The sequence below is a fragment of the Corvus moneduloides genome, chromosome 1, assembly GCF_009650955.1.
Source record: "Corvus moneduloides isolate bCorMon1 chromosome 1, bCorMon1.pri, whole genome shotgun sequence".
NCBI lineage: Eukaryota > Metazoa > Chordata > Aves > Passeriformes > Corvidae > Corvus > Corvus moneduloides.
Window position 1 is genome coordinate 116,504,063 of NC_045476.1, and position 144,179 is coordinate 116,648,241.

Consider the following 144,179-nt stretch of genomic DNA (forward strand, 5'->3'; position numbering starts at 1 on the left):
TCCTGCATGCACCCACTTGGACACATTTCAGAAGGAAAAGCAGTCCCAGGTATCTGGGGATATAAACAGATGTCCTTTGCTAAATCAGATAGTTCCACCTCCCAGTAGCGTGTGTGCCTGCCCTGCCCTCGGAACTGTGCATTAATTGGTTGATACAGGACAGGTGCATCCACATTTTTAATGAAGTATAATGATTTACATTCAGATTTCAGACTTTATGCTCCAAGACCAAATTAATTTAGTTTTGAAGGCATCACAGGAGTTATAAAGTTGATAAACTGGTATTAGCATTACAGTTAAAAAGAGTTTTCTGATGTATTGTTAGCCTGAAGGCACATACAACAAAGATGTTTATACATAACCTACATATATAATACAAAGCTCTAGAAAAATATTTTCCTCTCAGACTCACCCAAAGTGTCATATTGCAATTTTCAGTTAAGTTTAAACTACTTTTAAAATTAAAGTGGTGATCTCCAATGACATATCACCAAGTTAGCACAGCCTGAGGCATGAGTAGCTCCAATAAATTTGGCCTTTTGGGGGAGTTCCACAAGAGGAAATTTCAGGAGTATGTGCTGTGTTTGATTGCACTGGGGCTGCACACCTCTGACTTTCAGCAAGCAACAGTTTAGCAGCAGTTTTAGAAGAGATGGGCACAATGGCTATGTCTGAGCTTTGCAAGCCAAATACTACCTGGAAAAAAGAAGCTGCCTTTTGTTGATGTATATATCAGAATTTAAAAATGCACAACTATGCAGTTTAACTTACTTAGATTTTAATTATTTGTTTATTATTTTAAAAAAAATGTTATGACATAATTTTGTTTTATTGATACTGATTCATTTTAGAAGAAAGGCAGAACAGTAGGTTCCAAAAATCAAGTTTTAATTTCAGGAGGGAAGCATGGCTGTCTGCTGTTTGGAAGAGACACGAGCCAAGGGAGCACTCTCCAGCCTTCCCAAAGACTCCCTGTATTGCCTTTACAGCACATTTGACTTGCTCTGACAACTGAGCTGCATTAGAGAAGTGCTTAGAGATCTTAAAATGAAGAAATGTTCATAACTAAAAAGCATTTACTGTAATGAAGCCCCTTAAAAGAGGCTCTGCGTGTCACAGCTGATCTCTAGTGTAGATGTAATTGTACTGAATGCTGTGGAGTGTATTTTCATTCCTCTTCTGCATAGGTTCAATATAATTTTCTGAGTAAAGCAAACATCTGTGCACAATTGTGGAGATGAGATTCTATGCTAGTTATAGTGGATGACCTTCAGTTTTTGTTTGCGCCCAGGATTCTTACAAAATATAAACGAAGTGACAATGCAGCCTCACACTTTGACCTTTTAAAATTTACTTTTAAAAATAGAGGTTATCTTTTATGCTGAAAATTATGCCTTTATCTCTTATAATCCCATAAGTCAGATATCACAGTCCCACTTCAATTATGCTAAACTCTTATGTTAATTTTAAATCATGTAACTTAATTCCTGGCAAAGCAGGCTGGTGATTTTCAAAATGTGGTTAATGAGGCAAAGTACAATCTAGATTCTGCTACTGAGATCATTTGAATCCCTTAGGTTGCTGAAGATGACTATGGAGAGGCTCTTCTTTACAAAAGTCTGGGTTAGATTCTCAAAAAATGAATTTTTAAGTGCAGTTTGGGGCTATGAAATTTGAAGTTGAGCATACAAAGAAGTTAAATTACTTTCACTAGAGCCATAGAACAACAGTGCAGCTAAAACAATTACACCTCTGTGCACATACATGCTTTTAAGACCTTAACTAGTGTCCTCCCTCCCCTGTTAAATCACAAATGCAAACCATACCAGATTTTTAGAATGACTGTCTAGGGACCTGATATCCATGTCCATGGATGTATCCAAATCAATGTCATTTTCCCTATCATTTGCAGAAACCAAATATTTGCTAATAATTTCTTGCAAGCCCCTCTTGACTCAAACAATAGCTTTATCTAAGACCAGCTAGTAGATGAAATCTTATGAGACTGTGCAGCTTTTTCAATTATAGCTGCCCCCCCAATCTGTCATTCTCTGATCAGAAAGGCAGAAAGTTTGCCACTAAAATGAGCTCAGTGTGAAGCTTAAGTTCTTCAGAGACTTTGTCATTTACTAATATTAATTTATTTTTCTGAATAAAAGTATTCATACCAAACTCATATATAAATTGGCCTCTATTCTTTATTAGCAAGTTGCACTTCTTTCCTCATGTGCTTTTTTGAAAATGCTAGTACCACTAGTGTGCTATTTTTTTGTCTCTAAATTAGCAATTAATTAACACGCATCCACAACAGACAAGACAAAGCAAATATATAGACACCCGAAGGTTGGTGGACATTTTTTAAAATTTAAATATATTACATTCAATGGTCTTCCTATAAGGCAAGAGAGATTCACTCAGGATTTGAGGTTGAATTCAATACTTAAAAGAGCAGAGAATCTAGGGGTCAAACCAAGGTTAAATCCGAGGAAGTTTTCACATGAGTTAGAAGGTTGCATGGTACAAAATCAAAACTTTCAGGAGCTGTTCTTTGATGTCCTGATGCATAGTCACACTTGAGAGCAACAGCCATGGAAGTGCATGGTCAAGTTAAATAAAAAAAAAAAATCCTGAGGGGTAAAGACAAATGGGAACTCAGTAACACCATCCTGTATTAAAAGTGGGAGATTTTTGTTCACCTGAGGAGAAGCATGCATGGGGGCAGTTAAAGTGTCAGCTATCCCCTCCCTAACACGGCTGCTGTTAACACCTGTAGGTCCATCCAGGCACAGCAACAGCTCACACAAACAACTGTGTGCAGGTTTACCTGCCCAAGGCATCCTTGCAACTTCTCACTGGTGCTGAGCACATGCATCTCCCCACACCTCATGCTGATGGATGGCTTTTTCCTTCTCCTCTTTGCTCCATGGCCCCAGGGAACAGGATGGTTTAAGCTATGGGTGCTGCTAGCCACAGACAGCACAACCTCTGACTTGGGCTGCCCAGTGTGCTGTTACCTTTTCCCCTTGGAGTGGCTTGTCCTGCCACAAGGAGAGATGTGCAGAGCCTGTTTGTTTACACTCTGGCACCATAGAGACTGGAGGTGGCTTTTTTCCCCTCTTCTGAGGAGAAAAATGAAGGAGAATCAAGCAGAGAGGATACCTAGGAAATGATCTGGCCTTTCAGTTGGGACCCACAATGACTCCTGGGGAAGGACTGAATCTGTACATTTGCCTGAGATGAAGGAAAAGAAAACAATAATAGCACGAGTTGTGACCAGTGGTTGGGAACAGAGGAAAAGGGCATTTTACTTGCATCACTATCCCATCAGGATGTTTCCTCACTCTACAACTTGCTATATCAAGACACTGGAGCAAGATGCTCCAAACCATTCCAGAAAGCAAGGCATAGGTGACATCTTTATTGTGGAAGGGCACAGAGATTTTTCCCGGTCCATTTTAGGGATTTAATCTAGTAATGGACTTGGTAATGTTAGGTGAATGGTTGGACTCGGTGATCTAAGAGGTCTTTTTCCATGATCCTATGATTTTGCAGAGATTTCTCCCCTTCCTGGGACACCCTGGCCACCCATTGGGCAAGACAGGTTGCAGGAACAACTGCATGTGTTGGTCAGGCAGCACTTGTGGGAGGAGAGGAAAGGGAAGGGTAGAAGGCACCTTTTCCTTTTATAACCAGGACTGTGGGATTCTGGACACATCTTCCTCTAGGACAAATCACCAATACACATTACAGCACATAAAACTGCAGCACCCACCTCACTCCTGGGGCTTGGTGACTGCTGGCAAGGCAGGCAGGACAGCAAAACACAGGTGACTTCAGGAAGTTCTGGGGGCAGAACCAGTTTATAGCTTTGGGAGGCAATGGGCACACACGCCTTTTCTGTAGCAGATTGCTGGGAGCTGGGCTGGTAATTGGATCCCAGCAGACTGAGAATGATCACAGCAGTTTCATTGCAGTTGCTTCTCAGTACAGACCTTAGAATATCCCAGACCTACCACGCTGAAACTTCGTCCATTTCACCAAAAATGAAGACTACCACGAATATTGGGACCACAGGATGCATGTATCACATGTAATGATGCATCCACTGTACATTAAAATCTTAATTTTGTTGAATGCAGCAGCTCTCTGAAAGGAAGGTCATACTTGTCAACTCCAGTGCATCAATCAAAATGAGATAGTGGACTGGTCCTTCACAGGTTTACCCAAATTTACTCATCAATGGAGCTGCTGCGTTATTTTTAGTTTGATGCATTTGTATTCAAGAGCATCCTTCAATAAAAAAATCAGGTCTAAAGTTGGCTTCAGTCTAATAGTAATCAAAAAGCCAAACCTTGCAACTGAGAACACCACAAACATTTTAGAAAATTAGCCCATGATTCTTTATTAATAAGTGACAGAAAGTAAAAATACATTCAAAAGTTTTTTCAAAACCAATTTCTAAAGCAAAGACACCAAAAAAAGAATCATGCCACTCTGAATGATTTTTCTTAAACCATTAAAAGAACATTAGGTAAGCTAATGCAACAGCTAGCTGAGCTACTGCTTCCATGGTATAATCCATAATGGTAAAAGCCACTTTTCCAGGCATTTTAGTACAATTTATGCTGTTTACAGGACTTTTTTCTTTGCATTCTCCATAATTTAGTATCAATTGATATCACTGTAGCTTATAAAATCCCCACTAAGTCAAGACAACTCTACTTAGCAGTAACTTCGTTTCCTTTCAGGGCTAATATCAAGGTAGTTGTTTTGAATCCCAGAATGATAAATATCTAATAGAAGCCTGAAGCTATTCTGGTGCTATACAAGTGGTGATGTATAATTGAACATTAAGTAATCCAAGTGATAGAAGTCATAGGTCAGCTGTCTCTCCTCCTTAGACAATTCCTTTAAATATTGCCTCACTACTTCTGCACTTGTTCTCTCATCAGAGGAATGTCTGTCTTTGAATTTAGGAAACTTCAGATGGGCTGGAGCACCTACCAGCTGCAAAAAGTAATTGGCATCTTCTTCCAGGGTTTCAAACCTTCCTATAAAATCGTAGTTGATAAGGCAGGGATAGCAGAGCTTACTGACTTGCTCCCAGTGAATGTCCATTCCTACTGGTCGATGGGAATCTAACAAATATTGGATAAACTCCTTGAACTTAACTCCCGATCCTGTTTTCAATGCTTCTTCATCTGCATTATGTCTATACTTCTTAATTATTGCCTTCCCAAATACTGGATGGTAATAGCTGTTTGGATGTTCAAACTTATCCCTGAAGGCAGATACCAGTCTTTCCATAGGATCCCGTACAAATATAAACTTGGTGTACGTGTTCAAGCGTGTATATATCCCTTTTAGGTCATAACTGTCCAGTTTTCTTAGATGCTTTCCATAGTGCACATCATCATGGGAGATGTTGTTTGCTGAAGCAGCGAGTCCACTGAGCACCATGAGGACCCTTTTCCAGTTGGAGCAGCCCGCTTTTGGCACTTCGCAGTACAGGACCTTGTGCCTGTCCTCCACATAAATTCTTGACACCAGGTGCACCAGGTGGGTTTGCAGCTTCTTTCTGCTGTTGTATGTCTTGCAGAAGTCCTGCAGGAAGGCCCTGCGCTTTTCCTGGATGCTGTCTATGTCCTGCCACTCGTCACCCTTGATGAATGTCTTGTTTAATGGGTGGAGAGCAGGAGGTAGATACACCCCTCTGAACCAGCTGAGAGGGGACTCGCTCGTCTTCTGCTGCTCAGGCAGTCGGCTCCCTGAGGAGGCAGCCACCACACTGAAAGGGTCAGCCCTGCCCTGCCAGTGCCTGCTGCTCGAGACAGCCATCTCACGGCTACTGAAGCCCACAGGAGCGCTTCTCCTCCACGCTGCTTTCCTTGGCATCCCCCGAGGCTCGAGTGAGAAATCCTGCAAACATGGAAAGGTTCAGAACTTAGAGTGCAGTGACAGTCCAGTCCAGCCCAGCCCAGTCATGCTGCAGCAGCAGCAAGGATGGTGGGGTGTGCTCATAACCAAGCCACATCTGGTTCTACAAAGTCCCTTTTGAACCACTCGATCAATACACCTAATTTAGGAACAAGCTGGGCTAATTACTGAAATACGTGTTTCTGAAGATTACCTGTTAGCACACAGCAGGTCTTCCTACAAAAATAAATAGCTCAAGTCACACCTCTTAGGAAATAAAAAATGGTTCATGCAGGGGGGCTGATAGTCCTGGTAGGGGTGGCCAGGTGCTTTTCTCTACTGAAGACATTTCCCCCTGTGACAGCACTGGCACTGGTGGAGTTGCATGCTCATTCTCTGGAGTGCACTGGCACAATCACAGTAACAGGTGTTGGATCTACTCCCACCACTGTGACTTGGAGCAGCCCTTGTCCCCCAGTGGTGGTAGGGGACAAACAAAGGGCTTCTAAACAGTTGAGCAGGGTAGTTGGTAGTTGGTTTGAGCAGGGTATAATGACAGACAAAATTGTTTCTCCAAAAAGGTCCTACTCATGTCCACCTACAGAGAGATGATGGATGTGGATGCAATGGACTGAATGCACATACAGGTGTCTGTGACACACATTCCTGCACCTGAGCTGCTTTCACAGCTGATAAGGAAAATTAGATGCCTTTGGAGCCTATTCCATCTGACTTACTTAAACATCAACATTAATGACACCAACTAACTAAACATCAACTAGTGACCCTGCAAAGAATGTGAAAAGATGAGACTTTCCTCCCAAACATCTCTTTGTAAGTCCCCAGCCACTGTGCAATCCATGAACTGCAGGAACAGCAAAGCTTGCATCTGTGTTTTGACATCAAATTATTCAGGGTCTTGTATCACGTAAGCTGACTGAAGAGTTTCTTGCAGTTTGGGTATTTCTGCTCGCTCATTCCTGAGTGGGTTCTCATGTGTCTGCTAAGGCTTGTAGTTTTTTTCTCCTGTTAGTAGGCAAACCTGCTGCATTGGGACACCTCCACAGCTGCTTATTTTCATTATATGTCTGGAGAGGGAAGATGCTGATTGACACATTTTTAAACATCTTCTTACAAGTAACAGACAGACAAATGGTTAGATGGGCAGACAAGCGCAGACTGCCTGACTGCTTCTATAAGTCTAACTTTTTTGGAAATCTACATAAAAAGGCTTTTCTGCCATAAAATGATTAAACATTTACTGGAAAGTTGATTTGTGGACTGGCAGATCATAAGTGTGGATTTGGGGGGATGGGAAAGTTCATAGGCTGAATCAAATAAAGCTGTTAAAAATTCAGAGGAGTAATGTAAGAAATGGTAATGAATGGAACACATTGGTAATGAATTCCAGTTTGAAATAAAGCCTATGAAAAAACAAGCAGTTCCAAGAAAAGTTAGCATATGCTGCAGTGTAATAATTTCCCATAACAAAAACAAACCCAGGGGATCAGGCTTTTCTGTACTGCTGCAAGCCACTGACAAGCAGGTTTTTATTCACCACACTGATTTTTGTATTGGTGAAAACAAATAAAAGAAGAGAGTCGCGCAGGACTTGTGTGTCTGTGAGAGAGAAGGCATGTTGGTGTTTTTAGAGATGCAAAAGGATACTTGAATTCATTTGATTTGATGTGGTCAAACTATATTTCTAATATAATTTAAAAAAAAATATTTCTGTCAAATATTTTATTCTTTAAAACAAATGAAATACACGTCTAGAGATTTGTCCCTTCTGCCCCAGGGTGGAAATAATTCAGGAGCTAAGTCAGTGTGCAACAACAGAAAGCAGTGCTAGTACTAAACCAGGGTATGACTATGAGCCTAATGGGAGATTCAGCATCACAGTGAATGGCAAAGAGCCATTCTTACAACTGCTCCTGCAGAACCACAGACTTACAAATAATTTAAACGTTTTTACCTTAAAAGGGAAACCAGGAACTTAAAAAGGTGAAATGAAAAATATGGGATACTCAGAAACCAACCACACAATGCAAGGCTCAACAGAAGCAGGAATAAAATTATAACAATGCTAAAGTTAACTAAAGATTGTAATTTTGTCAGTGAGGCTCTGGGGAATTTGAAAATTTAGAAGACAGCCTCCAGTGATACATGACTGTACTGGTGTTCCCCAATGCAGAGAAAACTCAGGAGAAGGCAGTACCTCATGACTTCCTAAGGTATGTCAGCTGAATTTAGCAGTTTATTTCTGTGCAAAGAAGCTTAAACCATCTGAATTTCAAACTAAAGCCACTAAAATGAACCCTACACTTCAGAGGAAAGTTCAGCCTTCTCAAGCTGTCCTGAACTAGTGGAAGATGCCCTTGTTCCACTAGAACAGGAGGGAAAAGGACAGACTGAAAGGTGTGCGTGGTCTTGATTTTGTTCCATTTCAAAGAGTCTGCCTGGGATCTAGGACCAGCCTGAGGGGGTAACCCAAGATGCTACCAGAGGAAGATTGTATTTTAGTTGCAGAAACTGTGAATGCAACTGTAGGAATCCCTACTGAAATATTTTTCGTGGAATTAAAATCTTCAGAGAAGGATGGACAGAACTATTCAGAGAAATCTCAGTAACACCATAAAGGAACAACATATGCATAGTTGGAGTCAACTGAAAGGGGCTCTTTCCTAGTGAGATGAGGCAAAAGATGTAAGAATCTATTAGGAAAAAAGGCCCAAACAGAAAGCAAAAGGAAAAAAAGTCCCCAAACCAAAACCAAACCAAAAATCCTACAAGCCCACCCCTCCCTCCATAAACCAAACAAAACCCCCTAAACAAAACCCCAAAAACTAGGGGAAAAGCAATGATACAGGAAGATCTGAGGACCAAGAAATTATCTAAATATGTAAAAGATTATAAGTTGCTTCTCTTTTCCATTTCTCCTTCTCTTTGAGACACTTATCCCACTATTGGCTAATATAAGTTTTTATGGTCTGCATGGGGGATAGTGTCCTTGCAGTGAATGCTAGCTGTAACTTGTTCTGGCTAAGAATGGGAGTGGATAGTGATATTTTCCAAAGGCATAAACGGCTGGTGCATTGCCATGGAAGTTTTCTAACTTAAAAAAATTGAATGAATTAATGAATGAATGAATGAGAAAGAGGGAAAGAAAGAGACAGAAAGAGGGGAGGAAGAGAGAAAAAGAGAGAGAAAAGAAAGAAAGAAAGAAAGAAAGAAAAAGAAAGAAAGAAAGAAAGAAAGAAAGAAAGAAAGAAAGAAAGAAAGAAAGAAAGAGAAAAAGAAAGAGAAAAAGAAAGAAAGAAAGAGGAAAAGAAAGAAAGAAAGAGCAAGAAAGAGAAAGAAAGAGAGAGATCAAACCTTTCTATACACTTGCCTGAGTAACTAGGTTAGTATCTAATACAGGTGAGATGAATGAAAAGATGAATCAAGCTTTATTTTTGGTGAGAAATGTTTAACTAGAGAGTTTTCTTAGGAAACTAAGAGAAATTGTTTAATAGATAGCGCCCTGTTCCTTAAGCAAAGTGGACTGCTATTCTGACATCTATCTGCATGAGAGAGCTGAAAGCCACACATTCTGAAAGGATTTAAATATTTTATGACACCAGTCTTACATAAAGTGAGGCACCTTCTTTGGGTTCCTCTTGGTGCCAGTGATTTTTCAATGTTCCTTTTATGACATTTTAAAGATCTGAATACCTCTATATATTTTTTTTCTCTTTTTTCACAGTGGGAACCAGTAAATAAAAAACTTGCAAAAGCAATAAACACTTTTTAAAAAAACCCATGTCCATCATATCTACATTCCTAACATTCCTAAGATTTCCATCCCACATGCTGCTGAGCATTGTTGTTTTGGAAAACACCTGAACATCCACCAACAGCAGGCAGCATGCAGGTAATATCAGACACTAACTCTGGATCCAGATCTTCCCACACAAACAGCCCTTACCAAAGTCTTTGAGCCAAGTGTCCAAGGACAGGAATGTCCATTTATGGCTTTCCAAAGAGCTGCTAAGTTTGGGAACCAGCTGCCTGACATGGGAGATGAACTCCATGGTTACCTTGGAAAGATGCAAGGCTGTCCTTGAGACATGCTGACAACCTGTGCAGCAGGTGTGTACATTTTATCTGAGAATTAAAACCCAGTGAAGTGTTGCACCTTTGCCAATAATTGTGCAGAGATCCCTGTCCTCTGTTTGCATGAACACATTTGAGAGGAAGCTAAGAATTGGCCATGAGCACAATTCAGAAGAGTATGCACATTGCCTCTGCTTCAGTTTAGATAGGCTGGAACTGAAGACAGATATGAAAATTAGTTTAAATTCGAGGAATAAATGGAATTTAATAGAATAGTTGTGTGGTGTTTGGCTACTCTGAAGCTGTTGAAACAAAAGACATTTTAGAGTCATTAATGAGTCCATGGATTTTTTTTTTATTTTTTTTTTTTTTGGCATTTTTATTGCTGGAGATGCCCTGCTTCTCCCCATCCACAACAGGATTTTTCCTCACTGTAAAAATAAGTAACCAATACCTTCTTTTATACACATTGAAGCTGTCTTTTCCTTTAATACCTCCACAAGCCACTGGGGTAGAAGAGATTGACTACTGCCAAGAATGGCTAAGACTCATCCAATTATGCTTTGTGGTGATTTTACAATGCATGGGTGGGATCTCATCTAGGCAGTTTGCAATTAGAGCAACTCACCATACAAAAAGATAATGATGTATTGGAAAGGCTGATATTCCCGGGCTGATTTACAAAGATTTAATGGCCTGCAGTGCAGACAGTGCTGTGTTTCCTAAATGCCTTAGTGCTGGATATCCAATTTTACTAACAAGAATAATAAAATTACATAAGCCCAACAGAAAACGTAGCACAAAGAACAGTAAAGAAATATTCTGTTTTCTTGTGCTTTTCTCTGCTGCCAACTTACCTGTTTACCTAGGATGTCTCTGTAGAAAACTGACAAAGAATCATTAGAGACAAGGTTCATTTTCCAGTTCACACTCTGACTCTGTAATGATCAGGCAGCACATGGAGATGAGTCTCTTAACTTAGGTTTTTAGTTAAAGGCAGCCTGAATACTGGAGGACCATAAAACAAATATCCTCTTACTCCGATGGTAGGTATCTGTGAGCCTTCTAAAACTTTTTCACATAATGGCTGGATGGGGCTCTGAGCAACCTGATCGGGTTCAAGATGTCCCTGCCCATTGCAGGGGGATTGAAGTAAGTAACCTTTGAAAGGTCCCTTCCAACTCAAACTGTTCAATGATTCTGTGGTAATTGGTCACACTTAGAAGAATCTCTTAATCAGAGGACCATGATTGTGGCAGATAGCTCAGACTTGGTATGCAGTTTAAATATGAAGAAAAGTTTGTGTGATTCCTGTTTTCAGCAAGCTAGTGAAGCCTGCATCTGTTACTACCTCACTTTAGCTGTACAAACACGTGGAGCTGTACTTGTATGTGCAAGTTTTCTTAAGCCTGCCAAAAGGACAGATTATCCTAACTTCTTTTGTGCTAGAAGACTATTTGGGAAACATAATTCAGAATGGCCAGACTCCTCTACTACTGAGCTAACATGTAAATATGCTAAGAACTCTCTCATATCATAGCAGCTGTTTAGTGTAATGTTAGTGAGCTAAACAAACTCCCACAGGATCTCCCAGTTGAGAGACTATCCAGGCTGGCCACAAGTGACAGAAAATATTTGCTGATGAGGTGCTTCACCTTCCATGCAGAGGAGATAAACCTCTTGATTCATCACATGTGCTTGAAACAGCTACTCCAAAGATAACAGGCACCACTAACCCCTCACCTCCCAGTGGAGTCATGAATTTTTGGCTTATCTAATTTATTCAGGGCATATCACTGATGCTACATTCCTCAAAAGCCAGAGGCAAGACCTTACTGTCACAGAAACCACATTTTCCTATAAGATATGTATCCCTAAACCACATGTACTTGAACCAAGCATCTCAAAGATTACTAAACAAGTTGAGGGAAAAAAAAAGAAGAAAGAAAAAAAAGAGTGTACAAGATACTCAGAACTTCCAGCAGAGACTAAGAGGGAGACTTCATAGTTTGTAGATGAATTACAATTAGGTTCAAAGGAGATCCTTGTGAACTCTGAGCCAGACACAATATAGAATAACTGATCATAGTAAGAAAAAAAAATACTGCAGGTAAATTTTAATTAACAGATACCAGTAATTTTAAATACTGCTTTTCAAAACACAGCTTTGTGAATCAGTGACTATTGCCCCTAGAATCTGTTAGCAGAAAGTCCAGCATCTCATTGCATGGTGACTTGGAGCTATGGCAAGAATACAGACCAAGAGAGTGAAGAAGGAACGGGCAGAGGGAAAGAGAGTTGTTTTTTTCTTCTTCTATGGTGTGACCAAGTGTCAGTGATTGGTGTGGAAAAATTCGAATGGAGAGTACCAATCCAGACATGGTTTTGGAGAACAACCCAGGCCCACAAGCAGTGGAGAAAGTGGAGAGGCCCAGTGGGGTAAGACAAACAGTAAAATGATCAGGAGTACAGAATAGTACCATCCCCACTTCATAAGGGGACAGGAGAAATCCATTTCAGTCTTTGGCTGAGACCTCATAGATACCTGACTCCTGGCTTTGCACCAGGCTCCCCTCTTCTCCCTGCCCTGTTTTCATCTGCAGAAAGCACAAAGCCACGCTAATGAGGCAAGACAGTCTGCACGAGCCACTTCCAGGAGCTGATTCACATGGTCAGTGACTTGGATGAAGGAAATTAAGCTCTAATTTACTTGCCAATTCCTGTTGAAATCTGGAACTCTCTCCTGTTTCCACCTTCACAGTCAAAGCATTTGGTTTCTCCAAAGCATGCTTTGAATGGGAGGGATAAAAAAGATCAAGGCATAATTAATAGAAAAAGTACCAATAAAGATGCTGTTATTATCAGAAACTAAGTAACTAGGTTTGCATGACAGATTGAAGATTCACCAATACAACTGCAACCAAGTATAGCAAATATAAAAAGCACTCCACTCCCTTATTACAAATAAATAAGTAATAGTGAAGGTCAATTGATAGCAATAATAAATTGGCTTCAGGATAGTGCAATGCTGCTTGTCTTGCTTTCTGGTAACAGTTTTATGGTGCTGGTTCTTTGCACTATAATTTACAGACTTGAAAATAAGCACAGGGCCGCTGCAGCCCAGACAGCTTGTGTTTGGGCAGAGTCTGCAGCCAGTTTGCATGGAGTGCATGTCTCTAGATGTGCAGCTAAGATGCACTGTTAATTAAAGGCAATTTTCAGGTCATGGACCTCTTAACACTTGGCCATATTTAGCCCAACCTCCTTCCTATGCAGCAACACTTGTTTTGGGTACAGGTAAACCAGTATGTTCAAACTGTTTAATTCTGAGCTCAGTCCTCTGTATTAGTAAAACCCAAGTTAGCTGACAGTGGCCAGAAATCTTCACTGACACTCACTCACGTTTCTACACAGAACAATCTCACAGCAAAGCAACTTAACCAACCTGAAATTCAAAATGGACTCAAACTAAACATGGAATACTCATTTTATGAAGCATAGGACTAGTAGGTTTACCTTGTGTATACAGGGAGCTTAAATCTGAAGGTGAGAGTTTCGGGTAATCTCTGTATATTACATATTGATCTCTTATTTTAATTCTTTAAGTAATGCTAATGTGCCTACTTTTTAATAACTTAAAGCACAGAAGCAAATCCAATGACCTAAACAGTTCCTGCTGTTGAAAAATGCAATTCCCAAAATTGCGATTTTCAAGTGCATTTCAAATACGTATTTGAAAACAAATAATGCCTCTTGCGTGTTCATAATTCAAACCAGGAATTTTTGAGCACATTTCATATTTCAGACAACATCTATTTTCCTCTCTAAAGAAAAAGGACACCAGTATTTTTTATCCAAAGGCATTAGGGGCCATGTCTCAGCCCTCACTGATCAACATGAGCCTGTGCAGGAGAGACCCTGTCCCCATTTCCCTGTCTGCATGAGTGGACATGTTTTTCAGGAAGGGGACCAAACTGCTGGGCATTAATCCTGAAGGTTAACCCTGCATGCTTGGACTGAAACCCTGGCTCCCCTTTTCCAGCAAGTGCTTTGAGAATAGAGGCCTGAAATCTAACCGTGTGCAGAATTAGAAAGCAGAATTCCTCACATTAGTGGCCATGGTGAGATTCACAGGGGTTTTTTTTCTGGTAAACAGAATCCATCTCTATCTTGTCTGCAGGTAAACACACTTATCTTCCAGCATAAACAAGACATTTTGCTCTTTTAGAAATAATAAGAAAACTTTCAAACGAAAGTAAGTTCAGATGAAGAATATTAATGTATATTCAGGCATGAAGAATTCAATTTCTCCCAAATTGCTTTGGAAGAGATACTAAGATCTCTAGAGGTCTCAAAGCATTTTCTCTTCAATCACGATTAGCATTTAATTCAAATTAGATGACTTCATTGGTAAATAAAAAAGAAATAGAATATAAATGCACTGTAGGTTGGCAAATACGTCAAATATGTTTGCCTACATTTGTACACTTTTAAACAAATTCACGTGGTTTTTTCTAGACAGAAATATTAATACTTGAGAATTGGTTGCATTCATAAATTACTGTGGAAAAAAAAAAATGGCTGTGAATTGACAAAGGGCATGATCCACTGTACACTCCATCCTCGCACTGACCAACCCTATTTCACTGAAGGGGGCTAAGTCATGTCTTTCACAGGTAAAAGAAAATACACTAGTTTATTCTGTAGCAGGTTTCTGTGTGGCTATCCCCCCAGTATGCATTAATCTGCAAGCAGTGCCACAGCTGATCAGTGTGCCACCCAAACTCTAACTACTTCAAGCACCATCCCTCTTTGAAGCACAGGGATAAGAGCAGCGCTGTGTTTAAGGGTAGGTGCACCTGCCAGAGCCACAGTGTTTGGTTTCATGCAAGTACCTTGACCTTCACACTTCATTTTTCCATGTCTGTGAACCAAGGAAAGATAATAATTGCCTAGCCCATGTGAATATTGTGATTCCTATTTTCTGATTAACAGTGGTAGAAAAACCTTGCCATTTTACAGAGCAAGAAAGGACACAGAAATCAGATAAGCAGGACTGCAGTCCAACTTCCCAGTCCTTGCTGCCCTTCATTGCTCAAACCTCACACCATTTCTTTCAATACTTCTGTTGAGCATTCAATGTGTTGCTTATTCTAATGCTTGCGGGTTTTTGCACAAAAAGAATAATTCTTCATAAAATTTAAGATATTTTTGTCTTCAGACACTGCACTTATGTTCCTGTCTATACAGCCTGAGAAATGGTTTCCTCCAGAAGGGACTGAAAAGGTTCTCATATAAAAGTGTCTGCTGTACTTATTTGAATAATATTTCCTCCTGCATTTTTTTCTGAGACTCACCATCTTGGTATTATATATTATTCACCAATCATTGAAGGACTGTTACCTTATCTGAACTTGAAGGGGGCAGAGAATGTTATCAGAAGCAGCCCTTATCAGCTTGGAAGAAAGAAAATGTTGCGTGTAGGGAGAAACTGAGCATTTTTTCCCGACTGATTTTTGTCTGATAATATATCAGATAAAAAATTAAAAACTGATTTTAAAAAAGGCAGCTTCTGCTTACTGATAAACAAAATGTGCAGGGGGAGCAGGAAGGATCTTATATTTGACCAGACAGGGCTCAGAGCTGTCTACCTCAAACAAGCGAACAAGTGAGAACCTGCAGGACACGACCAGGTGACCCACCTAGTGGGTCAGGGAAAAGAGGAGTGGCTGGAAAGCTGTCCAGTGAAAAAGGACTGGAGGGTGCTGGTAAACAGCAGCTGGATTTGAGCCAGTGTGTGCCCAGGTGGCCAAGAAGGTCAATGAAATCGTGGTTTGTACCAAAAATCAAAGAACAGCCCAGTTTTACATCCTGTGACAGCTTCCTGAGGGTACACTCCATCCCATCATCCTGGTATGTAATGAAGAAGTTAAACAGTATTTTATTCAGCTGTAACCCCTGGGGTACTCCACTGGTGACTGTCCTCCAGCTAGATCTCATGCTTCATGGATTTGTGAAGGGGAAATTGTGCCTGACCAGTCTGATAGCCCTGTACAAGGAGATGACTGGATCAGTGGTAAGGGGAGAGTACTGGATCTTGTTTATCTCAAATTTCCTAAGGCTTTTGACACTGTCTCCCATAACACCCTCATGAAGTACAGGTTAGGTAAGTGCTCAGTGAGTTGGATTGAAAACTGGATGAACTGCTTAGGCTCAAACCATTGTGCACAAAATGTAGCTGGAGGCCAACCACTACCGCCCCAAGGTCGATGGTGAGTTCATAAGTGTCCCACATCTTTATTACTGACCTGGATGATGAGACAGAACATCCCCTCACCAAGTCTGCAGGCAATACAAAACTGGGAGGAGCGGCTGATACACCAAAGGGTTGTGCTGCTATTCACAAGGACCTCACCAGACTTGAGAAATGGCTAAACAGGAACTTTGTGAGATCTGACAAAATGGAATGCGAAGTCCTGCAGCTGGGGAAGAACAACTCCAGGAACCTGTACATGCTGGGGGCTGGACAGTGGGAAAGCAGCTTTGTAGGAATGGACCTGAGGGTGCTGGAGAAGAAGCTGACTGTGAGCCAGCAATGTGCTCTCGTGGCAAAAAAGGCCAACAGTCTCCTGGGCTGCATTAGGCAGAGCAATTCCAGCAGATCAGGAGAGGTGATTCTTCACATTTGCTCAGCCCTGGTGAGATACAGACACACTGGGAGTGCTGTGTCCAGTTCTGGACTTCCCAGTGCAGGAGACATGGACATACTGGGATGTGCCCAGTGTCTAAATGGACGTGGAGGTAGACACTCTGGAGTGAGTTCAGTGACGGGGCAGCAAGGTGTTTAAAGATTAGGAGCATGTGACATACAAGCAATGGGCAAGAGCTGGTGCTGTTTAGCTTGGAGGAGAGAAGGCTTGGAAAGATCTTATCAATGTATATAACCTGGGAGGGAGGAGGTGGGGGGAGCAAAAAAAGATGGTGCCAGACTCCCCTCAGAGGTTTCCAGTGACAGGACAAGAGGCAGTGGGCACTAAGTGAAACACAAGGAATTCCATATAAATATAGCAAAATACATTTCTACTGTGTGAATATCAAGTGCAGGAATCCAGGAATATCCAGGAATATCCAGGAATAGAGGAATCACTATTCTTGGAGGTACTTGAAATCCAGCCAGATGTGATCCTGGGCAACCTGCTCTGTGAATAAGAGGGTTAGACAAGATGATCTCCAGAGATGCCTTCCAACCTCAACCATTATGTGATTCCATAGAACACATGAGGGTGAAACAATAGTTCAGTTTGTTTAGTGGGCTAAATGCATTAGCTCTCTCATAGATTTTCAAACTCTTAATTTTGGGGGAATAAAATATATAACACCAAGGAATATGACCCCAAACTAGGAAAACAGAAGCAAGGGACATACCTATCAGATAACCTCAAAGTGGCAGGACTTGGAAGCTGGCATAAACGGACTGAAGTTTTTTTAGCTAGGTCATTTGAGACGGTGAAGGGGGTAGAGGAGAGAACTGGAGTAAACTACAGCAGTGCACAAGGGCAACCAAGGAGTTTGGTCTGAACTGTGAAGTTTTCACTCATATTAATATAGATTTATTACACCATGTGCCTGAAGCGACCTTCAGGTCATAAGCTATTCCTCATCGTGGTCTGAACAACAAACTTATATTGCCATTTAACAGAGGTTTGAGTTGTCTTTGACTTCTTTTCTTTGGCACAAGGCGTACACGTACTGACAGTATGTCAGAGCTGCAGTTATCCATGGTCCAAGCCCAGCTCTAGCAAGTACATTGCCTCATCACTATCCTTTCTGTGTTCCTGCTTCCCCAACCCCATGTGCAGGAAGGGAAATGCTCCCTGACAGAGATCTTAAAAGACTGAGGGATGGATGTGCCACTTCACGAGAGCCTGCCTTGACAAAAACCTCCTCAGTGACAGAACAGGGGGAGAGATATTGTGGAGCACTCTTACCAGTCTCCCAACCTGACCTGCAGCTTCACTACAGAAGGGACAGGCTCAAGTCTGAGCTCAAACACAGCTGGGTTTTTAACCCAAAAGTCTGACTGTGCGAGCAACTTCAACTTCCAAATGCAATTACACCTATTCTTGTCAGTCCTTCAGAGATTCAGAGGCACTGGACAAAACTATATGTAGGAGTATACATTAAGACCACAACACAGACAAATTTGAGTGCTAAGGATGAAACACAAAGGATTTCCCCAGACACATTTTGATTGGTGGTCTGTAATGTGTTGTTTTGCCAGGACTGTTACACAGAAACACAATGTTTCCTTGCATTTTCCTCAGCAGTGGTCAACATGCTCAGTAAACAGGCTGTACATTGGTGCCAGGATTTACCCTTGAGGTGGCAAATGTTGTTAAAAACAGGTATTGAAAAGCAGAGTGTGTGCTGTTTCTGATTGACTGGTGGTGGTAGATGACCACTGCTGTTAAATGAACATACATATTTATATACATAAATGACAAAAAAGGTGTTTGAGGAAAACCAGCAAATGTCTTATGATCAAATGTAGCAAAAGCTAGTGAAGACGGTAACTGTAGTGAAGGTTTCTGGAAGCGGATACTACCTTAGTGTTCTATCTATGGCATGTTTCACTAATCTTTGCTTAGGCTTTAGAAGAGCTAAGAACCACACAGAAGCCACAGTGGTCTTCAAGATTAGAGAGGTCCCAGATGCACACAGACAGTCAGGGGTTTATCCAGCAGGAGATCACTGGGACAGCAGCTTTATAATTTCTCCATCCCCTCTCTGTTTCACTCACCTGTCAACAAGATATTTCCTGCTATTTGCCCCTTTGCACTCCTGCTCCTGTCAAGTGGTAACATCATCCATCTTCTGCAGAGAACTTCTCCCTCACTTAAATTTCTGGCAGCCAGTTTAACTCCCCATTGCTGAACTGACTTAAAGGGAACTAAAGGATCTTACCCTGCCTCTAAAATTTTAAGTTCAGTATTGAAAACAAAAAGAATCCTTCCATGACAGATATTCCATCAGGATCAACCCCAGTACAAATTTTTTTGTTGAAGCAATAAAAGTACAATTCAAATATGAAGTGCCTCTGTAATCATTCCCTAAATGACAGTCTTGGAAATGAAATTGATTTCTGTTGCGAAACACTCTTTCAGTTCTTGGAAGTCCAAAGGAAATCTATATGAAAGGGAACATCACCAGCTTAAGTAGTATGCATTTAAATGGGAATGTGTACTATTTGTCTCCAAATCAACTTTTTACAGCTTTATTTATATATACCCCCAGCATATCAAGACAGGGCAATATTCCTTCAAAATTAGATGTTCTTAAGTTAACTGCAGAGAGACAGAGCAGGTGAGCTATTCAGTGAAGGCAAGACAGTGGCATGCAGGAAAAGACTAAGACTGCACACACAAAATACAGTACATGATCCACCTTTTGAAAATGAGGCAAATACAGTCTTCCTCAGAAAAGGGTAATGGCATCCACAGAGCTGATTTTGTCACACAGAAAATGTGCAGAATTAGGTCTCCAATCAACCATTCACACGCTGCCAGCGTTGCCTCAAGTTGTGGTTTAAAAATACAAGTGCCCCCCCTTCTGGCCAACAAGAGCTCCCAAAAGTGAATTTGCAAGACATTTCTGGCTAAATTTAAAAGGCAGTTTTGGTTATAAAAGTTAATTAGACTTGTTCTAGGATATAAATTCTCAGTCAAAGCACAAAACTTCCATTAAATTCCAAAATATTTCTATAGTTATTTAAAAAAGTGAAAGATTTCCTTTGGTTATGCAGTGCCATATTCTGGAGAATGATAAATATCTATCCATCAGTTTCTCAACATAATGAGAATGTTGTAACAACTCTGAATATCACATTGTGTCACAGGACCAGGCTTCCCGTAAGTGTCCAGACATGCAAGGGTTTACTTGGTGAAGAGCGGTGCCAGCTCAGGCTACCGAAAATGACCCACTGACATCTTTGCCATGCTCAGCCATGGCAGGGGAATTGCTGTTAGATCCAAACCAGGCTGCTTTAGGTGCTCAGTCCCTGTCAGGTTAGTCCTTCACCTTGGTGATTAGTTCGCAGGTAACAGTGATGTAATTACGCCAATGCCTTGATATATAGCTTAGAAGGAAGATGGCTTAAGGGAGGGTAATTGCTGGACTACAAATATTTTAATGACTGCTTTTTAAGCAGCATTTCAAAATAAATCTCACGAACAATCCAGATGCCCATTTCTATGGCATCTGGATAACAGTATTCCACAAGAGGACAAGAAGCCAAAGATTGACAAGCAAGCACACTGCTTCTGTGGAGTTGGACCTTTTCAATCCACAAGAGCATGCAATTGAGGAAAGCAAACTCTGGGTTTCCACCTCTCTTTCTGGTTAGAAATTTTTTCAGTTTCATTTCTGTATGCTTTTTCTGATGCGGAAATGACAAATTACAATATATAAAGGTTTTTTCCTAAGTAATTACTCTTGATACAGTAATAAAGACAAGGCAGAAAATGCCTCTGCAAGCAATGTCACAGTTTAGTGCAGCCTCAATGAAAATTCATGGCAGAAATAACCTAAGAAATACTGAAATACACTGCTTACATGTGCTCTTCAGGTATTTGTATCACTAGCTTTCTGCCTTTTAAAATGAATGCTAGCAAACAGAAGAAAAAAAAATATAATGTGCCACAAAATTTGATACCAATGAACAAATTACCTCTGGGCTTTGTCCTCAGCACCAACACGTTGGGAAGTAGATGAACTGAATTGCTTAAATGGCAGATCTTAGTGTTAAGTCAAAATGATGGCTACTTTTGTGAATTCAACACATCTGCAGAGTGAGCCAGTTGTCTGACACGTGCTCCTAAGCACACCTGTTCATTAGTATTAGCGTGTCCCATGAAGTTCTCCCTTTTACTTGCCACAACTCTTCTGCATGAAAAATTAAGTTAACAAAAAGTATGAAAGTTTCTAAATACCTGATTAATTGTCTCTTGTTGCAGCTTTTTTCCAGACTCTGAAAGGGAAAGAAAATAATTGGTTTGTACATATTTTAATGAACATGACGGGACACGTAGAGCAGCAAACAGCGAATTAGTAAAAAAATAATCAAAACCTATAATTAAGAAACAGAATTTAACATTTAAAAATTACTCGATAGTTTGAAATGGAAATACACCTAAAATAAAAGCAACAGAAGCCTCTCTTATAAAAAAAGATGTGATAGAAAGAAGATTGAGATAGGCAGCCAATCTTGCTATATAGCCAATCTAACCTGGAACCCCACAAGAAATTACAACCTCCAAAGGGGAGAAAACAAATTTCTAATATGTAGTATGAAGCCCTTAATGTTGCAAGATGTACTACGTGACCAAGAGACTGGTAGCATCCAGCTCAGGATTTGACCACTGGAGGAGAAAAGCAACTTCTGCCACTACCTTAAAATAAAATTACATGCCTGTGTCAAAACTGAGGCTTGGCACCAGCTGGCCCAAGGGAGAAATTCTATCCTGATAGTATCCACAAAGTGGCAAGTTGAATTATGGTCTTGTTTCCTTATTCTGGCCTTCTTCTGCAGCGTCCTTCAGTGTGCACCTGGAGATAAAATCAAAACCTAGACCAAACACTGCTTTTCTACACTGTCTGGGACTCTAACAGCAAGGACACCTCACACCTGTTTTTCCCTTTTCGACCAAAAGGGACAGTAATTTGCCTCATTTACTGCTCCCATGCACTAGGTGCCAAAAGGGCAGCTGGTATCAGTTTGCTACTGGAGACCGTCCACACATATTGGGGAAAGTCAGGAATTTCACACTTGCCTATCCAGCTAGGCTACGTGCACCCCGAAGGTTTTTAAAAATAATAATGATGGGACAGGACTTACAACCTGTCAGTATCACTATTAACTGTCAGGGGAGCCTGCCTAGCTCAGGTGGCTGCCACCTCCAGCCCTGGAAATGATACTCCATTTCAACAAAACTTTTCCATATTGATATGTGTGGCACAAACAGAATTTTTAGAACGAGGTGAAAATATTTAAAGTGTTAAAATACAGTATAAAGACTCTACTCAAAGGAAAATGATCCTCCCTACCCATCCCTGAGACTACTCCTCTTTACAAAGAAAGCATTATAGATTATTCAGATGAAGATAATTACTTTAGGCTATATTATAAGATTGTCTCTTATGGTAATTACTTCCTGCATGCTTGTGTTGTGTTTTTATTTGCTAAATATAAAAATTATGCTTTTAAAAAACTCCACAGAGTTATCATTTAGGGGGGACTTAAAATGTATTCCCTTGCTCACCGAGTTCATCTTTAGGAGAAATAAGATTTATTCGTGTAACAAATATTTTAGCCAAATAGATTGTTGGTAATGGAAGATTAAAGGTGTATGTGTTTTTAGCATTCTCTAATGATATACAAGATGCTAGGAAAGCAGAGTGTTTGAAATCTCTGGTTAGATCAACACTATTTTGCTCAAAGGTTTGTGGACTTTGAATACTGATGCTTTCCTGTTTCCCAGTACATTTGTTTTTAGGCTATTTTGATTCACTTTAAAGGAATTTTAATAACTTTCTGTTGACAGCACGGACAGCTGGTCTTGAGAATTAGTGAAAATTCACTTGCTGACTGAGGAAGGAAGTGACATCAATGAGTTTCTAAAGTCAGCCCTGAGGGAAAAGTGTGCTCTGCCAGAGTAGCCTTTCATGCCATTGTATTTCCAGTGATGCCTCAAGATGCAAATTGCCTTATCAATCAGACTTGTGGTTTCTACCTTAGACAAATATAAAAAAAAAAGAACAGAAAGACTGGGAAAGACCTGTGCAGCCATTCCTGACACTGCTAAGAAAAAGGTGAAGAAGAATTTATGGTAGTTCTCTCCTTGTTCTCTCTTCTTTCTTTTGGTGATTTAAATGGACAGTATCAAGGAGAAGGCAGCTGCAGAAGGGGCTGTATGATACGACAGCAATGATGACATGGGTTAAACAGGGCAGAGATTGACTAGGCTGTTAGGGATAGAAGAGAGATCAAATTCAAGGTCACCACTAAATTGAATACTGAGTTCTCCATTTATTCGCTAGATGATCCTTGTCCTCATCACAGAACAACTATGTGCATTTGGCATAGGCAGCACTTGTGCTCAGGAGGGACCAAGGTCTGTAATAACAGACACATTGCAAATTAGGGTGGAATATATTGGCACCATTGCATGGGGAAGCCTGCAAAGTCCTAGTGTGTACTGTACTATTGTTTAAAAGAAACATCACAAAAAGCAGTGAAAAAACATGAACAAACATGACCTGCAACACTGAGAGGGGGTTCATTTTCCAGCCACCAATAGTTAACAGTAGGGCAGGACAAGGACATTGAAAGTGGGCAGATTTTTTTTTTGTCCCACTTCGGGGTTTTTTTTTTTTTGTTTTAAATCCCCAGTTTCTCTTATAATGACTAGTCTCTAATCTGTTACTTTTGGCACTCTCAATTTCGAGGAGGAGGTTTCTGTGTCAGTGCCTTGTCATCATTTGTGGTGACCATCAATATTCACCAGCTGGATTCAAGAAATGCCACTGGAGAGAGTGCTCCTAATTCAAAGGACATGAGGCAATGGGACACTGACAAAACCAGAACTGTCAGAACATGTCAGGCAGTCTTACGGGCAACACCTGTGTCAGTCTCATGGAATGCAGGTAATACTTGACACTTGCAAGAAGTTTCATTTCTGGTAAACCTACACATGTTAAATTTAAAATTTTTGACAGTTTTTCCTGAGCCACTGCAATGAGGTAGCAGCTTGTGCAATAACATCAAACTAACTGGGAAATTTACTACCATCTGCAAACTTACATGGAAGCTGCCCAGTAGGCAGCCAGTGCAGTCCCAGAGCATACTTTCTGCAAATCAGACTGCTTGTGTGTGGCTTGCTCTTCTCCTATATTTCTTCTGAAACTTCATTTTTCTACCTGTCATCTTGCAAACTGTTCCTAAATGGGCTCAATAGTGACACCTGAGCAGCCTTAAAATCACAAGCAAATCCAAAGGCCTTAATCATAGACAATTAACTGATACTTTGTGATTCAAAAGTTGTATTTACCAGTACAAACTATGGTTCTTGTTTGCTGACACTGTGCTTTCCCAACATGCTAACTGAGGCTAAACTGCTGCAACTGGATTCCAGCGATGTTTTTACATCAGGACTGGAGACACATACCTCTCCCATTTAATTTTTAGTGATTTTCTTTTGTCTCTCTAGTTGCAAAAAGTGTAATGGGTAGTTGACTGGTTGGGATAAATGGCCTTCTTGGGTTGACCGCAAGCTATATCACTTTAGAAAAAAATAATTACAACAAACGTAGTTTAAAAGATTTCTCTGTATTTTCATGCACTAATTAGTACACTAATTCCTGTTTCCAGGGCAAGCTGGTTTTTTCAATTTTTTTTTTTTTTTTTTTTTGGTTGCTTGTCCGTGATTAAAAGATTACCTTAGTGAGAGGAATAATGTGTGTTTTCTAATGTAACTGACAGCTGCAAGACATGAGAACGTGCCATAATTGCTGCTGTCATGAGGAATGGCAACACTGACTCCTCAGCCTTGTGCACACAGCCTACACAGAGAACAACACGTAATTATGCACTCTATCCTGTGCTTACCTCCATACAAAGGAATGTGATATTTGTGCAGGTTTACAGATTAATCTGCTGTAATTCCCTTTAATATTAAACTACTTCCAGCTCAACTATAATTAAGATCACCAGGTACAAAAGATTCAGATTGGAAATATGAGTACAGTCCAACAAAACAAATAACAGCTTGATGCTGTTTTTTATGTTCAAATAGTTAGATACATTAAGGATTTTGACAGCATGTTTGTTTCCTAAGTATGTAGATGAAAAAACAAAGGTTTCATTTCAAAAGGCAAGACATTACTATTGTGTTTAATCAGAGAGAAAAAATCCCTTAAATATACAGACTGCCAGTTTATGTGACGTGACTGCTATAAGACCTAGCAACAAAGGATTTTTTTTCCTTCCAAAAATCAAATCCAAATTTATATATACTTCAAGCAACCATCATCAGTGTCAAAATAAAAGCTTTGGAATAAAAAGTTTGCTTCCTTAAGTCTTCAGATAATTCTACTAATATTTGTGACATAGCAGCTAGGCAGGCTATGAACAGAAATTCTGGGTCTGTCTTTCTGTTCCCAGGTATCTGAGGGTTTCCAAACAGACTGAGAATAGTGTGGAGATCTCAGGGGGCAAAGGGGGCCCTCAGCCTTGCTCTGAAACAGCCATGTTCACTTAACTTCAAGTGGGAATGCTACTTCTAAGAAATCAATTGTGACGAGGGAATTTGATGCTCTAATACCAATTTAGTTTTGTTTTTCCAGTTTGTGACAGAAATATTAACAGCTTCATCTTTTGCTTTATGTTTCTAGACTTAAACACATATGCAACCTATTCAGTTGTGATCCACCCCACTTTGATTACTGATGTCCTGATCTACCAGCACAGATTCTCAGAAATATGAGTAAATCAAAGCACTCATTTTTGATGAACTTCTGCAGCAATTTCCCATGGCACCAGAGCCTGGGGAAGAAACACTCAGATTTGTTTTTCAGGCTTATAACAGACAAGGTGTGACACTAACAGATTATCTTCTGTGAAAGCCTGTAACTTGGCACACAAAGATTAAAATATTTAGGGCAGAACCATACATTTTTTCCTATAAATTATCATCAGAATTTCTGAAGTCTGTAAGCAACACAGCTCTTGCAGATCTGCACAGCATTTCCTCCTCCTTCTAACAAGGAATTCAATAAACCAAAAGTGCTCATTTTTATAGCATTGCCTTCAAAATCCAGTTTAGCTTATTGTTGCACCTCTGTGATAATTATGCAACTGAATATGATTACAGTGGCCTAAAATATATTAATCACATCTTCATGGTATTGCATAATCCTTCTCAGTTGTCACAATGCCAACTCATAAGTTGCCCTGGCAGAAGGAAACATAAAAAGGAACCCAAGTTGATACTGATTGAAGCAAATGAAGGAAAGTTGGCCATCTCAAAACACTGAAACTCTCACAGCATTTCAAGGTCTCCCTAGCTAATTTTTTGTGATTACTTTTGATATGAAAACAGACCTTTAATTGTCAGTCTCTAATAAGGATGCAGAACTGTTCCCGGGAGGTTCAAAGGACCCTGGGAAACGAAACATTTACGAAAGCTTGAGTAGCCAAATGTCTTGTGCTGATTAACATAGACCATTCAGTTTCCACCTAACAAAGTCATAACAAGAAGGAACCCCAAAGGAAAAAAAAGAAAATTGGACTGACAAAGGAACATTAGTCTTAATAAGACTGAGGGCTCTCATTCATTAATTCTGATGAGCGTAAAAAGGAGGTATAACTCAAATCCATTCCTGGACCAAATCCTGCATTGACTAACATTGTGTAACTGTACTTAGGGCAATGAAATGTTACAATATAAGTTAATTAAAAATTCGAAATTTTACCTGCTCTCTGCCTCATCAGCAGTGATAAATATTTTCAAATGAGACCAAATTGCCAGGATCCTCACTAATGGAATTAGTAAGCAGCCTTGTTTGCTGGTTTTCTTCTACAAGGCTGTGCTTTCTATAACTGGGAAAAGGGAAAGCAACAATTTGTCATATTTTTCCTTTAATGATGGAAGATTTGAGATAATGGAAACATGCCAGACAGTGTATTTGGTTGTAACGTCAACACAATATTGATATCATGGTTTGGATGGTTTCCAGCAGAACATGGTGCATATTTTCAATGCCTATTTGGCATTCATCCTGTATCTAACAAGAGTAGTTTGTTTCAATTTTGTTTTACAGCTCACTATGCAACTGCTTTGAAAAGTTTTTTTTCCTTTTATCCAACTGCTTCACTACTTTTTTCAGATTCCTGCACTCTTAAGGAACTGAATGGAGCAAATCACACAGTCCTATTCATCTGCAATAGGCAAGCAAAGATCAGTTAATTATGTCTTAGTAGGTGCATTTTCTCAAATCCTAGCACAATGTGATCCAAATCTGGTGGTAAAAACTCTCAGTTCCCACACTATAAGGGCCATTGGTTTTTCATCTGAACTCATACAAATCACCAGCCTTCTCTTTCATGTTGCTAGTTATGTATGGTGCTTTACGGTGCTTTATATTATGATCATCTGGAGGATAGGCTACATAATCTGTTAAAATACCTTTTTGACTGTGCTCCAGTGTCAAACTCATTTTCTTATGCAGTTGTATTCCAAAAAATAGGTTTCCAGGCTTTGCCACAAAGGAAGTTGTTTCCACCCATCCACTGCAGTTTCCTATATCAGGGTTCTTAGTATGTCATTCTGTGAGGGATCATAAAATGGATCATAGAATGGCTTGGGTTGGAAGTGACCTTAAATATCTTCCAGTTCCAACCCTGCTGCCATGGGCAGGGACACCTTTCACTTGAACAGGTTGCTCAGAGCTCCAACCAGCCTGGCCTTGGATGGTTGACTGATTTTTTTCCAATGAAGGAACACTGTCTGGTTTTTCTACTCTAAGAACCTCACAGTAAGAGCTGTCATGATAGAAAAGACCATGGAGAGCAACTAGAGCTTGAATCCACATGCTCAGACCCCACACAGAAATACAGCTTGCTATGGTCTTAGGCAGCTGAACCTTTGCATTGGGCTCACAGTGGACTGAAGCACTGCAGTAGTCTGGCTTTGGTTTTGGTTCCTGCCTGGGTTCTGTCCATATTAAGAACATACTGTTGCCCCTGTCCAGATGAGGAATATGAGTGCAGCTGAAATTTGCAGTCCAATTAACCACCTCAAGGCTCCACATGGAGTCATGATCATCCTGGTCATCATCATATGGTCAGCTGTTGGTTTTTCACTGGTAGCAAAGATAAGTTGATATCCATCCCTGGAGCACACTATTCTGATATAATCTTAATTAGAACACCCTGGAAAAGGCATATGAAGGTGCCAGTACTGATGGGAAGCAGCACACAAGCCCAGAGAAGCTTATTTTTACTCACCTGCTAGGACAACTGCACCACAAACAGCTGAGCTGCAAAGCTTCTCTAGTGTGAATCAGAAGTAGTAGAGTGAGCAAGTTAAGCACACAGCAAGCCCAAACAGGGATGGAAAAATCCAGCTTCTTGGCACTAATTACAAAGTAGAGTCCCACAGCAAAGTCACCATGGGAAGCCTTAGTCTACAGTTTCTGTATTTCAGAAATAAAAAGAAGATTAATTGTCTGTACAACATAAGGCCAGGAAGTGACCAGTGGTGATGAGAGCAAATATTCTTTTAATTTACTATTCATTCTGAGTTATGCCTACAAAAACAAACTGTACTTGTTTAAATCTGCCCTGTTTCTTTGTTTGAGGTCTAAATGTGACACTCTAAGGCATGCTCTTAGCAGAGTGGCCTCAAACAACTTCTCTGAAATCATTCCAGTTAGAAGTAGAATATTTCCCAGTGAGAACCTGACAGTAAGAGAAAGACACTATTCACATTTACAAGGAGTAATCTGTAATTAATCCACTAGTAAAGAAGAAAAGGGGGAAAAGGAAAAGGTGAAATAGGAGCCCTATGAAATAGAACTTTAAGAACTGGAAAAGTAAAAAAAAAATCTGTAAACTAAATGATTTTATAGCGAAAGAAAATTAGGAGAAGAAAAGAAAAGAGAAACAAAGCTAGAACATAACATTTTCTAATGTATGGCTTTGAATTTAAAATTGGTCAGATACAAACCAAAAACCTACAGCAATCAGTTGCTGCAGGGATTTCAAATTTATCTACATTTTGTATAACTAGAATATGACCTTTTACGACCAAATCTTGTGGTTGACTTCAGCTCTAGCTATTGGAAGTCATTTGTAAAAGGTCATCCATGACTGAGAACATAATAGGAATCCAAGATGCGTAAGCATTCAGGTTTGTGCTACTCAAAAGAAGTTGGCAAAAGACAAAGAGGATAGGAAGCTCATCCACTGCCACAGATTCAATTCTCAAATGGGTTCATAGTTTGGCAAGAGCATGAAATCTAAGGAATCAATTTCCGAAATGTGAATGCGAATTATGAGAGGATACAGTTTTTATGCTTGTCATTCATAACTATGTTACTTAAATGTTACCAAAGCGGTTTATATTATCAAACAAAGCTACTTATTTAATTAATGTAACTTGAGTCAATTTTTTGTTGTCTAGAGCATGGTGGAATATCTTCTTCCCACAGATTCTCCACTACAAGAAAAGATTATGGACCCTCAGTTTTTATTGTTATAAAGAAATAAGGTTCTTAGGCAAAGATAATTTATAGCCTTAATTAACATATTTATCTGACTTTCTGCATACACAACCTTAGCACTGTTTGGGTTTTTTTTTTTTTTTACTTTCTACTTGTTTTTTTATCACTAAAAGTATGATATTTTAAGGAGCTCCTTACAAGAAAGCTGATAATGATGCACCAGCTAACCTCAGCAGGAAATGTGCAATGACATATAAAAATATGTCACGTCTTTAGTCATGTTCTCTGAACATTGGAAAACTCAAACTGTATCATCCGAGGCAGTCGATTAGGGAAAAGGGGAAAAGGAAAAGTATACAACAATTTATGTATAGAAGTAAATGAAAATTAATGTTAGAGAGAACTGTCAGCAGTTATTTAACCAAGATCTCATGATAACACTTTCCCAGAAAACTAAAATCACCTCTGAAGGCCAGTCTGTAAAGGATTCACCTCCACTATATGAGAGTACATTTAAAATTACGCAAAAAAAAATTTCTTTTATGCTTGATGTCTTTAAAGCCAAACCTGTACTTCAGGCTTGCAATCTGCCCTACCACTAGATTTGGTCAGCTGTGTAGCAACTGGGTATATATTGCACCTACTACGGATAATTGCAGCTGCCTCCTTGCCTGCAGGTGAAACACCCTGATGCTCCAAGCCTCACAAGCAGCACCATACTGTGCTTGGGAGGAGCCTTTTGCTCACTTTAGGAATGCCCATTGTGCCTCCCTCTGTGCGCCATCCTTGCTACACCAACGAGGATATTGGCAGCTCTCAGAAGCAGAAAGTGGTGCGGGTGATGAAGAAAGTTCAGCTGGAGAAATCTTTATGAGAACTGAACTCAACATATGTCACTGAAAACATAGTTAAATTATTCTTTTTAATTAAACAGAGACTCAAAGAACAGCAGTAAGGTGGTATCCAGTACCCAGAAAATGCAAAGTACCTCAACATCAAACGCATAAATGCTGCACTGGATCATTTTGATCACTTGAGCAGAGTCTAAGTAGATGCTCTCAGTTACAGCACATCCTTTTCATGCACAGAGGGTAAAATAGGCTTTAAAACCACACCTGCAGGTTTTGTACACGCCAGCAATTTCTGCCCACAAAATATATTGCTGCTGCTTGTAAAGGACCATATGTACATACCAAAAGCTGGTACTGAGATACAATTTGCATCCATAAATGTGCAGGTGCAGTTCAGTGGAGACCTACGAGAAGAATGTGACCATATAGCACACAACTACTACGTACACAGCAGCCTTCAGACAACAATCTTCCCATAGGATGTGCCATGCCAGGCACAGCAAGGAGAGGCAGAATTTACAGCTGAAATTGCAGTCATGTTCATGACTGGCAGACTGATTTAAGAAACAAGCCTACCTGGTCCTGGTTTGCAGACCATGGGTGTGTACTAGTACTGGTAGTGCTGATGATACCCCAAACTGAGGGCAGGATTAATGTGTCATCTACAAAGGTGAAAAAAGAATTCTGAGGGAGTCCTTTGCATTTAACATAGTTTTTTATGACTGAAAAACCCACCTTGTTTGTTCTTCCCTAGTGAACTGCATTCTTTTTCAGGCATTAAAAATAATTCTGCAAGTCTGACATGAATCAGCATGAGAATTACTGACCAAGTCAGCTTCAGCAAATACTAAGCAACACAGTCACATGATGTGGTGGCTTTATTCACATGTAAATTACTGATTTCTAATGAAGTGAGCACTCGGGATGAGACATTTTTCTTCTGACAGGAGAACACAGTCAATATTGTATGTGATTACCAACAAAACTTGGCATTGACTTCTTGCTAACTGCAGGGACAAGGTCTTCACATATTTCCACAGACTAAGGGAAAAAGGCATAGTTCTGTTTAGCTTGTTATTAGTATTTAGTTCTAATGAACATAATTCTTTACATGAAATCTGATTAAAGAATGTGAAAATAAACATAAATGAAATGTGGAAAAATTCTTCTCAGATTAGGAATTATTTTGGACTAAAGCCACACCAATTGCTATTGCTTAAATATTTAGTGAAGGGTAAAAAACCAGTTTGAGAGGACTGAATTTCCTGCCTTCCTAGGGATCTAGAAAAGAAAATGTGATAATTGAGCATCCACCCCCGACATAACTTTTGGGCATCAGCACTATTGGCCTACTGCTATAATTAAAGTAATTTGTATACTGTGGATTGTTGACAATTTAAAGGCTAGGTCCAAATGTTGCAAGCATGTGAGATAGAAATCTTCAGAGAAATTAATTTTACATCTTGATATTGCTGGCAGGGGGCAAAAGAAGTGCTCAGTATTTTTAAATGGATGGTTAATTAGATGTACAGTCAGAGACTCTGGAAGAGCAGAGATGCAAACAGCTCAGAGCTTCATATTTCTTCTCTTCATACAAGCATACCAATAATGTTCCCACTTTCAATACTTTTTGTCCCTTGGATTACAGATAACTAGCTCCCAGAATCACATTAAAAACCAGAAACATCTCTGGTTGCAACTGTATAGAACCAAGCTTAGGTTAACCACAGTAACAAACTTAGTATAGTAATGGAAACTAGGCTCATCGATCACAAGAGAAAGAAAGACGCAAAGAAAACAAGTTATAAAGAAATCCCTTCATTTTTAATTCTCGCTTCTGAGAAGAGACTAGACCAACTCTACAAATCCAGTGTGGACTACTACTTCTTTGCTGGAAAACTTACGTCATCATGCAACCTCCTACACACACCCAAGACCCAAATAATCTTAGTTAAAAGTACCCCTTCATACAAGCTACAGACAAACAACTTTTCTCAGGGTTTGCTTTTATGATTGGTTTAAGCTTCCCAATGCCCAGCACTTGCTGCAGATGCACAGATGTGCTGGCCACTAGTGCAGCTGCAGTGCAGGATCAAAACACATCACAGTCCTGACTCAGCTAAAAATTCTCATCTTGCCTGATAGGCTGACTTTCAACCATATGAGCTCAGAGCAGCCACATCAGCTGTGCAGATGAAGACACCTAGCTGGAAACAACAGCGGGGGCAATGACAAGTCCCCGTCTAGGGAAGCTCACACGTAGGTCAGCATAACCTCCTATAATTCCATATCCTCAGAGCCCTCATCTGCCCAGCTGCTACAGACCCCTCAGCATTAGAATACTCAGGTTTGTCACAAACCTTTCAGATGAGCAGTAATAACAACTCTATTGACAGCCAGCTATTTTCTTTTAGGGCTTGCATTGTATGGGACTCCATTTTTTCCCCTTTTTTTATACTCAGATGCATCATCTATTTGGCTTTCCAAAATGTATTTGATAACATCTCTCTCACAAGATCTCTTAAGGAAACCTAACAGGCAAAGAATTAGAGTGAACACCTTTGCACAGATTTAGGAAAGCAACTGTTGAAAAGATAGGAGACAGGGCATAGGAATATGAAAGCCAACAGTCAGTTTCACTGTGGAAGCAAGACACCAGTGGAGTCCTGCTGCCTCATGTCGAGGATACACATGCTCTTCAGCCTGTTCTTGAAATCACTTGAAAAAGGGAGCAGAGTAGAGACAATGTTTGCTGATGATATTAAGCTATTTGGGGTAGAAATGATGGAGGCTAAAGAACTTTCTATGAGGGTAAGTTTGTAATAAAATGACATATGAAGTGCAATTTATAGAAATTGATGCTAGAAATCTTTTAGGGGAAAACTTTTAGTTTAGACTCAAAAGTAGTGGATTCTGAACTGAGTTACAAGCACACTGCTGCCCAGGAATGAGATCTTGAGGTGGTACATCTACTGTGTGAACATCATCTCCCAGCTCACAAGTTAGAGAAAGCAAATTGAAGACCAGAGAAAAACCAAAAGGCAACTATTTTGTTTCTGCATATTCACATACTTGCATCTTAAATGTTATCTGCAATTCTGATCCTCCCACTCACGTACAGAGATGAAGAAGAAGTAAAGAGGGTGGACTGAAAGTACAGACTGGCTTCAAGAAGAAACAGCTACAAAACCTGGCAAAGCAATGATCCAGAGGAGATATGATAGCGATCTGTAAAATAATGAGTGACATGGAAGGGATGAATCAGAACTGACTGTTTGCTGCCCATTGTAACACAAGGCTGGGGGCATCAGATGAAGCAGGCAGATGGCAGGTGGAAAACAAACATGAGGAAGCAGATCTCCATGCAACTGAGAAAGGAAACTCAGGAACTCTTTGCCAGGGGATGTTACAGCTGCTAAAACTTTACATGGATTCAGGGAACAACTGAACAAGCTGAGAGACGGGAAATCCTTTTGGGGTTGATAAGCAAACAAAAACCACCTCTGGCACAGGAAGTTTCTGAAACACAAACTGCTGGAGTTTGAGAAAGTAACGTGAGAAGGTTTCACTTTACTGCTAGGATATTGAGCAAGACAGAGGTCTGGTCTCAGGCATTATTGCTGCTGTGTGCATGTGCAACAACACAAGACAGCTAAAAAAGAAAGGCACTGGTTTAAAATACTTCAGAGTCTGGACAACCTCAACAACAACATGCACCACCTGCACATGCTGTTGGCCATCCCTGTTGAACCTCCAACCACAGGAGACTGACCAGTACTTAGATAAATTTCCAAGCAATAGGAAGAACAGACTTATAAAGTATTAAAAGTACGAGACTGTGTGCAATGAAAAATAAACAAAATGATCTCAGTGACTTCCAAAGTTACTGTGTACTGTGGAAAGGTAAGTGTACTGTGAGCAAGAGATTGACCTGCAGCATCCTAAGGTAGATGCTAACACCACACCATTCTTTTATGCCACAGGCTGGAAACACAAAGGGTTTAGAAGGCATTATAGGAATTTTTTACCACCTATCTATTTTCTGGTTTACTGGTTCTGCTTCCTTGGAACTACACAAAAATCACTAGAGAAAAACAAATGAGCCTTTTTGAGAAGTGAGCTGTATTGGATCTTTGTTCATAAGGCAGATATTAATTTAAAGAATACAAATAGCCCAACAGCCATTAAAATGAACTCTTAAGCACTATTTCTAATTATACTGCATTGATTAAACACAATTATATTTTAACTAAGCTTTGTTCATACCATCATCCTCCTATGTTTTTTCTCCTTCTAGAGGAGGAAATTAATCTCTTTTTCTAGAGATGCGTTTTCATGGCAAACAATGCTTATCACTTCATTTATCTTAAAAGCAAAAGACAAAATCTGCACAAGACATGAATTGCCTCACTTGTGTTGGAAAAAATTAGCTGTCTGCTTCAGAGTCCACCTGCATGGAGAACCCCAGTCAATGCCTGCACTCTTTTCATTGTTGATTTTTAAGTCCTACCAAAAGTCTCACTTTCAGCAGACTAAGCTGTTACAGCTCCAGCTGCTGAGTCATGTTAACAGACTGTGTGAGTGCTCCAAGTCTATTTCCATGTAAAATCAGGTTACCTACAATCCGGGCTGAAGAGCAGCCTCGCAGTTTGCCCAGCACCAGTACGGTGGAGAAGAGATCCTGAACGTTAGCACCTACTGCCCTCTACCTGCTCCACTTAAAAAACCTAGTCAGCAAAACTAGAGAAAACTTCTCTTTCAAATTTTGTAAATACTTGGTCTTACCACTTTGATGAGAACTGATTTCTAATCTATTTCTTTTGATTACAAGAGTAGGAGCTGTTACTCTTCTCTACATTCCAATCTATGTAGGGATTGCCATTACAAAATGTGCAGATATATATTGCCTGTGTAATTTTATCCCGTTTCCATAAAGCATCATTTAAAATTTATCTTAGCATTCAGTGGGATTATGCATTCAGAGGTTCACCATATCTTTCCAGGAAATGTGGTGGGAGGTGTACTCCATTGGAGTTCATCATGACGGGCAGTGAAGAAAGAATTCCAGCTTGTAAATCCTTGCCCTGCAATATGATCCATGTAGCGAAACTCTTATACAGGCCATCTGAGTACCTGGCACATGCTACAGAGGGACAGACCTTGATGCCTACACAGATAAGACTGCACCATCAAGGACAAAGCTCCGATAAGCCATAGCAGACAGCCAGCACTATGAATGGGGACCCAGAAAAAGTCTGTCTCAGTAGTCTTGACCTTGTATTCAGCTTAAGCAATAATCCACAGTTATCGACTCTGACTTGCACTTTAAACTCTCAGTTCTGACCAAGAGGATTGCTTGAAATTTCTTAGCTATAGAGAATCAACAGGAAATCTATTCTCTTGAGTTTTGTTAGAGGGTATGCTAACCTCTGGACTTTTAAGACCTTTTTCTCTGACCTATAGAATAGAAAATATTTCCATGTCCATTTGTGGAGAGACAGAAGCCATGCAAATGGCAGACAGAGAGCCAGACGTGGCCTCGAGTGCAAAGGCAGTGCTGGAGCCCTGATTAATGTCCATTAATCATGAGCAACATTTCTGAACAGAAAAGACCCAGGAAATCCTTGCAAGCTGTTACAATTCTATTATCCCACTGCATGTCTTCCAAAGTGCACCACAGTAACATTCCCCCCATGTGAGGCAGGAGATACAGGAAAATATAAAAGCCCACTTAGAGATGTAGCTACTTGAACATGTGTTTTCAAAACTGCTTAAACTTCCAAGCTTAAATTTCCAAGAAAGGCTTAACCTGATGCAATTCAGTTTAGAAATAAACAAACCATGTGCTTCCAGTATATTTGGTCCTTGTCACTACTTCTGCTTCTTCACGAGCTCTATCACCAGTGGTCTGGCAGTTACCATCCCTTCCCATTCCCAGACTCATTCAGGTTCACACCTGGAATATTTACCCCTGGTTCCACCCACTCACAACAGCTGATTATTTTGATAATTAACCTGTCAGACTGCTCAGACAGCTAAAAAAACCCGCAGGTAGCACTGGACCAAGGCCTTCTATGGGAGGCTTTGGTCAGAAGCTGAGGACAGAGCTGACAGAAATACCAGGACTGCATGCCATGCTTGCTGAAAGCATGTGTAAACTAATACTGCATACCTCAGCATTAAGCTGGCCTGGCAGATGTGGTCCTGGAGTACCTTCTTTCTCTCTGTGATTGGCAGTGACAGCCAGGAAAAAAATACAGCAAACCCCACCCTCTTGGTTCACCCCTTGGGTCATCAGCTCTCCACCCCACTAGAATTGCTCATCCATCAGAGAAAAGATGCAAATTATCAGAGCCATGAAGCCAGGAGGTAAAGTGCACAATTTCCCAGCACAAAGACAGCTTTACAGGTGTGCCAGGTGCTACCAATATGCCCATGAGTGGCAGGGCTGCCAGTGAACCTTAAGCACCCCATCAGAAATCACTGGGATTCAGTGTCCAGCAAAGCAAACCACTGGAGCACAATGAAGCTAGATGGTCTACAGTGAAGCATCAAGTATGTTAAACTCACCTGTTAAAGTGAATTCCAGTCGGTATCTTAGGTACTTCATGAGTGGTCTGTGTAAATGAGGGCTCTGGCTTTGTTTGTTTTCAAAAACAGGAGTTTTTACATTTGTCAGTTTACAGCAGAGATATTGATACTCGAGAACTCTGTGTTTGTGAGAACTCTGTGTTTGTGATTATACACCCCTGCTGCTAAATATGGTAATTTGTTCCACTTCAGGTTTTATTAATTAAATTAATACTAATTGAGCAGCCTTTTGGCATAATTTTAGCCTGAGTGATTTTTGAACTAAGTCCTGTACACTATAGCCTCTCCTTAGCTTCCCCCTTTATCCTCTGTCCCAGAGGAAATGTTTCATTGCAGATCACTGCCCTGACACTCTTATGTTTACAGATAATTATGGCTATACTTGCATACTCTTAAATCAATAATAAAATCCAGTAAAATCAACAAATATTTTAGAAGATATTTTAAAGAAAGAAGCTATTACAAAAGAAAAAAAACTAAAACAAACCCAAAAACAACCCAACCCAACCCAAAGATGGCTAATTTTATGTGACTAAGTGCCCTCTAGTGACAAAGTCCTACTCAAAATAACTTTCACAGCCACTTCCAAGTGTTACACAGTTTTAGTTCTCAGTATCTCAAATGTTGTGGGGTTTATTTGTTTGGTTTGGGTTTTCGTTTTGTTTTGTTTTGTTTTATTTAAATAAAATAAAGCAAAGCAGCCAAGCAAAATCTATCAATAATAATAAGAAGAATAACAACAAACAACATCAATCACTGTGTTAGTCTAAAATAGACCTTATTTACTGAAACATAACAAGTATTTTTCTACATCAATGTTAATATTCCTATAACTCAAGGGGGACACATAGCTTTGTGGTGCGTTGTTTAAATTACACAACATCCCTTGAGCTGCTGTTGCTTCTAAGAACTGTCTGACACTGAGTGGTGATGCTGCAAAGTAGAAGAGAGAATTAACTCTGGGCCAGCCCAGCAACCCTTGCCTCTTGTTACAAATCCCTCACTTCACACTGAAATCCACCTCAAATCTGTCATTCCTTCCCCAGAACAGCCCACCCACATGCTGGAGCAAAAGGCGTGGAGCTTCACTTGCTCCATTCTCTTCTCCAAAAACCTAAGTGGAAAACATGTACGTAGGGAAGCTTGGCTTATAAATGAGCTCTTAGAAAACAAGAAAACCCTCCAAAAGAAAAAATCCTATTTTTTTTGTCCCTCAATAATTTTAAATTTGTGAAATTGGAGAAATCATAGAAAAGATACCGATATCTTTACTTTGTACTGCTACTCCTTTAGCTGAAAGAAAGCTGAAAATTTACAAACTATTCTAAGCAGAGAAAAGAATGTATTATTATTATAATATGTATAATACACAATATATATTTTCTATACTATGTTATAATATATAAATGAATACATTACATGTTATAAATAATGTAGCATATATATATATATATATACATATACACAACCACAGCATTTCCATGATCAGATTTTTGGTTGCCACTTAAAAATTATTCATTGCTCTTCTGTAAATAACAGTCTTCCTATTTTTTCAAATGTTGTCTTTGGCTTTCTAATGTGGAGAATCTCACATTGACAATTACACTTCAGTATGTAAAACAGCTCTTGGTCATTTCTTAAAAGACCAAAACTGAATAATTTAAGTAATACTGTTCTCTGCTATGCTTTTTTTTTCAAATGAAAACACTTCAATGAAAACATGCTTTTTTTTGTCTTCACACGTAATGAGCATGAATTATTATTTTCCAGGTTTTTTAATGAAGTAATAACCTTACCACATTAATTTTCTTTGCTGTACTCACTGTCTTTGCACTAAGATAATCAATGATGTTAACCAGAAAAGCAGTTTGCCAGGGTGCTCTCAAGTTACTGTAAAACTGGGGATTTAGTCAGAAGAACTCCTATATTCCTCTGGAACATTAAATTGAAGGCTTAAAATACAGCCTTTCAGTAAGCAGTTTCTTAGAGAAGATAAAACCAGCTCATAAACGAAAAAAGGATGTTGCAAAAGAGACAAATTGTTCTCATGCACATAGCATAAAATGAACTGAAGTAAATTCAAATCTCCTAAGGAAATTTTGCTTCCTTAAAAACAACAAACACCAATACTAAGATGCTCTGAATTGCAATGTAACCTTTCAAATTACTGTCAAAAAAAGGGTACAGTTTTATTGTTAGTACCTGTTCTCAGGTTTTATCACAGTAGTTACATTTCTACCTCTTTGTCCTTACTCAACACTGCCTAACATTGGTTGGAATGGACATAAAATATCAAGGATTGTAAATGCAAATTAACTATCTACCCAGTGGAAGGAATAAACTACCCTTAAGTATTTTCTCAGTCATGACAGAAACATCCAGTGCCTTCTTAAGGCTAATAAAGGTAGACAAGAAACATGTTACTCTTACACTTTCATGAGACATAAAGCTCTGCAGTTCAGTGTCTGTGGAAATTTCTTCTGAACATATTAAAATGATCTGAGGGCTCTGCAGAAACCCTGATCATAAAACAAAAAATCTAGGATAGTTAAAATTAATACATCATAAATAAAACATGCATTTCTGTATATATTAAGTGACAGGTCTCAGAAACTCCACCAACACACACACGTTCACAAAGCAGCAAGAACACATGCAATTCATTAAACCCACTCAAGTGTGCTGGTTCTTCCTGGCATTATTCATAACTGAAACATTTCAATTCTAGTTAACAAAAAAAAAAAATCCTCTAATTTAAAAGTAAAACAAGAAAATTAGTTCTGTGTTTCTGGATGACAATCCCACAGTGCCTTCAACTAACCACATTAAGCCTTAGGGGAGCTACTTTTAAAATGTTTGGGGGGGTTGTGTGGCTGCTTTTTTTTTTTTTAATAAAGAAGTAATGCAGCCCACTCAAACAGAAATCTTTGAAACACAGATCTCTTAAATATTTTTTTCCAGTATGCTATACAAAGCCAGACAGGAAAACAATGAAAAGTGCCAACCTATATTTTAATTATATACCCTGAAAATGTCATTCCTTAAATACGAGTGCTCTTAAATAAGCATAAGGAACAGATGGGCTGCAAAAAGCAGAGTAAGAGCAGCGTATCCTGCAGGATATAGTACTGAGGTGACAGATGACAGGATGGGGGTGACAGTCCCCCCTACTTTTCACCTGTTTTAACCATAAAAGCTCCCTGCCGAGCACCTACATGGTTAGGACACCTCACCTGGACTGCCTATACAAAAGGAGGCAAAGCACCCTGAATGAAATGGACTGGTTTGCTACAATGAAAATAAATGGCTAAGAATTAGATTCTGCATCTCAGACTCAATATCCATAAGCCAGAGGTGTGCATGTCACCCCAATCCACCGTTACTCAGCATTTGGCTTGATCTTGCTCACAGAGATGAGCACGGACAAAGTGTATTTTCCTATTCTTGTACTGTTTTAGCGGCTTACTGGGGCTCCATGCTGCTGTCCTCAGACCACGACCCACCATCTCAATGAAAAAATACAAGAAAAACAGCTGCTTGCACCTTTCCTTAAAGCCTTGTTACATTTTAGGGCCATTCCAACAAACACCACCAACTTTTCTCTACTCTGGGCCCTCCAAAGAAAAAGGGTAAGTTTTTTCCCCCAAAGTTATTCTGTAACATCTTTAGAGCATTACCTAAGTGGAACTGGAAGAATCTTGGGGGAAGGGACCATGACTTACTGCTTTCTTCTTGCATTCTTCACTCACAATCTGCTTTTCGTTACCTGCTGGAGACCAGATAACCGTACTCAGCAGAACTTCAGTCTGGCTCCACATGCCCCATTAGAATTGGGCAGACAAGAAACCTGCTTACATAAAACCATATGAAAGCTGTTTCAGTGCAACACCAGATGCAGGAGGAGATCATTATTCTGGGTTGCAGCTGGTGAATTCCTGAAATATAGATGTGTGTTGCTTCTGTTACTTTTTATCAAGGTGAAAAAAAAAGGACGTAAAACATCAGCAAGTTCCTTCTGAAGACCCTTAAAAACCTGGCTTATCTTGTTTATAATCTCTTCTCTACAAATTAATATTTTAATGATTTGTACAGTGGGACAAAAGAGCCATGCAGCCTTTTCTATTTGCATGATGAAGGACTGATTTTACCTGGAAGTGGGGTTGCAGTAACACTTGACCTCATCAGTTACATGGGGCCAGAAGAAAACACACTTTTACCATGCTAAACAGTTCCAGCTTTTAAGTTTTGGAAAATTAATTATTATTATTATTATTATCATTATCCCATAATACAGAAATATCAGAAAATCTTTACCCAGATATCTACAAGCCTTTTTAAATTTTTCATTCAAGAGAATAAATTGTTCAGAAAAACAAACCAGCTAAAATAGTTATCATGCCATTGTTTAAATAGCTCCCACCACAAATAAAACTATGCTGATGAGTCTACACGCGTCCAAGGTCCACGTCTGCGTAAATCCAAGAGACAGGTGAAAGTCATTCTCTTCTTTTAATAGTCACACCGTATAAGAAAGGAGAAAAAAGCCTATACTCTTAAATTTGTCTCTGTCTCTTCATAAAATCATCCTCATGAATTCAAATAGGAAGAAGCAGCTTGCCACTGGAAAGCCAAGTGTCTGAGTGCCATGGCTGCAACGCACCAGCAAGGGGAGTAGTAACACTTTGAGAACTTCTGTCTTCAGTGACACTCAACTATACATAAATGCGGCAAGGTATAGAATGTGGATTCCAGGCTGTATAGACAGTGCAAGGGATATAAATTCTACTGAAAGACTGAGAAATTAAAAAAAAAACCAACCCAAATCCCACACAGACTCTTGAAATGCTATTTGGTTTTGAAAAGAAGGTGGAAGCACACATAAAGGGTCTCAGACCAGCCCAGTATGCCACTCACCAAACAACCCAGGGCAGCAAGCTAAAATAAAGCCCTCTCAAATCTGAGACTGCTATTTCCATTTAATGTGTATATATATATATATATATACACACATGCACATATATAATTTGGTTTTTGTATTTTCTCCTATTAAACAGTAATTACTACATATTTCTATGGGAAGAAGAGACACTTTCTAGCTTCCTAAGAAAATAAACACATGGCACCACTGGGGTGGTAGGCAGGAGGGCTGAAGCATTCTCAAGCCTGAATTGCAGCCCTTGATAAGGAAAGTAGAAGGTGCAATTCCTTAAAGCAGGATTTCTTAGGGACAGATAACTGAGCTGGCACTTTCATAGAGGAGTACATTTTATAACTGCTGGCAGACTGACCTTTTAAATGCTTGTGCCTGCAGCACTGACACAGACTTGCCCCTGGTGGCACTAAAGACAGGGCTGGACATCGCTGAGCTCCCACCACAGCAGGAAAAAAGAGGGAGCACTGACAGTGCCTCTTTGCTGCCTCATTCCCACTCTTCCTTTCCAGTCCTGTCCTACCACAGGTACCTCTGAACAGTGGCACTGCCCAGCCACCACGGAGCAGAGGACCACAGGTCCCTACCAGAGAAATGCTGTAAAAAGAAGCAAAGATGAGAAGGAAAACTGCTGCCTGCACCAAGTTCTTCACTACAGCCGAGGTTCCCACATTCATACCTTTTGTGCAGCAGTGTGAACTTTTTAGAAACAAATAAGGATCCCTCTCCCTTCAAAACACTGTAAATTTTTAACAACTGCTATCCAAGTAGGTAACCAAGGCATTTAATCAACTTGTAAATGCCCAAGTGTGAAGGCAACCTAAGTACTAATCATGAAATTACTATGCATGACAAAATTCAGAATAGTGTTTTGCTGTAATTGTGCATAATTTAACTCAAAAAAGCAAGAGGAGTTATATTTGGATATAGAAGAAAGAGGTCAATTTGATGAGGGGGAAAAAAATGTTGTCATTTTTACTAGTCTGAGAGAGAAATCCTTCATCCAGAGTAAGAATTTTGGGATGTTGATTCTCCATTGTGATGCCAGGGGGATAAGTCATAATCAAAGGAGCATGCAATAGAAAAAATGGTGTTCCAGAGCCACATTTTCAACAAAAGAAATCCGCCTCTGTTACCTTAAAGCGCATCTATAAACTGCAGCTTCAGCCATTGGAGGCAGACAGAGACCTGCATGTTGCAATCCCAAAGCACAGCTGTTTCAATAAAAGCAATACAAATGTTTTCCTCCTTCTGATAAGAAGAAATGGAAATATTAAATAAAAAACCCGGGATGGTTTCAACAATTTCCTAATGATTTCATAACGCTTCTGGACAATGGGCTCAGCAGATTTCCTAATTTTGAGTTTGTAAGTGGATGTGCATAGGGTCAAATCTAGACCTGTTTTAGACAGTTTCTTCTTTTCTTCTAAAGGGAATGACATCCCATGCAGGGTGACATCTGTCCTGGATGCACTGCTACTGACATGGGCAAGGCTACGTGACCTACACAGAGCCTTTCAAACCCAGATACAGATGAAGGAATGTGTGGATAGTGGATTTGGAAGGTCTGCCCACCCCGTCAGGTCAGCCTGTGTTCCCCTGAACTCTGTTAACAGGGCACCAGCCATGAAGAAGAGCCATGGGCCTCCTACTACAGCACTCAAATGCAGACTTTGCCCTCCTTTTGTACCCTTCCCTTCATCAGCACCAACCCAAAACAATTACATCTAATCCCTTTACCTGGCAGAAAACCAGCAGAGAAACACGAGCTGGAGTCGAGCCTCAGGACTTGTGTGACAGAGAGGAGAAGGCAACCAGAGCATGAAGTGCCCTTCACCATGCATGGCCCACTGCATCAGTCTGAGCAGCCTAACCCATGTTCTCTGAGACTATCCTGAGGATATCTCTCCTTGGGACCAAATTTTTTGGACCAGAAGTAGAAAGAATGTGAGAAAAGTGATATTCTAATATCAGGAATAAGTCTGCTTTTCTGGTAACCAAGTTCAAAAAGGGTGCAGAGGGCACAGAGGCTATGGTAAGAAACTATCATAATGTCAATGCCAATGGTCCGGGTTTCTTCCAACACAGACTCTTGCACTTGACCTTTAAGATATACCTTTCCAAGAAAATACTCTTATCAAATCACAGTAAAAATTCCTTTGGGCTTATTTTAAATACAACAAGTAAATTGCATTAGCATAAACACATCTCCATCTTAAGAGGCAGATTCTTTGATAGGTAGCTTTTGATGAACACAGATTGCAAAAATAGGAGGATGGCTTTAACAAGCCTCTAAACCTCTGTAGGATGTAACTGGGTTGGTAACTCTCCTTAAAGTAATAAAATTGATGTATTTTTCCACTGAAGGTGTACATCTTCGCAGCTTTTGGTGACTAAAAATATACTTTATTGATTTTGAAGACATCTGGAAAAATAAGCCATTTTTGTTTATTTGGACAAGGTAGTAGTAACAGGATATATTTCCAAGAGAGAAGTATGTGTAAACACAAAGTTCTCCAGGCAGGCAGGATATACAGCACAGCCCTGTCTCAGATCCCATATGCATTCTATAAAGACTTCGTTCATAATCTAAAATAGATCACATAATGTTCATGTGACCACAAAAGATTTGCTTTTTCCCTGAAAGGATGGCAGCTTTAGATGTTGTGCTAGGTTATTCTATCTGCATATCAACAGCCCCATCACAGAAAATCCACTTTGTTTTGCAAATATTAATTGGGACGCCTCTGGCCATGGGCCTTGCTGGGTCTGCCCAGCACAGACAAGACCCTACTACCCTTGGGTGGGAAACACCAGGCATGACTAGATAAAAATCTGCTAATCTTTCTTTTGCCCATTTCGATCTTCCCAGTTTTCAGTCTCTGTATCTCAAACAGGCTCAGGGTAACCCAGATTTCCCTGTGTTAGTTGTCTTCTTCCTTATGTTATTAAGCCCGAAAGGATAATTTAATTGCAAAAAGAGAACAAATACTCAAGACCATAAAGAAAAACAGGGTGCTGGACAGAAATGCTCTGGGATGAAGCTATAATATGAAAATGAACACAGCCATGGCTGGCCTTTTGTCTTTCCATCATCATCCTAAGAAAGATCCCTCTTTTTCTGAGCCTCCTGGTTTGCATATGTGTGCCTTATCCTCCTCCTTTCTCTTTAAAGTAGCAGAAATTTTTATCTCTAATCCCTGTGTCATATGCTAGACAAAAATACAAATTTGATGTCCTCATTTATTTAAAAAAAAATGCATTATCTGAAATGTTGCTAATTATAAGTTACTTTGAGAGCTATGAAACACTTCTCCTACCTTGGGAAAATATTTGGGGTTTTTCAAAAACTTTTCTGCTCAAAATCAGGAAGAAGAGTATAAGATTAGAATGATTTTATAACCAAAACAAGAGTACTTTTGACTCTTTTGACTAGCTGAATCTTCCAAATAATTTCAAAACATGTTGTCCTGTTACTTAGGATGCAGACTCTGACAAATTCAGAATAACTGAGAAAGGATTCTTTTATTCAGAAGATGTCAAAACAATAATGTCAACAGAGTTCTCCAAAGAAATAAATTTAAATAGAAAATTTATTTGCAATTCTCTTTCGCACACACTGTTCTGCAGTTGCACTGGATCAGCACTTCCTTCTGAAGAAGAATGTTCTGTCACAAAGATCCCTGACTTGCTCTAGGGCTCTGTGCTTGTATTTTAGCACAAGGACAATCAAGGCCTGAAAAGATGTTTTTTTGCAGTAAGTACTGTACCCTTCCTCCTTGGGGTCCAGCTGCCTGTGATCCCAAGCCAAGGGTAGGTATAGCACAGCTGTACTACCTTGGCTCAGATTTCTGAGAAAACTGGTAATTTGTGAGGCAGAGGTGTGGGAAAGTGGGGTAGAGCCACACAAGGGAAGAATGGGAGAACTGCAGGCCGAGGTGTGGTTATTCAGCTGAGGATGGATGCTGCTACAGGATTCACGAGAAAAAACACCAACATGAGAAAGTATAACTTAAGGGACTGGAAGAAAAATACAGCATCTTACCTGTTTCTTTCTGGCACTAATGAGTATTCAAAAAGAAAAAAGCACAAAACAGACAACTAAACTGAGTGCAGTGAAAGTTCAACTATAATCTCAAGTATTAATCTGTGTAATTTTAACTCAGTTCCCATTGCTAAAGTAGGTATTCACGATATAGGAATGAATAAAACAGTGTTTAGTATTATCCTCAAATAATCTTTCTGTAGAATAAATTTTTGAGCTTCATGCTTCTATGTGTCAATGGTCTAATCTTACCTGATTATTCCCATTTTACTGCTTTGTTTATCCTATAGCCTCATTTCATAGCTTGGAATGAATAATGGTAAATCTGTACATCTAGTGGCTTCCTGGTAAAACACATTTTCCAATACTATTTTTAAGCACTTACCATGCAGTGTGGCTAGGGGCACTGCGTGACAGATGCTGTGGAATCACTGAACATTTGAATATTACTATATTAATTTTATAAGAAGTGTTATGCATATCCACATGGGCTTGTTAGTGATTGTATTACAGCCTAAGTGATCAGGAGATGAGTTACCACAGGAACAAGTGATCAGGGCGGGTTGGGGATACTGATACCTGGAAAGGCAGGTTCTATATCATACCCACAGTAGTCTACAACAAGGACATGCATTATTAAACATGCATTTATTAATTCTCCTGCTGCAGGTGACCTACTCTTAACTAAGCATACACACAGCTTGCTTATAGATAACATGTTTCCTTTTTCGTTTTAGGAAAGCTTACTTCTCATGTCATAAACTTGTCACTTCCAAACCTGGTTGAATGTAAGTGAAGATGGTGTAGTACAGGCAAATGGGTTGATGACCACCACATGGTCCAGGTCATGAGTCATTCAGATTTAGCTGCGAAAGCGCAGCTTGTGGTGCTGAATGATACATGCTGCTTCTGGCCAGGGCTCTGCAGCATGTTCTGCAAAGGAGGATACTTCAAAGATTTCCAGGAAATAAGGCACCTTCCTGATCAGGGGAAAGGTGCATACTGGAACTGTGACACTCGTTAGGGCTGTGGCCCAAAGCTACACTTGGCTGTGCACTAACATAAAAAAATTACTACATTTGCTCTCACAGATACAGTTCAAGAAATAGGATTTTCATGCTGTTGGAGCCAAGACCAAAATGAACACAGCCAGTTCCTTTTACTTATTACCAAACTGGAAGACTTTTTCCAAAGCTTGCTCAAGCAAACAGGCACACTGAGCACTAGCCATTGTGCATCTCCACAACTCCAGCTGATCTCAAATGGCATCTCATCCACAAGCCTCTCTAGCCTAAAAGAGATAAAGAACTAGTCTGTGCATTATTGTATGCTTCAGATTCTTCAGAAACTATGAATACAGGACTGAGCAGCATCATCAGAACCAAATTTGTAGAAATGGTAGTAATTTTCTCCTTAATTCCAAGGGATGCAAGGGCAAGGTGTACAACAGGACCACATCAGTTACTGTCTGCCATTGGTATGACAGTGGATGATAATTGGTTTAGTTTCCATGAAAAAGAAAGCAAAATGTTCATGCTAATTTATTGGATTAGACATCAAGTTGTTTGCATTACAAAGTCAAGGAACTTCTTCTGATGATGCCAATGTAAATTATCACAAAACAAAACATTTGTTTCACAAATGAAATTGTAGAAGTGTATGGTACTAACAAATACACTTCGAACACAACCCAGTTGCCACTGTCTGCCAGTCTTTCAAACTAATAATTTAGTTTCCTTGTGGCATTAGAGTGATGCACAACCTGTATGCAATTCACATATTTTACTAATTGTATTTTTTCCTTTTCCTAAATTCAAGCTACACACAAGACTAAAGATATATTTTCACATCTGATTAATTTCATTATCATTTATGTTAAGTCTGCTCCAACTGAACCTGAAAAATGTGGAGGAAAACAGTTTTGTTTTTCTTTTAGCTTAGATTTAGATTTAAGAAGACAAGTAGCAGCAGCAGCATGAGACACATATAATAGCGCTTAATTACATCTCATACAGGCTTAATTACAAGAAGTGGCAGAAAGAACCTGCAACATTTCATCATTAGAGAAAAGTTATCAACCATGTTTCCCAAACTTTTAGTACAGAAGTGCTATTAATTGCTTACTGCCTGCATACAGAATTCGCATTTGTTATTCAGGCTGATATACATATCACAACTGCCACAAGAAATGGATAACTGAATTAGTTTGATGAATTTCTTAATAATAAACATAGCATTTCCACAAGAAGCTTAGGGAATTGGAAGCCTGCATTTATGAGTTCTGATTTCTGCAGCAACTGGTTTGCCTTTTCTTCTTCTTATAAATTCAGGATAAAATATTGCTATTGTTATATACTTTGATATCCTTATTTAATTCCCAATGCATAGAGAGGATAGACTATATGCCCACATAAGTAAAACAGTCATTTCAGAACTAGTTGAAATACACAATTTCATCCACAGAGGAAACTTTAAACAAGTTGGTTTCTGGGCACAGAAACTGAGAAGAAATTTAAAAAGGTATATTTCCACAATATCCCATAAAACAATGTTATGAAATTTTTTATTGTCAATTTCAATTTTCATTATTTCATGAAACATCAGTTGCATTTTTACACAGTTATTTAGATGCAAGTGATGGCTTTTCATTGCAACCTGAGAGGGATAGATTTAGGTGAAAAATGCCAATACTGTATTGATTATTTTACCATTGACAGATTCACACAGACTTTTATCTAGACCACTTGTAACACACCATTATGTGTTCATCTTATGTTATGTATTACAATATTTTGGAGATACAAACAAGTTCCAGAAAAGCTGAAATCATTATTCCAATAATGATTGGTGGTGAGCTGTCAAAAAAACCCCAAAAGGTTTTCCGGTGATGCTGACTTTTACAAGAAATGAGCATTTCACTGAAAATAACCTGACAAAGCAATTTGGAGCGGGCCTAATCCATTCCTGGCTGCTTTTATGGTATTTAGTACAGGCTCACTTTCTAGACATTCTGCTATATTACTGTTGTCAACATCTCTGAGCAACAACACTCCAAAACTGGTTACTCAGCCTACACTACTTCCTGGCCATTCTTCGTAACACAGCTGAGCACTTCTGCTGTGCTGCACAGAGCATGTATGACATCCTAACTACATGCTGCCATTTTCTGTTTCTTTCCATGTCTTCAAGAAAGAAGGTGTAAACACCAGGGAACAACCACCAAATACCTGGCTCTGCTATAGGGCATCACACCCAGTGGCCTCAGAGTCCACAGGAACGACAGGACCATTTGGGGGTGGGAGCTGGTGTGGGGGTAGCATTTGCTACATGTAGGACACTCTTGGCCAGCTATCTGGGGTTTAGACCTGTAGAAAAAGACTACAGAGACAGAAGTTATTCACACAATCTTTCTTCAGAAGGTACATTTTGTTGCCTTTTTTCCCCAGTACAGAATGTGACATCTCAAGCAGCAGAGCTTTAAGGAGCTTTCTTTAGCAGACTTTCCATAGCTTGCAACACATCTTTGACAGAAGACTAAACTCTTTTTAATTTAAGGATTCTTGGAATCCAGCTGAACTTTGATGCTACTCCTCAGTCACCCAGCTTCACTTTGCCTCCAGTACTAGTGCAAATTAAGTCTTTTCTCTTGCAATAATAATAATTTTGGAAAAAATTATTTCTAAGGTCTAAGCACGTCTAATAAATACTCATTTTTTGTACTCTGTCTGAGGCTAATCCTAGCAGGTGTCAATATTTTACTTATCTCACTGTCATTTTTGGCAAGAGGGGAAATCAACAGCAGGCTGAAAAGATGCTGTAATAAAGATGTTAAAGAATAAAAACTTGAGCTTAAATCCTGACTCCTGCAGAGCCTCATTAGTACAATTCACTCTGACTCAATTCATCACCATTCATCACAGCTCATTATTTATAGTCCTTCAACTCATCTACAGGCTGTATGATCATGTTTCTATCCAAGCCAACATGTATTAGTCATTTGTGTATGCTTTGGCAAGACGCTATCAAAAGGTTTACTAAAATGCATGTGTTATACCACTTGCCTTTCATCTGCTTATTTTGTAATCTTACCAGAAAGGTAAAAAAAGCAATCTGTCTAGATTTATCCTTTCTAAGCCTATTTGTCTTATTGCTTATGGTTCCATTATTAAAGCTGATGAAAATGATCTTCTTTACTCAACCTCGCAATGCATTTATCATTTGCTTGCTTTTTATAGTTATAATTTCACTGGCTCTTCCAGTTACAGTCACAAAACACTCCCAAAAATGGACCCTGGCATGGTAAAAGAAACATGTGCACAGTGGGGATAAGGTTTGTGGAAAGAAGTAGAAACACAGATTAATTAGAAACAGAAATAGAGCACAAGGTATAGCAAATTTTGTTCCTAAATCTGCCTCTTCTGACCACAATAAACTGCGTGTGCTAAAATTCAGTTCTGCAGCAAGCACTACAAATCAGCCAGCCAGAGCGCTTCAGCACTCCCTTGGCTTTAACCACATGAAAAGCCCCTCTTGACTTCAGGGTCTGCTCAAGTGTCACAAGCTAAGCATATGCTTCACAGAAGGAAAAAAAACAACCACAGTAAATCACAAGCCTCATTTATTAGCTCTGAAGGCCTACATCCTGGAGATGGAGGAAGCAAGAATACAAGGCATGGATATTGGTGCCACTGAGGGGCTCTGAGTTCCAAACATGGCTTTGCACAAGCCAGTGCTTGTGCTTTTTTTTCTGCTATGCTTCTTGATCAGCATTCATTCATATTCCTCACTCTCTTTATTATTTGCTGTTTGGTACCTGAGCTTTGTTTTTGACATTTCATGGGAAGACCTTTTATATGAGGTTATAAAAGCTCTTCCCTTGCTACTAAGCTGACATGCACAGAATTGCCCTCTGCACCAGCAAGTTGCAAAAATGATTTGAGACGTTACTCAGTACACTGCAGATCAAGTAGAGGTTCTTTAGTCACCAAAGAATCAAAAGTAAAGGAACTGGCGGCCTCTGTTTTAAACAGGCATGACAGCTTTGTCCCCAGAATCTTTGGGTATGATAGTTAAGAACTGCATTTTTAATATGTTATTTTTCAAGTCCCATTACACACTGAGACTTACTGAGCGCCTCTATAATATTTTCCTTAAGTATATTTTCCTCAAGCCAGCAAAACCCAACCCACCTCAGAAAAAACAACCACAAAACCGACCTTGCTAAAACTCCCAAACCCACTCCAACAGTCCAAGACAAAGCCAATACACCATTACTGCACTGTAATGTTATGATGCTGCTTCACAAGAGGTCAAGTAAAAATAAATAAAATAAATAAATTGTTAGCAGCTGAAAGGGTAACAACATTTGCCAGTTCATTTTCTCATGAAAAAATAGCTTCTCCTCTCAGTAGTGGAAGGATGATACTGTCATAGGCCAGTTAGAGAATCCCTGATCAAAAGCTGGATTTTCAGCAACAACAGCAAATACCTGAAAGTGTTCAGCAAAAGAAAAGTGTGAACACAGTAGGGGAGGTAAAAGGAGAAAGAAGAGTGAAGAGGAGAAACCAAAAGAGATGTGATTCTTAATAATAAGACATTAAAAAAATCACGGTGTTAAAAATAGTCATGATAGAGACTACTCCAGAAGAAAATGCACCCAAATAAAAGGGAATACAGTGCAGGAACAGTTGAAATTGGGGAATATTAAAGCAAATGCTGATGAACAAGCAGTGACAAAAGAGGAACAGCAGTGTTCAGCCTGAATTGGATGCAGAAGCAATTTGAATCACTGTGTTTACTCTCTCTTTTTTTTTCCTCCCCTTTTGTTTTATTAAATAAGCCACTTTGCTTATTCCAAGGGAAAAGAAAAAAAGCATTCAACATTTCAGACATCTGTGAAGCTGAAAACTCTGTGAGGCCATCCAGGAACACTGTGGATATGTGGAACAGGGTTCAGTGAACAAAATGGATTTGCTCAGACTTCTGTGAATGTCATTGACCTCCACAAGAATGAAAATATTAAGATTAATGATTGCATCAGGAGTGCTACACCACCAAATAGATCAGGAGACCCTTGAACAGATTTTAAAGAGAGGAGCAGCTCCAATTCTGTTTCCTGCTATTTAAGACACATGGGGTGTGGGGTCATGCTAACAGGTAACAAGCAATTTAGGAAGTGGATCACCTGGCTGGTGCAATTCCTTTAACTGCATAGGGATCTTGAGGGCATTTTGCAAGACAGCAGTTGCTGATTGAAACACAGGGATACCTTTTTCTCTCATAGAAGTACAGAGCACTTCAGTGCTAGTCAGAGATGCGTGCTGTAATGTGTTTTGGCAGCTGAAGTAGAGGGCAGAGAGGGCCTAACACACATGCACGCACTGATAATGCAAGAAATCCCACTCATAATTCCCTCTACACTTCTCAGCCAAACAATTCTCCTTACTCCTTTCAGTTCTGTAAGAGAAAAAGACTCAGAACTATGATTCATACAAAAAGGTGAAAAGAATTCAGCTTCACACACACCACTTTGCCTCAAAATTCAAGTAAGATTTACAGCATTTTCTCAATTGAATTACAAAAGAGACAGAGACATTCCAGGTCACACACGACTTCTGAAAATCTAGACTAGGTAATGCGCAATTAACATGTAAGCACTATTTCATTACTAATTATTCGGAGGGCATAGAATTTAATTACACTTTCATTGATGATTATTGCATCCACCTTCTCAAATACAATGGCTTGTGGAAAAGATCCACACATAAAAATTTTCAAATCTGACTTTAGTCAATGTGCAGTTATATATATATTTTTTAAACAACAGTAATTTTTAATTGCAGAACTGTTTTGCTTGTTTAGACATACTATGTTTCAGAGCTGCGTTATGCAATAAAATGTTATGCATTTGCAAAACTGCAGTGCACAGCTGTTTTGTTACTTATACTCCATCTTAAAATTGACTGGTTGGAAAATGAAGTTTGTCTGAAAACAATCACTTCCGAACTCATTTAAGCTTACAGAATTTGCTATGAAAGTCTCTCTTATTTGAGCTGAAAATGTGATTCACTGAATAAATAAATGCTACACTAAAACTGTAGACCAGGAAAAAGGGGTATTTTATTTTCATTCTTTTCTTGCCTGGTGGTTTTCAACCAAACCCTAAAAAATGTATTTAAGGGGAAAGACCCAAGCAGACATAGCTGAGTCAAGCTAGAAGGTCAGGAAAGCTGGGAAACAGCTGCATGAATATCTTATACTGATTAGAAGCTGTAATTCTCAGAAAATAAATAATTACCCGAGATGCAAGTCAAACTAGTCCTGTGAACCGTCTTTGCTGAATGTGCTTTTAAAGAAGTAAAAGCACCAAAAGCTGTTTGCATAACCAGTTAGTTAGAGTAGGCTGCAAGCAGAGAGCTAAAGAGACTGCATTCAACAAAACTAGAGGTATAAGGGCACCATCATGTAAATCTCAGGTAAATCAGTGGCACCACTTATAGTGATTTCAAAAAGAGGAGACTTGAACCTCAAGAGTAAGGATGGAATATGTTTCCGAACCAGCAAGTCTTTCTACTAATACTAGAGAGACATTGTTGGGGTTTTAGGAGTTCTCGTAGTTTTTTTCTGTTAAAGGAATTTTCCCCCCATACTGTCGCTAGGAGGACAAATTGTTGGGTAGTTACGGAAAACAAAGAGCTACCCACTGTGGGTGGGGTGCACCTGGCTACTCTTTTGTTTCACCTGGGTGTGTGGGCAGTTCAGTCCCGGAACGCCAGAGAGGGAAGCTGTTTTTTCGTCGGCTGTTTTTTTGCTTCTGCGGAGAAAGACCCCAGGATCCCCGGCCCACCTTCCCTGCCCCTCTGGAGGCCGGGCTGTGGCCGCCCTGCCCCACCGCTGCTTCCAGCCTTCACTACATTGTAGCCCTGCTTGCCCTGCCTGCCCAGACCTCTGGGGGGTTCCCCGTTTGGATACATCTCGTCTGTCACCCGGGATTTGTGCTCGTCCCTGCCATTCCAGCCTGCTGTTCCTGAGGGTCCAGCTGGACACCGGGATCGGCTGCCCAGGGGTTTGTGAAGCCTTTGTTCCATCCCTTCCCGGGATCCCGGGGCACCGGTGCCGCGTGCTCCCCGAGCTCGCTCCGGAGCGCCCCCTGCAGCCACAGGGGAACCATCGCACCTGCCCTGCTCACCGGGAGCCGCCAGCGCCCCTGCCGGCTGCGAGCGGAACTGCACCCGAGGGGAAAGGGCCCGACAGCCGAGAAGGCTGGCACTGGGTTTGTGATTGTTCGCTATTACTGCCAGAGTTATTGCTGTTTGTTTGGCTGGTTATACACATACAGATATATAATAGTAAAGAACTGTTATTCCTATTTCCCACATCTTTGCCTAAAAGCCCCTTGATTTAAAAATTATAATAACTCGGAGGGAAGGGGGTTGCATTTTCCATTCCAAGGGAGGATTCTGCCTTCCTTAGCAGACACCTGTCTTTCAAACCAAGACAGATATATTAGAGAAATCTCTCAAAAATGATGGCTTTGGTGTTTATTTAAACGAAGAAAAAAACCTAAAGATGTGCCTTTAAGCCTGTGTCATCACAATAAGTGATATATTCACAAGGGGTTAAGAAGAGATGTAGCAGGTGGTACTGATTCAGGTGATGACTCAGAGGTGAAAGGAGGCAGGGGAATCTTACAGAAGAAGTTTTCCAGCAGAGAAAACTATCAGCCATAGCCAAAGTCAAATACTGAGGCCTGATATGTTGCAGGAGGGAATTTTAGCTAATGAGGGACGAGCCTCAGAAGCATGAGTCAGAGATCTTTGTGTGGTAAGTTCAGGTGGCAGTGGTTAGAGAAAAAAGCAGCAATTTTCTTTTGAAAAGAGTCTGGACTTAAATAGACATGCTTGCTAAATCAGAACACCCACCGCACTTTAACAGTAGGTTACCAACTGTGAGCGAACCAGGGAATTGCCTATTAAATGCAAAAATCTGCCCTCTCTGTTTTGGCAACAAAACCTGGAATACTACCAGGCACTAAAGAATTAGACTGTCTAAAGGAAAAATAAGTAAAAACCAAAATGATTGCTGATGGATGTTAGCCCATGAAAATGCATCAGGACAGCTACAAGGGGCACAATCAGCCGCTAACCTTTCACAACCTCTCCCCCTACAGCTACTGCAACACACTGAAAGGTTCACGTTGTCACTGAGCAGCAGATATAAATACACACCTCCTGATGAACTGGAATAAACATCTCTATGGGTTTCACACAGAGGACAGGGCATGACCAGTATAATTAAGTAATTTGAAAATAGAAAAAAAGCAGGTTTGGCAGGTTTTAAAGCACAGGACAGAAATATGTGCTTCTGCATTGTAATAGGCTATTTCTTCTCTCTAGGCAAATGTTTATGCTATTGTGCCAGTCCATGGGATTGTCTCAAGATAACTAGTTCTTCTACATTCAGCACACAAATATATTACTCCATTTTATTCCTATACAAACAGCAATTTCTCACTATTACAAAATGAGCATACAATGAATCTCATATTCACCCTACTCCCATAGTGTCTCTTCTTTATACAGAATGAATACAAAATGTGAAAGAATTAAGCTTGTGTGGTCAACTCATGTTCTAACACCTTTTGAGTGCTTGAAAAGTAAATGTCTCCAACATTTTATAAATAGATAATATTAAAATATGTATAAATAAAATTCAGAGTCCTTTTATTTTCATACATATACACACATGAAGTTTTAAGGAAAAGCTAAAAAATGCAGTGCCATTTAAGACAAAATGTCCATAGCGGCTCCCCCTTCTTTTCTCTGCTAGAAAACTGTAATTATAAGCTTAACACCATATCCAATGTTTTGTATATTTTTTAAGTACAGCACTCAATACAAAAGTCCATTTCAGGCCTAAAAATCTTGGTACGGTACTATTAAGCCATTAACTCTATATTAAATTATACTACATTTCATTTATACTACATTTCATTTTAGCTGTGATGGCCCAGTAATTACTACTGATTGTTTCTGATCTCTCACATATGAAAAAGCATGGCTGGTGAATTAGTGATGATAACCAAAAATGAGAAGCAAGGGCATTTATACTTTTTCTTTGTACACCCTTCAATTGTTATTAAAAAAATCCATTATGCTCTGTATTTTACTACATAAGGTAGATACAACCCATTAAATATATCTTTTACTTTCTCTCCTTTTTTCAACAAAGATCACAAGATATTATCATATTACCTTTTCTCTCTCACTGCTCTGCCAGGCTCTGGCCAGCCAATTCTGAATTTGCTTTCACTTTCAGACATTTATCTGCATACAGTTAGGTGAAAGGTATTATTAATCATATCCTGTTGCTAGGCTACTTGGAGATGTTCATTTAAGCTTAATGTTTCTCTTTGTTATAAAGTGCCATGAGGAACACACAGACATGAGACAAGAAAACTACCTTGCCAAAGCTGCTTAAAAAAGAAAATAAAATCAAGACTCTCATAACAGAATACACATTAACAAGAAAAATAATTAAAAAAACCCAAGTATAGTCTACAGTTTGCATAGTGGAGCTTCATTTTAACATGAATCTTTTAGCTAACTGATGCACAATAAGAATTAAAACATAGATTTAGTGTTCAGCCTCAGCTGTTGGAAGAGTTTTAAAGACACTACAATGTCTTTATTAGAAATAATTCTGCAATGAGAGCATTATCCAATATTCAGTGAAATGAACAGAAATGTATGAATTACACACAATTTAAAGAAAAATACCATATATACCCATGTAAATGAACATATTATTTAAAAGGTTTTTGGCTCAAGCTTATGTGAAGATTCAACACCTCTGCATAAAGATTCATATCCATATCTAGGAAGAGTTACCAAGGACTCGACGGGTAAGCCAACAGGCTTAAGTTACATGTTACAAAGTTCTGTGTAACAAAAGAGATGAAGCAGCACAAGAGTAGGATGTGACTTAAATGGATCTTTTAAGCTAGTGAATAGCAGTCGTTCAGTGGAATTGGAAAACATGAAGCAAAATCCTAGCAAAGACAAGGCCATGTATAATTTTACTCCAAGATAGCAGGATGAAGTTCTCTGACTCTCTCAAGGTCTCTATACAACCAGCTACCTCATTTGAAAATCTGCAAAAAGCCTTGTCTATGTTACAGCTTCAATCACATTAGTGAACTGAAGCAAGACAATCCAAATTGTTTCCTTTCCACTCTGCTCCAGCTTGTCTAAAAAAAAGGGATGTGCTTGAACGACTTTCCAAATATTTTGGCATACTGATACTCATTTTAATTCTCTGTAGGATCCTTTTCCATTACTGAAGACAGAAAGCATCCACTTTGAGAGTATCAATATCTGGTGAACACACTTGTTTGGAAATTTCGTTGTAGCCTTTAAAAACATATAAAGCAGAAGCACCCACTCAGCACAGTGGTCCCTCATAACTTCCTAATCCATCCATTCTGTTGAAATGCAAACATTCTGAATACCAGCATAGACTGGCAAATCTTCTCTATTTCTGGGGAAAAGTAAGCCTTTTTCTGAAGTTCTGAGCTGCAAGCTAACACAGCACTTTGACAAAATGATAGTAAGCAGTGTTACAGAGTTTTCAATACAGATTCCTGGCTTGGATACTCGTTATCACCAGAAACACACATGGGTTCAATAACGAAAGTAGTCTTCACCATTTACAGAGTTAAGAGAACAAAAAATTTTTTTTCAGAGACCAGCAGTGACACTGGACTCCTTTTTTAAGTCCTGCTACCTTGGTTCTTTCCAAGTAATGACTGCAAACAATTTTCCTGATTCTTCATGTGAAAAATAGATGCAAAATACTTCTGGAAGGCATTACTGCAGTGCATTGATATGTCAGCAAAAAAAGAGTACAAAAATGGCTGTAGTATAGAAGAGTAAGTAATTTTCCAGAGTTTCCTTTATTAGAGACATTATTTCCAATTAACTTTCACTTCTGCACTAATATTATAGGCATAGAAAGTTTTGCATTCAACATATTCAGAAGTACTAAACATTGGATTTTTAAGTCCATAAGTAGAGATTTTTTTAGAAGTTGGATCTATGGCACTGGGGTTTGAAGTATGTACTGGTTAGCTTAAGAAGATTTTGTTTCAATCAGTATTCAATTCTATCTGTTCTTTGTGGAAAAAGACAATAAAATGTTGTCCAAAACAAACCTAAAAGCCAGCACGTAGGTTTCCAGCACCAATTCTGGTCTAAGATTCCTAACTGCAGTCATGTTTTCCTATGAGAAAGCTGAGATGAAGCCAAACAGGCAATGCTGCTGACAAAGCTAGTGCTGCTGATATCATCATAAGATGCAGGAAAAATTGCATCATAACTTTAAAAGCAGAAAACATGAGGATAAGAGTTAACTGAGAAATTTTTCTTAATAGAAGCTTTTTTCCACTCATGTTTGGAGAGGCCCAAAATATGACTGCATCTGCTCTCAAGAGTAAGCAGAACCACAGTGAACAAAGCCAGGCAATGTCCTGGACATGACTAAAAGATTAAACTGAAGTTGAACCATGACTACCACATAGTTAGGGAAATAGAGAAAGTCATGAGCCTCAAATGATTTCATGCTGCAGCAAGGCTGCTACTTACACACAAATTATCTGGTTTGAAGCTAGCCCAAGGCATCTCCAACACAGGAAAGTCACTATTTGTGAATGTAATTTAGAGCACAGGGTAGTTGCCAAATATCCAGCTCCAAGCAACCTGGTGCCTTGCATCCTTCATATACAATTAAATAAGTTTTGCAGCCCAAAGTAACACAAATATAAACAAACCATGTAACTGAAATTCCCCATATAAAAACTATTTTGCATGCAATTCTATAGAGGTATCACTAGTTAGATTTAAAAAAGTAAGTTGGATTTGGTTTTAAAAGTGGATCTTGCCAACCTCAGAATGCTTTGTGGATCAAGCACTTCTGTATAAATATCATTGCTGACATTGTACTAAAAGTTATACTGACGAAGACCTGTACCTCTGTCACTATTTCCTATGGTGCTGTGTTAGACCAGATAGTTGTTTCTTCAATGAGGATCTATTTTGCTTAAAACCTTACAAATAAATTGTTCTGACACTCCAGCATTTAAAAAAATTTATTTAAGAAAGACAAGGTTCAGCTTCATTTAGAAGACCAAGCACTTTTTCAGAGAGAGAAAAACACCTAGGACAAGCGTGGTACTGCTTTAAGTTTACAAGAGTATGTGTTCTGGTTGGGTAGTTCTGCTTTAATAATGCTTTGTAGCAGTACCTACTCTACATGGTTACCCATGTGGAGTTACTTTTCCCTTTTACTTCAGATTTGAGCTGGGTAGGGGAGTTAAAAAAAAAAACCAAAACAAAACATTCCTTCTTGAAATGAGGTACAATTATAAAAAAGCCTCTGGTTTTAGTTTATCACAGTTTTTTAAGAAAAATGTAACTTAATATCCCACTTGTAAGAGTTAAAAAGGATAGCTGTGAATATATAACCCAGTCTTAGTTTTGAAGTTGGCAACAAATGCATTATGGCAATTACATCTCACCAGAAGGAAAAAAAAAATCAAAATAAATGAATAATTTTAAAATTGTGCTCAGCCTAGTGAGCACAGCTGCCACACTCATGATGTGAAACATACCTGTCCACATGTCCTGATCCCTCAACTCTTGTAATAGGAAGAAATTCCATGCTTCTGTACAGCAGAGGGAAATCCTTACTGCATAGATGTAGGGTATGCCCAGCCACTGCCCTGGAGGGATGTCTGCTGAGAAAAGGAGATTGAGCAATCTCCCAGCAGGACTCTCCCTGGGAAGGCAGCTACTCTTCAGTTATGGTGAGAAAGAAGACAGAGCCAGAATCCTCTGGGAGACCCTATGCAGATCCTTTGTAACCCATTGGCCTTTACCCTCTGACACCCATCCCCTGTATCCCTATACGAGCTAGCCCTCTGCCCCTGCGAGGGAGAGCCGCTCGTCCCTGGCCTTCCCCTTCGCCGGAGTACGGACCAACAATAAAGCTACTTCGTGTGGAACCAGCTAAACGAGCCTCTCGTCTCTCCCTGGTCTGGCCTGGAGGCTGCCCTGCAGAGCTGAAATCATGAGCTGATAATCACTAAAGAGCTGACAGCTTCTGCACGGGCCCTCCTAGCCGGCACCTGAGGGAGGACACCTCCGGGCCTCAGGAAGGCAATTCCTTATGGGACCATCTCTCCGGACTGGTCACCTCTTCCTGGGCCAGAGCTACTTACCCCTCACCAGCTGTAACACATAGATAACAGTCCTACCATTTAATTTCATACTCTTTTCCTGAGTTTCCACTCCCACTTTGAGAAAACTACTTGATATCCCTGTTTTTTGGCATGGCCTTCCTTTTCTGAATTGTTGCCTCTGTTTTTCCCAGCAGATGTTCTGGACAGGTCAGCTGATCTTTAAAAAGCCAAAGAAAAATTCTTGCTGGTATAGTGGGCAACCAGCCTGGATCCAGGGTAAAACTTCAGAGTTTTACAATGTTAAGTTAAGAGGCTGCTCCCCCCCACTTCAGTAGCACCCTGCTTCCTGTGCAGGAAAAGCTAAACAGCTTTTATTGGAAAGGATTTACTAATTTGGAGAATGGAACCCTAAGATTCTGTATGCAGATTTTTTACCTTGTTCCCTAAATTTAGGGGGTTTTGCTACCACACCATCTTACAATTGTGGCAGCTGTTTCATTGATGAGCCACTAGGGTGGCAGAGACTGAGATGACAAGAGCAAGACTGAGATGACCTTCAAAGAGCAGGTGCTGTGAAACCAAGAAACATCAGTTTGTCAAGAAGCAGCAATGTCAACGAAGTAGCATCTGGTGTAAGGCACCCCAACTAAAGCATGCAGGGCGGATTCAGTGAAGGATACATTTGCTGTAGCCTCAGCATCCTCAAATATAATAGAAAGCAGTGGCTAGTTTCCTCCCCAGCCAGAAGGTAACTTCTTCTCATCTTTCAGTGCCCTACATGGGGACCACCCAGTGAAGCACTGCTATAGGCAGTGTCACATGGAGTCTTCTGTAGCCCATGAACATTGTGGTAACTTCTATACCCCTCCAGAACTACCCAACTTATGGCCAGGGGTTTCTCAAAAAAGCATCCCTCAATCAAGTGTATGTGAGGGTGACTTAAAGCTAACTGAAATTCATTTCCTAATGAGCATGTAGTTCTTTAAGAAACCAAACATACAGCATCTACTATTTCCTCTAATGAGATGAATTATTAATGGAATTAATGAGTAATCTCCCTACTGCTCATATTTTTAACGACCAGACCTTTTTACTCCCACACTCAGCTGCTTACAACACTATGCTGAGCATGCAGTTTTAGTGATCACTTCTGCAGTTTAATGTCCTACCTGAAAGGACTCAATTTTGTGCTAACACAAACTGCATTGAAGTTCTCCACACAAGTAATGATGCCTTATTTTCATGACACATGTCTCTTCTTACAACTGACATTCAACTTTTTGCTGTTCAGCTAAAAATGACTACTTGCTCTTTCCTAAGGGCTAAGAACAGCTTTTGTTTCACAGGCATCATGGAGACACCTTTCCACCTTTGTTGCTCTTTATACTCCTCATTTAACCAGTCAAACATAATTCTGCTTCCTGTAACAATGCATTCAGTCTTCACATACAAGCCCTTTCCTTGTGGGTAGACTTTGTCTAACATATCCTCATTTCTCCTATAGTACCCTTCGCTCTTTCTTGGATATACAGGAGCCTCAACACCTCCTGTCTTGCTAGCTCAGTGCATGAAGTCCCAGTTTCCTGTAACAGAAGTAAGATTTTAGCTAATACCACCAGTGGATTTTCCAGAGCTATGGTCCATGCCCATCTTACAGCAACACCCAGATATCCTGGCACGCTCCAAGTTTGAGAAGTGTTTCTTTTCTTCTGCCCTTAATTGAAAATGAGTTATCTAAAATAAAATTTGTCCTTCTTAACCTTTGTTATCTTCATCCCTCATGAAATATGTCTCCTCATCTGGAAAACTCCTTCCGCTTGAATTCCACTCTGGTTCCACCTGACAGCATCCCTTTGTATTTTCCATCCAAACAACCTCTGGCTCAAGAGATCTGGCCTTGAGATATGGCATTTGAGCTCTGATGGCCATGTACAACTGTTCATACCAGAATAATTGCAGTCTGAGCTGATGATTGTACTCCAACCTATAAATATTTGTTATTAACTGGCAGAGGACTGTAACAGAACCCTTCCACATAGTAAAATAAATGAAAAAAAGATTTTTATCTCTGCAGTACTCTGTAAGTTTTAGGACATGCTTTGAAACACACTTTAGTTTCAATTATTGCTAACTGCAAAACATGGAGGTCATAGCATGGGCTATATATCTTATCTTCAAAATGTTTATTGAAGTAGCATTGATGACTAACTTAATTAGTCATAGCTGCAGTGCTATTTTTCTTCTGATTACTTCCTTCTTTCCATACATTTTCAGATTCACAGCAATTTTTTTCAGTATTCCTCTGCAGAAATCCTACAATTCATTAATAGTAACGAAAATGCCTAAAGAGCAAAGATTTTCAACTTTTCTGGAATTTTTTCCATAATAGCATCCACCAATCTGTGCACCAAATAAGTGGGGGGAAAAAAAATAGGAGTGAGTCTGATTAAAGTACTTTTTAAAGCAAATTTCAAGAATGAACATCTATGTTGCTGATACCTGCCTTCAGGTAATGTTTGAAACTCTGCTGAAAACCAAGTATGCCAGTTGTAAATAGGTATTAATAACAAACTTCTATAGTGTTCTGCAGAATTTTCCAAGCTGAGAGTTTCCACTGCTGCGATAGCAAAAACCACAGAGATTTAGAAAAAAACGACTCTGAAAAATAAAGTACTGCAAAAATACAACTCTAAAAAATTATATATGTAAATTAGAAGAAAATTCTCCAACACAGCTTGTCCCTTATAGTCTGTTGATGACATTCTAACAGGTATGGAGGGGAAGAACAACAAAACAAGAAAAACAACTAAGAGAATACTAAGAAATCCACTTTTTATACTATGGCTTAGCTGTTCCCCAAAGAGCGAAAGGGCTGTGCCACCATCTTCTGAAGGAAAGAAAGGGGGAGACTTGTATTCTGGGGTTTCAACATCCAGTTAGGAATTTAGCAACCTAAAACCTTCATGTCCATGTATCGTAAACATGAACTTTGTTGTCTTATGCTTTTCAGGTTTCTTTTAAACATGACTTTTGAGGTGATTTAGATCTCAAGTGTCTTGGAAAGCCTGACTCACTACTAAGAAGTTTTACCCAAATTACATAATTTTAAGATGCCAGAGTATTGAATGCAGAAATTATTTATATTTGGAGACACAAAAAAAGTAAGAATAACGAGTAATTGCTTTGTTTCTATATAACCTCACATTTATGCTCCAGTGAAGTTGCAGAAAAGCTTGGTAACACTCGGAGAATGCAGTACAATATAACAAAGCATCTGCAGAGAACTCCATCCCCATTTTCTGCTCTTTGGTTTTATAAGGAGTCACAAAAATACTTTACACTTCATTATTTCTATAGCACCTACAAGCAAAGTGTACTCTGTTTTTTCATGTCAGCCAACCAGCCATTAAACTACCAGAAGTTAAATCTTTTAATATCTTACATTCAGTTCTGGAGGCTCCATACATAAAGCAAGGGTGTGGGAGAACAAACCCTGCAATTACTAGCCAAAAGAAACAAAGCATACTTCTGTCTGCCAGCCTCCAACTCTTACATCACTTGCAATACTTCACTTACTCTATTTTTTTTTTTATAAAGAGTTAGAAACATAGCTGAAGCTATCTAATGCTTGATAAGGAATAAACACTTTCCTTCAGTAGGCATGACAAGATAATGAACTATACCCACTTGTACACAAAAATAAAAAATAAAACAAATCACTGAGGAGTTTAAGTCATAGATGCACCAGAGCAGAGAAAATAAACCATGAACATTTTGTGCTAAACCCAAGCTGACCTGGATAGAAAAGTCAAAAAGTTGGAAAAAAGTTTTCCATCTCTCACCTGCTGCCAAAAAGATCTTCTCTTCACAGTACCCCAAGACCCTATTGCATATCCAGGTCAAAGGAACAAGAAAGATTGTAAAAACCAACAGTGTTCATATATATGTATTTTTTTAAAAAAAAAAAAACCACTATGAAAAGTAAGAGGAAAAAATCCCCAATGGCCCAGCTATTTTTGCTTTCTCATGTTTGAAACAGTTAATGGAATTTTCCTCCTACTCAAAATTAAATCTTCTTCTTGTTTGCCCATTTTCTGAATTAGGACAACTATTTCTACTTCCTGCTTGTAGACCCAACACATCCAATATCTTTGATGCATTGTTTCATTTAGTGACACTGTCCATCTCTCACCACCTTTTTTTCCAAAATGAGAAGTGTGGGGATTACCTGCAGAAAATGCCAAACTACTGAGGTTTCCACAAACAAGCAAAACAGACGTGTTTGTAGGAATAATATCTGCATTTTGTCCCCATGAGATGGAGTGCCCTACTGTACTGTTGCTCATTTCTGAGGACATTGGAGACTTTCAAAACTATAAGAAATCTCTCAGCTACCTCAAGCTGACACCAAATGGCTGGTATTAGAAAAAGGTTGAAAATACTCAAAGCAAAACCCCATTCTAGTTCTAATTAAGGTCTGTGTGTGTGTAAATCCTCAGTATCATTTCATGCTCTGTAACTTAACAAGTTAATTTATTCTGGCAATGGTTCCTAGGCACAGATTTTTCTGAACTTCAGTACCAATGACAGTGGGCATTAAAATCCGTATTTTCAGCTAGCAAGAAACCAGAAGCTCTGAAGACTTTCCACCTTACATCACCAAGCTGATGATACAGAACTGGCAATAGCAAATCAGATTCAGAGGTCAAATATTATCTTTAATTTAATGACAGAATTAGTTGTCCTGTGCAACAAACCAGGGCTTTATGATGACATTACTTCCGACAGCACAAAAGGATACATACAGACAGCAATGCTTTGTATCTTTGACCACTAATAAGAATATAATTCTTTTCCCCTACTCTGGACTCCTTTTTTTACTTTAGCTTATATTGTAAACATTCACTTTTTAAGTCTTTTCGGTACAAAAGAACGTCCTGGCAATAAATCATTACAACATTACCTCCAAAAAGGAGGTAGTTTGAGTCTCTGGAGTGCAGGTAAGAAAAGCGAAGGAAGTTAATGCGTTTAAGCTAACTTGCTCTCCCTTATTTATTTGTGCCTATTGGTTCTCAATATTTTTCTTCTCCTGCTTTAATATACCTTATTATATATAGCTTTTGGAATTAAAATTGTAAGAAAAGAACATTCTGCCTGAGGGATTGCAAGAGAAATGTGAGAACAAAAAGAAACAGTGAATCTGTCAAGCTCAGATAAAAAGAATACTCAAAAAATAATGGGTGGTAGTTTGGATATTGCACAGAAAATTTAACAATTTTGTCTTGGGATGGTATTTCCTTGATAATAAGTATCTGTAGTCATGTCAAATTGATGTGTTAAGACAAATTACCGTCTCTCACACTGCATTTTCCACTGTCTTTACTCCACTCTTTAGAACAGTCTTTCATACAATTGAGCAGTTTATAGCTCAAGTATGTAGAACACATGAACAAATCCATAACTCTTTGTATGAGGCTCAATAAACTCCCATCAAAAATACATCTACTTTGCTTTAGATAATGAGAGGCAACAAAAAGGGAAATAGAATATAGCAAAAACTTACATGCAGAAAGATTCACACTCTATGAGGACTCTTAATATACCAGATGCAAAACACTTAAATATTAACATTAACCCTGAGAGGTAAACATACAATACAGATCTGTGATATGTAAAGAAGAATATATCAGGGTTATAAAACAATTCTTGGTTAGACCACTGTGATCAGCATTAATACCCTTAATATAAACAGCACTGGAACATCTCCCACCACATCTTTGGAGGGAATGGATGCTGAAATACAAAACTGTAACCTTTGTACACATTTCTAGCTTAAATCGTTAGCGAACTGTAAATTGTATTTTTCCACTTCTTTTGGCTCTTATATATGTGAATACTCAAGTTATATACAACTGCCTTACAGATATTGACATAATATTTATTGAAAGCCTATAAATTGTGAATTTATTAGATGTTTTTTAGTTCGCTGTTTAATTTATTATTTTAATTAAATATTCAATATTACTTAATATTTTAAATCAATATTTGTTGAGGGTGTTTTTTATTTTTAAATTTTGCTTTATTAAGCCAAATGTAAAAGAACACACAGACCCAGAAAATCGGAGATGGTGAAGAGACTCGGCTTCCAAATGCAGTAAACTAAATACTCATACTGACAGACTGGTTAGTGATGGATCTTAAACTAGGATAAATTGGGAAGTATCCTTATAGTTTAGATTTTATACACCACCTGTCTGCTTTGCAACCAGGACTTCTGAGCCTGAATGCAGTGACCACTGTCATTTACAAGAAACCATTTTATCTGACTGAACAATACATTTTGATAATATAAATGAATTGGTTAAAGGAATTTTGTAAGTAATGAAAGAAGAGCACAAATCTTGAGGAGTGGCAAAATTCTATCTCAGGATTAAATTCATAATGACACAGGTTTTCAGAGTTATTAAGAAGAAATGGAATAAAGAGAACATAATCTTTCTGTGAGGAATGTTCTCTTGCCTTTATCAGAAGGGTCTCAAAGTACACCAAACATGATACAAGCTTCCATTGAACCTGAAATGCTATGTCTCTGTTAGCACACGCTTCTAATACCAGAAGAAGCCTCAAAGTAAAACATAGCATCACCTCTGCTTTATAGACAGAGAGTTAGGGTATAAGTTTCTGTATTATTGAAGATTTCTTCAGAAATCATTGGCAAACTCAGACAGAACATGTTATCTTCCACCATATCTAGGACCTTGAATAAGAGATCACCCCTCGTCCCACAGGAAAGGGAGGCAAAAGAGTTCGATGCCATAAATCCCTGAATTTCCTTTTTACCAGGTAAGCGCATCACATGTAAAGTAAAAGCCATCCACCTTAATGAAACAGAAAGAAACTTCCTCAATGTATAATGGCTGAAAGAGGTAAAACACACCATATAACTCTTCTCCTTGAAGCATTTTATGTGGCAGGTAATTTTTCCATTATTTTTCTCCTATATTCACAGAGAAGTATCTGCACTTTGTTGATCAGCACCTGAACTGGTCTTTCAAAAGGATCTTAAAATGTTAACTAGAACTTGCCTCGGTTTCTGCTGGGATTGCATTAACTTTTTTCCTAGAGACTGGTACAGTGCTGTGTTTTGGATTTAGTATGAGAATGATGTTGTAAAAACACTGGTGTTTTCAGTTGTTGCTAAGCAGTGTTTATACTAAGGCAAGGACTTTTCAGCTTCTCGTGCTCTGACAGCAAGAAGGCTGAAGGGGCAAAAGGTGGTAGAGGACACAGCCAGGACACTGAGCCAAAGGGATATTCCAAACCATGGGGTGTCATGCTCATTACATAAACCGAGGGGAAAGCTGGCTGGGGGCCACTGCATGGGAACTATCTGGGCATCAGTCAGCAGGGGGGTGAGAAATTGCATTGTGCATCACTTGTTCTGCATATTTTATTTCTTTTGTCAATATTATTATTATTTACCTCTTTTTCTGTCCCATTAAACTGTTTTTATCTCAACCCTCTCGAGTTCTCTCCCTTCTGCTCTTCTGATTCTCTCCCCCATCCTGCTGTGGGGTGGAGTGAGCTGCGTGGTGTTTGGTGTCTGTCTGGGGTTACACCAGGACAGAAGTACACAACATGCAGAGGGTTAACTAAGCTCAAGAACCACGGAAGAACCTGGCAAACCTTTGCAGTTTTATATAGCCTAGCAATATGAAACCCCTTTCTATTCTTGGCTAGATTTCCTTCACACATGCTCTTTAAAAAGTTTGTAGAGAGAGAACACAAACTGTAGTACCTCTAAGGGGTATTCTCAACACTAATTTTAGGCAGCGGAAACCAGCCTCTTTCTAGATTTTCTCTTGAGCCCACGGAAAGACTGTGACTCCATAGAAGATGGTCACAAAAGGATATTTAAACCGGATTTGTAATTGAAACCATCCAAAAAAAAAAAAAAAAAAGAATAAGAAAAATAGCCCTGTTGAAACCAGTCACACACCTGCACCTGTACCCACCTGCTCACCACTCGTTTTTAGCTTCATCCAGACAAATGTTCCTGTTCCTCCCAGTCTGCCCATGCTCCAAACAACAAGCATTATGAACTCTCTGTTCCAACCTAAATCCAAACCAATATGTGAGGCCAACCCCTCTGACACTACACCACAGTAAAGACTGAGAACTGAAGTTACCTTGAAGGGCAAAAAGGAAGTGTCCCCCTCTCCCTGGCATTGATCAGGAAGATCAGCCTACCAACCTCAACATTTCTCTTTCAATTCCCTCCTACAAGACTTGTCTTCTTTTTTCTCCTATATTTCATGGTTCACATCCCTAGGCTTAAGATGCAAATTCTGAATTGAAATATTTTTACATCTTCTTTGATGAATCTCCACACATAATTTACAAAGCCTTATATAAATTCCCTTAGACCAACACAAATCTTCTTCCTTATTCATGTATCACCACCATGGTTTAACAGGACACGAAAGATCTTGATCTTCTGCAATTAAACTCAGGGTCAAATGACTCCGCAACCATAATCGACTGATGTTTGAGGTGAAAATAATACAGTAAAGGTCCATTTAAAAAAAAAATCTGTACAACCTGTAGGAGTAACAGCACGTACTTGAGCAGGAAGAGGAGCACTACCCACTACAGAACTATTTATCTGACCATTCAAAGTCACTCACTTTGGAATTCTATAATCCAGGGCTAAAGGCATTCATCAAAAGTATTTTGGTAGCAACTGCCACGTCATGTCCAGTATCATGTGGGAAACATGTTACAACGAGTTATTGCTCAAATCCAAAATACCTCAAACTTTTCAGACTAAAAGTGAGCTATGGAAGTGGTCTTATTTGCTTAAAGCATAAAAAGCATTACACTGAAGTAAGTTGACATTACCCTCATTTCCATAAACCACTACAGCTACTGACTGACATTTTGCAAATTAAGCAAGAGAGGAGTCAAATTCATGCTGGCATTTCTACTGTCAGGCAAAAAAGTATGAGGAGTGCATAAACCTGCAGTCCCATCTATTTCTTGTCATCGTATCCCTGAGAAGCAAGTGCAGATGTCGCTTTCTCCTCCTATCTGTCTGCATTGCAAATAGGGAAGGCATGATGATCTGTACCTTCTCCAATGGTGTTTTATATTCAACAGCGAGCCTTTGCCGTTTCAGAATAGTGCCCACTAGGACACGCTGTTTGATGGAAACCATCAGGCTAGAACTCATCCTCAAAGCGGTTACCATGTGTTTAGGCAGCAGCTACACGTGTGTTTTTAAATGTACAAAATATATGAACTTCTTTTTCAGAGATTCAGCAGCCTGAAATTATTGCACCTCCTAACTGGATGGCAACCAAAAATAGACCTCTTGATGGGTTCTTCCTCCTAGAAAGTTTACTCTTGAAGAAGTATGTATTTATTTACAAACATGAGGTTCCTCCAAACAACAAATGCATAAAAGAAAGGAATAACAGAGTGAGATGTCTTATACTGCTTTTGGAAAGCTTTAAAATGTTTGATTAGATCTGCTTTGGAGATTACATAATCTGTAACAGAATGCTGTCTTTTTCTAACTTTCAGGAATTGAATTAAAATGGAATGTGACCTCTATCTAACAGTTCCAACAAAAGACATTACAGTTTCTATCAGAAAATATTACTTAGTAGAATTAAAATAAACCCCTCACAGGCTTAATAAATGATGGAAAAAATGATTTCATTATCAAACTCTCCAACTCATGCTTCAAGAAACTGCACAGGCAGACTTTGCTCACAAAATTCTGAGGACATTTCTTCTCAAGTCAAGGCTTAATCGATTGACATTGCAAGGTCTCTTTATGGGAAATCATTCTTTAAAGGACAGACTGCAAAATATTTGCTAATAGTCTATGAAGTACTGTAGCTAATTAAAGAAAGTACATTTGTCAAATAAATTAAGTGATACATTACCATTTGCCTTCTCAGTAATCTATAATGCATCTCCAATATATCAGCATGGCTTTAAGGAGCCTTTGTTACAGCTAGTAAAAACCTCAATTACTCTTCTGAAGAAAAGTCTGACATTCTATTTTTTTTCTGTTCTTAATGGGACACTGTACTTAATCTATATATCATAAACATCTTTGAATCAAAAAGTTCCTTAAAAAGCAAATTTAGATATTAAATAAAGTAATTTATCTTTTTATTAATTTTTGCTTTGAAATAAACAAGAAAGAGTCTTATTTTTTATTTGTATTTAGTTTCTACTTTAATAAAATTTATACTTTCCACTAAAAAACTTCCTGAAGTTTTTCAAATTAACTCAACTTTAATCTATTTAATCATTATTCTCCTGGGATGTAAAAAACCCCCATATCCTTACAAAATGATTTAAAACATCTTTACTATTTAATTTTTCATTTTTTTTTTCAACAGTAAACTCTTGCCAGGAAAATAAATGATTTTTTTTTTATGAAAGCAAATATAGGCAATTGCGTCTATTTAGTGTTTACATAACTTCTCCTAGAGCCTTTCTTTGGCTGGGCATAGAGCAGGCGATAGGGGATACACATCATATAGTCACACCCAGACATCCATCTAGCTTGTGGGGCTTTTAAAAAGTCGTTAGAGCTAAATTGCTTAAGATTAGTAAAGTTATTTTTCCATTCGTGCATCCGTCTCAGCTGAGAAAAATCATTCAACAGCGAGCACTTGACAGCGCAGCCACTTTCCCCATTAATTGTTGACTAAGACAAGAAAATTGAATTTTTGTCTGCTAAAGTTTAGGCAGCAGTTTCACGGGTAGAACACCCTCAGCTGCTGTCAGATGCTCAGTTTCTCGAAGCTGCAGAAGTGAACTGGCATACCTATACCCGCTAATGACAGACAGCTCTTCTGAGACAGAATGGCAGCAGGTTAGTTCCTCTAAGCAGTCCACAGGGCGATGGCAATAGCTTCACAAACACTGCTTAATCGTTATTCTGCTCCCAAAGGTGTTGCAGCTGATTGATACGCTAAAATTTCATTCTAGATGGTGAGAAAACCCTAAGCTATCACACAATTCTATTTGCTATCCTTACCCAGAAAACGTTTTGCCCAACTCAGACTGTCAGCTCCATTTCTAATCACTGTACAAGTAATATTAAACAAATGTGGCATTTGGAACACTCGATGCTTTATACAAAAAACGCAGAAATCCTCACTTATTTCTCTTCCTTTCAATCTTATACACTAAGAGATGCATGTTTTGCCAAATGCATGGAGAAAATATACATCTAATAAAAATCTAATCATTTCAGTCATGTTACTGACCTGACTGGCAGAGAAGTGAGTTCTGCTTTTTACTCATTTAACAAAGATGCTAAACTTTGTCTTATGGGGAAAGTCCTTTATATCTAAATCCCTCTCCCCTCAAACATCTATCAGATCTCTGATCTGCTCTTATGAAAATTTCTCTTCTTGAAAGACAGTTTATTTACACATGTGGGAAGTCAATTCCAGAACAGTCATGACTACAGTTAAATAGATGTCTCCTTCCCTCTTACAAAAAAAAATTATTGAAAACCAACATTCTGCAATTTACTATCAACATTTTGATAGGTACAAAGTTGAAGTGATACAGACAATCATTTCTGACTAGTTTTAGTTAAAGAAAAGAACAGAAAAGTACCAAAAATATAAAAAAGTAGCCAGGATGTTCTGCTGAGCCATTCATCCATTAGTCACTTTTTAATTTTATGATTAGTAAATGACATTCCACAGAAAGTGGAAATGTTTTTTAGTGATCCAATGATAACACATTCTGGAGAATATTTCCATCAAATTAAAGAGCATCATGGGAAAAACGCTACCAGTAGTATCCAGTATTCAATCTGGACTTCTCATCAGAGGAATCTCAGAGGAAAGGCATCAGTTAAGACAGCGCCATACAAACTGACAGAAGAAGGAATAATTCAGGACTACTGAACACACCTCCAATCTAGAAGGCCTCTAAATTATATAACACAAAGGACAAAGAAAATTCTCTGAATTACTGTTATAAACTTCTCTTGTTTATAGTCTAAGCACTGTTTGCAGAGACAATATATGAAGCTTGAGAGACCTTTGGACCTGACCTGATTTGTTGCTTCTTCTTCTTCTCTGCCACAGAAAATTGGCTTCATAAGCCTCTGCTTGAGCTACCTGAAGGTAAAAGTGACCTGATATGTCCCACGTGACAGAGGGTGATCACCTCGCTACCACGCTTGCTTGGCTGAAGGAGCATTTCTCTTGGAAACTTACAACTTTCAGGTCTCTACCAGTCTGAACGTCTCCCCTCACTGGTATTCATGGCAGTCTAAGACTAAGTCATTAGATCCTATAAATATCCCTCATCCAAAAAAGTATTTATGATTCACTTGATTACACTGTTCTCCTATTCAGAAAAGAAAACTCATAGCAGTGTGATTTGGGCTTTTTTCTTGGACTCGTTGAATGTCACACCACCAAAATTTTAGTTCCTTTTCAGGCTCTGACTTCCCTTCTTTCCGGCATTCCTCTTTCCCCAGCTCACAGCATTACACCATTACGAGGCTTCCACATACAAATGTTTACTGTTAGTTTACATTAGATATTTAGACATAAGATTAGGCCTTGCTCCCTCACAACAAATATTTTGTTTTATTAGTAACTGGAAAAGACTCCTAGATAGGAGTTTCAAGTGAACATTTTTGATAATACAGTATTTGGCATTGCATGAAATGCAAACATATTTATTTGCTCGGTTTTATGGCTATTTATTGAAAAACAAAATGTGACTGTCTGTAGCAATATAACTACCTGAAACATTACCTCTATGCCACAAACACTTGTTGTGCAAGTGCACTACCACATCAGAGGAAAACAACAAATGTCAAAGAAAAAGAATATCTAGGAAAAAAAGCAGGAACGGACACTTAGGTACTTTCACCTGGTCAAACTTCAGTGTTCCACACACAAAAAATAACTTTGTTAATTCTACTGATCAGATGTAGGATCAGTAAAAGCATCCTCATTCTCTGAAGCACAGATCTTTTTGGCAAAGGGTGATCTTAACATGAGGAAGATATTATTAAATTGCATCATGGAAGGAGACGCTATCCTACAAATCCACCCATTCAAAACCACTACAAACTGCAGTCGCATTAGCTGCTTCCAGATATTTGGAGGGCAAGAAAAGAAATATCAGTGGGAACTAGAGCTCTGGAAAAACCTGAAATGTCAGAATTAGGCAAAACCACGGTTTTGGCCAGGATACTCACAATGAAAGGCTTACTGTGTAATGACAGACTTCCTTAGATGGTGTCTCCAGAATATGATCTTATCATAGAGAATTTTTTAACTGATGATTGATGTGTGACAAACAACATAGTTAAAGGACAAAAATATTTTAGTGATAGGAACTGCCAAGCAATAATCTGACAAAAGTATAATATAATAATGAAAAATATTAACATGTACAAAAAGTATGTAATAATATAAAATAAGTTTAGTGCATTTCTTGTAACAGAAGTCATAACAGAAGGTAGAATTAAACATCTATAGCCTACACTCCTTTCCTATCATCAAGGACCCAGAAACCATTTGCTTTTCTCTGCCTTTTTGTTTCCATTGCTCTTGTTTTTCTATGGCTTACCTCAGGGGATAAACAGTTACAAAGCACATTTTTTAGTGAATGCGTCAGCTTCAAGAAACACATTATTGAACAGAATGAACAAACGGTTTTGGTCCTTTCTTTGGTCTTTGGCCCTTACGGAGAGATGAAACTAAAAAGGTGCTGTGCTACCAGCTCTAGAGTTAGACATTCTGGCAGCCCTCTGACCCAGGTGAAATATGTGGTCCTCAGCCCCAAATGAAAGCTGAAAGGATAGCAAAATTTTGCAAATAAACATCTGACTTCCCCCAAGTAATTAATATGAATGCCTTAAGTGGATATTAGTCCACATGGATTAGCTCATTTAAAATACCAAGATCAACCTCTAACTTTCCAGAAAGGCAGTTATTAATTTGTGTGTGCATTGGTCATCACAGACTAGACTTTGCTTAAACTGCTTCCCAGCTGTCATTAAACTGCATTTTATTTACAGAATATTAATATCAGCTGTCCAATATGCACATTTTAGTGGCTGGAGAGTCAAGGCTGAGTCTTCTTGCCAAGAATACCTTGAACCCACCTGTCAGTCACAGCATCTGGCAGCTTTATCTGCATTATATTTATATGTACATCAGTCCTAAACCTGATGCCAATAGAGTTTTGTTATATTGCATGATCAATCATAACTTAAGTGGTAGCACACCTCAGCTATTTGCAGATTAATTCTACCAGAAAGGAATTTCTGCTCAAAGGTTAAATAAATCATGAAGTATTTATACCTCACTGCAACTACCTCAGCCTACATAAGCCCAGTCTCATCCTCCTGTTCGTCTTCAAAATAGGCACACAGAACCAGAAAAATTATAACAGAAAAGAAGTAGGGTGAAATTAATTTTGCCATCTGTAAGAGGATAAAGCAAATTAAAAAAAAAAATCCCCAAAGTCCATATTATTTGTTATATTTCACATATACTTTGTGCTGGCCCCCATCCCATGAAACTAATTTGAAGTCCAGAAGCAAAGCCAGGGGGGTTTTGAGATGTTTTTCATTGCCTTCTACCTGCGATCAGACTGCAAGAGCAAATCTTTTACATAAAATTGCACAGAGGAAGAAGAAAACTCATCAAATAATTATTGGAAAAAAAATTAGTGTATTTCTTTTACAGTTTGTTTCTTCATTGGATATAATTTATTCGGCGAGCAGTCAGCCAACTCTCACTCTAATGATTTTGATCCTACAAGTAATTTCTTTAGTGATTAGGAGTCTATTCACAACAAATGGACTTTATTATTGCATTAATAATTCAGCAGCTCCCACAGCAAAAGAGTAAAAAAGATGAAAACACATCCAAGTAAATTTCCATCCTTCTACTAGGCTGCCTGACCTGCCTCTTTCCCTCCCATCACACAACATGACAGATTTGGTTCTTCCCCAGTGTCAGAATTTTACATATTTGATGACCTCTTTGAGGACTGCTGGTAGGCAGAAAAGGTTAGACAACTTGAGAATCTTAATTCCCATGGAAATTTCAGTTTCTAAGCAAAACAAATATCTGTCACCTTTATTAACAACTGTTCTGTAGAGCTACTTAGCATGAGTGTTTCCAAATAGTTTATAAATCAAGCTGAAGTTCATGAAAAGTCTTGATTCTTTGGCCCAGCATCAAGAACAGAACTGCTTTCTGGAAAGTGCTCCATAATTCTTGACTGCAAGTACAGAATCATTTTAAAGCAATGACATTTAATGAATTATATGCATAATTTTTAAAGTAACAGGCTGCATTTTACACACAATTCAATGTGTGCCATGACCTGTGTCAACAGATTGTGGCCCATTAGTTCTCAGCAGTGGACAAGGCATACTGTGCATTAATGACTCTTTAATGAGAGCAAGAAAGAGCCAGAAACAAAGAAAAACAAAAATAAAATTAATGCATCTATGTATTTTCCTGATTTGTATTGCCAGAATTCACTCGAAAAGTGTAGTGTAACATTTCAATATATTGTAGTATGGTTTTTTTAATGCAATAACATTATTGCAACAGATTCCACTGCATTATTTGTCCACTAAGTGTTCTTCCAGGAATAAAAAAATTATTTTGCACAGATGAGTGGAGCAGAAAGTGAAATTCTATTCACCCAGTTCTATTAAGATTTTGCTAACTTAAGCTTCTTCTTCTCTGCCATTGTTGCAGAAGTCAAGAAGATGCCAAAGTCAAGAAGAACACATTTGAAAAGTAACAGGGCTCAAGGACACTTGGTGGAAGAAACCAAAATCTTCGATGGCTAGCAGCCATCGAGTAACTAAAGAGCTGCAGTTTTTCATAATCCACTGCTGTCTCCAAAGCCCTCTGCAAAGGACAAAGCTGGTGGTCCTTCCCCTGCCAATGCCCATCAGTAGCAGCTTTTTGGCACTCTACTGTTTGTGTCCATCATGAGCACAGACGTGACGTTGTGTCCCCTCCAGGTGAGTAGCTGATCCTCCTGTGAGGGCACAGCACACACCCTGCTGTATGTTCATTCCCTCTGAGATGCTGACAGGAGCAGCCACAGCAGACAGCTTCTCCAGCAAACAGGAACAGTGGGAACCACACTGTGACTCCCAGCCAGGCAGAGAAAACACTGCACTTCCCAGCAAATGGGTGTCTTCACTGGAGATCCACTGGCCCCCATCCTAACCCGAGAAAGCAAGACCCTTGTTCACACTAAGGCTTGCACTGTCTGGGGACCATCAACTGCTGCATGGGAGCAGAAATGTACTTCTTAAACAAAACATTATCTCCCACCTTTACCAACTGAAAACATGGTATGGTTATGCAAAGTCAAAGTAACCTCTCATGACATACACCTCTGAACAAGAGAAACATTATGGGGGTATGGCAACAATTCAGGAACAGCTGCTTCCCTTTCTTCCCAGAAGAAGCTCTTTTAAAAAATTAAAGCAAGAATATAAAGTATAATAAAAACTGTCTTTGCAAACAATGTTTACCATACTTATTATTTCCTGTTAGACATATTTTCTTTCCTTAACAGAGCTATTTTGTGGATGAATGGCAAAGCATGAGGCACTGATATTTTCCTCTTTAACGCAACTGAATGTTTCCAGCTGCAACTAACAGAACTCATGCACCACATCTCCCTAGCTGACCATAATCAAAACCAAACACCTCCAAACCCTCATTTCTTTTGCATATAATTTACTGAGAGGCAATATGCCCATACCCAGGGCCCAGCTACACAACTCTAAACAACCCCAAGTCCACTCGAGCTGATCCTAAGTGCAGGCTTGTATTAGGCCTAGATCATAATATATCTGTCACAGAAAGTATTACAAACCTTTAACAGATTCTTCCTCCATCTATGCCCTTACACATGTCCATACAGCTGGGCAAGTTCTTCTGTTGTTGGACTATAATTTGTACTGAAATGACCTGCTCCATTCCAATCACATTAAATATAAAATCAGTTAACACCTCGTCCTTCACCTGGCACTTACCCACAGTGAAATTTAATATTGGTTCTGATTATTCCTAACCTTAGGCTGCTGATCTTCAGTTACGTTCCTGGATGTTACCCAGTGTCTATGACATGCAGAAGACATCCCCTGAGGTGCATGTCGAAATCTGTGGCTAGTAGGCCATCACCTGTTATGTTCTAGGGCAATGAAATTCTTTGCTAGGAGACAAATTTTGCCTCGCTATCTTTGTTACTTAAGAAAGTCAATTTTCCAAAGCCAAGGACTTTCTTAAGAGCTCCTCCCCTTCTTCCCTCTTTGTTGTCTGCTTGAATCATAGGCGTTTTTGTCCATGGGAACTGAAATCCTTGCAACCATTGACTCAACACTGTATCCCACCCCTGCCATTCCAGAAGCTTCTGTGCTGCAACATCCCTGAAAAACAAAAAAAAATCCCAGCCAACCAACCAACCAACCCAACCAAACAAAAAAGAGTCATTGTTCATTTGGAAAAGTCTAACAGTGACCACGTCTTGGGTTTTTTTTAATCAGCATACTATGGAACTGTAAACAGGAAAATTATTATCATTCTCCAGAAAAAAAAAAAGAAGAAGAAAGATGTCTATCATTCCTCAAATATTTTGATAACTCATGTCATTGTCCCTTGTAGATGGTGCCAAGAGACAAAAACTGTGCCCACTCAGCCTGATCTTGCTAGAGGTATGTGCTGTGAATTCCTGGCAGGATTGTGTGATAGAAAGCTGAGAGGTCAACATAAACAAAATCATTTGAAACAACAAAGCTGAGAGGGAAAAACTGTACTTCTATCACACAGCTTTCACACAGGTTTAATAGAGGTCAATGACTGTCTTGGATGTTGTTACCATGGGGAGGCTCTCAAGTGATAAGGAAACAATCATTTTTGGTGGATATGAGTGGGACTGGAAGGAGTGAGAGTTCCGAAAGAATCACTCTAGGCAATAATATTTTCTAGGTTGTACTCGCTGCCAAATATGGCTTTCCAGGCAGTACAGGATGCTGCTGCATATCTTCACTAAATCAAGATCAAACCAATCAAAATCCAAAGCAATGGATTTGTGTGGTATTCTATTCCCCATCACTTTACATCAAGGGAGGCTCATACATGCCTGAGAACGGTTTCATCTATATACAGGGAAATGCTTAAAATACAGCATATTTTTCAGTTTTCTTGAGTAATGAATATTTACTGGTTTACAAAAAGCAGAATCTTTAAGCTGATTTGATTATTGACGCTGACCTTTGATAAAAATGAGTCAATTTGGAAGGTTTGGAAGGGGCTTGCTTGTTTGTTTATTTTAGATTTTGTTGTTGTTTAAACGTAGCATTTGAGAAAACTCAGCTAGCGCTCTCTTCTTTGTGGCTGAACACAGTAACATTCACTCCCACACATATAGCCACAAGGCTCAAGGTTGGAGGAGCTGTGAGGAAAAACACTATGTGCTGATGTGTCATGAATCTTCCCAGTTTCAAACTGACAGATAGGAAATGTCTTGCACAGGAATATGGTAGAATGTAGAAACATTCTTTTTCTTTGAATATGCTATTAACATAAATTAAAAAAAATACAAAAAGTGAGACACTCCTCTGAGGAAGTAGGGACCCAAATTTGAAAGCCCAGCCAATATTTATGCTGCTGTGAAATAATGATTACCGTTAAAAATAAGAAAGAACCAAAAATAAAACCAGGTTTTTTCACATTAAAAAAAAACCAAAGGCACTTCTCTTCTTCCTTGAATCTTTTGCTCCTTGACACAAATCATGTTTTTTTTCTAGCTAAATCATACACATCATCTGTCAGACATTAACTCCTTGTACACTGAAATGGCTCCCATTACTTGAAACCTGTCAGCCTCCTGATCTCTAAATGCTTGTTTCACACACATTGCAATATGCTCCAGAAATATCCCAAATTAACACCAATAACCTGTTTACAGTAAGACAAAATGAGTAAAATGGAAGAAAAAGACAGAAATGAAGGCTCTAGAATGTGAATACCAAAAAAATGGTTCCATATAAATTCATTCCCATGTATCCCAATAGCTGACTGTGGTAAGAAGATAGGTTTCCATCTAAAATATTTCTCCTACCAGCAGTCTCTACTCCCATAAAAAGAAGGAAAATAAAGGGGATACTTTAAACAAATATATATGCATACCTGTATGTATATACACACACTTAAAGAACAGAATTTTCAATTTAATTCCAGTAAGAAACCAAAGGTTTCCCTTTGAATTTTGCAGAGACCACACCACGTTTTAACAGGACTGTTTGTAATCAAGCAACATATCAAAGCAGTTCAACATCAGACACAGAGGTAAGCAGCCTTAAATATACTGCAGCAGTCACCACTTGCTCTTCTGAAAATGTGCAGTGCACGTAAGGAAAATGGAACAAGCCATGAAAAGGAAAACACATTCATCTTTTCATCATCGTTTCTAGAGAGTAAATTGTATGAGGAGCAGCTGAGGGAGCTGGGGATATTTAATCTGGAGAAAAGGAGGCTCAGGAGAGACCTTATCACCCTCTACAACTGCCTGAAAGGAGGGTGTAGCCAGCTGGGGATCAATCTCTTCTCCCAGGAAACCAGCAACAGAAAGAGAAGACATAGCCTCAGGCTGTACCAGGAGAGGTTCAGGTTGGACATCAGGAAGAATTTCTTCATGGAAAGCATATTTTAGAATTGGAACTGGCTGCCCAGGGAGGTGGTGAAGTCATCATCTTGGAGGTGTTCAAGAAAGACTGGACATGGCACTTAATGCTATGGTTTAGTTGACAAGGTGGTTATTAGTCAAAGGCTGAACTTGGTGTTTTGTACCACCAGAATGTGGAAGTTGGAATTTCTTCGAAACCAGAAAGATTTCTAAAATTAAATGTGATTTAGCGATAGGACTGATAAAAATAAAATGAATGAAATGCAAGATGAAAATGAACGAACAAAAAATGAATGAAATGGCTGCTAAACAGCCAGACCTGGGAAGAATATCCTCAGAAACAGATAAATACAGCCTTGAGTGTTATAAAATATGAAATTTTAACATTTTATTCTTAAAGCTTCTGGGGTTTGCAACTGCTGAAGACAAGGTGATACTCTACAATCAGTAGCTCAGAAAACCATCTTCTCTTATATTTAACTTTTACTTGTGTTTTTAGACCATTGTGGTTTGAGAAAATATCAATTTCACCTATTTCTTAATAGCTTTTTTTCCTGCAAAGGCAATTGTTCTCTCCCTACAGCTTCCATCTACTGAAAACTGGGGCCGGGGGGAAGAAGGAAACCCATTCTGTGTTATATGGAGAAATTAACCGAATAAAATTTTGTAGCATTTCTGGGATTTCAGTACCTCTGCAGTCGTTAACCAATCAGCATTTACTGATCCTATTGAACCCTCTTTCTTTTGTGCTTCAATCCAATAATGGGGTAGATTTTTAAAAAAGCAAAGAAAGAGAAACAATTTACACAAAACCCACAGCATATTCCAACCAGAAAGGTAAAACCTAAGTACCCTCAGGCTCATTAGAACAGCCTCATTAGTAGCTGGGCATTGTAAACCAGCAAGAATTGTTTGCCATACCAGTGATGTTCTCCAGAAGACTTAAAAGACTCCCATAAACCACCCAGGACTTTGACAGCAGAAATATTTCAATGTTACTAGAAGAATTAAATTATTCATAATTAATAACCATTATTGAGCAGTGTTTTTTTCTTTATTTACAAACCTGTTTTCTACAAATATATTACTTTGAGGTATTTTCTGAAGATTAATTAATAAAAATTATGACTTCTATGAAACAGTTGCCTTTGCAATTCATTACTTATGAACTATTCTTTAAGACATATCAGTGTTTCTTCACTTTAGACAAAGTTTAAATAAAAATCAAGCCAAAAAACCAAAAAAGAGTAAATATTATTGTGTGTACATACACATTCAATTGCTAGTTAGAGTGTCAAGGTAAGGAAGAAAGTCACTCCATGGACTCAAAAAAATTCACCAGATTACTAAAGGACCCAAAAGACCCCCTTGGATTACCAAATCTGGCAAGGTGGGGAAAAAAGCCCACCTGTTTATGCCAAGGAATATGTAGTATGGATACAGCCTAGGTGGTTACAACAATAGCAGACTAAATTGTGAAAGCTTGTGCTAAGAATTGCATGAAAGCTCATGCAATTTAAAACTTTTTTTAAAATGTGATTTTTATCTGAATTTTTATTTTGTTTCTTTACAAAAGAAGACCCGTGGCCTGAGAAATGAGTGTAAGATCTGGGTCATGAACGTCCTCAGGAGGTGGATGCACAAATTGCTGGAAAGCACATGGACTGCGGAAGGATGCCTGGGCAACCAGTGATGCTACAAAATTGACACCCTGCAAAGTGAGGAGATAGCATGCAGAAAGATCTCAGTACCCTTAAGGTGAGATACAAAACTGCTGGGAAAGAGAAGATGCAGACTTTTTCACCCTTGAGAACCAGAAATCTATGGCAGGGCAGTGCAGACCTTAATTAGTGGAAATACTACACTGTTCTTAAGTAGTCCTTCATAATCATGGGCTTACTAGGCACACTTCACAACAGAAGAAATACACAAATTTTGAGGGAAGGGAAAAACCAATACATGGCAAAAACTCAAACAACAAACCCAGCACACAGTTCTAATCTCAAAGATATTCTCAGATTATTTTGTACTCATCAGTCACACTAAATCACAACAGTCCCCCTAAAAACAAGGTGTTTCAAAGTACAAGATTAGAATAACTATCTTAAAACTCCAATTCAAATCTCTAATACTGCAGGATTAAATCACAAGTGTCCTTTGTACCCCACAACCACTTAATTCAGGTGATTCATGGTACAGAACTCAACATCAGCCCTGGAAGGCCCAGCAGTTTGCTTCCCCTGAATAAGATTAACAGTGCTGGAAATTTCTAAGCATGTCATAAATAGTAATTGCTCCTTAATCAGTGCCACAATATTTGATGCTTGCACTGCATAATTCAAGATGGTATGGAGAACTGTCAAGTAAAGCTGTAGGATCCAGCTGAATTCACGTCAAGCTTCATTCATGTATGTGAATTTATATACAAGTGGATATATTTATATATGGAGAACATGAAGGGCTCCATACATATTGCATCATGTTGTCAACTAAATTTTCATCCAGAAGAAGTCTGTATGTATTGATGCTCACACCAGTCTATTGACAAGTTTGTTCCCAATTACTCCACCGAGGTGAACTGAAGATACCCAACAGAAGTAAAGATCTATCATCCTGTCTTTATACACTCCATGCCCAGAGCCAAACCAAGAAGCTCCCCTGTTCTCTCAGTCTGCTAATGTCTCTGAAAAGCCATCAGAGAGGACCACCACGTAGCTAGCAGCTGTTTCTTAGACATCTCTAAATGAAAGATTTTCCATTTTTTAAGGTATAGGGATGATAAATATGACTAGAAATAATCTGAAGAGTCCAAGCACAGTGGGAGGGAGCAGAAGACATGGCTGTGCTGAGAGGTACATCCAGCTGCTGAGCCTGCAGGTGCATCTGCAGTAGATGGACAGAATGAAAAATTAGAGGTGTTCCTGGGCTGGATACATTTGAGTAATGAGGGAAGTTTGTAAAAGTAAATCAGAGAAAAACATGCTTAGATAAGATCAGTCTAGAGCAAAATAAGACAAATGGGACTCAAATCACAGTTGAGATCTCAGAGATGTGAAAAGCAAGTAGAAATAAGAGATCCAAAAAGAGAGAAAGCAAACTATGAATAAAAACTCGCATTGGATATAGTGTGAAAAATTATGAGTAGCTAGAAAAAGTAGCAATAAGAATGGTGAGTGTGAAAGAAAATAGCCCAACTTTAATACAGTAGGACAAACATTAAAAAGGAAATTGAAAACTACCGTATAATTTTCCAGTTCCCCCCAAAAATCTACATCTGATTGGGAATAATTCACACCACAGTTAGGAGAGCCTGAGAAATAAGCATGAACATTACAAACAACAACTGAGTAAAATTCACTATCTTTTCCAGAAATTGTGATTTATAAAGGCTCCAGATATTCAGAGGAACAGGGTGGTAAGGAGAAGCATTTCACAAGTGCAAAATAGACACTTTCCTAAACTCAAACACATCCAACTTTCCATCCCTTCAGCAACCAAATGCAAACATGAATGCTGTAGGTCTTGAGCAGGGCACCGTGGAAGATAAAAATAGTTCTGCCTACAACAAACACTTGTCTCTACAGGCTCGTAGCACGGCAATTGAGAAGCACGAGGCGCACTTTCCATTTCCGAATAGAGCATCGCATCACATGCTCAGCCACTTGCAGATTAAAACTAGCTGTCTTACAGCTGTGCAGCTAGCGAGGAGATTAAAGGAACGCATAAAATCCTTGCAAAGATACTTGTCAGTTTAGGATTCTCCAGATACAGCTCATCCCCAAAAAAGCCACAGTGCACAACACATGGCAATATGAAAAACACAGCAGAAGAGGGGAAAAAATAGATGGCAAAATGCCCATCCCTAAACTTATGTATATTGTGAATATGCAAATATGTTGTATTTCATATTGACTCTTAAACAGCATACAGGAGGGGAGCATTAGAGAATTGAGCTGCAGAAGGTTTAGGGGAGATACAGGTGTTTGAAATAAAAAAGAATGGCTCCTAAAATGTTAAGTTGGAAGAAGAAGCAAGAGCAGACACCAAAGAATGAGTTTTTGCCATGTTCTTGCCAACGTGCATGACCACATACCTTCTCTACTGCTACTGTAGAGAATGCCAAAATTCTTTTTTTTGGATCTTGCTGAAGTGCTGTCACAACAGCAGTCTAATGAGGTAAAAGGGCACTCAGAACTGCAGTCACACTTTAAGCCCACGAACCATTATTTTCTGATAGTTTCCATTTTATTAAAGAAATGTTTCCACATGGAAATGACATGTGTGCAAGGAGAAGCCTCTCTCCTGAAGAAGATTATAGTAATATATCAAAGAAAACCCCAAAGAAAGCATCTGGTTGGCCAAAAGAACTGAGTATTTATTTTATTTTTCCTGTTTCTTTTTAATGGTAGAGAGATACATACAAAAGAAAGGAGTCAAAAAAACCTGCAGTGAGAAACAGCAACAAGGAGCAAGGAAAGAAAGGTTAATTACAGCACAAGAAAAGATGCGAGGAATGTGAAGAATGTCAGCAAGTAAATAAATCAATAATCTACAGTCATGATCTACATTCCTGAACTACCTTGAAAGCAAGGATATCTGCCCTTAACATTCCTGACAACAGTAGAGATTTTCAAGGAAGACCCCCTCCTGCTTCATGCTCAGTTTCTGCCAGCACCCTTCTGTCAACAACTGATTACAAGGGAACGTTTCCAAAGGGAGCCTGTATTACCTCTTATGAAAGTTTTGTTAATACAAGCTTGTGAATACCTTGGGACAGCCCAGAAAAACTAACAAGCCAAAATTCATGATGTGATCATTGCACTTAGCTGAAAAAAACCTCAAGGTCACTGTCAAACAATTGTAGGAATGATGCACTAGATTTCCCCCTCAACAGTGCTCTCTAAAACATACTGGAGTCTAGCAGCTCATATGGAATAACAGCACAGATCAATAAAGCCAGAGACTAATGTGGTTTTACAGATGTATTTCTTCACAATGGTATCAACATACGATAAAGTAAGAGTTTTACAGAGGAAATGAAAGCTGAGTGATAGAGACAAGAGGATCTAAAAGTCAAGACTTAATAAGTTGGAAACAAACAAACAAAAAACCACTGACAAAAAACCCCCAAGCAAATAAACCAACCAACCAACCAAAAAAACCACCAAAAAAACCCAACCAAAATCAAGCCATGAAAGCAAAACCCTAACTCCCCAGTACAAGTATACAAGTAAAATTAAGGATATGCCCTTGATAAGGTGACATAATAGAAGTGGATCTGCAGAGCAAAGCCATGGCTGTTAAGGACCTTACTGACGCCCACCCCTTACACATTTTGTGGAGGGTTACTTCAGACTAACTCTAGACTGGTCCCATGAAGTGAGCTTCCAGTAGGGGTTGAGGTAAATATCCTGGTTTAGTTTTGTCCATAAAAGAATCTAGATCAAGCTGGGGTGCAAACCAAAATATCATAAATGGGGAACAACGGAAATATCATTCAGAAGTATAATCCTGAGCCAATGCTAACAGAGATTTACCTGAAGTTGCAATATGACTCTGATGCTACATATAAAAAGTCTTGTAGGCTCAGTCTCAAACAAACAACACCAAAAAGAAAGGGAAAGGATGATTCCACAAGCACTGCTGTTTAGAAGACCATTTTTGTCTATAAAACACAGCAGTAATTCTCCAAAAATTGCTTTACCACACAAAATGTAATGTACAAACCCCACAACAAATCATCATAGAGAATTATTTCTAAATTGGACGTGCAGAATGCTTTTGCAACACTTGCTTTTGCAAATGAAGCTGATACAATACGATTAGGTAGCTGGGGGCATCTTTTCATGTGATTGAAGAAATTTCTTAATAAAGTGTAGCAATTAAAACAAGACTATTTTCAAAGCCCTTCTATTGCCAAAGGGGGGGACTCTACCCCCAACTGTCCTCAGCAGATTTTACGGTCATCTTAAAATAATAGATGCAATTACATTAAAAAAAAAAAGAGAGAAAACTTGGTGTACCTGTATGTTGTCCTTCAATCCAAGCTTGCAGATACATGAAGAGGAGTAGACCAGCTACTCCAAACAGCAGTACAGACACGAAGACTTGTCTTAGGTTCATGACCCTATAAGGGGGCTTCTTTTCAGCATTCAGAAGGACTCACTGCTCACTTTCCTGAAGTTTTCAGCATGCCTGCATCTTCTTTGGTATCTTCCCCAGAGACAGCAACCTGGAATAACAAGAGAGGGAGTTTGTTCTCATGTTACATTTTTATTCTTCACCAGAGACTGTGTAAACAGCATACTATATACAAGCTGGAACTCTCACAAGCTATTACATTCAATGCTTGTATTTCTGCTCACAGTCTTGATGTTCTTTCTACCCCCAGACGAGTTCCAAGCAGATGTGTTTCTCGAAGTGGCTGAAAAGACCATCCCACCTCCAGAACAGCAAACATCACCTGCTGCCATAACAGAGGGAGGTGATGACCCAAAGGAGATCATTGAGTGTCACACCAGTACCCCACTCTGCTCACCAACCATCACAGCTGGGAAGCTATAGCAAGCAGCTGGAGCCTCCCAGGTGGCTGGGTCACACTCCAAGAGGCTGCCAGCCCCCTGTGATGGGCAACCCAGCACCTCTGTTTCTGGACTGTATAATCATGTGCCCCTAAGGATGGATCACCCCACGATGTGATCACTCTGCTCGCAGAGCCTCGGCATCGGTTCAGCCTGCACATCGAGGAGTTATACCATGATGTTCACCCTCAAATAAATCCAAGTTTAGTTTTGCAGGATTAGGAAATGTTGGCATAAGATGGTATCAGTAACACAGCAGAAAATGAATTAATGGATCATCTTTTTACTCAGCTGTTTTGCTACATGGAGAGGGACTTGTCAGGAACTCAATTCTTGCTACTAAGTTTAATGGAAATGAGCTCAAATGTAAAAACTTATCAAAAAGATTACTTTCTTGTACAGCAGTGGGCCCAGAGGAAGTAAGTAATTTACCTGATACCCTGCACTTGCCACAAAGGGGCCATAAAATTCATTTTATAACATCAGAACATGAAGACACTGTGGATCACTAGAAGACAACTCCCTAACCTGAATGAGAATGTGCTCAGTTTGAAAGTGCATTATTAGAAGCTGAAGAGCAGTTGTTGGAACTGGCCTGCACAGGAAAAGAAAATGCATTAAAATTCAGCATAATGGACAGCCTTGTCAGTGCATATGACAGAAATGTCTGATGAACTACCACAAAGAATGCTAGGAAAGACTCAAGCTTTTAAATGAATACAGCCTACTGGAAGATATTTGAAATATAAAACGGTTGAACACACAGAAAAAGAAAATGCAGGCACTTAACAATTATTCTGAATCATACAAGTACTCCATGTTCCACAAGTTTGTATTTTTTAATAACTCAGCACTGTTATATCTATAATTGCTGAGTTTCTAAAAATACAGTACACATAAAGCTTAGCAGGAACTCCCATTAAAAACAGCTGTTGAATGAACAAAGTAATTACATTAGAAAGACAAAAAAGATTTCAAGAACAAGAGAACTGTTCAGGACGTTTCAGATGTTTTTCCAGTTCTGTGCCATTAAACTATATACTTCTCTTAAGCACAGACTGGCTGGCAGAAAATGTAAGCCACGGTTTAAATATTAATCATTTTATGTGTAATTGTTCCATAGAAGACAGATAGCTAGACTTTAACAGAATGTAAATGTTCTGTCTGAAGTCTTTTTTGTAAGGGTCATGAAGCAACTGGTTTGAACCAGGCACATGAAATGAAGGTGAGAGAGGCTTTATTCCACTTTGGCCTTTCTGCTTTGATTCTACTGAGAGAGAATTTCTTACGTGTTATATACAAGAACCTGTTTGTGGCTATTGTGATGATGCACAGTGTTGGAAGGAAGCTATGAAGATTGGGCAAAACCAAAGAAAATGCTTGGTGAATGCTGTGAAATGGTTTTTGTATAGGTATGGGTAGTGGAGCCTCCTTTCACCCAGCTCTTCATTAGCTGTTATCACTTGTACCTTCCTCTCCTACAGTGCCTTCTCTCAGCACTCTCAGATCTGCAATCTTCTTTATCTATGCTACAAGGCTACTTAGGTCTCTGCACCTAACTTCAGTGCTGCAGCAAATGCACTGTTTGCATGTCTTCAGAAGTCACTCTGCTAATGAGACAGAGGCTTCCCAGTGTAAGCAATGCTTCAAGAGCCACTAGTCATAGAACCAGTGAATACAAACCTCTTCTGTTTTCCCACAAACAAAAGCCATGTTGTTCATGTAACAGGACATTGAGAGCAGCTGGATTAGGAGGGAAAAAAGGCAGCAAATAAATAAGACGTGACTGTCTGAATAAGAATCTTTGAAATTAATTACTTAAGTTGGAGGTACAAGAAAGCAGGAATCAGTTGCTTGCTGTTTGGGATTCACAAGCTCCTCTCATAATAAAAAGGTGAGGAATCCAGACACACACAATGACAGTGCATGCCTCCAAATAAGCCCACTTTTATGATGTTGTTACTTTTTTCCATCTCTGACTACACAAACCTCCCATATATTTAGCCCTTCTTTCTGAAAAACAGTGTCCTTGAGTGGGCAAGAAAAGCTTTCTCAGGCCACATGGATGATGCTGAAAGCAAAGTGTCTCATACCACATCTCCATGAACACTTCTGACACATGTAGGCTGGCACTGCTGCTCTCTCCAGCCACTTGCTCTCATCCTCCCTGACTGCCCAGCTCTGGCCACCACCATGAGGGCTTACTGACCAAGTTTAACACATTACAGCCCACAAAGAATTTACCCAAGGGACAGTGGCAGTCATTTTTCCTAGAGCAGGAGCCAGTATCACATACATCCATGACCCATGACAGCACAGGATATACAGCTCACCTTGCCCAAACACCATCATGGTTGCATGCAGCACCGTCTACAAGCCTTGAAAGGTGATGATGCAGATGTATAGTAAAATAAGGAGCACTATTAAGCAATTTAATTTGTTAATAAGAAAACAGATGTTTTCCTACTAGGTTAGTTTTGGTTTTGAGTGGAAAGAAGTTTGTAAAAGGAAACAGCAGTTCAAGGTAGTTTGTTTTGTTTTGAGCTACCAAACACACCCTAAGGCAAATTCACTCCACCATCACAGTCACTACAATTATCTTTGTATCAAGAGTTTACATGCTGCTTCCAATTAGTTTAATTTATTTAAATTTAATATATATGAAACTGTATTCCTCATTTACATATTGGCTAAGTTTTAAGCTTAAACAAGAGTAACACTACTTTTAATTAAGACTACTGATTTTAGCTCAGGTTAGAATCTAAATACATCAAACCAAACTCTTCTGCTACCTTTTAAGATTTTAAAGGATTTTCAGCTTGAATGAGTAGTTTAATTTATTTAATACAGTGATTTGTAACCCACATATGAAAAAATTATAGTGACATTTAGAAAAGTCTGTGTCTGTGAGTCTTCTAGTAGAACTTGAAAAATGGCTGCACAACACTGACAAATTTGCTCCTTTTGTATTAAAAAGCAACCGTCATGGATTACACTCTCAGGCATCCTGGGCAAGAGGAAATACCTCCAAATATTCTTTAATCAAGATAAATGTTTTCTTGTGGCTGTGAAGAGCCAAGAAGCTGTTACTTTCAACCCAAGTATTTTTAAAAGAGATCAGCCATATACAGACAGAAATTCAGCATCCCTGCTTAAGCTGTCAATCTTTTTTTTGCTCCCTGTTCTGGGCAACGTGGCTCCCCTGGGTGATACCTGGACCATCCTGCTGGGTGGCTCTTGCTATAAGGGAGCTAAAGTAGCCTGAGAAACTGCTCTGTGCCTTACACTTGTGCTGGACTAGATTCTTGCTTTTGCCCAACATCACCCCCATCTCTTTGGGATGTATGTCCCATGTGTTTCAACTGAAGCCACACACCCCAAAATTTCAAGTTCTTTTGAAGAAACTTGAAACTTGAAGAAACTGGAGAGACACTACTACGTATCCTTTTCCATCATGGAGAAGCAGTAAGTCTGGCAGACAATAGCACAACGTGCCTTAGATGACAAACACAAAAAATATTTAGAATTTTTACGGGTCTAGAGTCATTTACTTCTGAGTCCAAATTGTTTAGCAGTTGTCAAATATTAAGAATTTCAAGAATCCTCATTCCACTGATATAAAATCCTTGCATTTTCCCCATTGTGTTTTGGGTTCAAATAGGTATATTCCTGTACAAGGCCAACATAAGCAACTGAAATAACACAGCCACCCAAAAATGGGGAAGAGTGCACCTCCTGCTTTTGGCATGATTCCTCCTTTCAGTACATCATCCAACTTTTTCTTCCTTGCAATCAAATATACCTGCAGCTGAGGAGAGGCACCTCAGCACTCAGGTACCATTCTGGCTCCTTCCTATTCTAGACCACACAAAACCAATGGCATCTGGTCAGTATGTTTGACTAACTTTAGATTTTCTTGCCACTGTGACCCTCACCATCACCTAGTTCCAAAATCAAGAACATATAAACGCAAAACATTAGGTTGCCTCAAACTATTTAGAAACCTTTCTTTTTAATTTCAGCTTTTTTTTTGATTCACCTGGAAAAAAATAATATCAAGAAGCAGGGTTAACCAGCAAAAAACAGATGAAAAATCCCAGACAATCTTTATAATGGTCAAAGCATTCATATTACTGTGGGATACCACAAATTCCCACCCACTCAGTGTCTCCTTAGACACAACTGAATTAATGAAAACAAAATGAGAAAAAGAACACAGAAAGCTACTACAACTGCACAGTTTTGTTGTTTTTTTTTTGTTTTTTCATTTTCTTCCCTCCTTCCTTTTTTACCTCAAGAAGCACTACATTTTGTGATACCTCCACTGGAGTTATCATGGCAAGAAAATCTTGCAGTGAGGAATGTTCTGCTGGACACTGGCCCAGACTACTTTCAGCTCACTCAGTGGAAGGAGGCAAGGATATCTTCTCACTTCAACGCTCCCCCTCCTCCCTCACTTCTCATCTGTTAGCTCATGTCCCACTTCACACGCAGATGATCCTCCAGGATCACCTTTCCACTGTCCACATCTCATCTTTCTGGCTTCACAACAACTAGCACAAGGCAGAGCTCCAGCTCTTAACAATGCTCACACAGTTCCTCAGATCAGGCAGTGCTACTTTTCATTCTGGTTTATTACAAAGGCTGCTAGAAATAAACATTCAGTATTTACTATTTTGTATCTCCAGCAAGTTACGCTGTTACGGCTGGGTGAAGGCAAAGGCCTTACAGAAATTTGAAGTGAGTAAGAAGATCAAGATAGTCAAACAGTGGTGCTGAGAAAGTTCGTAAAAATTAAAAAACTGAACCAACCAGCCACTCATCAAACACCCCCCAGAAAAAAACCCAAACAACAACACCCAAAAATCACCGCAAACCAAACCAAAATTCCCTTTAAGTAGATTTCCTATCCATAGGAATTTACTAGGGGGATACAAACATCATTACAGGCCCACTGTTACATCAGTCCTGCTGACACCTCAGCAACTTCTTCACCTGAAGAGCTGCTTATAAGAAGGCTGTGTTAAAGTGTAATTGAAGACACCATCTGGCCTGCCCAACTTTTATTACTGGCAATAACAGAAGATTACTACCTACCAACATTGCAAATCAAGTTAAGAGAATTCAGTTAGAGCTCCATAAGACACAAATAATGAAATTTTTTTATGAAATGTATAGGGATTTCTCCTCAAAGGAGAGATCTGTTTTTATCAAAGTGAGCATTCTTCACTCACCCACTGCCAATTATGAAACAATAAAGCCCCGCTTTATTTTTTCAATATTATGAAAAAATAAAGCTTAAAAATTTGAAATTTTAACAGCAGTCAGGAAATTCCAAATATCGACATCACCAAGGCAACTTCTCACCCAGTCAACCTGTACGTATTTAACATTTTTCAACTCCACTCTCCCTTGTTACACAGAAGACCACAATGTTGTTATAGCAATTACATTTTGTTATAAATGCACTTTATAGCATACAACATATTATACAAAATTAATAACACGGCGAAGAAAATATGGTTTTCATTTGATTTTGCCATTTTAATCTATTAACATCATTAGTTCATCATTATCCTTTTGATATACTTCCAAAGAAAAAATATCAATTTAATGAAACAATGGACGTAAGCAAGGCTCAGTGCTTCTGAGAACACGTGCACCACTTACCTGGTCCTGCTTCTGAACCATAAATCCTACTAAACTTCGGACCATGTTGGCTTAATGCACATAGCAACTTGCCTCAAACACTTGTAGGTTAATTTAAAGCTGCAGTTCTAAACAAACAAAAGTTATGCTTGTGTTAAGACCATATAAATGCCAAGTTGCGTTACCCATGTGTATGCAGGTTGACACATCAGCATCACGGAAAGTTTTGGTTACTTACGGAGAATAGAGAAGACACAGAAAGCATCAAGTTTGCAACTTCACCAGTTCACCAGGATGCTCAGTTCCAAGGGTGTCATCCTACAGCTGCTGGACATCTCACTTCAAAAAGGAAAAATCATTATTATTAATAACATTTCCCAGTCAGGACCGAGGGACCTTAGCACAAAAAGACGAGTTCGGCATACTTAGGTCTTACCTGTCTGAAGCACTCCTGGGAGTCAGTGAGCAGTGCCATGGAAGTCCCCAGGATTTTGGAAAGTTAAACAAAAACACTGCTCGCAAGACAGAAACTTGATTTCTCTCAGTCTTCTAGCAGGATTGTAGGTGGGATTTCTTCCCACTCTCAGGATAAGGAACGTTAGCAAAAGGACTGTGTCAAAGCCAGATCTTCCCTTTTCTGAACTGTTGAAATGACACAGTCTTGTTTACGGACTGCAGGGAACCGAGGTGCTATCAGCATGCCAACAAGACTCGCAGCCTGCCCCAGTCATTCACCCTACTGCTAGAAAACGCACAGGCAAAATACCAGCCCATTTTTTTATTCTGGAGACGTGCCACGAATTCCCGATTCCCGGTGTGTGACGACGGAGGGGTGTGTGTGGGTGTGGGGAGTCAGCAGAAAAGTTGCTCGGCGTGCGGAGCGCAGCCCCGCGCGGTGCCGCAGCTGGGGCTCTGCCATCCCCTCAACTTCTGGGGACGCGCTGCGCCCCGTCGGGGCCGCTCCCGGCGCTGGAGCCCCCTCTCCTCGGACACGGCAGGGGCCGGGGCTGATCCTCGTCCCCCAGGGCCGGTCCGCCGTGCTGCCGCCGCCGCTGCCGCCGCCGAAGGTCCCGACGCCCCGGGGCTGGGCGGTGCCGGCGGGGAGCGGCTGCTGCCGGGGCCGCGGAGCAGATCCCGCCGCAAGCTCGCCCGCCCTCCCGCTCGTCCCAGGTGGGTGCCCGGCGGCAGCTCCTCACCTGCCCGCTGCTCCCGGGAGGCGCTTCCACAGCGGCGCCTACACACAAAGTTTCCCCGCCAAACTTTGGGGCCGGGCGGGCTGGGGAGAGGCCCTGGCGACACGGGACAGCCCGGCCCCCGAGGGCGGGTCCCCACGGGGCAGGTGAGTCCCCCTGGCCGCCCCCCGTGCGTGCCAGCACCGCCGTGACATGGCGCTCCCTCGCCGGCTCCCGGAGATGAAGTGCTTTGCTAACAGGTTTTGTTGGTGGTTACATATCCAGGGGAAGCTCTCCCTGTGCTAGCGAATAAATATGTCTAAGCTGCCAGGTAGAGGCACCTCATAGTTTTAATTAGCTACTAAAACAGCTAGTGTAGAAACTTTACTGTCGTCTATGGGAAATGGATGACAGAGAAAAATATTTAATTAGTGTTTATTGGAGCTTCACATGTGCCTTGCAAACCTTATCTGCTTATTGTGACAATAGACCAAACATGGACATAAATGGCATTATCTCTCTTTAACGGCAACATTGCTTTGCTTACATTTCTTCAAGGAAGTCCTTGAAGAAATAGCTCTGGCCCTTGCTAAAGTGGGGTAAGCACAGAGGAGTTCTGACTTTCCAAAGCTGTGCTCAAACGACTTCTGTCTCTCTCTCCGTTAGGCATTTCACTGCAGTGCTGTGTTCCCAGAATCGCCCCAGCAGATAGGTACTTCAAAAATGCTCCCTGATTCACTGCCCCATTGCTCACTTCTGGCGTTGAGGCCTCTCCTGGAGTAGCAGTAACGTAACCCATTCGAGTTTTTGCAACATCTTTTACTCCAACAAATCTCAAATCATCTCACACGGTGCTGAGGCAGCACACAGGGATCTCTTCCCCAATCAGTGCAGCACAACCTTCGGCAGGAAGCTGAACATGGCCCACCAGCTGAAAACAAGTGTTTCAGAGCAGAGAGCTGGTGTTGCTCAGATTTCCAAGGGGGCTTGGGTAAGCAGACTGTAATTACCCTGTCCAAAGCTTAGATGTTCACTGAAAAGTGCTCCAGGACCTGCAACAGCCATAGGCAGCCAAGACCTGTGTGCAGGAGTGTTCCCTTGGATTTTCAATCCAGGTGCTAAACTGTCCTGTTCCTACTTAGTTTGGGTTGTGTGAATACATGTAACCTCACCGTGGTGCTATAAATTTTCTCTGTTTTGTCTCGCTTAAGGGTCTCCCTAGTCATAGCTCATTATAGGAGCCAGCAGCTCAGAGAAAGCCTAGGGAGAAAAGATTTTCCATTAAAGCCAACCACGGATCCATTTTAAAGTTCTAGTGAGTAAAGACTATCCCTCACACCTGTAGCTTGTCTGGCTGCCTAGTAGAAATAAAAGGGAAGGAAGGAGAGTGGGAAGTAGAATATGGCAGTTGTTTACTGTTTCAGGGGAGTTGAACATATTTCCCCTTTTAGACAACCTGGCAGGGATGTGATCCTATGTTAACCATATGCCTCAACAAAAAATGCAACCTCATATTTAAATTACAGATCCATTAGTCCCTGATGGCCCGTGAGATTTTAGAGAAAAACAACATGCCTACTAAATTTTATTTTCCTGATGTAATACACTTGGAAGATTGTAATGAAGGTCACTGAAGCTTCTAATAAGGATATACAGATTAACCTTCTGGGTGCTGTAGATTTAATTTCACTCAGTAAGTACATGCTGTAAACATATTTCTTCAGATTGATCTACTCAGGCTGTATCCATCAACTAATTAAACTTATATATAACACTGAATAGATCAGATGTCTTTATTTTTATTTTTCTTCAGTTAACGGAATAAATTAATTGCTTTGGGATAAAGCCAGGTCTTGTTTTACAACTTAGTAAAAAAAACAACCAAACAAAAAAAAACCCATACCACAAAGAACTCCAGACTAGTGCACTTAGCTTTGATAATACTTGTTCCACACCGATTCTCCTGGTGCACAGGGTATAGTCCAGCTATGGATATAAGAATCTTTACCAGATTAAAGATTAAAAATTCAACATGCAGGTGAAATTAGACACTGGATTAGGAAGCTCATCAACTACGTAAATGTAATCAGCACCTTCTGAGGCCTGACATGTAGCAAAAAAGAAACAAATTACAAAAGGCTGGCGGCAGTCTGTCTGTGTCAGCAGGGCTGGTGCAGAGCCACCGCCTACATCAGAAACTCTATTCCTGGCAGGTTTCTGCATGTTTCCTGTGAATTCTGGTAGATGAGTAGCTCAATAGTTAAAGTAGCAGCATCATCCTCTGAAAGCAGTGAGACAGCAGCCGGGTGGTGATGCCTTCTCGTAGGAACAGGAGCGGTCAGTGCACTTAGGGGAGAAAGATAACAGGTTGTGAATTGACACTGCAACCTGCCAAATATTAGAGGTCAATTTGCTGCGATAAAACTGCCTTTACTCTACAATAAGACCAGTTTAGGCTCTTTACACACATTTCCTATGTAGATTTTCAGGAACAGCCATGGAGGAAAGTTTGGTGTGGTGGGTAGGTAGGTAGCTCACAGTAACCCACACTCAGAGCTGCTTCTCCATGGACTGTGCACTGTGTATGGCCCCTAAATTTGTGGGTGCTCAAACCATGGGGCAGAAACCACACATATCATTGCTGTGAGCTGTTAAGAAACCCCCCTCACTTGCTGACTTTTCCACCCAGCCTAGGTTTCCATTTATCATTTTTCAAAATTTTCTGCAAAGTTAGGGCAGCCATCTGCACAGATACACACATTTCAAGGAATCAGAATTTGAGATTCTTATGTTTAAAGAAAAATTTAATATAAAAACCCTGGCTCAAGTAGCAGCAGTGACAAAACTGCCTGATTGGCCTGATCTTTTTCCAAAGGGGAAGGATTAGACCTTCAGAGACATTTTTAGATGAGTGCTGTTATCATTTGCTGCACTGACTTTTAGGACAGGCCACACTGGCATAGTTTCAGTGCGTTACATATAAATATAGAGCCCATTAAAAAAGCCTTTGGTGATTAAAAACATTTTATCATTATGAAAGTGTCTTTTACTCCAGGGTAAAAACCATTCAGCAAGTAGTTTCATTTTATTTCCTTGAGCTTTTTTCATTTTCAGCTAATTAGGTAGAAATACACCACCTACAACATTCTCCTTTCCTCAGTTAGGAGGCTAAAATTTGCCTCTACCAAGCATTGCTATGGGGCATTTGCTTTGTTCTTCAAAAAAACTGCTAGCAACTTGGTATAAAATTCATTTGCTCAGTAACTGGTATGCTGGGGTGATTATCAAAGCCTTTCTAAGCAAGCTGTGTGCTCATTCAAAAATATTAGGCAATTCAAAGTGTCTGTGGTTCTTCAGCTATTACAAAGTTTTGTTTTTAAGCAGTCTCCAAAAACTTGACTTAAACACTTCAATGAGTTGACTGTGAAGCTATTTTATCCTAATGGGCTCCTGTTCTCAGAAGACAGTCAAAAGTAAACAGTAGCAGCATTTTTTTTTCAGAAAGTTGGTGCATTATCTTACTCCAATTCTAAAATGTTCTTCAAATAGCAGCTACTACCATGTCAAGAGCTGCAGGGCGGAAAAATGCCTTAGAATATCCTGAAAAATTTATTTCTGAAAAAAAAATGAATTAATTCTGTATTTGAGTGACTGGTGAGGAATTCCATTAACAGGTGTAAATGGAAAGGTTGAGATTAACTCCCCTTCTCTTACTCCCTCTGCCCTAGCTCTGGGTGAACAGGGTTATGTGAGTATTCATGCTATTACATGATGAATTTAAATCTTAGAGGAGGTGTATCCAATTTTACAGGCTCCATGCATAGAGCCTTTTCAAGACAAGACTGGATAGGCCCCTGAGCAACATGGTCTGACCCCATAGCTGACCCAGTCATGTGCTGGAGGTTGGACTACAGGTTTCCTGTGATCCCATCCTGTCTGTCTTCGTGGATAGCCCATCTAAAAATCAGGAAGTCACACTTTCCCCAAAACGGTCTCATCTTGCTACAAAAATGAGATTTGAAGACTGCTGCCCTCCGCAAAATCACAGACCACAAATGGATGAATGAGGTCCTTAATTAGCATCAGAAGGCTTTCTGTTCAAATGTGGTTTGTAAAGGAGGAAGTTCCTCTGAAAAAAAGAAGTCTGTTCTTCCAGGCCTTTTGAAATATGTTTGTAAAAGCTATGTAACATTGTAATTTCTAGTTTGTCTGGTTCTAGAAAAGAGGAAACATTCATCTTTGTTCTACCAAATAATGCCTTATTATGGTACCTCCTGGAATAGAATAGCCTATTGTATCAGAGTGCTAAGGTGGGAGACAGTTTCTTTGGTCTTTAAGTTATTGGTATCACACAAAACGAATTAAAAAAAAATCATAACTGTATGATTTAAATGCTTTAAAAGCATCCATAAAGATCTTGAAGGGTATGTTCTTGTCTTTCAATTTTCACTAAGGGATACTGCAGATCTTCTCCATCCTTACTGTGGTGTCTGGATTTCTGAGCTACAACTGACTGCTCCTAGATATTAAAAAACTGAAAAAAATCTTACCAAAACCTCTCTTAGAACAATTTTACTATCTTCACATGACTACTAAATGTCAGAGAAGTAAATTATACATATTGCACTTCGGTCTCTACACATTCCCTGAATGTAAGACAAACAAAATTCCCTTACTCCCAACAACACTCTTGATAGTACAGAGTTCTGCACTGAATCAACATCTGTTGACAAGCTGTCTATATAAATTGACAGAGAAACAAACTGGCTCATGAAACTGGGGAGTACCTCCAAAGCAATTCACAGTCTGTTGAAGCAAGAGACCATACCAGTAAATATGCAATACCAGTGTTCTGGTTCCTCTTACACCCTAAAATACCTGGAACAAAAAGCAGAAATACGGTGACATGACAGTCTGGCAGCTGTCCTGAAGCTAAAAGAGGATCGAATGAAATGAAACAGGGTAAGTTTTTCTTCACCAGTGTCAGCACTGTACTATGTGTTGGATGTTTGCATTGCTTATTAAGACCAATGGACATATTTTGAACCCATTCTGACAGCTTGGATTCAAACATTGAGCAAATTATGGCATTATGATATTCACATGTGCCAGGAAAAAAATAAAGTTTCTGAGAAATTGTGGAAAAAATGAAGGTGGAAAGTAGAATAAATACTAGGCAGACTGACAACCATAGAATGTGAAAGACAGAAAATGAACTACAGATTAAAAAATTCTTAAAAATCTAGTGTGAGCATTTGTCCCAAGTGTTTGGTCGTTGTGTAATAGTTCACATATGGCCAAGTGTCAGTACTGTCCCATGCCTTTGCACCTCCACAAGGTATTATTACAGTGTCAGTCTAAGGAAAATGAGATCAAATATTCTATATTGGATGTAGGACACATGCTGGCTGGCCTAAGATTTGCGGGAAATTTTACTGCTCATCACACACCTCCCTTTAGCTAGAAGCTGAGGTACATATAAAACAAAAGACAGTTTTTCAGGGGACACAACCAAGATGCTTAACCTGTTATTGCCTGTTTTATGCCAAAAAATACTCTCACAGCTGGGTTTGTAGATGAAGATATTTCACTGAGACAGTGGTGAGACTGAGACTGCTTTGGTGAGCCATCTTTTAGCTATAAAATTTTAGTCTAATTACCGTGCTAATGTAGCTGATCTGCTGGTAGTATTTGATGGAGCTGACCATCATGTGGCGCTCTTTAACATAGGATTTAGCAGGGTAGCTAAAGCTGCACATCTCATTCTCTTAACCCTTCTCCTAGCCAGATCCTTGTTTGGAATTGCATTCCTCCTTCTGGGAATATCCTCATGTATTTGAAACTCTTTGTTAAGACTGGGATATGAGATGGATTTGGGAGTCAGCAGCATGCATGGGCAATAAAACTCAGCATCTTCATAATAGCATGATCGAGCTTTCCAAACACTAAAGCGTATAACTTTACACACTAAATGGAAAAGTAGCCTGGGAAAACTAAACATGCCTCTAAAGTTGGACTGTTCAAAGAGAAAGAGATCTGGAAGAGCTGTGTCAGCTCAGGCTGGGAACTAGGCTTGGAGCAATTCTGGAAACATGGGTAATGGCAGAAAATTCTCTAGCCAAAGGCATTTCCCTCCTGTCACATACCCACAGCCATTTTTCCTGCCTTCAGGCCCCACTGCTTCAAAATGCTGTACAAAAAAAAAAAAAAAAAAGCAAGTGAACACCATGATGGAGCCTCAGGATCATAAAATTCTAACACATCTCACAGGATTCCTGCTAATTTCCCTTGGCTCGGCTCAGCTCAACTGTATATAAGCCACGCTCTCTAGGATTTGGCTTACTTTCTCTTAGTAATTAGGTTTCACAGGAAGGTTTTTCTTTATTTTCAGGAAACTTTTCCTCATAACCAATATAGTTTGCCCCTGTTTATTTCATGCCCCTTTCTTCTTGTTCTTTTCCCAAAGGACACAGGGCAGTTCACTACCTTTTTTGTGAGAACCTGTTACATGGTAAATTCCTACTAAGGAAACCACAGCTCACAGCAGATTGTTCCCTTAATAGGAAGCCATCATCCTTCACCCTGTGTTTGATTTCTGCAATGAATTTTTCTCACTCATTAATCCAGTGCAAGCCATCCTTTTTCTGCCTCTGTCTCATTGTAACCTGCTGAACAAAGGTGACTTTCTCAAGGATGATTTAACTAACCCATTCTCCAGGACTTTCTTTAGGCTTGTGACCACTAAACTCATCTTTTCCAGATGGTATCATAATTTTCCACCGTTCCATCTTTGGAATGAAATGTAAGAATACTTAATAAGTGACTTGGGACAGATCAGGAACTTCCACAAATACACTCATACAGTGCTTTCATTGCTAGAGACTGTTATTCCACATCTGGAGAGGGGAATGTGATCTATCACCCTGTATTGGGCTAGCATGGCAATATTTGGGGGCAGGGGGAGGCAGGCTACAGGGATGGCTTAGTGAGAAGCTGCTCGAAGCTTCCCCCATGTCTGACAGGGCCAATGTCAGCTTCTTCCAAGACAGACCCACCACTGCCCAAGGCTGAGACCATCAGGGGCAGTGGTAGCACTTCTGGGGTAACAGAGATAAGAAGGGGGAAAAAGTTACTTCACAGGACCAGACTGAAGCTGGAAAACAGAGAAGGAAGAATATGTGAGAGGAACAATGCTGCAGGCACCAAGGTAAGTGGAGAAGGAGGGGGAGGGGGCGCTCCACACACTGGGCCAGAGATTCCCCTGTAGCCCATGGAGCAGACCATGGTGAGGCAGCTGTGCCCCACAGCTCATGGAGGTCCGTGGTGGAGCAGAGATCCCCCTGCAGCCTGTGCAGGACCCCACACCGGAGCAGGTGGATGCCTGAAGGAGGCTGTGACCCCATGGGAAGCCTGTGCTGGAGCAGGCTCTTGGCAGGACCTGTGGAAACATGGAGAGAAGCCCACACTGCAGCAGGTTTGCTGGTAGGACTTGTGACTAGTACACACCTGATCTGGGCTGCACAAATGGAGTGGTTGTTTATACTGTTGGAAGTGTTTTTTTAAAAAATATGTGCTTGGGAATTTAATATGATTTTGGAAATGGAAAAACATTATTGTTTCTGTTTTGTAATTTTTGGGATTATCTTAATTACTATAGGAAAACAGCTAAAGAATAAACAAAGCAGCCTGTTAGTCTCTTGTTTGCTTTACAAATAAATGCTCTGCTTCGTAATTACCCCTTTAAAGCTAAATGCTTAGATACAAAATATATTGTTTAGGAAAACTTTACAATCATCATGGCACATATTTGACAGTACTTGTAGAACTAAAACACAGACACCACTATTTATTGTTTTGTTTATAAACTGCGAAGTTCTTGGTCAGTAGAGATGGAAGTCTTTTTATTCAAATATTAGACAAGAGCAAGAAATGTGGGCCCTGTACAAACATAGGTACCTCCTCGACCTAACATTTGTGGGTCGTCATCAAACTATTTTCTGATCATTTATATTAAGGTCAACACACATTTAAGTCTATATGCATACATGATGCATTTGTACCCAAATCTTTTTATTTATAAATATATCCATGTGTTCCCTTGTTTCAGATTTGCAAGTCATCTAAAAAGAGCTTATCTTATAAAACCAATTGAAACTTCCACCAGTGAATTAAAATAGCAGGAATTTTTGTTTGTTTTGCTTAATCTCAAATTGGTGTGAGGTACACAATTGCTGCTTGTGTCAGTGCAATAACACTGACTGCCAGGTTCTGTTTTCAAAAGCAAATAAATTGAAATAGTCAGGATTTTCGGGGTCATCTACTGTAAAGAAAACCACCCCATATGGGTTAGGTAGCTTACAGGGAAACCATTGTTAGCAAATCCCACAGACACCCTGCTGTCAGAGGTCTGTACACAACACAGAAGCAAATACATTATCTCACTACAGTTTGGATCTATTAACGTAGAAGTTCAAAGCTCCACAATGTGAAACTTGACTGCTATTGTGCCTGCAGTTAGATTTTTCACCTGTGATTCCTCTTCTCCCAGCCCAGAATCTACACAAAATTACTGCCACCTCCTTTCTTCCAGGTGGACTAACTAGCCAGCTGCTGGTAGCCAGCTGTGTAACAATAGATTTTACAGTGGACTGACGCCAAACCACCTAGCACCAAAAGGTGCTAAGAAGATGGAAAAGTTCAGACTCTCACTGAATCACCAGTCTTACTATCATCAACTGCCAATTTACATTGGGATGGGGGGGAAAAGAGAGGTTTTAGTAAAGGAAATAAATGATATTTAACAAATGAGATAGAGGGCAGTTTTTTCTTCAGATAATATTTTCTTTCCAAGCATCTGCATATATGATTTCAGAGTACATTTTTAATATAAGGGTAATTTATCCTCTATAGGCAGTCAGAATAAATGAGTTAACAGAGTTTGCTCCGGCCTCCTTGTCCCCAACAAGTGTGTATGCATAGTGCTGTAATACTATTCTGGGTCTGCAGTCTGCAGTTACAATTTCCATTCTGCCACCCTACCAGCAAAATGGGGCCTCTCATTTATCTACATCAGATCATGGTTTGCAATTGATAAATCAACTTCAAATAAAATGTATGAAATTCACCTCATAACATAAATGTATCTTGTATTCAGCACCTGCCTTCATTATGGTGCATTCTGTAGCAGCTGCCTGTAAAGATTACATTGCATAGAAAAAGAGACTTCTAAGCCATCAAAGAGGACTGAATTCAATCCTTTAAGAAGATGATGAGAGTGTGAAACCTGGTCCCTTTCAATAACTGAGTTACAACACCTTTCAGGTATTACACTTGCCCCGGAACATCCTTTTTCATTTCTGCATTGTTATGTTCACACTTTCTGCTTCACTAAGGTCTTTTCTTCCCCTAGCTTAGTGTTAGAAAGCCAGAACCCCCACCATTACCTATACTACCACCACCACCACCACCAAAAGATGGGATAATTTGACAGCAAAAGCTGCTATATCAAGTACACCCAATTTAGTATCCTGAAGTGAACAGATAAAATGTATTCTCCAGAGCGTATGGGTAGGTTGAATATTCAGACAAAATGGCTTTCTTCTAGTCACCAGGACCACAAAGACTGATGCTTCATAGCAAACGTTTTCTCTTTAAATGAGTTAATGAAATATTCTGTGTTCCAGAAATACACACTTTTTCATTTGAGGTTCTATTAAGCACTGATCAGAGCAGGTCAATGAATTTCACATTTCTGATTTTCACTGCCTACAGTGATCTTGTAAGTCAGCGTAAATATTTTCAAGTGTTTACACACCTCTCTTGCAAAACCTATGGAGAACACGTCATGGCAGAAGCAGCAGCTTATGGTGCTGGGAGAATGAGATCCTGCTGCCAACGAGAAGCTTCTAATGGGCACAGGTAAGGCATTTTGTTCTGGCATGTCTGTGCTCTCCTGCCTGAGCATGACTAACAGTCAGGTTAATGATGCCAAAACCTTTGGAATAAGAGTCTTGAAGCCAGTGGTGGCTGTGTCTCACTGTCATCACTCAGCCTGGTGTCCTCCTCCGTATTCATAGAGACTGAGTCGCTATTTCCACAGTGGCAGCCACTGCAATTCCTTGCTACTTCCTCTTTGAGAATATCTAGATCTTTACCTGTTTCTCAGAAGGAGTGTAAGCCCAGCTGATGCTATGATTATTCAGAATTTCCCTTTAGCTGTTGTCAGCCGCTTTCTCAAGTAGCAAAGGAAGAGATCCTCAGGCTCTCTCCAATGAGATAGTGGCTGGCCAGGAAGCCAGTGTAAAAAGTCTAGGGCTTCCCAGTACACGTAGCAATCAAATGCTAAGTGCTTAATGGAGCTGCAAGTGAAAAAGTATTTTATCTGTGAGTAACTAACCCACATTTAGTCATACTTGTGTAAATCTGCAGAATCTCTTCTGACAGGACAGCCCTAGAATTACCTCATTTAGCAGAGCTCCACATATGAAATGGGGTGCATGCTCAGGAGGATGGTGTCTCTATCCAAAGGTTAAGGTATACAAAAAGATTTCAGGAGCTTGAGGAAGAAAATTAGTGTGTGAACATGAAAACCTGAGGAAGAAATGGTGAAATTAATTACCAGACTAAAGGAAAAATGAAGAAGCATGAAGAAAAACAATTAGTAGTTGAAAATGCTCTTGAGTCCAGTAACCTTGGAGAATGCATTGAGCTAGTGGTTGCTGTCACTTTAGGCAATTATTGGATATCATATAAAGCTTTTTTCAAACAAAGACAGAATTGTTTATGTTTTAGGAAGCAGCCGTCAATAGTGAAATTAAATATCTGAATGAATGCAGGAGCATGTTCTAATAAAACATGAAGGAAGTAATGAGGGAAGATTATCTGTCTTGCCCGCCTGATATTTAGCAGTGATAAAAAAAAAAATTGTTGCCAATGTACTTTCCTTTTTGCAAGCTGAGCCTATATAGTGTAATATTAAATGGCAGAGACTCATAAAGACTTTAAAAGCCTCTCTGCAGGACAGAGCTGAAGACACGCACAAAACCGAGATTTATATTAGATTACTAAAATGGTTACTCTTAATGCCAACCCGGGGCATCCTGGGATCAGCAATAACTTCCCATGATCGCACAGAGCAGGCTCTAGTCACGCGGCTGACCTGAATTGGAGTCTGATGAGTTGCAAAGAAGCAAGGCTTTATGCCCTGGACTCAAGGAAAGAATCGCTTGACCAGCCCAGGACAGAAATTCAGCACCCACTTGCAGCCCACTGATCTTTTTTTCCCTATCCCCAGGGTAAAAAGGGAATTATAACAGGGCCCACCTACAAAATGTTGCCTCTGTCTGGAGGTCCCTGGTACAAGTTCCCATGCAGAGAGCTGAAAAGGAGGTCACTGCTCGCAATTACAACCTTACACTCTACCGTGGGTACAAATAACACCCAGTGACAGAGTACAGCCTCTGCCTGCTACTGCAGCTCAGCAGATGGAGTAGCTGCTAAGCTTAGCTTGCAGGATTGAGAGATGGATTTTTTGATTTATAAGCAAGACCATGTGCAGATGAACTGAGGATCACCTACAGATCATAGAAAAAAAATCTATTACTGAGCAATTTTTCTAGGTCTACATGCTACATGTCACTCTCTTCTCCCATCTCTTTTCTGCTTATTTTATTCCAGGGACTTGTTTACCTGCTTTTCTGCTGCTCTCCAGAGCTGAATTTCAGCGACTGAAGTTGGTGGGCTGTTGGGGTCCCTCCCCTGCCGTGTAGCCCTGGGAGAGGGGCCCTGAGGGCACAGACACGGGGTTTCCCTGCCCCTGCTCAGCCTCGTTCCCATTGGTTGGTTTGTGTTCCCTGCGCGGGCAGAAGGACCCTTGGTCCGGTGACAGGGACAGTTCCTCAGCAGAGCCCCGGCCATGCGGCTGGAGAAATAAACATCTCTGAAACATCTAGCAAGAATCTGTCTGTCCATATATATTTCCTTTCCACGGGACTCCTGGTTTGATATATGCGTGTTGCAGGATCCCCACTGCAACAAATGGTGGAGAATTGAGAGCAGAACGATCCCCAATCCCTAAGCGACTGATTTGTGTGAGTAAACCCTGGAAACTTTGGATTCCTCTTCTTGGTTTTGCTTTGCTATTCCATATCTAAACTATGGAGGAACCGTGGGAAGACTCTTGGCTCTCAGAGCCGCATATGGACATTTATCTTAAACTTAAAATGATTCTTGAACAACGATTTGTGAATTTTAGCTTGATTCAAGCTCAAAAAGAACTGAAACACTTCCTGGCATGGTTGTTTAAGAACTTTTTCTATGTTTCTTGGGATTTAATTCTTACGAAGGGCTTTTGGAAAACCGTTTGGACACAGTTAATACTGGAGTCAAAATATATACCGATGGAAGAATATTTTCGTGAATATTATTTAGTTACCGAGACTGTTGAGCAATGTCAGCTGTGTCTTGGCGAAGGGAAGCCTGGCGCAGGGACCGTGCGGCCCAGGCCACGTGCACCGAGCGCTCTGCGAGCAGCAGCGAGGCAGTTCCCGTGCGCGGGCGGAGCCACGCGAGCCGCAGTGTCGGCGGCGGAGCGAGGAGCGGCGGGAGCAGCGGGACCCGGCGGTGCCCGCCCGGCCCCGCGCAGCGCGTGGTGGAGCGAGCCCCGTGAACGCCCGACCGAGAGGGGCGGCGCGCGGGCGGCGGCGGGCGGTGATGGCGGTGGAACGGAGCCGCACCCAGCCGAGACGCGCGCTGGAGCAGGGCTCGGGGGGGTCGTCGCTCGGGGGCCCGGCCGAGATGTGGGTGCAGCGCCTGGCAGCGGCAGCGAAGCTGTGACCAGAGGAGGCTGCGCACGGAGAACTGAGTGGCATGGCCCGGCCCAGCCCGCGCAGCCCCGAATGCGACCCCGGGAAGAGCGCGCAGGCACCAGCAGCCCCGACAATTCCAACACGGGAGCGACCGAAAGAGAGAGCAAAGACGCAGCGAGACAGAAAACAGCAGCCACTCGGAAAAAGGAAAAGATCATAGTAACTAAGATCTTAGGGATAGTAAAATGGTATAATGTTAAGCAAAATTATGGTTTTATAACAAGGTGTGACAACCAGCAAGACATATTCGTGCATAGAACTGCTATTAAAAAGAATAACCCTGGAAAATGCATCCCAAGCTTGGGAGATGGAGAGGTGGTGGAATTCAAAATTATACGAGGTAGAAAAGGGTTACAAGCATCGCAGGTCACTGGGCCTGATGGTGTTCCTGTAAAAGGCAGTATATACGCAAAAAATCGTAGTCACATTAGACAATATCTCCCTTGTAAACCCCCCCTACAGTCTCTCTTTCCTAATCCCACCTTTCCCTTTTACCCTATGTCCTATTACCCCCAGTGTATTCCCAATCCGTTTTTTCATCCATGGTTTCCCTCACAAAACCATGCTTTTGCCAATTGTTTCCCCAAAAATCCCTTTCCAATGCCGAGTGGGGGATGAAAAGGGGAAGGGAAGAAGTTAAACCCTCTCCTGCCTCAGTTTCCCCAGAAAGCATGCTCAGAGTTCTGTCTCCCTTCTGTCAGCCCTAAGATGTTCCACAGAATCTGATTGGACATTTAAAGACTCAGGAGGGTGGCTTGTTTTGTTTTGAAACTGTTCTTGTTACGTTTATCCAGTTGTTTTCATTCTCCTTTTATTAAAATAAAACGGGTGAGGTGTTGGGGTCCCTCCCCTGCCGTGTAGCCCTGGGAGAGGGGCCCTGAGGGCACAGACACGGGGTTTCCCTGCCCCTGCTCAGCCTCGTTCCCATTGGTTGGTTTGTGTTCCCTGCGCGGGCAGAAGGACCCTTGGTCCGGTGACAGGGACAGTTCCTCAGCAGAGCCCCGGCCATGCGGCTGGAGAAATAAACATCTCTGAAACATCTAGCAAGAATCTGTCTGTCCATATATATTTCCTTTCCACGGGACTCCTGGTTTGATATATGCGTGTTGCAGGATCCCCACTGCAACAGTGGGCCTTGCTCAGAAAGCCTCCCCAATTTATTATTGCTCATATTTAAGGAGATGGCTTAAAAGAGATTGTACAATATATTTGCATGTAATTTCACATGGTTTTTCTGTGCTTTTATTGTAAGTGGGTGTCATGGGCTAGCTAGCATAGTCTCGGAAGTGATGTTCTCGCAAAGGAGTGCTTACAACTTTCCCCATGATCTGACAGAACCTATCAGCCGGCCAGTTTGAATATGGACAATTCTTTAAGCCACTTAAAATTGTGACCGCCTCTGTGATCCACACTTAAGAATAGACAAACTCCCCCTCCAAGCTCTCTCTCGTTTCCGGCGCTGGGACAGGTGGCTGCGGGCCCCGTGTGGGGGCCAGGCCACGGCCATCCTGAAGCCGATGGGCCCTGTTCCATCCATGGAACCCCCCCCCAGCCCTGCTGTGGGCAGCTGGAGCGGCTTGGCTTCCCCCCCCCCCCACTGCGATAAGCCACATTCCAGCTGCAAGGCTAAGGTGAGATTAACCCTTTTATTTCTGTGAAGAGCTGAAAACCTGAGGGAAGAGAAAGAGGAGATGCTTAAAGCTGAAATTCTGTTGTGAAGCTATGATATATCACAGTATCCAGTTGTAATTTCATGAAGATACGGGGGATGGAGTGTTCAACTCGTAAGCAAAAGCACCTGTGCTGAGATAGGCAGATGCTGACACAGCTGTTATTTCATGAGAAGTTTGGACAGGGAGAGATGGAAGTGATGAGGACTTTTGCTCCAAATGGAGAAAACCTCAGTTCCTAGAGATGCTCCCAGAGATAGTCCTAAAGATGAAGATGAGGAAGACCCTTTGCTCCCAGGGAAGGAGAAGGGCCTCTGTTCTTAGAGATGAAATGCTCCCAGAGATGGGTAAAGAGAAATTTTGTTTCTTAACGGCTCAACCTTAAAATTGTACCCCAAAAACCTTTAAGAGCAGACCCTCGAAAGCAGTTGTGGGAAAAGCTGCAAGCTGGGGGAAGGGACTCACATGCGAGCAGAGAGACTCCTCTTCCTAAATGGACTGAACAAAGTTATTTGGAAGTGGGCGGCTGTCTCATTGTGATAATGTTTTCATAGCATGGACAAGAGAGACTCCTCTTCCTAAATGGACTGAACAAGGTTATTATGGAAGTGGTAAATAGACTGAACATCTCAAGGGTTGTCTTTTTACATTGTCAGTGGGAGAAGGGAGGAAGGTGGAGGGAGGAGGAGAGTTCTGAAGGTGTGGTATAATTTTTTTTCTTCTTTTAGGTCTGTTAATAAACTTCTTTCTATTCTTTCAAGATTGGTGCCTGCTTTGCGTTTCTCCTAATTCTTATCTCACAGAAGATAAACAGTAATGAGTCTTTTGGACCAAACCACTACAGTGGGATTTGTATCAAAACCCAAAAAATAAACCACAGAAGCTTGTGTCAAAGCTTCACTGTGAAGCTTTGATGCAAACATCTGCTTCTCAATACATTCTCCCTGAGATCTAAGGAGGCTATTTTAACAGCTTCAGATATTGCACACTTTGTATTAAATTCTAATGACTTTCTACACCCAAGTTGCTGCCGTGATGTGGTAACTATTTTAGTTACCATCTCCACACCTCTAAGGCCCGTTATAGACCTTTTAGAGTCTCTAGGCAGGGCTCTAAATACCTGAAATACCGACAGAACAACTTTTCTGACAGAACATCTTCGAACTAAATCTTTGCATTTACCTTAATGGTTAATGTAATTGTTAAAGTGATCTGCATAAGTGAATTCTTCATTTGCATGAAGAAAACTGTCTTTGTGTCTACCTTTTTTTTTATATTAACATTTTCCCACATTTGACCAGAACGTTAAAATTGCTTATCATATGCCAAATTTCCATGATTAAGGAAATAAAATTTAAGTACAGCTAGAGAGAGCTTTGTGTGTCCTGGGTAGATATCCACAGAGGGAGTGAAAGATGTAATTATTTGGTTATCTTAAAAGTACAGAACAGGTTGCCTTCTGAATGTAGCCATGGCAATTTATGATTTCTGCCGTACTATATATTGATTTCTCTGTCTTAAGAATCAGCACCTTTCCCTGTTGATTGAATTCTAATTATTCACTCCATAGTTACATTGATTTTAACAGTCTTCTGGACAATTTTGGACCAGGCTGGTTTCAAATTACACATGATGAATTCATCATGACTATTGATATACAAACTTCCATTCTCCTGCATCTTGAAAAAGAAACAAACTGCTTTTTCTCCCTTCTGCACAGGCCAAACTTGTGCCCCACTCACTTGTCCTGTAGCAGTCAGCTGGCCTTTGCCTGCACCTCATGACAACTCTGGGGAGAAAAGGCAGAAAAAAAGAGTTAATTTTGTTTGTCTGAACCCAATGTTGAGTATGTCTATAGGGGATGGTGATTAAATTAATTGTACTTTTCATATATTTCATCAAAGACGAGAAGATCTTCTACCTGCAGGTTACATCCAGGTGCTGGTTGGGTGCTGTGGGCCCGTCTTTGCTCCCTGAAGTTGTGATGCATGGATGATGGGCACCAAGGTGCCTATTTCAGCCACCGGGGATTGTCCCAAACCTCTCTGCCTGCTCCCAGGGTCAATCCCTCAGTGAAATGTACCCCTGCCTGTCTGATGCACATACAGGAATGGGCATTTGCATAGATCAATACCACAGCCTGACTGTTTTGCAATTAACTTCAGGGAATCATTTTTGGCCTCATGGTTTTATTTCCACTTACCTTGGGCAATGACTCCCTACTCTTTTGAGTTATTGCTGTATAAAGGAATATTCAGTATTCAGTCAGGCTGAAAGCTACTGATTACATTCATCAGCTTTAATAAGATATGTTATTAGGTCTTATTTTCTTGAATTATCTATAGATCAAAGATATGATCAATGGCAGCCTTTAAATATTTCCAATTCAATATTTACGGAGATTTATTCATTCAAAAAGGCTTAGAAGTGTTTTACAATTGAAGGTTCAGATTCTACTGGTCAGCTTTATTTAGCCTTCATTTTCTTTCTTCTAAAGTTCATTAATCTGGGTCCTGAAGTTCTGGTGCCAAAAGTGATTGAAGCATTAGGATATAGAATAATAGAATCATGTAAGTTGGAAAAGACCTTTAAAATCCTCAAGTCCAACACTGCCAAGTCCAACACTAAACCATGTCCCTAAGCACCATAATTATAAGACTTCTAAATACCTTCAGATATCTCAGGCCCTTAACAGCCTGTTCCAGTGCTTGGTAAATCTTTCATCCAAAAAACTTTTCTTAATATCCAATCTAAACCTTTCTTGATGCAACGGAAGGCCATTTCCTCTTGTCCCATTTCTTGTTACCTGGGAGAAGAGCCTACCCCACTTAACTACAACCTTCTTTCTGGTAGCTGTAGAGAGCAGTAAGATCTTCCCTCATCCTCTTTTGCTCCAGGCTACACAACACAGCTCCCTCAACCACTCCTTGTAAGACTGGGGCTCCAGTCCCTTCACCATCTCTGTCATCGTTCTCTGGATATGCTCCAGCATCTCAATGTCTTTCTTGTAGTGAGGATTGAACGGAATTTGATGTGTGGTCTCACCAGTGCTGAGTACAGGGGGACAATCCCTGCCCTGGTCCTGCTGGACACACTCTTGCTGATACAGGCCAGTGCATTTCTTGACCAAAGCAAGGCTGGCTCATGTTCAGCTGGGTGTTGATCAGCACCCCCAGGTGCTTTTTACTTCAGACAATTTTCCAGCCACTATTCCCCCAGCCCTCTGCATGGGGTTGTTGTGACCCAAGGACAGGACCCAGAACTTTGCCTTGTTCAACTTCAAAAAATTGGCCTCAGCCCATCAATCCAGCCTGTCCAGATCCCTCTGTAGAGCCTTCCTAACCTCCAGCACATCAACACTCCCACCCAGCTTGGTGTTTTCTGTGAACTCACTGAGGGTTATTAAACAGATCTGGCTCCAATATTGAGCCCTGGGGAACACCACTTGTGACTGGCCACCAACTGGAGGTAACTCCATTCATCACCACTCTGGCCTGGCCACCCAGATGGCTTTTTTACTCACTGAAGCATTCACACATCCAAGCCATGAACAACCAGTTTCTCCAGGAGAATACTCTGGGAAATAGTGTCATAGGCTTCACCAAAGTTGTAGGTTGACAATATCTGTAGCCTTCCCTTCATCCACTAAGTGGGTCACCCTGTCATAAAAGAAGACCAAGTTAGCCAAGCAGGTCTGCAGGTCCAGACCATATCTGATGTTTTTATTATTATGACTATATCTAAACTACCAGATGCACTAATATTGTAGAGTCCTGTCCACAAGTGCATGTGATTTCAAGCCCACTTTGGGATAAGATATGGATATGGCCCTGTCTGCTTGCACCACCATCATATCCATTGGAGGGAAGTGGGGCATGCAGAGCCCAGGGAGTTGTGTCCCCACTGCTCTGATCTTGTGCCTGTGCTCCAAAAGGACTCAACTCCTGCCCTGAGCCTGCTGTCCTTCTGGGATGGACTTTTATCTGCTCTCTGCTGGAAGAAATGTGACTTTTGAGTACAATTTTCAGTGTAAATTGTAGAATTGTGGGTGCATCAGAGCAAAAAGAAATTAATGGAGAAAATTAAATCAGATGATGATTTTATAGCACGTGTCTATTGTGCATTCAAAAATCACCCACTTCACTACATGTACCCATTCTAGAAGTAGCATACAGAATTTTTGCTGCAATGGCATGTTGTTTTCTTTTCTAATGAGGAAATGAACAATGAGTTATCCTCTTTTAACCTTGCATGTAGAAAATAAATCCAGCAGGCAGGAGAGTCTGATGATTTCAGATGTTATTTTCTGAATTATAAAGCTTCCTGTGGAGATGAACTTTCTCACAATCTCTGACAAACTGGTGATTACTGTGATAAGAGTAGTAAATGTTCTAAAAATACGTACATCATCTTTTGAAGTAGAAAGGAAAATTTACAAGAGTTCTTTAAATCTCAGAGCAGAGTCGTTTGTTCTCTGTTAGGATAAACACATCAAGTTAGGGTTTACCCTGAGCAGCCTAGCAGAAAACAATCTGCATAAATAGATGAAATTTTATCAAACAATGAATAAAAGATTCAAACAGAAAATTGGTTTTCTTTAGTTTCTATGAGGTCTAAAAAGAACAAAATTACTGGGCTATTTCTTTTCCCTTAAAATCTTCTTATAGATAATGGTGAACAGATGATTCTGTCAAACTTCACTTGCGATGAATTCAAGACAAGATAATATCATCATCCATCTTCTTGATGAGCCTCATCATTTTATCTTCAGTCTAAATCCTGGAGAAAAACTTAACAAGCTCTACACATCTCTTCATTTAAAAATTACAGTTGAAGGAGAGAAAATGTTTAAGGTCAAACTTCTAAGCTACCATCTGGAGCTCATTTAACAATTGCCAAGAACATCTGCCACTACTGCACATGCCTAAGACAAAACTTAGCCAACATCACCTTTTTTTTAAGGACAAAATCTTAGAGTCACATGAGCATTGACTGAGATGTCTTTCTGCCAGCAGTCAGAATTTAGCACATATTTAGTGCGGTTTGCCAACCCAGTGGAGCTTTTAATAGATAAAGACAGTTCTGTAGTTCACAACACAGAGTTCACCGTCTAAAAGCCTGTTTTCACAAATAGTAGTGTCATTTACAACTTTGCAAGACACATCAAAAACCTTGGGGGTGGGGTGAGGTGGAGAGGTATCCCCTGACTGATGAGAGCTGAAATGCAGTTGTGGGGTAGTCAAAGAAAACTCCCATTATTCCCATTCTTGGAGTCACACCTCTGCTTTGGCTCTCAGGTTGCTGAAGGCAGTATTTTTGGAAAGTGCTGTAAGTGAAATATGAATGTAGACACTTAAGTGATAAACAAAACACGTCCTCAGAGATGGGTATAATATTCTCTGAACTTTTATAACAGAATGGAAAGATATAAAAATCTGAAAAACATATGGCATACAAGGTCTAATTTCTCAGATAAATGTCTGTATCTTTATTCATATTTCAAGATATAGCAAATCCCACTGGCTATTAATTCTTTACATTGGGGAAGACATTTATAGTCTTAAAAATAGTGTAAGGATGCTATTCTTTACTCACATGCATGAATTCCTAGTAGCAAGATGTAGATAGGAGATGAAGACCTGTATAACTAAATACAGGAGAAATGGTTTGGGGTTTTTTTTCACAGCTTGTATGGAAACTATCCCCTCTAAATGATGGGCATGACATATAAAATGCCTATTAAGATACGGTGAAAATTTTAACTAGAAGGAGACGTTTTACATGGTTGCATCATTAGTTTGATGATTTGACATCTGACTAGGAAATACGCTTTCAGACATGCTTAGTGTATCAAATTTCTGTAGTTTGGTAAATGTCATGCACTGGATTATTTTCCGTAGGTGAAAAAGTAATACAATGTACTAAGTACTTAGTGATTTTTCTAAACTATGCAATAACCAGTGTGTGCAGTTCAATATAATGTATATGTATATTAATAGGTACAATGAATTATTTCATTCCATTTATAGAACACTGAATCTGTATTTTAATGGTGTCTAGAATGCAGAGAAAATTGAAATGATTGAAAAACTGAATGTGACTGAAATTCCCACATTGATTATAGATTAATTTACCTTTGAAACTGAAAAACAGGAGTAATGCTTCATGTCTTTTTCTATGTGTGTTTTTAAATTGTGCTACATTTTGTATTTTAACAGATGGCAGAATTTAATCCTTATCAGAGTGACAGGAGTTATGTAGAAACTGGTAATGTTTGTCTCATGGTGTGGAGAAGATTAATGAGAAGTATTATACTTTGGGGTTTTTTTATTTTAGCTAAACATAGGTCTCCTAAGAAATTATCATAAAATTTAGGTCTTTACAGAATTTTTCTGTTTGTATGAAAATGAAGAGAAAGATGCCTGCAGCCAAACCTCTAATCTAGCAACTATTAGCTTTCCAAAATTCAGAGCACCATTATCAAACCCATGACACAAAAGACATTAAATGTGATCTCCACCCAGGCTTATCTTTCCAGTTCTATTCAAGAATTTTAACTGGCAGAGGAACCTGTCACTTTGAATGTGATTTTACATTTTTTCTTGATGCCTAGAAATTGTTTATCTTCAGTAGGATCTAAATGTTTTCTTTGCTTTTGAAATGCCTCTAGTCTGAACAGTCTGCTCACAGCTGAAACAGAATTTCTAAGCTGGCTGGCATTCATGGTGTGAGTCTGAAAACACTTTCTCACCTGATCCAGATTAATTTAGACTGCCACTGAATCCTCAGTCTGCAGAATCTCCCTGGAGTAACTTCTCTACATTATGAAAATTTAAAAAGAACTTGTGCTTTTAAGAATGAATTGACAAGAGAAAAAGCGATAGTTCACAGAATACCCACAGATGTAAAGCAAAATGTCTCCAAAACATTAATTACAGTACAAGGATAAGAATGCTGAAATTGGTGGTAAACTACACTTATACAAACAAACATTTAAAATTTAGGAAAGCCTAGAAGTTAAGGTTGACAGTCAAAGTATAGAGGATCTTTTTGTACATTTTTCATAATTTAAAATAGGAAAGAAAAATCATGTTTTATGCTTAGCATGGAGCCAAAGAAAGAGAAATCAGAGTAGAAATGTGCATGGAATTTGTATATAAGAATTCAGTCTCATTCTTTTCAATAGAATTCTAGCTCTTCATTGGGCTATTTCAGTTATTATTTTTATTTTGCAAATAATTCCATACCTCTAAATTGTGGAAAAGGCTAAAGCTATGCTTTGGTTATTTGTTTGCAGTTGGTAATCATACATATTTGCTGCCCATGTTTGCTAAGCTGTATTTTTATGTGTTGTTGAAGCAATATAAAAATTGTAATGGTTTATTGTGTTAATGCATGTCTTGCATTTTAATCCCAAAGGCAACAAAACACACAGCCACTTATTCATTCCCCCCTACCCTGGTGAGATGAGGAGGAGATTCAGAAGCGGGTAAAAACCATGGGCTAAGACAAGAACAGTTTAATAATTGAAATAAAGTAAAATAGAACAAAACCAGTAATTGTAATGAAAAGGGTGACAAGAAAGAGAGAGAGAGAAACAAGTGGCACACAATACAGTTGCTCACCACCCACTGACAGATGCCCAGCCTGTCCCCCAGCAGCAATCAGGCCCACTCCCACCCCCTGCCCCAGTTTAGGTACTGAGCATAATGTCCTACAGTGTGAAATATCCCCTTGGCCAGTTTGGGTCACCTGCCCTGGCCATGCCCCCTCCCATCTTCTTGCACACCTGCTCACTGGCAGAGCACGGGAAACTGAACGCTCCTCAACTCAGAGCAAGCACTGCTTAGCAACAACTAAAACATCAGTGTCTTATCAACATTATTCTGATACTGAATCCAAAGCACATCACTAGGAGGAAAACTAACTCTATTCCAGACAAAACCAGGACAGTCCAATAGCAGCCAGCGTAAAGCTGCTGCACAAAACCATGTTGGGCCCTCAGCAAAACAGGGATGAAAATACTGTTTAGAATTACTTTATCTCAATGCAGTATGGTGCTCCTTAATCATGTCCTATCGAGCAGGCACACTTAAGCACTGGAAGTCACTGAAGAAGAGGGGAAAAAAAGAAGTAAAAGAAAGAGCAGGACAATTTGGAGTTAAATTATTTTGGCAGGTGAGGGAACTTTCAGCCTGGGCCAAACTAATATCAGTTGGATGATTTGGAAAGAAAATCCTCATGTGGGAAATATTTTCCCTTTGCTTTTATAGAAGATATTTATAGGTTTTAATAACTGCAAAGACTCACACTCAGCTCTAATTTGGCAATCTCTGTTGTGGTAATAATGCTGATTATTATATAATATATAATATTAAATATAACACGGATTATTATGTTAATGCCATAGATAAATGCAGTGGTTTGGAGCAGCTCAAGTGACAAAATCATCTTTTTTCATTCTTCTTGCTAGCCCAGTTACATCTCATGGTGCCAGCAAAGGTGGGCAGACTTTTGAAGAAGTATTATACAGATTCAGGTGAGGGATGAAAAGTCATGCCACATATACCCTCCTGGCTCCCAGCTGCTGAAAGCTGGTGTTCCAAGGTATTTCCCTCCATTATTAGGCAGAGGCTATTATGGAGATAATGAGGTTTGTGGTGAGGTTCAGTTGAACTGGAGGAGAAAATGCATGGAAAAATGATCAGGGAGAAATGGGCAAAGAGAAAAATGGTTAGAAGAAAATTTTATATTGCAAGAAATCGCGGAGAACAGAAAAATGAGAGACAAAAAAGTAGGTTAAAATGTCTAAGAAAAAGGGTTGGGAGGGAGGGAAGAGAAAGGAAAGGAAGTATTGAAGAAGTTTGCTGATGCTCTCAAAAAATATGTAGTATCAGGAATTCCCCAGAACTCCCCAACTCTACAAACAGGAGAAGACAGGCAATGGCTGAAAAAGCTGGTCTTATTTTAATTAAATGTTTATTTAAGTCTAACATATTTGAAAATTATAATTGGTTTCCTCCAGCAATGCCCTTAACCAAGCCCCTTCACAAAGATCTTTGAAAAGCAGTCAACTCACGAAAAATCCCAGTTGGCAACCCTTTTTCCCTGAAAAAGAAGCTTACCGAAATCTTCAAAGGCCAGAATCTGGCATAGTTTTCTCTTGAGTAAAGTTAACTGTGCGAGCTGAAGCCCCGCCAGGAAGCGTGACGAGCTCCAGCTTGCTGCTCGCGTGGTGTCTGCGTGCCCAGACCCACGGGCAGGAGTGACTGACCCTTCTGCACAGTGACACCTCATCCCATGCGACCTGCCCCTGCCCCTGGAGCCTCGCTTTTGTGCACGGCCCAGGTGGCAAAGTGCAGCTGCAGCCGGGATGGGTGGCTGAAGGTAGTACAAGGCAGCTGTGCAGAGTAACCCATCCCTGCTCACGAGCTGTTCAGTGTCCAGCTGCGGCACCGCAGGGCGTGTGCTGTCAGCAGGGTCATGGTCCCACAGGAAGAACGAAACACATGAATTTTCAAAGGGTTTTGTTCTGCCAAAGCTGATCCCCTTCCACTGCCGTTCGGTGTGGGCAAAGATGCCCTGCAGCTCCAGGTGAAAGACAAGGTGCCATAACCGTGCACCTGAGCAGGCTGTCACCCAGAGACCACAGAGCTAAGGCCTGGTTTAAATGATTTTTTCTTGGACAGGACTTCTGATGACTGTGATCAGTGTTGATGAGTAAGAACCAATCTTTCAGAAGAAAGAATATCACTTCCTATTACTCTGCAATTAAAATCTACAGGGATATTTAGAGAAAATGAGAATTCATGTCCTTGCTGCAACCTGTGTAAAAATGTATGGAGTGACTGCCTAAAAGCTCAAATGAACTGCAAAACTTCTAAATGAGGCTGATGTTGGGAAACCACAGCCACAGCTCTCTGAAATTCAGGCTCTTTTAATGTATTCTAAGTAGGGTACTTAAATATTCACATCACAGGGTCTTTGCAAGTCTGTTACTAGAACAGACACAGAATAAAGGTCAACAGAGAGAAAAGTCTAATAATAATAAAACAAAAATGCATATGCATTCATGTCTTTAACAAATACACAATGAAGTTGGCTGGGCGTGTTTAGAGGAAGTCATATTTCAGAGAGAAAAAACAGTTTGTGAAGGAAATCTTTCATCAATACTTTATATACAGTTTCTGCGTGGAAAGAATTCCTGGTGGAAGTACCTGTACAACCAATTATCCACTGACTGCAGCTGCCTCTGGGGAGAAGGAATAGAAAGTCGTTTCTATAGCTCATTTTGTCAAGGGACCTGGCCCTCTGGCTCGAGGGGGAGTGTTCAGAGTCCTGGGCTGCAGTGGGAAGTATTTTGAGGGGTACACTCAGAATGGGACAATGCCCTTCCCCAGCTCCTCTGCCCCACACTCCCTTCTTGCCCCCAACCCAGCCCAAACCATGCCTGAGATAATGGCACTTTTCTGGAATACGCATGGGAATCTAAATGAGGATGTTTACCATGCTGCTGGCCCCATTGAACCTCCCAGAAGCCTCTTAGTTAGAAGCAGCCTCTGTCTCTATCACTCCTGATGGTAGTTAACAGTCAAGAAGTTCGTAAGAGGGAATTGAGTTTTCCATTTCTGAAGAAAAATCAAATTATTTTCTTTTCAGTCTGAGACCTAGGCAGACGCAAATATACCAAGTACAATTTTGTGATATCAATTTAATTGCATATTTCCTTCAAACTATATGACCACCTGGATGCAGTCAAAACAATAACAACAGCAAATCAATGTTTGTGAGGAAATGCAGTTAAGTATTAAGATCTAATAATATGCTCTCTTGGAAGCTGCTGTAAAATTCTTTGTTTCCCTTTGCAAACGAGTGTTAAGAATGCCAAGAACCAACAAGTGTCTAATATTATTCTTCCCCAGATGAAATGAAAAGATATTGATTTCTTTGAAATAGATTCCTCGAAATGTAAACACATTATTCCAAGTCTTAGAAGAATCATATACTTTTATTTCTCCTGTCTTCTGAAAACACTTGGAGGAAATATTTTATCAAAAGAATAAAATAAAGTGTTGGGCATGTTCCCAGATAAAAAACCCATGAAACATACAACTTATATTTTCACGTTGTGGACATATACATTCCTAACTTTACCTTATATTTACTTAAATAAAAGGCATCTCTGAACACTAAAAGATGTGAATCCAAGTGGTTTATTCCGTGTGAAGTGGCACCAAGCATGTCTGGAGGACACTCAGTCTCACGGTTTAGTGTAAGGTAGGAGAGGAGTGAGGAGTAGGGATTTGGACTTGATGATCCTTATGAGGCCCTTCCTGCTTGAGATATTCTGTGATTACATCGTGTCTGATCATGAGATAGAATATCAGAAGAGATTCTCCTTCTTACCACTTTCAAAGAGCCCTCATGTGCTACATGTTTTAAATGGTGATTCTACTGCTTTATGGCAACACAAGTGACCACTAAACAGGTAACGAATAGGGATGAACCAGTACAAAGCACCTCCTCTTACTGAGTGGTTTTGCAACTGACACTTAGGGTTCTCCAATCAGGTTAATCATTCCTATCATTTCATTGACTAGGGAAGTGGTTAAAAAGATTATAGAACTTCATTAGCACTCTGTTAGTCCTCAGGTGCAATCAGCTACTTGAGGCCCTGCATTCTTTTTTACTTTGTCCACTACAATAAGAATGTCTGGAAATCTGTAATCTGTAAATATTCTATATTTATATATAGAATATATAAATATGCATGCACATGTGATAGATAAGAAACTTTATAAATTTATATATTGCACATATATCTAAAATTATAAGCTAATGTTTATAATTATTTATATATTTATATATAAAAATTTATATATATAAATCTAGTTATTTCTATATACCCAGAATGAGAGAAACTTTCCAGATTTAAGAATATTAGATTGTAGAAATATCTTTTACTCTGTTTTCTTCTATCTTTTCCTCAGAATGGATCACCATCACTCAGATTTAATTGGGGCACAGGCTGTTCTAACTCATCAGCTGAAGTACCCTTCTTCAAGAAGCTTGGCCATGGAGACTACCATTTCATAAATATCTTCCATTTCCCAGCAGCTTTGCCTTGTCTTGAGCATGCACAATGGAAAAGGAAAGGCCCAGGAATTACCAACTGCTCAATAAAGGAGAAAGAACATTCCTGTGTCTGCTATGGAACAGTGCAAAACAGCAAAGAAGAAAAGCCTGTGTTGTATTTGTGGTTAAACAGGACAGTAAAAGGAGATGAAGTCCCAAGATTAACAGAAAAAAAAAAATATCTGTGATGGTAACAATAACTAGATGGAAAAAAATCTCGTGTATTTCGATTCAAGTTAAATAAAAACCTGTTTCTGCCTGATACTTTTGATAATTTGTCCATGAGCGCTTCGTTATTTAAACAGCATTCATGTGGTACAGCCAAGTTTAGAAAGGATTTATTTAACATGCCATTACAGCAATTAGCCCCAGGGAAAGTTCAGCTTGCATACCCAGCTTCTAAATATGTCTTGAGTTTGTATTTATCAAGTGAGTTTCCTTTTTCCCCCCTACTGAGTATAAACTTTTCCTTTTTTTTTCCTCACCTCGTGGCTCCTCTGAAGCTTTCAACCTGAGCTCTTTTTGAGCACCTGGCTTACCGGCGCTCCAATCCAGAGGTCCCCTTCCACCTTCCCTCCTGAGGACACCGGCACAATGTCCGTCCTCAGTCAGGTGCATCTGTCAGGCCACATGTGTCAGTTCAGATCATGACTGCAGGAGTAAGTAGATAAACACAGGATGTTTAAGAGGCAGAAAGGAGGTTCAGGACATTGAAGTTCAGTTTCTAGCTCTGATGTGACTTGAGGCAAGTCATTTACCCATAGCTCAGCTCTCCAAGTCTGCATGGTGATAGTTGTAGCTTATCTCCACCTCAGTTATTTGGTCCATAGTGGATGAGCTATAACTTGCAGTATTTAATTACAGCAGGTAGCACATCAAGAGTCTAGTCTCACTTTGGGGGTCTAGGCACAACTGTTCCTCAAAAAGCTTTTTGAATCCTATGACTTTGATCGGATCTTCACAAACAAGTAAGAATGACATTCTGCACAGTGGAGGAAATGAGTTATGGTGCTCAAAAAAATCTGGGTTTGAGTTTTCCAGGATATCATACTAAAAGAAAAAAAAAAAAAAAAAGAAATCATATTTTCTCTTATAAATAAAAAAAAAAAACAACTTACTATCTTCTGAATTCAAGACACAACTTTCTTTGCCTGTACACCTCTCTTGATAACAAGGAGCAGACACAGCACCTGTCTCCCTCACCACAAATACCTCTGGGCCTCCTGATTTCATTTTCACTTTTCCTTTACTACCATCCATAGAGGCGACTCTCCAGGTTCCCTTGGGAACAGGGAAGGAAGCAATTTCTTACAGGTTTCAGCTGAATGCAGCGTGTGCAACCAGCATCCCAATGCCACAATCCCACTTCCATCTGCCATCGGCTGATAAGCATCTCACAGACCATGTGGCAGGAGTTGCACTTTTTGCCCTCCAACATAGATTGGGACCAGTTTCTGCTGCATTTTCAGCAGGTTTTCCCACAACATTCAATGCACAAAACAGAATGCAACTCTAATTCTTCTCCTTCCTATGTCTTCAACTTCAATTAGGTTTTTTTAGTGGTTTTTGATGAGCACGCATTTTACAGTCGTAACGAACTGCAAGTGTTACAAAAGAAAAATGGTGCTTCAAAGCCTCTGCTTGCTGTACATATTAGCCACAAGAGTCTTAGGGAATGTCACTGCCTGGGTTAAAAGAGTAATGTTGCTTTGGTTTTGCAATATGCATAAAAAGTCAGCCTTTTTAATTCTGCATACTCTTTCTGCACAGCACACTGAACATTCATTCATTATACACCAGCTCTGAACAAAGCATAGTGATACCAATGAAAAATTTTTTCTGGAGCATCAACAGGATTGGCCAAACTCTGATTTTTTGGAGGCAAAATTCCCCATCTAGTTTAATTTTCTAGCACTTATTCTGTCTGCATCATATAAATGAAGCAATGTACAATAATACTTCTAGCAAATGGCTCTACAAACCCCTAATTCCCTGACAGCTTTAACCACTGGACTTCTGTTTTAACAGTATTTTGAGCCTTTTCCTGCAAGTCTGCAATAAATTGAAATCTGAATATTTCCAAGTCTGCTTCCCAGCATTACTTCTTTTGCATTAAATCTGGACTGTTCAGGATGAATGACTAAAGCAAGAAAAGGTGAGAGGAATTTCAAGGGCTCCATGAACACTACCTAATGTACTGCTGCAGTATAAGATTAACTGACATCAGCTTGAGCTGCTACTTGCCTGAAGGAAAATGGTCAGATGGTATTTGGTAAAGTTTACGAGATGCAGGTCCCCACTGTGGTGTAGTAAGGTCTTTAATTTGCTGTCATTTATGACTGGAATGTTCCCTAGGCGTACAGATTCGTCACAGAAGTGACAGAATCAAACTTCAAGTCAGGGATCTATTTTTTCCCCACTTTTCCCCAGCATCCTTCAGAATGAAAGGAATGTGATACAGAGAACAGTGCAAGTGTGATGAATAGTCTTCATGGGGCAGTCATGAATGTAATAGAAAACAGTTACATAAGCATTTGGAGAGAAAACAGATGCAACTGCTCTCAACTACTTGCTTAGTTGCAAGGACATATGATTTAATTTAATTTAAAATTTATTTTAAATTCAATTCTATTAATTGAGGAAGAAAAAAAAATAATTCTTCAAAACCTAGTTTGTAAGAAACAAAAATTTTTCTCCTTGATCGTAAATCCGTGCCAAGTTTGAAGCACTCATTCTAACAAATGTAATGACCAGGTACAGAGAAAAAGTTATCCTGGAAAAATAAATGAACCCCAGCTTTTGAACCCCAGCTAACTTTGATCAAGAGCAAACTTCTATATGATGTTAGGAATCCACTCATATATTTTAGTGGGAAAAGCTGTCTGGTTATAAAGGAAAAAACAATCACGTCTGGTTTTCCCTCACTGAATTCCTGAAATTAACAGGGAATGACATAGTGGCTGTGAGCGTTTCATAGTTTCTGGGGTGGTGAGGGAGGGAATATTTCTCACTGATTTCTACTGACCCCTTGTGGTAACCTAAACTGCATAGCATTGCTGCAGGAGACTTCGGCTTCCTCGTGTGGGAAGTGTTTTCCATGGGCAGGAAGAGTCTGAAGAGCTGACTCTGACCATCTCAATGTCCTCTTAAGAGCAAAAAAATGTGAGGTTGTCAAGAATCCAGAAGATGGCCAAAATTCAAAAGTTTTCTTAGCCCACGAGGCGAAGCTTTTGGACTACTTGGTGTGTAATAGGGCTGCAATTCCATAGGACACGAACTGACAAACCTAAACATGAGACTGAAATTCAAGTAATTAACTCCGTCCACCAAAATCCCACCAGAATTAAATTAGAGGCAAATGTATGCAACTTTTATCTTGCACTACTGGGGAATGCAATTGTCTATGCAAATGTCTTTCTAAAAACTAAATTCAGTGCTAAGATGGGCATTTATTCAAAGATGGGCATTGCCCCAGTGTTGGGTAATTTAGTTTAGATGTCAGCCAGAATAAGAGATGGAACAAGCTGCAAGAGGGATGATTAGAGATATCCCAGATTTTTGCCTTTCCAAAGTACATATTAAATCCACTGAAAGACAAGAACTTTAAAAATACTTATTTGGAAAAAAAAAAGTTATTGTAATATATGCTCACCTTCAAGTACGTGTAAGTACTTTATAAATTATATGCTCACTATAGAAACATTCGGTCACTTGGGAACAAGCCAAGGTTCTTGCTACTTCCATTTGACCTAACAAGAGAGTCACTTGCAAAAGAAAAATATAAATAATGGAAATATTAAGGATGTGTAGCGAATTTTACAGTTTGATATTTATACAGAAATAGTACATCCGAATCTCACATGATCCATATACCTGGGAATTGTACTTTACAGATTTTGTCAGCTGTCAAAACACATAATGAGTACCTGAAAGATAGTTATTGTTTATTGATGAGAGAAAACAACCATAAGCAGTTCCAAATCTCTGGTTACGTTTCCCTAGAGTTTGAAAAAATTAAAAGTCTGCTACCTTATCTGACATGCCTTCTCTGGAGTTGGTGGTTAGTTATATTAGTTGGGAATATGTTCCAGGCTATTTAACACACATGGAACCAATTCAATTAATTCAGTATTGCTGTCATTCCTCCCCTTCTTAAGAAAAATATAAAGAAAGAAATAGCTGGAACTATGAATAAATTTTATTCATAGTATGGCAAAGCATACCATACACTATATACATAAACTCCTTTCTCCATATGTTTTCACTTGTTTCATGTTCTTCCTCTAAAATTGCTTTAGCTTGTCCATGAAAATTTAGGGGGAAGAATTTCCATGAATATTTTCTGTGCCTTAAAAATGAAAAAGAAGACAACAAAAACTACCTTAGGTGAAAACAGTTAGTTATAAAATCTGAGCGCAAGTAAATGGAACTTTCAAGCTTCAAACAAAGTAAATGGGCAGCAATACCACCTGGAAAAATATATTTGCTTTAGACATAAATGAATCAGGCCTGAACTAAATTTCCTTGTCTTTCCATATTAGGGAAGCATCTTTCAGCTTAACTTTTGGAAATGGGAATAATACACAATAGTCATGCCTGATGGGCCACCCACAGCATGAGCACGGACCTCTGACATGAAAAGAAACATGGAAATCAGGCACGCCTAACTCTTCTCCTGTGATTGCAGCAGAAATAAAATTAAATGTCTGAGAAAATAACCCTGAGCAGAATTTAATCAATCTTGGAACATTGCCCTGAAAAACTGCAGTTTTGATTTTTCTAACTTAAAAAAAAATTCATTGGAAATTTCCCTGTGGTTTCATGGACTCGGCAAAACAACCAAGCCATTCAAGGGGTTGATGAGCAATAAGGTTGGGGCCTAATATTTTTCTGTTTGAGCCAGGCTTCAAAAACAGTTACTAAAATATTTATTGAAATCGTAAAATCTAAAATCACAAGCTCTACATTTTCATAAGTTTATCTTTAAAATATTGTTCTAATGTCTGCAATGAAATTTGTTATCCACTTTTCCTTCTTAAGTGTTTCATATACCAGTGGCCCTTTAATATGCTTCAGGGTGTTTTTGGAAGGGGTAAGTTTTCCTTTCAAAACAGTTTAAATATCTGAACAGATGTAAAATTAGCCAACACTGACAGTGTAACCAGTTGTGTACTGCAGACAAACTTGTCAGAAAATTCTAATATGATATTTATCAGCTTTTAAATGAGAACACGACTATCAGCTTCAGCACAATCTAGGATAATGTAATGTTTACAGCTGAAGAATTACTGAATGCTTATACTTACAGAAATGTTTGCTTTTAATGGCCACACTTTCCATTCCCATGATACAATAGTCCAGAAAAAACCTTTCTGTCTCTCAGATAAGCTAGGTTATAACAACAATTATTATGATTTTTATATCTATACAATGATGCCTACAAAATATTGAATACCTAAGCAGCTGGTGCACTGCGGCCGATGCTTACTAAATGAATAAATGTTTTGTCTTGTGTTTCCCCCGTGTACTTGCATCCATCTGTTGTCTTGTGTCATTTTTGATTGAGGCCTAGAGGCACTACCACAAAACAAATAATGTCAATTTTGTTTTCATTATTGCAGGGCCAAGAACCCTATTTCTAGCCTGAGAACACTCTGGCACTTGGTGCTGCACAAACACAAATGCAAAGAGATGTTTTCATGCTTACACCCCATGCAGTAGGACGATTTTACAGTACAAAATTTTGCACGAGAAATTTAAATTGGTATTCATTACAGGACAAGTAACTTTATCAAGCATGCAGCCTGAGTGAAAGCAGACTTACCAAGCTGACAGAGGAAATTGTGGTTCCTCCTAATGAGCACTCTAAAGTGAAGCGTGTTCTCCAGGTTAAAAGACAGGCGGGCATCTGTTTCACCTCACATCCACCTCATCCTCACCATGCCTGCAACCTGCCCTCTTCCAAGACAAGAGCTCACCAGCTCTCACCCAGAGACACTGGGGGCCATGGCATGCTTGTGCTTAGCCCTTGGGTGTGTTGCACTGGCTGCTGCTCCTCACTGCAGGGGTTAATCACTCTGTGCCACTTCAACACAAGCCCACAGAGCTGATCTCCATGAGTGCGTTCTAAGGACAGCTCTCATCAACAGGGCTTTGGCAAACAGTGCTTTTAGGGTCTGGGATGGTTTCTCAAGGGGGTGCCTTCTCATTTTCATTGGCTGCAGAGGGAGACTGCCTGGCTAACTCAGCTGATTAATTCATGTGCTTGAAGTTGGCACCCTAATACTCTTATAAATGTTTCAACACAGCTATTGGGACAGAATGAAACCTTAAGGGCTTGCCTGCTCAGCTGCGAGGTACGTAAGTGCCTGTATTTGGGTAGATTTCTACACCCATAGAACCATATGTGCAGATCCATACAGTTGTTCTGTTCTTCTACAGCTCCTGAAAACACATCAGTGAGGGTTACAGAGTAGGTACTTGCTAGCACAAAGAGGAAGTTTCTTCAGACTGTGTAATACCCAGAACAATTCAGCAGCCTGAGCCCCTGAAACCCAATCTGTCTGAAATCAAACGCTCCTCCTTTGAGACAGCAGCACAGAGGAAAGAGAGTTGCAGCAAAAACAAGAACAGAAATGACAGAGAAGAGCAACTGAGGGTTGCAAATTCATGGGAGCCTGTGGTTCTGTGTGTTTGGACAGTGAACTTAGTCCGTGAGTGCAATCTAGCACTGGCCCTTTGTTCAGGCAATACCTTCTAGGTCTAAGCTTTGCTGACATTAGCTATTTAAGCCCAAAGAATGATTCGTATAAAGGCAAGTGGGATTTCATCCCAAATGTGAGTATTTTCGGACAGGTTTGTTGCCAATCTCACAGTCTGTGAGCTCAATTTTCTCGAGAAACATCTTGGAGTTGTCTGTCTCCACTGAGCAAACAGCTTCAGAGCTGAGTCCTGGATTGAGTGAAATAGATTGTCCATGACACCTCTGTCAGGACAAGTTTCTCTCAGGAGAAGGACATGATCTCTTTTTCTTGGAACTGCATAAGACATCATTCAGTACAGCCATATTTGACAAGTAAGAGAAATACAGCTGTATTCCAGAACTTCAGTTAAGCACCTTGGTATCACAGAAATTTTTAGAATTGCAGTTAAAGCTGATGACCCATTTTCCATTTTCTTAAATCCCAAATAAGGTGTATTAAATATTCATTTTCTATCTGTTCGAGAATGTACCTCTGAACTTTGAAGACCATTCCCCTTGGGGTAGAGAAAAAGGAGAAAAGGGAATTCCCTCATATATTCAGAAGAAAATTTATTCTGTTTTGTGTAGTTTCTGGCATGGGATCAATCCTTCCCCTCAGAAATGGCTGCATGTCATATAGTGCTAAGTTGTCTGAAACGCTAAATTCAACTAAGTAAGACAGATACATCTCAGATATGGAAATTTTGTAGGAGAAACTGGTGAAACATCTTGTTCACCTCTGACCTCTTTCTTACATATCATGAGGCCATGTGACAGACCTCGTGTTAGACTAAATGGTTCTTGGGATGGAGTAATCTCTGAAGACCTTTTGGGTTTCCGTGGTTCCGTTTTTACTGGACTGGTGGTGGAAACTTGGACTTCTGATCCTTACTTTGCTGCTAATGAAATGCATGGCAAAGATTTTTAAGAGTCATGGATATTTTCTTACCTCGCTTCCCCCTTTTTTTTAATACTCTAAGTAAAAGAATAAATGAATGGTTGATAAGCCCATGCAGCGCAAGTGCCTCCTCAGAGCTCTTCTTGCATCACTCAAGTGACCCCAAGCCTGACAGTGAGGCCAGACCTGAATTCCTGATTATTTGTATGAGGCCATCTACCCCACTTACAATCAGAGCCCCCAAATTCCAGGCACTACACACTGCAGAGAATCATAGAACCATAGAGTGATCTCAGCTGGAAGGCACCCACAAGGATCATGGAGTCCAGCTCCTGGCCCTGCGCAGGACACCCCAAGAGTCACACCATGCGCCCGAGAGCATTTTCCAAACACTTCTTGGACCCCGGCAGGCTGATGCTGTGACCATGAGCCTGTTGCAGGGGGATTTGTTATCCCCCAGGGACTTCAGCTTAATATGAATAACAAACGAAGCCAAAGGCTGTTCTTCCATTCATCAGGGAAAGAGACTGAGCAGTTGTGCTCTGTGGATTTTGTGTGAGAAAAGCCTGCATTGCTGGTCTTTGTCTGATCCTCAGAGCATGACTAAAAAAAACGGAAAAAAGGTAGGAAGATGAAGGTAAAGTCAGTTACAAAGTTCTGTATTTGATAGAGAGCTACGTGGGGAGTAAAAACAAAATCATAAAATGACAGGACACAAATGCAGTGGGAGTTAGGGAAAGATGAAAGAAGAAAGGAAATTGGATAACAATAGTGATCAGAAAGAATAAAGGCAAAGACAAATAATGACAAGCAAGAGGGAAAGAGGATTAAAGGTGAATGATGAAAGCTATGGAAATAAGGATGGTAGCTGCTATCAGAATTACAGGAAGTTATTTTATATAAGATGTCATTGCTAGGAGTCAGAAAACATATTTTTGTTTAAATATAGATGATCCTGAGAAGAGGAAGGTTTCAAGGCAAAAGGGACTTTGGGGAAATGTAGAAAACAGCTGACAATATGTTTACATGGCACCAGCAGCTGCTGGAGGATGGCCTAGCTTGGTGTACTGGCAATGGTACAGCTTGTGTTAGCACTGACTTTCACACAGCCTGAGCAGTCCTGTTAAAACATGGGGAGTTATAATAAAGTATCTGAAAATATTCTCTCAGACTGCTTTTTTTTGGCTTTTGAAAATTTCATTTGAGAAGGACACACCATCATGAATTTTTATAGTTTCGTTCTTTTTAATTATTTAATAATGAAAATTTTTGTAGGGAATAAAAGAAATCACACAACATCATTGGGAACATCAGCAAATTTTCTTATGAATAGCTGATACACGTAGCACAGGTTTTGGGGTTTGTTTTACGGGCACAATTTGGGCTGACTTCCACGGAGTCCAAAACTGAACACATGCAAGGAGCTACAGGTAGAGCTCCAGGCCTTGAGAAATATCCCTGTCTCTTCCTCTCTTGCTATTCTTTGTCCAGCCCATATGGACATCTGAGATGCTCTTGCCAACAGGCTGCGCTTACACTATTTAGAGCTGAGTTAGTGGTTTGGGAAACAAGCACCTGAAAACCCAGTTGCCACATAAATAGAGCTGGGAATACCTTCACCCTCCCCAGGCAGCCAAGACTATTCCCTACATTGCAGCAATGAGCATAAGTGCTGAGACCCAGTACTTCCCAGAAAGAGATGTCAGCCCAATCTCATTATTGTCTTGATGAGAGATTGGTGGGATGAGGAAAGCAAGGAGACAGAGAGCTAGACATGGCAGTGAGGTCCCTGCCAGGGCAGCAGTGGAGGAGCCTTGGGGCACCATTGGGATGGGACCCTGCCATGACTGAACCAATTCTAGTGTGTCTGTGTCCGGGGGACAGAGGAGTATTTGAGATCCAGGTGCTAATCCAGGTTTGCTTCCAGCTGTCTTTGCCTAACAGCAGCAGCAGCACAATTTTTGCAGCACCTGGTTTCTATGGCTGCTCAAGAGTATCTCCAAATTCATCTCCAGAAAGGACTAATCACAGTTGATGTACCCGCCATACTAAATTAGAGAAGTCCCACCAAATGTTGTTTCTATACCCCACTGCTTAGTTCAGTAAAAGATGTATTCTCTAATTCCTTGTATTAGCGCTTTGTTGCTCCCAGAGAAGAAGCCTCCTTAACTTAATAGCAGTACATGTGTAGTTAGCAGCTTGTAACACCTTGCTCTGTTTCCCTGAATGCTGAGGAACACTGAGTTTCTAAGTGGGACTGGTTGCCACAAGACCTTGTAGTCTTACTGGTTAAAACAAGCCTATTTTTTTCTGGGACCTATATTTCATTGGTTTTTTTATGGTTCAGGCTCTTCAGGTGCCATCAATTTATTATGAAGGTCTAATTCTCAAGACCTGACTCCAGGGTTTTGGTAATTCACTAGGACTTATGGTGCAGGACAGCCATACTTTTCTGTGACTGAAATGACACAATAGCAGAGATAATATCTGCAGATTCTTTTCAGCCGAAGCTCTTGCCTAGAAGAGCTCACAGAATGAGGGATATCTGGTTGCAAAGAGATCCATAAACAGTAATCATTGGAACTGGGTGGAAAAAGATAATTTCAGCTCCTGGAGGATTTCAATATTTGATGACTGCTTTCATGTCGATTTAGAATGAAAGCTCAAAATGTCAAAGTTCTTCTTAGTCAGATTCTGAGCTCAGTTCAAAATCCTGGGCAGATGCAAACTGTTTCTAAAACCCCCAAAATTCTGAAATATAGACCTTGATGATTAATTAATCTTTCATGTGAAAGGTTTTCCCACCAGGAAGGGAAGGATTTCTGAGGCCAGGCTCTTTAAAGCCCACCCAGAGCTGGCAACCTTACCTGCACTGCTGGTGGCCAGCAGTGAATGATCTACTCTCACCAGAGTTTTTACCAGTGAACTCCAAGCCTTCTTAAACTGACTTGAGGATGATTCTGTCTCTGATGAAAGGAGCCTCTGTGAACCATCACTATTCAAAATGAACTATCTAGAAAATATGTTCCTTTCCATTTAGAATACAAAGAGGGTACAGAGAGTACCATATTTCATCAGTATAAATAATTAACTGCAGAGTGACATGTAATATTCATATTTAAAAATCATTAAACAAAATAGGCTGGAAAAAACAATTCTTAAACATGGACTGATATTAATCATTTAGTCACAAATTCAGCTTAGAGCTTCTCTTTTGTTTAATTTAATTATTATTTTAAAAAATCTATTCACAGGCAGATGTTGCTCTGCAAATCCACAGAACTAATACCCACATGTGAGACAGTCAGCCTGAGGTTTAGCCTCTTGCAGTATTAATTAACATCATGAGGCATTGTTAATGATAGTGGACAAAGTAAAAATGAAGACTTTTTTGTGCTTGGTAAAATAGGGATGAAAATGGGTCAAAAGAACAATGCTTTTCATACAGCATTGCCTTCTTAGCTGTATTGTACTCTCACAGCTGGTTTAGCTCATGCAAGGTGAAAAAAATCCCCTCTTTATCTTTTCTGTATCTCCAAGCATGCACAGCAGGATCCTCTCAGAATGGAGGTATTTAAAAGAAAAGAGAGCCCCAGAAGATTCATGAGGATTTCCTAGACAAGCAAATGCTACCATGTAAGAGCTGAATTCATCTCAGCAAGTGGAGTCATCCAGAGCTGTGCCGCTGCTCTCACTGAGGAGGTGATGCTATGGCAAACCCCAGGAGCCAGCATTGTTTGGTTCACGGCCTGGAGGATAATCACACACGCATTCACCATGTCAGATCTCAGTGACAGTCTCGTTCTTCCTTCCTGGCATCTGCTCTATCTTTCCTCCCCTTTTCCCCAGCAAACAGAGCTCAGCCTGAAACTGGACTCTCTGTGAGATGGCTGCAGTACTGACAAGTAGGGTGATAATTTATAAAATAAGAGTAAAAAGTGTAGAGGTGGACTGGCTGGAAAAAAATGTCCTCTGGCTGGAGATAAGAATGTCTGAATATTTGCTCTGATGTGGACTGTCACCTATTATCCATCAGGAAGCTACCAGAGCCTCAGCTTAAAGAAGAATATGTTTTTTCCCTCTGCTTTTTTTTTTTTTTTTTGATGCTTACCTTGAGTTTCTGGAATCACTGCAGCAACTTTAAACCATGACCTATTGTGCCTTTTGTGCTGCACTATGTTCTCAGCCAGCTCTGAAAGGCTTCATTCACAAACTAGCCCCTGCGATGCCAAGGAGCCTCTGCAGAGGGAGAAGACACTGTACACTTGAGTTTTGAAGTGCAGCCTCCTTGAGGAAGAAGACATTATTCTCTTAGGATTTCACTCAGTTCTGCAGCCCTTTCAAGTACAAAAATACAGTGCTTGTGAACTGTCCTTGTAGAGCTATATATATACTTCGCAAACTTAGACTGGAGACACAGACAGGCCTTGGACCCCACACAAACTTCTTCATGCCACTAGAGATACACAAAAAGTGACTTAAAGCTACTCTCCTGGGGAAGGCAATTGTTTCCCTGAGCCTTGAGCGTGGTCAAACATACCAAGGACTTAAGGCGTCTTACAGGCTCTTGTCTTTTAATACACGCACGTTTTGGAAAGTAAGTATGAAATCTACCCAGTGATGATTCTCCTTTCTCTCCCGCTTCATGGTTTTGTTTGTTGTTTATTTCAGTCAAAAGGCTGAAGGGGACTGCACAACAGCAAAACAGAATAAGGGCTTGTGCACTTGCAGGTCATATACAGTTGTGCCATGAAAGGTGCAATCATGTAAAACACCTACAGTTAGGATTTCTTCTAGCAAATTGCCTGTGACAGTGAAGTGAGATACTCTTCTTCATTAACTTGTTCATGATGACCTCATGTTGAATATTTTGTACATCCTTAAGGGAGTTACAGACACATACGTGCTTTTCTGTCTCATCTGAAGGTTATTCAGTCTTCAAAAATAAACGAGAAAATTGTGATTATCCTGCAGTGATTTACTGTACCATGTTGAGTAAATGTACATTTACTGCACCATGTTACCATCACTAAATTACATGGAAAAGGATTTTTTGTTCTGCTTTAAATGAAAATCATAACACAGCTACATAGAGGTCACCAGTGTCTCCATGGCAATTCTCAGATGTGTAAACAGGTAGTCAACGAAAATTTTCAGTGAAATCATTTTGCTGTGAGTTTGTGATTTTCCTTTCCTGTTTAACAGCCCTGTCTGTTGCGCTGCCATCTCACCTGAACTGTGAGGTCTCTAGGGCAGGCTGTGTGTGTGCACAGTGCCTAGTGGGATGTCCACTTACCAAGATCTTTAGCTCTCACTTAGGAGAAATAGGTCAACCAGTATGATAGGTGCATACCAGGATGGTGACCAGTGAAACCACAGTGTTAGTTTGCTGCTATAATATGATCCAAGGGAAATATTCCTACTGTTAAGTGACATCAAATGTGAGAGCAAAACACTTTTCCTTGCTGGGAAAGAAATGCAGGATTGGGGTTAGGGTAGACCTCTGGATGGCAATGAGTTTTGTAGGCAGAAGAAGTTGGCAGAAATGCATGCATCGTTTAGCACAAATTTACTTGATCAATTAATCTGGTATAAAGTAAGACTCTATTTCTACTATCAAGATCTGAAGGCATAATTACATGAGCCACAGCACTTGTAAGGGTGTTCAATGTAGAAACAAATTTATTAGAAAACAGGGCAAACACATTTGCATACTGAGTTCATATTTCTAGAGGAAGAATTGTATGCACTATGCCAAAATAAGAATTTAAAGTATCTAATATGAAATTCTGAAATTTAATGAATGATTTAATAACATCATTGGCACTAGCACAGATGGCTCACCATGCTGGTGCTTCACTCTGTCTTGTATAATGGGAATGGTTGAGAAATGCCACACATTTCTAATACATAGTATTATCCTGGGCGCCTGCACAGAGTTCCACTGAAGAAGTTCTAGTGCCAAAGCATGAAAGTTATCACTCACGTTTCAGCTGCAGAGGAAAAGCCTTGTTGATTTATAACAACTGCTGAGTGGTTTAGAACAATAGAGAAGCAATCTTTGTTGTTCTCTGGAGTCATACATTGCCCTAAAGTCATACGAAGCAAAGCAGAAATCCCTGTGGAACATTACTGCTAATAAAATATTTCTTTCTGAGAAGGGGGAAAAATTGAAAATGCGCTCTAAAGCTGGTGTATTGGGCAGCAGTCTAACCCTAAAAAGTAAATAGCATTTGAGTGCTTTGCTGTAACCTTTAGCTTGACTTCAGTTATCTTCAAAGGATACAAGTATTTTAAAAAATGGCTGGACATTTCCTAAAATATCTGAAATTTGCATGTGCTAGCAATTAATGAGATGAGAAGTGATGTGTATTTAAACAGAAGAGAGGCCAAAAATCACTATGTTTAAATCTCTAATTTGCTTAACCCTGTAGTCTTACAAATTAGCAGAACTTGTTCTTTGGGGAATAAATCGGAGAAGGAGGAATGGGGATTGGTCACAGGTGCAAAAGTGTGAAGGCTGGACTGTTACCAAAATAAATGTGTGGTAAATTATGCTCTTAAAATCTGATAGATAGAAATCTAGGTAAACCAGAGGACTCATTTAATACCATTATTTTGTTATGAGAAGAGTGGGAACAAAGCTCCGGCTGCCTCAGGTTGGGTACTAATTTGTCTTGGCGTTGAGAACTGGCTCTTTAGCAAATTTAAATGTATCATTTATGGTTAGAATATGAGGCACTTCAGAAAAACTTTTCACAAAATTTGTGAGCATGCAGATGACCTTCCTGTTTCAACCTGAATTGCGGATTGTCTAAACAAGCAGATAATTGTTATTATTTTAATGTTTTATTCAATGATGCCTTTTCTGGTTTCATCAGAAGAGGGAATTGGCATAAAAAGCAAGAGAACAAGGATAAAACCCTGATTCTCCTTAAGTTCTTGACAAAATTATCATTGATTTAAAGAGGAAAGAGTTGTGGTATTTTTCCCAGTGCTTATCTACATCCTTGCAAAACAGAAGTTTATTTTAATTTTGTGCTAGGATGCATCTAGGACTACCAAGCCTCCTTCAAACAACGTCTCAGCTATTTCTCTGTGCAAAGGCAATTACAGATTTGCTTCTGACATCTGTGTGTATGATTCAAGGCTGAACTAAAGTGAAACTACACCGCTCATGGCAGTGGGGTTACCTTGCATGCGACAGCCCTCACCTCCACTTTCATCTCCCCGTGAGAGCGGCCCCTTTGATGACTTCCAGTAGAATGAATTATCCCAACACCTTTTCACACAGATTGCACACTGAACCCCAGAGCAGTGAACCAGAGGGTAAATTTGCTTTCTGCAAGAGTTTGCTTTTGTTGGAGAGCATGACTGAGACAGTGGGTCAGGAGAAACTACTTCCATCTTGAAAGCACTGCTACTTGGTAGGGGCTTATGACTAGTTTGACAAGGCTAGATCAGACATTCAGTGTTGTACATCATTGTAGTTAGCAAGTCAACTCTTAGAAGGGGTACTTTAACATAGTTTAAAGCCAGCATTTGACCTACCTTCAAAGGCAGTAACTGTTGTCTTTTAGCACACAGGGCCTTTGGAAGTTGGACAACTTTTATCTTGGTGTCATGGACAGTGGTGAATGTGTTGTCTCTTTCTGACAAATGTAAAAAGCAGCAACAGAATAGTGAAGAGTTCTCCCTGAAGTCTAATGATCTGTTATTCATCACTGTTTATATCAGTGCCCCTACTGTATATTTGCTGTGCTGTCATGGAAACAGCCGTTCCACCAACCTATTAAGAGAAAATTAAAGCGACACTGTCAAAAAAAGCATATGTTAGAAATTCATTTCTTACCTGGTTCACAAAGAATAAATCCCCAAAATATTTTTAATTCTCAATAATCCTATTTGCATTCATCTTTTGTGAAAAAAGTAAAGACAGAAGCTATTCCATAAATTCACAAACCAAGAAAAAAAAAATAGATCACAATAGATCACAACTGACTTTACAAGTGAATTTAATATAATTAGTTAATTATACTTTGGCTGTTTTCCAGTCCTCCCACAAGAGCAGTCAACTCCACCTAGGTGCGTGTGCTGCCCTTTTTATACAGCAAAAAGGCACAGTAGTGCCATTTTGGCACATGGGCACAAAAGGGGACCTTATCCCATACTGGCTCTACACTGTCCCAAATAATCAGGATACTTGCAGTAGCTTCTTCAAGGATGCAGTTTTATAGCAGCATTGGAGGTACTCTCTTTTCCTTTGTCTTTCTCTCTGTTCCCCACCCATCTCCAGCTTTGTCCCACTTTTTCCTTGCACTGTCATAAGTATGTATTTGATCTTCCTGTAATGTGAAGAAACTATACTTACTGGGTTAATTTTTTTCCTGAGCCTGGTCAGATGACCATCAATCCCACTGTATAGAAAATGGGGACAGCATGTTACCTGGAATTGCATCCTCAACTTAGGTTGTGTATCCACAATATAACTGCAAGGTCAGGAAGGCCTCCAACATGAAGTCTGGTGTAGTTTAAGCCCTCTCACCCATCTAATTCTTAAAAATTATAGTATTCCTTTTACTGGAAAATTGTTCTACTCCATCACCCCCAGCAGAGTTCCTTGAGTAGCAGCCTCCTCTGCCCCATCTCCAGCGTGTCCTCCCTTGCCACTGAAGTATATTCTGTCCCCTACTCTTGTGGAGGCAGGTGGATATGCAGTGGTAGAGTCAAGCTGTGCAGATTTTCCTGTCCTGAGGGACTCTGCTAGCACTTTGTGGCTCTGTTAGAGCTTCTTGTTGCTGCCTTAGGAGTGCAAAAAGCTATGCTGCACAAGGGAATCTACCCAACTCTTGCTAAAATGTTGCTCACATGAAGACAACACAAAAGCCATCCACCCAGTCACTAGAGTCAAATTCTGAAACTAGGCAGAAAATAAGAGGAAATCAAAGCCTGTATGGATAACTCTCCCTGCACTGTTGTTATATTCAGATGAAGAAGGTGAGGCAATAACTTAGTGCTAATATGTGTGGAGACCTGGAATGTGCTGCATCTTTCTCCAGCGATCTATGGTCAAGAAAAGGGCTAATGAAAGTAATTATTTATAGCAAGCATAACAGCACTAGTTAAAGCTCAATAGCTGTCACCATGACTTTAACAAAATCTTGTAAGAGCCATACCAATTTGATGGTGTCTTAAAGTGAGCTGTACTGTAGAGAACTGCAGTTTTGGGTTTCTGATACCAAGAAAATCATCAGAGTAACAGCAGTAATCAAAATGAATGAACCCTACAGAGATATAATGGCTATGGAGCTGTCAGCACTTTTTTCCTCCTGCTCTGGTAGAACCCAAAGAAGAGAGTACTGAGTAAGAATCCACTGCAACTATCAAGCACAGTGCAGTCTGTGTGAGACTTTCACTTACTCTACTCACCTTGGAGTACCTAACCTTACCCACAGAATAAAGAGACATTAAAAATAAGGGGTTTTTAAATTATCACTTGGGTTTATGACCTATATTTATAGAAGTATTTTGGTTTTGCTTATGCTATGGCTGAAGTTCAATGTGTAACACTCAGTCACACCAAGTGCCTTCACCCACTCAGAATAGATAATGTTGGCTTACTGCTGTCTCCATGTATGTGAATTCTTGTTTAACTCTCTCAGCAGCAGTCTAAACTACAATATCACACATACAGCAGCATTAATTTACTTCAGGAACAGAACAGTGAAAATTATGCCCCTGCAACAAAGTTTTCCTCTGGTCCCAGCATAATTCTTAGGATCCCTTTTGTCCTCTCCTGTTGTGTCCCACGATCTTCACCAAATGACCTCCACTGACGATCCCTGCCTTCAGAAGCTTCAGGCATCTGTGTCACTTTTTTTATCAAACAACACAGATGCTGAATTTATTTCAAAAGGTAATTCAAGAAGTCTGTAGGGACTTTGTATGGCTTTCAAAGCACTAAACATATTAGTTTCATCTAATGTAAGACACCAGATCTACAGCTTGCCTCTTATTCAGATATACTTTGCATCTTTGAAGCCTTGAAGTAATCTAATCATGTATGGATGTGTGCAAGTCTGCAGGAGCCAAAACACTCTTAAACTTTGGTCTGGATTCTTCATAGTGAATCAGCCTCTGAGCTTGTCTTTACTTTTACAGTAACTATTTTTTTGAATATGAGCCAGTAATGTGTGCTTGCAGTCAAAAAAGCCAACCATCTCCTGGTATGCATCAAAAGGAGTGTGGCCAGCAGAAATAGGGTCGTGATTCTGCCCCTCTGCTCTGCTCTGGTGAGGCCCCACCTGGAGGGCTTGTTCAGTTCAGGGTCCACAGTACAAGAAAGACATAGATCCTGGAGCAGATCCAGAAGAGGGTCACAAAGGTAACCAGGGGGATGGACCACCTCTCCTGTGAGGAAAGGCTGAGAGGTTTGGGGTTGTTAAGTCTGGAGGAGAGAAATCTGCAGGGAGATGTTATTGTGGCCTTTAAATATTTAAAGGGAGCATATAAGAAAGATGGGGATAGCCTTTTTATTAGGGCTTGTTGAGACAGAAGATGTCCCTGCTCCTTGTGGGGGATGCTGGACTAGATGACCTTTAAAGGTCCCTTTCAACACAAACTATTCTATGATTCAGTAAATATCAAAAGGGATGAAAATGTCATAAATCTGTATATAGTTCAAGCTGATATTCTATTTCTACTAGCAGTGTTATAGTATTTTTGCATTAATGATGTCTTGAGATACTTGCAATGATGATTAGTCATTCATATGCTAACTTCTTTAACTCTGTTTCACAACATTAAACATACATCTATTTTTATACAGTTTACGATCTCACAGTCCATTTTAACCTTATTTTTAGAACCAGGAATTTTAACAAACCAAACATTAAAAAATGCTGCAAGAGCTGCTTGACTGTCAGTATTAATTGTAGGAACATAGAATTCATCAACTTGTATCTGTTGTTGCTATGTGATATCAATTGTCCTTGAAATATTCTTCTCTTTTGCCTTGAATCTGGGTGGTGTGTCACCAGTTTTGAGCTCCCTACTGTGCTGGAATTTTATTTCAGAATTAATTGCAATCCTGCCCTGAGTTCTGAGGTATTGTCTTCTCTTGTTAAAATTAAACTATAGTAGACTACCTCCCATACTGCACCCACCGCAATTTTTGTAAGTGTATGTACACAGACAGCTTATCAGTGGCCAGACTTCATGCCAACATTTATAAAACAGTACCAAGTCAGAATATTCTGCCATTTTATTAGATAAGAAGGTGTACGTTAGACAGAAAAATGTGGAGGATGCAAAGGGCAGGCTACACTGTTTCCATCACCCTGTGAACACCTCTGCAATGTTACTTATTTGTTGTTGAGGGTGATTAACTCTCAAACACACTGCCTGCTGTGAGATCACCTGGCTGCAGGATGAGAGCCCAGGTCTCCTTGACCCCTTCCAAGGGTGTTGTGGCCTTGCTGCCTTGCCCCTTGTATCAGGCACCCTGACAGCATCCACTTCTCCAGCTGCAGCCAAGGGTTTTACAAAGCAAACACACCGTGTTTTATAGGAATTTTATATTAAACACTAGATGTCACTGGCATACTCTTAACACAGTTTGTTGGAATCGACTGCACAGTGCTTGCTCAGCCCCTCACCCAAATGCAGAAGCTTTTTCAGTGCCTGCACCTCACTGGCAGAGACCCCACAAACCCTCTTCAGGTCAGGTATGGGGGTGTTTTCAATGCTCTCATTGCTCAAACTATGTGCTTGTTTGGGAAGCAGCAAGTACAAGTGTTTTCACAAAGACAGGTTTTGCTGCATTTGTATATTCTCATTGGTCTCCAACAAACATGTAAGTACAGGAAAAAACTACAAGTTACCCAGAGAGAAAAGAATTAATTACCCAGTTATCGTACCATTAAGGAAAAAAACTAATCGACAGAGTCCTGTCCCTTCTCTGGAGGAGAATGGCTGTCCAGAACAGCAATCAGGTCATACCTGTTTATCCATGCTGTGAATAGCAAAAAAGCACATTTGCTTTGGAAGAGCCATAAACAAGAATAGCATTTTAGCTCCAGTGTAATCAAATTCACATATTGCCAGAGGCTTTTAAAAAAAAAAAAATTACCTTGATCATGAAATAAGATCTGAATAAATCATCTTGGTTATTTTTCTATCCTTTGGGCACCTTTTAAAAACTTCTTTGTAACAAGGCTTATGCAACATGCTCCTGTGTCATGATGCAAGTTCAAATTCTGTGCAGGCTTTTCCTCTCTCTCTGGCAAGTCCATGACTGGTAACAGCAGCCTGGAACCCTGGCATGGGCAAGGTAAACAAAAACAGTGCCCAGTGGCAAACTAGAAGGTACCTTTCAGCTCACATGATAGCCTTTGGAAAGAACTGAGACATGCTCTTCTCAGGACCTACTGCCAGGCACTGGAAAATGTGCAAAGTGAAGTGCAGGCTGGCAGCAGGCAGGACAGCAGCTGTCCCTTGGTCCAAAAGTCAAGGAGAGATGAAAGTGGTCTGGCGTGTATGAGAGTCTGTCTAAGAACTGGCAAAAGACTTTCCCTGTCTCTTTTTGTTTGTGGGTTTGTTTTCCCTTTACTTTTTTTTTTTTTTTTGGTGACCAGAGAGGTGGGGAACTGTGCCCAGTTTTTGAAGGCACAAAAATGGGTATAGAAACATCAGAGCTCAGGCATCTGACTAACTGTGAGTTAGATATCATACACCGTGCTAAGAATGGGCTTGTTTAATGACCTCAGAAAGTCTGAAAAGCAATTACAAATGCTAAGGGTAGAACTAAGGTGCTCTTTGTGCCTATACAGAGCTGATCACACACGGCTTTGATTCAAGACACATCCTGTGCCCATCTCTGCAAGTTACATCTACCCAGAAAGGAAGCCTGGAAGCTCCTCTCCGTTCTGACACAAGTCAATCAGTGGGGTTCTCCTGATCATTCAGGATAATTTGGAGCATCTGATACAGGGCAGGAAAGAATTAATTTTATATTACATCCATTTCCTTATCTTAAGGAGCAAATATAGAGTCTCATTAAGAATCATGGAACTGAATTGAAACCATTACAAACTCAGGAATTTTTCCCTTCCAAAAATGACAATAGACCCAAGAACCCCTTTTCCTTCATCTCCACTTCCTTTCCCACACTTCAAATGCTGACTAAGGAATTGGGTTCACACTGTGCTTTAAAGATCCACCACCTCTGGCACCAATCTAAACACTTGTTACTCATGTAGAGGTCTCTCTATGTTACAGTAAAAGCATAAAGGCAGGGCCCAAGCTGTCTTACTCTGTCTAGGCATGAAATGAAAATGAGTAGAAAACAAATGATGCTGTTCATGACAAAGCCACTGAAGGATGAAATCTGTAATAAACCTTTATTTCTGAATTGTTCACTTTTCCTTTATCCTTTCATTGTGAATAAAGATTCCACATAAAAAGCATGATTTACGTGGAAATCAACCAAGTAAAAATGCATAGTTAAAATACATTACTAATTTACATAGTGGATTAGTATAGAAGTTTTTTTTTTACAAATTCAATCAATTTTTATTTAAATGTGTTGCATTTAGAAAGCAAACTAAGCTTTGGATTTTTTCCAGAACTAACCCGTCTTTCTGATCAAAGGGAATACACTAATATTCAAAGTTTTTCCAATTTTTTTCCCCCTTTGTAATGTGGAGATTCTCACTAATGAATTTTTCTGACTGTCAAATCCTGATATAGGTAAAAAGTCATACATCTGAAAATCTAATTCACCTTCCAAGGATGATAATGTTCATGTGCACATACTTCAGAAAACCACTTTTTTACTCGTCTTGAAGAGCATATCTGGTCCTCATGGCACTGTGCCACACATAGGAACACTGATGTCCTTCTATCTTACACAAGAAAATTTTCCTTAAAACACTAATGGCAAAGAAGTTTCAAAGAAGCGCGAGTATCCTTCCTAATCCATCTCTCCACATTGCCCTAAATTTGTTTCAACAACTTTCAAATGTTCAGTTTCACTAGTATCAAAATCATAAAAAAGCTGTTAGCATTATACTTTTATTAGCTCCAGTAAACACATAATTATTTTTTCCCAAATATTTCAACTTTTAAATCTCCATTGAAGTGCTGATTGACCAGTGGTGCATATTTCACAGTTAATTTTGCATGTAAACTTTATCTACTTACTCAGAAACTTAACATGACATTATGAAAAACAACTAACCATTCTTTTGTTTGATGTATTTCAACATTATCCATGAAATACTGATGACACTGAAATCACTAGGAACTCTACAATTAAATTGAACAAAGCCATCATTTTATCTCTGTCTCTCTGTGGACTGAAGACAATCTTACTCTTTTAATAAATTCCATTAATCAATTATTTTCATTGATTTCTTCAGGAGAGAAGCCTACCCCAAACATGTTATTCACAAAGCAACTAATTTACAAACCTAGCAGGTGAATAAATACAGCTCCGACTCTGTATTCCATAGCAATACCAGCAATTCAGAATGCTCTGAGAAATTCAGAGGGCAATCCGTAGTGTGTTTGTGGCAATCAATCACTCAGCACCATCTGCAGAGTGCTGCAGCTCTGATGGGGAGGCAAAGGTGGGTGCCACCTTGTCCTCCCCGTTGTGCTCCTCCCCTCCAGGCCCCGTGTGCCCCCACTCCTGCAGTGCCCATTTCCCTCCACGCCTTAGGGCTATGCTGGTTCTCTGGAATATGTTGCAGCTTCTTTCGTCCTTCCTACCACCTTCTGCCCAGTGAGTCTTGTACCCTTGGCATTTATAAACAGCTTAGATGATTTAGCTACGTAAACTATTAGACACAGCCTTTTATTTTCAGTTATCAAACTGCAAAACTTTTTTCAGCCTCCCTTACAGCCTGGGTTATTAGCAGACCCATCTGTGAGGTTCACCAGCCTGTGTGATTAACACACCCATCTGCTTCAAATCTGTTGATAATCTGCAGATCAAAGTCCCACTTGACTATGGCCATTAACACCTTTCAGCACAAGAATATAATTCAAATATAATTTTGCTAAGATTTAATTTTTTTTGGTAAAGCTAAGAATCTGTTTCAGATGGCTGTTTTCTCAGGCAAAGTCCAAGTGCTTAAATGCTCTTGAGAAGCAAGTGAAAAAGATACTGTGGTGCAATGGAAGCTGCATTTCTTTAACTGTTTATTCTTCAAAGAAAAGGAAGGGGCTGCCACCTTCCCCCAGTTGTCCTGTATCCCAGCTTCAATATCTGCGGCACAAACAGTATTTTCCTTGCATGAAATGCCTTGTGCTTCAAACCCCCCTTCCATTTTCAATGCCTCTCAGGACTTCATGGTAACAGAGCTTCCCTATTTATTAAATGGGACAAAACATTGCTTCTCACAACAGCAAAGTGTTCATGCTGGCTATCAGCCTCCACTGCTTTAGTTTGGAAATTATGTAATGCAAATGGTAAAGATTTTTCTGTCCCCTCCTGCTCCAGGACAGCCACAAATTAACATTTGTTACGAGTAAGTTAACTATTTTATTGCTTTTTAAAATCAGATATATTGATTGCATAATTTTTCTATTTGAGTCTCCTTGGTACAGCTCCTTTCTATTTGAAGCTCCTTGGTAGAGCAACACTAGATCACAAAAATATTGGCTGAAGCGAATCCAGGCTCAATATGCAATGCAGAGCAAGAAGATAAATCTTTCTGGGATATCATCTTTTTGTTCTCACATTTCACTGAAATACATTACCTACTGTGAAGGGAAGAAAACCCTCAAGGGCTCTTGGTATTTCACAACTGTGAATTTCCAGCTACTTGCTATATTTATGGCTACATTATCAGTCTTCATCAGGATGCAGTAAATACCTTTGCAGAGGTCAGTATCTTGGATTTAGTTCAATTGTTATTTTCAGTCGTAGTAGAAACTTGACTTAAATCACTTTTGTCATGTACTTGAGACACTCAGCTTGTTCCACTGTCTCCTGCTCCTTCTGAAATGAAGGACAGCATTCCTGCATGGGGCCACTGAGAATAAGAAATGCTGCTTTGTTATTTTCCTGCCTTCCGTCAGTCTTCTTGATCCCAGCACAGGTCTGATCCTTTAGACTTGACAGATAAACCAGTCATTTCTGCTTTAACATCTCCATAAGGCTTTTAGTCTCTTGGTCTTCGTTCTTACACTTCCTTTATTTAAATTCACCTGTCCGAAAATCTATTCTTTCCCACGTATACCTGCAGTTCTTGCAGTTCAGCAAGAAAACCATTACTTTTCCATTGTTCAGTCCACCTCAGGCCTCAACACTGATCACCATAGCACTCAGTCATGCAAGATTTCTGTAGCATCCAGATTTCCAGATCTTATACTGCCTGAATTCCTGTCACTTTCTTCTGAGTGAAAACTAATTCTCCCTACAAGGACTTTTCCCCCTATCTTTCCACTCCTACGCCTTCTACCCACCTCCATATACTTCACTCCTGTATTTGACACAGACCTCTAATTAGCCTAATTAAATCAGATCAGTGTGTCCCCTTTATAGAAATAAATTATGTATAAAAAAATTGATTGAGCTGAAATGTAACCCTCCCTGGAACATTCCTGCTCAGAGCAGATGTCATTTGTAAAATGTGTTAGCAGCTTGCCTGCCTGAGACTCAGATTTTCTCTCAAACTCTTAGCTTGGTTGTTTCTTAGTCACTTGTTGTAATAATTTCAAACTCTAACCCAATGTCGTCATTAATTTCCACCTAGGAGAAATACATACACAACCCT

General features: G+C 39.8%; 1 protein-coding gene across 4 annotated transcripts; it reads right to left on the reverse strand.

The window, feature by feature from the left end:
* Nucleotides 1-4,376: 4,376 nt before the first annotated feature.
* Nucleotides 4,377-93,101, reverse strand: CHST9 (carbohydrate sulfotransferase 9). 4 transcript variants are annotated; one of them, XM_032124107.1, is made up of 5 exons: nt 92,349-93,101; nt 92,151-92,247; nt 85,706-85,914; nt 21,000-21,037; nt 4,377-5,919 (listed from the first exon to the last, which is right to left on the reverse strand). In XM_032124107.1, exons 3-5 carry the CDS (start codon nt 85,803-85,805, stop codon nt 4,822-4,824), a joined length of 1,236 nt encoding a protein of 411 aa, XP_031979998.1. In that variant the 5' UTR covers nt 85,806-85,914; nt 92,151-92,247; nt 92,349-93,101; the 3' UTR covers nt 4,377-4,821. The 4 variants fall into 4 exon arrangements, with proteins under 4 accessions (XP_031979998.1, XP_031979994.1, XP_031980007.1 ...); XM_032124103.1 differs by having other exon boundaries at nt 92,151-92,251; XM_032124116.1 differs by lacking the exons at nt 85,706-85,914; nt 92,151-92,247; nt 92,349-93,101 and adding exons at nt 26,539-26,665; nt 28,073-32,799.
* Between the last annotated feature and the right edge of the window lie 51,078 nt (nt 93,102-144,179).

Coding starts and splice junctions, on each gene's coding strand:
- CHST9 (XM_032124107.1), bottom strand. CDS start 85,805: ATGAACCTAAGACAAGTCTTCGTGTCTGTACTGCTGTTTGGAGTAGCT. Junction 21,038..85,705: donor GATTGAAGGACAACATACAG/GTACACCAAGTT, acceptor TTTCCCTTTCAG/AGTCTGGAAAAAAGCTGCAA. Junction 5,920..20,999: donor AACAAGAGACAATTAATCAG/GTATTTAGAAAC, acceptor CCATGTTTGCAG/GATTTCTCACTCGAGCCTCG.